Here is a 144179-nt window from a genome sequence, read left to right as displayed (position 1 = left end):
TATAGAATAACAAATTTTTTAGATTTTAGCATCTCTAGAGGCTATTTAAAAAAACTACTAAAGTTACGACAAAACATTTGGAAAAAAGAAAGTGTAAATTTTGTTGGATCCTTTGACTGAACCTCTACCGATTATATAGGAGAACATGTAATTCACGCTTGTCATGTCGATAGTCTAAATTTAAAGCAGGTAAAACTGCTAAGCTCAAGTACTTATATGATAATAATATAATATCTGCTTATTGCCGTCCACTGCTGCCATGCAAGCCTCCCCCATAGAACGCCAACGATCCCGATCTTGGGCAGCCCGCATCTATCTCGTACCTGCCACCTTTTTCAAAACGTTGGTCCACCTAGCCGCAGAATGTCCTACACGTTTGCCTAAGGGTGGTCTCCACTTTAACACGTATCGGCTTCATCGGCCATCAATGCGTCTAAGAACATGACCAGCCCACTTCAGCGTGCTAATTCTACGCATGATGTCGGTGACTTTAGTTCTCTGGCGAATGTTCTCATTTCGGATTCTTTCTGCCAGAGAAACTCCAAGCATCGCACGTTCCATAACTCGCTGAGCGACCTTGAACCTGTGGACCAGTCCTACGGTGAGTGTCCACGTTTCGGCACCGTAAGTCATAACAGACAGGACGCAATGATTATATACCCTGGTCTTAAGTGATTCTGGGATCGACGATTCAAAAATATGACGCAACCTCCCGAATGCTGCCCAGCCCAAACGTATTCTTCTTTTGGCCTCCTCCTCAAAGTTGTGCCGGTCAAGTTGTATAGTTTGACCCAAGTAGTTATATAATTATAGGACTAAAACCATTTCTGGAACGCGCTTCATCTTCTGATATAAGTTTCATGTACATTGTTTTAGTATTCTTTTCAGCCAGTCATTACAAAATAACGACCATTTATTATAGGAAGAAGGAAAGAAATCTTCATTTCTTTGGAGGTACTAGGATTCTACTTTCCTGAATAAACTTGCCATAGTTATATTTATCTAAACGAAATATATATAATCTAGCTATTTTCTAAAAGATGCTTAAAACTTGAAATGAAGATCTTAGAAAGTTTTAAGACGAAGCGTTGATGACCTATGTCACAGATATCTAAAAGTTGTAAAAAGTATCTTCAACTTTTTTTGTGTTATAAAATAAAATTCGTTTTGTAGAAACTATGCGAGTGAATGGAAGAAAAAATAACTGCATTTTTCATTTTGAGATGCCTAAAAGAGTTACTTCTCGCAGTCTTTTCATTAAGTTTTATTTTGTTATCCGACGCTATTCAGTGATATTTTTCAATTACTTAGTCTTCGAAATAGCTAATAATATTTAATATATTTTGAAGAATATTTGAGTACGGGTGATAATAACAAGTCTTCTTATCTCGGAAGCAATATTTAAAAAAAAAAAAAAAAACAAGAATAAAAAACGTTTCATACAAAATGGAATTGCGCTTATTAGGTTTATCCATTTTTAATAATTTCTAAAAAATAAAAGATATGGCTTAAACCAACGGGAACGTAATGGATGTTCCCGTTGGTTTTAATCGAAGATCGATTCAATTTCGGACAAGCACGTGCTCGTCGTTGAACGAGAATATCGCGAGAAAATTTGCATATGTTGAATAAACTTCTGATATATATGTGTATCTACCAACTCGCATTAAAACAGCGTGGTGGAGAAGATCCAAACAATCTTCGTCTTAAGAAGGAAGGAAGGCCTCAGTCCACTGATGTGGCCAGTTATACTTACTGCTAGTAAACCTTGCAGCTTAAATTGTGAAGTACGAAAAGTTACATTATTACAATTACACTACGTCATAAATTAATTAGAGCATTATTAGGGGCTGGGCAAAGTGCATTCGTTGAAGCAGTTTCGGACTTCGCTTAAAAGCTGAATTATCCAATTTAATACGTCAGGTGTGGATGAAATCGGATAATCTGTTGTACTATTTTCTGTACAAAATTATATGAGCATATTATGAAAACGACGACGTTGTCAGAAAGATTTTACTTAACAATATTTACAAGAATCTTAATGGAGAATATAAGAATAAAAGATAATAATAAATACAGTTTACTTCTTTAGAAGCAAATAACGGTTAAGATTTTCATACTATTGGAAAATAGCTTTATTATGAAAGTATGGTGAGGAATAGGAATTGTAACAGGAGCTACATCATCGCTAATTGTAATAGTCATATCTGAGGGTAGCTGCACACGATGTTCGATTCTATGGATTAGTCACACACCACAACTCAAGGCTCTGCCAATGGTGCACGACGATCTCGTCGGTATCGCTGCAGGTGTGGCGCATGTGATGATAATTAGTAACAATAATTGACATGACATGCTCATCTATGTTTATACGTACGATTTTAGACCGTAGCGTACGAGCTCTATCGCAACTTTGAAGTTACCGTCTCGCAGTAAATCTGACACACCGCTACGGTCTTACCTACGTTTTCTGAGACGTTTTCTCGCAGTGCATCGATGCGGGTTGATTTAACTCAAAATAATTCTCTCTGATCTCGATAGCATCAGAGCTAATAGAAGTATATTTATAATTACATCTCCTAAACAAATAAATGGTATAATGGTAAAACAGCTTAGGTCCAATGTAAGTCCTTCCACTAATTACTAAAATTACGATTAAGTAAATGCTATTTTATTTATTTTCTTAAAAAATCTACTTTCGAATAATTTAAGGAAAATGGTAATTTTTCTAATAGCTAGTAGATATCAAAAGTTTATTTTTAAGTACACGTAATACATTTTAATATTACACTAAAAAAAATATGAAGTAAATCGAGTAATTATACTAGCGAACGAGGGTCAGGGTTAGTACTCATATACTATGTATTATATGTCAATGATCAATTATATGTCTTAATCCCTTGATCGATTCTACTTGTTCAAACAGTTATCGCCTATCGCCTATAAATCATAGTGCCCTTGAGAAACTATGAGCTTCTATTATTTGTAAGTGTAATACTAAACAAACTATGTTTTTCGAACTTAAGAATTATAAACAAATGTCATCTACTTTCAGTATAAATTATTATTAATACGATAAATTTTACTAATAATTAATTCTAAACAAGAAATGTTTGTGATATATAAAACATGTACCTATATAACTCGCCGATATAGAGCCGATATGGCATAGTGGTAAGAAAGCGTGAATCTTAACCGATGATCGTGGGTTTAAACCCGGGCAAGCACCACTGAATTTTTATGTGCTTAATTTGTGTTTATAATTCATCTCGTGCTTGACGGTGAAACAAAATATCGTGAGGAAATCTGCATGTGTCTAATTGCATTGAAATTATGCCACATGTGTAGAATACCAACGCGCATTGGAGCAGCGTAGTGGAATAAGCTCCAAACCTTCTCCTCAAAAGGGAGAGATGGCCTTAGCCCAGCAGTGGGACATTAACAGGGCGTTTCTGTTATATAACTCGCATCGCTATTAAATTTAATTAATACCTATTTTGTTTTTGATTAACTACGCGCTAAAAAAAATCAAATAGTATAAGATAGATTGCATTAAAGCGCGACAAACGCTAGCTATCTGTAATGAAAGCTGTGCAGCTTAATAAACTTTAGGGTAATAAGGTGCAAATTAGGCGTAAGACTAAGGTCACTGCTTAAGAGCAGTGTATGCTTAATGTGCTACACCTATTATGAAAAGATTTTAAGAAAAATACTTAAATTGATATAGTATTGAATTTTTATATTAGTAGAAAGTGCATAATTGTTAATTAAATTAACAAGGTGATAATCATATAAATGTATAATATGAACTTCGTAATAAAAGAACTATCCAAAAGTAATAAAACGATTGTCTTAAGGGTTTCTCATCTTCAATTCTTTTAGCCAGGTCGTCTCGTTATTTGGTAGATTTATAAAATAACGACTATGAAACAAAACCGTGTAACAAGAGTATATAAAGTATGTTAACACATTACTACATATAATTATAAAGTAATTAGGTAGATTATTCATATAATCATCCTCAGATTTCGAGGGTCCTCGGTTCATACCCCGGGTTGGGTCATTAAAGAGTAACTAATTTTTTCTATTGAGAAATTATCCGTAGCGCCCTGGAAATTGGTAGTTTAGATTCCCGTGCCTCGAAAAGTACTTAAAGCCGTTGGTCGTTCGCGTGAACTCTTTCTAGTCGTATTGGATTTCCATAACATCAGATTTTAGGAGCGAGAGAATAGATAGTGTATTTGTGTTTTCGCTCATATATTAAACATATGCATTTGATTGCCTCGTTGGGATAGTGGTTTGATGTAAGGCCGCAGGCCAATAAAAAGTTATTGAGTTTTTCTGTCAGAAAATTTTCAGTAGCGGAGTTTGGAAGTTCAAAGTGTGTACACTCACGTGCCTCGGAAAACATGTAAAGCCGTTGGTACTGCGCCTGAATTCTTTCCGGTCGTGCCGGATTGCCGAATATAAACGAATATTACAATTACGAATAACCAAAAAAATGTACATAAATAAAGAATATAATAGCCTGTTGATGTGCCACGACTCAGGGAGAGGAGGCCTCAGCTCAGCAGTGGGACATTTACAGGCTGTTACTGTTACTGTGCCACGCCTGGGCCTTATCCTACTCACCTTTTGAGGAGAAAGCTTAGACCTCATTCTACCTCGCTGCACCAATGCGGGTTGGTGCGCCACACATGTGGCAAATTTCCATCCAACACGACAACAATCCATAAAAATTCAATGTTACTTGCCCAGGTTTGAACCTGGGACTTCCGGTTAAGATTCACGTCGCCGAACTTTTGAGCCTTAGGCCCTGATAGTACGATAGTTAATACATAGTTAATTATTTCAGCCTTTATATGTAACGTCAACGTCAAAAAAAAACAACTGATACTTTTCACAGATATTTATTTTAAAGGTATTTATTTTAAAGGTATATAAAAATATCGTCCTACAACCGCTTTCAATATTAAATTAAAAAAGTTAAAGTTTTTCCACATATACACCTCGCCTTATTTCACGGAATTACATCGTGATAAAAGCTTAGCAAATACAGAATACTCAGTATAAGCAAGAAACATAATACATAGAAGTATATACGTATTTGAACGTATAATCACGTTAAACGTGATGATTATGAGTTTATTTTCTATTAATTCTTACATATCTAAATCCATGAGCTAAAACTAATAAGGACAAGAAAAGACAAATGAGTTTTCAAAAACATTGGCAATCAAACAGCTGACGACATCCTCGATCGATCACAAGCTGTAATTACTGTAAATGCCAAATCCGCTTGTGTAAACGTTCCTATAATGTTATATGTAACCATTTACAATTAAAAATATTTTTGTTAATACAAAGTACCAAATATAATGGTAATAAAATATAATTTTAACATTCCATTAATTGATTTTTATATTGTATTGAATAGAACTCAAACGAGTACATTTTTGTATCATAGAAGCGTTTTTAGTATATCCCTCGCTTATATAAAAATCTTACGGCGATACTGACTAAAACTAATTTGTCTTTTTCTATTATAAACGATTTGGCATTTAAAAGAAGAAGACGCGTTGTTATTCAAATAATTATATTATATAAACAACATTTATAGGTTAGAGCGTAGCAGTGGCAATTGACAAGTGTCAATTAAATATCAATTTCACACAGCGTGTATAGAACTATCAATCTTTATTAATACCGCGTCACATATTAATATATATTTGAATTATTATCGTAATTGTAAAATATAAGTAAAATAGCATTTTATAAATGTCTCACAGCGGGGCTAAAACCTTTCTGATTCAAGAAAAGTCTAGGTCCATTTCTAGTTTGTAAACCCGTGGCAGATGTTCATCTACCACGTGTACGTTTCCTCCTTCTTTCTTTAGGAGATGAATTATAAACACAAATTAAACATATAAAACTACAGACGTGCTTGCCTTTTTGAACTTGGAACTTCGGTTAAGACTCAACGTTCTAACCAATGAGAAATGAAACCACGTAAAGTTAATTTAGATTAAAGATGTGACGTAGATAGAAAGAGAAAAAAAGCTACAAATATTTAAAAGATAGAAGTGAAACTCCTTAAAACATATAGCTCTCTTACTCTTTTTATCAACATTACATGTTTACTGTTATCATTCTCTCTCATGTGTGCTCACACTTAAAATTTTACTTCCCATTGTCGTCCACCTATCGATGATCAAATGGCCGCCTGAGAAGTTTTACATAAAAATAATAATAATTGAACATTTAATTACTTAATATATACATACATACGATTTTCTCGCATTAATATTAGGCAAGAATGTTTTTATTTTCATTTATTTTTACTGTAAATATTAATACCTATAATATGTCTTTACTTTTATTTATTTTTGGCCTTACTTTAGTAATGAGTAATGTCTATACAACCATTTCTGTAACGCTGTTGATTACAAGTAAAAATAAAATAAATAAATGCATATGAGTTATAGTAGTTTCTGTGTAAGTTATATATATTTTACCTTGCATATCCAGCGCATGAATTATAGGAGGTACGCGTTCCACGTAATTTTATTTCCGTCAAGCAATTTCCTTTTTCGATCAGCCTAGTTTCAAATAAAAAGAGTTTTAAAATTTTAGAATATTGTAACCTATTTTAGCCATATAATATGTAAAGTAATAATATATGTTTCTCACATAAGTAAAACTATTATTTTTGTCAAAATATCTAAATATTATTTTTTTCTACTTTTTACAATGGAAATATTTCAACCGCTTGTACTATATTTATATTTAATTTTGTTATAATTTTAAAATTTAAGAAAATACTTATATAAAATTTAAATATGAAAATATAATATAAATAACTATTGTTTATTATATAAGAATTTAATATAATAATCTAAAAATGAATTAAAATATAATAAGTAATTATGACATAAGATTTAAAAACAATATCGAACGTATACTAATTTAAAAATATACCAAATGTTACGTTGGTCTAGTGACTAGCTTAAGAGGCTACAAAACTCTAGGACCGAGGTTGAAATACCGAGTTGTGCCAATATATACCGAGTGAGTATCAATGTTGAGTTGTTCAGTTGGAAAATTCGCAATAGCATCCCAAAGTTTGGATGTTGACAGTGCTTACGCTCCCTTGTCTCACCAGAGCACGTAAAGCAGTTAATCCTGCGGTCGTGTCAGATTTGCCGATAGAGAGTGCACTTGTGTTTGCGCATACACTTGTGCACTGTAATATGTATTTGGAAGTTAGTTGATCTCTCTTGATAGTGGCGTGCCCTAAATCGGTCAACCCGATATATATTTTCTCAATCATTAAAAATAAATAAACAGCAATATCGACGCGATCGAAGCGATCTTTACGCCCGCTGAGATATGTTACTGTACGAATCATCTGACTTTTTTTTCTTTTTATGTGTTATATAAATGTTGTTTAATAACTCTAAACCTACTCTTTCAAAATTAATTACTAAATGTAAAATACAATTCTTATTATTAATATATATTAATGATAAATCAATTTAATTTATAAGACATCGCTTGCAAAACAAAAACCAAAAAAGTTTTTGTTTTAACCATAGTTATGATATCGCTGATTACTATCTTTATTTTTATTTTATTTTTATTATATTTGGGAAACACACAGTATACACTACATACATCACATAATAAATTAACTCGTTCACACACCAATCAAGTTTCCACTTAAAACTAATTCATGTATGACAGTAAACAAGCAATTTTGTAAGTTATAAATAATAATGAAGATTTAAACAGTTAACAACAGCAAAACAATAATAAATATATATATAATAAAAATTAAATAAATATATCATATGCGTACCACCACCACCGCCAGTATTTGAATTTTGACACCAACGGCGTTGACATAATAGGCTTATCGCAATATATACATATAAATATGATATCACGAAAGTATGGCCTATCATAACATAAAAGTTCAATATTAATTGGATTTCTAGCATGAGTGTGAATCCGGAAAAAATAAAATAAAAAATAAACTACGACGTCATAGTAATCATAATATATTTTATGAAAAAGGAGCCCATTTGTAGCGCTTTTACTGATTCATACGGTCTATAATTACTTTGCATTGCTACGTTTAGCTAACCACAAACTGAATTTTCATATGCTTGTGTTTATAATTAATTCCGTGCTCGGCACTGAGGGAAAAGATCACGAGGGAAACATTATGTGTATTCACCAAAACGCATTAAAAAAGCGTAGTGTAATATACTCAAAGCCTTTTTATAGTTTTGTTACTTTACTACTTTTGATTTACAGCCATCGACCAAATACTCAATTCCGTACTATGTGTGTACTGTAAAAGATAAATAAATTATCATAAAATTTATTTTTAAAGTACCAATAAACATGAATGTTAAATTACAAAAAAAAGGAGAAAAATATTGCTTTTATTATTAAATTTCTATAGAAAATAGCTTATAATTAGACGTTTTCTAAATTTTCAATGACTCATGTCATTGTGGCCAAGAGTATCTTAGAAATCATGCGGGCGAATACGCGGGCGAAAACTAAATAGTCTATAAAATTTAATAACTTATCTCACAAATTCTGTGGTAGAGATAGATATTTATATACTTTTTTACAAAATTGAATAGAATATGTTTTTTTGTACACCAAAAGAGTTACAAAAACATATAAGAAACATTAAAATATATATAATAAAAACTATAAATGTACACAAGGCGGTCTTATGTAAATCTACGCAGATCCAATGTTAAGTAATTCGCAAGAATCTTTAACGCCGGCGCCGTACACGACATCCCAGGACCGATAGATACACAACATTTACCGAGGAATTCTCGTATAATTTCTCATTTGCAGTCTTGGCTTACCTTTCAATACCTTACAACTCAATTAGTTTACTATAACGGTGTTACTTCAATTTTAATAAAACCTTAAATATTTATTATATAAATAAAAATTATAAATAGCTACTGCACAAATCGTGAACGCGTGGAATGGTGGCAAGAATGCTAGCAGCATTTCCCCTTTGAATCGCAATTCCGATCCTCTGAGTGAAAAATGACAAATAAGACGAGTTGTTATATTTTTATTGAAACATTTTGCACTATTACTCCAATTAATTTTATTTCATTAATATGAATAATCAAGAATAAATTACAAAAAAGTCTAAATTGAAATTAATATTCATTGTATCCTCTCGCATAAAACTGTCCGTGGTTAGTACTCACTGTTTGCTTTACAAGAGCGCGTGATGGATTTCAAACACTACTTTTCTCTTTTTCATGGATTCTCATTTATGTTTTACTGAAATAAATTCATAGAGGCATTTCTATGTATATTCATAATCTGTGCCATAGGTTACTGCGTGCCATCGAAAAACATTTGCATAGTTCCTTTTTTGTCCTTTGAACATGTTTTATACCTAATCATCGTAATTTTAATTGCAAATGAACTTAAGTTACTTTAATTGAGTACTGAAATAGTTTGATACGTTCTAAATTCAAATGAAATTCGTTTTACGATCTCATTTCTGTATTTTTAACTTTCAATTAAAAATAACAATAAGTTATGTAGTTTCGCGCATCGACTTTGTTGCCATTTATCGCGAACCAATTTTTAACATATTATTATGAGTTTCTTAATATTGTTTTCGCCCATATCTATCAATCACACATACTTTGTTCTTGTAATGCAAAGATTTATCATTAAATGCAAATGAGTAAAAATATGGATAAAATTACTTATCAAAAATACTAGTAGTTCGAGCTTTAATGAAAAAAATAAGTATCTCGTTGATTAAAATATTTCAAAGCTTATATCACGTTCACTTAGGCATGGCAGGCTAGCTTTTCTCCCGACACATGCAGGCTGCTTCACAGACGAGTACGATGTAAAATAAAAACACAAATATTCCTTGAAAACAACATGGTGCTGGTCTGGAGTAGAACCACGACCTTCATTCAAGTCACGTTTTTCTTTTCTATTAATATTTAAGCCACTATTCATGATTCTAAGAAATATTTACAACCATTCATACGTACATAGACACAAGGACACGAACTAAAAATACAAATTATATGGAAAAAGCAACACGTTCCAAAGCAAACAAAAACTTGGTATGAAATTATACTTTTTCGAAAAAAAAATCTGCTATAAATTATTTAAAAGCTTTGAGCAGACCATTCGAATTGAGTACTGTATAATCTTTTTGGCTCTACGACATACCTTTTCTGTCGCTTGAAAAACGCGTTACGCGTTTTCCCCAGAGGAACAGTGGGTGTATGTGGGACTCCCCGGTGAGGCGCCGAATGCGCCCCACACTCTTAATACCCATTAAAAAACCAGCGGTACCGTCTTAACAGGGGCGCCACGGGATCGCTTGTGCATGCTACCGTCGCCACATTCCGAACCGGTGGTAGCGCTTGACGATTCATAATTATGTACTTTTAAAATAAGAAAAATTCTATTTGGGATATTTTTATTCGATTTGAATAAATATTTGCGACGGTACGTCGTATGATATGAATAATTGGCGGTTGGCGTGGGTGGTAGATTCCCACCCAGGACAGACATTTGTGTGCATGAATATGTCTGTTTGTCCTGACCCTGGGTGTAATTATCTATATAAGTATGTATTTACAAAAGAAAAGTAGTATATGTAGTATATCAGTTGTCTGGTTTCCATAGAACAAACTCTGCTTAATTTGGGATCAGATCGCCATATGTGAATAATGTCACAGATTTTATTTTATTTTAATGTCATTAATTATGTACCAATTAATTAAATTGTTGTAACATTAATTCAAAATGGCAATTCAATTATAATATCACTGGATGGGTGGCTTCACTGACCTTTGTAACAGCATTTTATAAGGGCATAAATTTTATTTGTTTTTTTTTTATCCCGCTTTTAAGGCAAAAAGCAATCATATTATATGTTTATGGATAGCAATAGCTAGTTGATTAAATGTAACTATTTATTAACATTAAATACGTTAACTATTTAATTATAAATTACGTAAGTAAAAAATTTAAATAAGGCTGTAAATGTCCTACTATAAGCAAAGGTCTACTCCCCTCTCGAAGAAAAGATTTTCTCAAGATATTTTCATTGACTACTGGCGTGAGATGATTTTTTTTTTTGTAATATAGTACAGGTAGACGGAAGACCAAATGGGTCACCTTACAATAAGTGGTCGCAAACACCTATGAACATCAGTATTGTAATAAATGTTAACCATCACTTACATCATCTATGCTCCACCAACCTTGGAAACTAAGATGTTATGTCCCTTGTGCCTGTAATTAGACTGGCTCCAGTGTATTAGCAAACTAGTTCCAGCCCGCAGTTTCCCCCGAGTGCGCGGGGTTTGTTCGTTAAACTATGTCCTTTTATGTACCCCTAACGACGTGTATGCAATATTAATGATGATCGGTTGTGTAGATAATAAACAACGTAAACATATAAACTTCCCTTCGCATTTATAATATCCGTTACAATATTAAGTACATTGCACAAACTCATTGGTGCTAGACCGGGTTTGACCCCCAATCTTCAGTTATGATCCTCGTGTTCTAGCCACTGGGCCGGGATAACTATCCGTTTATCATTTCTATATGGCTAACTGGCCTAACTTCGACTAAGTAAATTTATTTGATGATTATTTATTTCTGTTCCGCAGCCATAAATTCTAATAAGTACGTCAGTCGATCAGTCTTATTTCTCATCGATTACAAATGATCCTTCGTTTACTATTTAAAGGGACAAATATTTTAAGACGCGAGGAAATTATTTTTGTTTAACATTTGTTTATATAATAACCTGTTTTTTGTTTTTATAAATTTATTGAACTTATGGATAGCACACCTTGCGAATGAAACAATCACCTCCTGGCTATTTCTTTGTTCTACTGAAAATTTGTACATAACTACAAGATATGACAATAAAACAAACCACTGAGTTTCTTTTCGGTTCTTCTTAGGTCAGAGTATATTATTTTATGAATCGGTGGTGGTTTTTAATATGACAATCAATAATTATGGGTAATATTTTATATTGATTAAAGGTTTTTAATTGGATTTGTACAGGAACTCATACATTTTAAATTTTTGTTTTTATTTCCATCGAATTAAAAATTTATCCATTATAAGCCAAATGACTCGCGTGACGATGTCGTTTTTGCTTTGTTATCTTTACTAATCTACGTTTTATACTTTTATGAAGTTTGATGATATTGCAGAAAATCGCTATTTAAAAAATCTAAAGCGATGAAGAGTACATTCATTACTTTGATAAAAAAATTGAGAATTGAAATTTAGTCAACAAAAATCTTTTTTTTTTTTTTTTTTTTTTATATCGCCGGGAGGGCAAATGACTCTACTCCACCTGATGGTAAGTGGTAGTAGAGTCCAAACGCGACGACGGCCAGTACAGACGGGAAAAACGTTCTGCACTAGCCGCCTTCGCCTTGCCGGCCCGCAAGATGCCTCTTCACGCCTCGTTTGAAGGAACCCGGGTTGTAAGAGGAGGGGAATACGTGAGCTGGTAAGGAATTCCATTTTTTGGAAGTGCGACAAAGAAAGGAGTTGCCAAATTTCTTTGTTCGCGATGGAATTGATGTCACAGTTAGGCGGTGACATCGAGAACCAGCCCGCGTGGACTTAAGAAGGAAGGGGGAAGCAGGAATTAGAGAGAATAATTCCTCAGAGCACTCGCCGTGATACAGTCGATAGAAAGCGCTCAGTGCTGCTATCTCACGACGCAATTGTAAAGGTTCAAGGGTGTTTGTGACCTTTACGTCGCCAATAATGCGTACGGCACGTCGCTGCAACCGGTCCAAGGCCTCAAGTAGGTACTTAGCGGAGCCATCCCAAAGGTGCGAGCAATATTCCACGCAAGACCGTACCTGTGTTTTGTACAGCAGGCACAGTTGTTGTGGCGTGAAAAAGCGCCGCACCTTGTTCAGAACTCCGAGTTTCCGTGAAGCTGTTTTTATAACAGCCTCGATGTAATCCCTTGGACTAAGGTCGCAGCGAACGTCAATCCCCAGCATGGCGATTTTGCTTTGCATCACCAGCGGAGTACCACAGAGGGAGGGAAGAGGGGAAAATGTTGACTTTTTCGCCGTGAGAGCGCATACCTGTGTTTTCTTGGCATTAAACTCAACAAGATTATCAGAGCCCCATTTGGCGATGAGATCTAACGTCCTATCGAGTTCAATGACAAGATTCTCCCGCCTCTCCTCAGTTTCCGCCCGCCCAGCCACTGCGCGTCCGTGGTATCCACCATGCACTGTACTATCATCTGCATAGCAATGTATGTTCCCAAGGGAGAGCATATCATTGATATGCAAAAGAAAGAGCGTGGGAGATAGCACAGATCCCTGGGGGACCCCAGCATTCACTACATAGAATTGTGAAGCGCAACCATCTACTAAAACACGAAGGCTACGCTTGTGTAGGAAGCTGGCAATCCAGGTGCATAGCTGAGCAGGCAGACCATATGCCGGTAGCTTGGAGAGAAGACTTCTGTGCCAGACCCTGTCGAAAGCCTTGGAGATATCGAGGCTGACAGCCAACGATTCTCCATGCTTGTCGATAGCTTCACCCCAGAGGTGTGTTACGTACGCTAGAAGATCACCTGTGGACCGTTTTGGTCGAAAACCGTACTGACGATCATTAATTAGACAGTGATCTTCTAGGTAATGGATCAGTTGGTTGTTTAAAATCCGTTCCATCACCTTACAAAGTACTGAGGTGATAGCTATTGGCCGATAATTTGCCGGGTCAGACCGATCCCCTTTTTTGGGAACCGCTTGCACATTAGCTCTTCTCCAAGCCTCCGGCACACTTCCCGAAGAGAGAGAAAGTTGGAACAGGCGCGTTAACACAGGAGACAGCTCCGCTGCGCACTTCTTCAGCACTATGGCTGGTATTCCATCGGGACCGCTAGCTTTCCGTACATCAAGTGATTGCAGCTCCGCACGCACATCACGTTGCCTGATTTTAATGTCAGGCATCGTATGGCCACATGCAGGTATTGTAGGTGGCAGTGCACTACAATCATCGATGACGGAATTGTCGGCAAAGAGTTTAGCCAGGAGATCAGCTTGCTCTTGCGGACTGTGAGCTAGCGATCCGTCCGGATTTCTGAGCGGTGGCAGCGAAGGTTGGCAGAAATTGTTTTGCACAGACTTGGTCAGACGCCAGAAGCTACGGGAGCCCCTAGGATGCGAAACAAGGTCATGACCAATCTGTACAATGCGCTGTGCATCCGCTCTCGTGTATGCCTTTCTACAGGACTTGGAATTTTTATTATAGTTTGCTTTCAGTGAGTCAATGTTAGATGCCCCGCTAATACAGCCGTTGATCCACTTGCGATATGCCGCCTGCTTAGATGATACAGCATCGGCACATTCACGAGTGAACCAACGGTTACGCGTACTCCTACTGACGAGATCTGAGCTAGGAATGTAGTATTCCATTCCCAGCATGATCTCGCCAGCAACAGCAGCGGCACTAGCTGTCGGGTCATTCCCACTGAAGCAACGTTCCATCCAAGGGACCGACGCATAGTAATCGCGCATACCGTCCCAATCCGCCGACTTATAGTGCCAAACGCGACGTTTGCATACCGCTAGTGGCGGCAGCTTGGCCTGTGGCACTCTGGTAGAAATAAGGCTGTGATCCGAAGAGCCAAGAGGAGCCTGAACCACAACCTGATATTCCACCGGGTGAGAAGTCAGCAGAAGGTCCAGTAGAGAAGGTGCTTGCCCATCAATGTCTGGGATCCTGGTGGGCTGATCAACCAGTTGGGTCAAGTCATGTGTGAGAGCAAAAGCATGAGCAGTCCTTCCAGCATGGTCAGTTTTGAGGGATTTCAACCAGGATTCGTGGTGAGCATTAAAATCCCCCAAAAACACCAATTCCGCGTTAGGAAATTGCTCTTGCGCAGCATCTGCCACCCGACTAAGATGGTCAAATAATCGGCTTGTCTCCAAGTCACCATTGTGGGATCTGTAGAGGCACACGTAGACTCGGCTCTGACGAACCAGGTCCACACGTACCACCAACATGGAGAAGGAGGGGTCCTCCAAGCAGCGCAGTCGGTGACAGCAAACATCCGTCCTGACGAACAAGCATACTCCGGCTTTCGCTTTGAAGGATTCTTCAAGCGTGTAGCCGGGATAATTAAGGTAGCTGGTATCGGCAGGACGGAGTATTTGTGTCTCCGTGAGAAACAACATTGCTGGCCGTGCTGTCTCGAGATGGTGGTGGACAGCGTTGAGGTTAGTGTGGAGTCCTCGGATGTTAGAGAACTCGACCTCAAACAGCGAGGGTATGGTGGGGGTGAGCACCGCTGTACGACCGTTATTTCTTTTTTGTTGCGCCATTTGGGAGAAATTAAATGGAAAAGAGACGTGAAGCGAGCGATGTATTGCCACGATAGGGATGGGCAAAGTGTGGAGGCGTGTTTCCCCAAGTGGTTGCCAAAAGGAAAAATACACTGACCCGCCGGACGGAAGGGCCCCCGAACCCCCCCGGAAGTGGCCGCCGGGACCCCACCTACCGGTCACCAACCGGCACGACGGTCCACCCCGAGATTATGCGTGGCCTGGTGGGGCAGCCTCACGAGCTGGTTAGGCACGCTCGGGCCCCTGTACTATGCCACGGGCGGCCAGCGGAACAGCCGTTTCTTCGGGTCTCCCTGACCGGCAGGTCAATACAGTTTCCCCCGGCATTGGTTCAACAGCCGTCTCCAACCGGACCAACACCCATCGCGGCAATACTCGCTCGGGCTCTGGCTGTACGCTGGCTGACCTCGAAACGCGGCTGCAAGCCACTTCACGAGTTTTTCACCATGCGTACGGTGGTAACAAGCCAGGCGGATGTTAGCATCCTACCACCAGGTGAGCAGATGGTCGCTCAGATATCCCTTAGTCGCCTCTTACGACACCCATGGGAAAGAGAGGGGCAGTGAAATGTATTCTTTCTCCGTCACTGCACGGATAAATCTATATGAACAATTAAAAAAAAGAAAATTATTTTAAAGTCGGATTATTTAAAACAATATAAAATTCCATGTTTTGTGTAGACAAAGGCAAAAAGCAATTTGTGCTGTGGCTAAGGAAGCTGTTTTACTTGAAGTATATTACATATTGTTTAAGTTTCTTTATTGTGTATTCTGCTCTTAGTAATGTGAAAACGTTAAAAGACAATTCAATTTAATATTTAGAATCAAGTATACCATGTCATATAGAAAATAATCGTAAGGAAATAGCACAAGCCCCGCTTTAGTGGGGGGTGTAATGAGTATAAATACACGTGATATACGTGTATTTATTTTTCGTAGAAAGCACGATTTCTAAACAGAAAATTAATCAGATTATACCTTTATTTAAAGACAATATTTTGAAAATTTCAATATACTTTGTACTAAAAAAATACACGTGATTTTGGGTACGGGAGGGGTTCGTCTAAAACCTCACCAAATATAAACGGGGGGTAAGGGGTTAAAAAGTTGCTAAAAAACTGATTGATGGACGACCCCTAACCGGAAGTTTTAATCTCAATTGTAATTGCAGAAATCCTATGAAATTATAATAGGGATTAATTATAAATGACAAATAGTTTTAATTAAAGTATGGAAAAGTGGGCGTTTGCAAGTGTTAGCAAGTAAGTGTTAGCTGCAAACGTTAATCTATTAACTGAACATTGGTATGTTCTATAGCATTGCATTATATTAAAAAGCAACTGATACGATTTTGATAAAGAAAAAAACGTGATTATTTCGAAATTGCTATTAAATAATGGAAATCAGTTGTAACGTTGCGTAGACAGAATCATGTTAAGATACGTTGATGAACAATTTATTAAACATGGTTTTATGTGATTTTTAGTAATAGAATAAAGCTAAAAATCATACAGATTCTTCCAAATGTTTTCGAGCAATCGGTGAATAAAAAGAGACAGATTGAATGGTCTACTTTTTTTAAAGTCAGTTAGAAACATGTTGCTCTTACATTTAATTGAATAGTGTCCTTTATACAGGACAACTTGTGGAGTTGCTGAAAAGCACGTCGCGAACAATGAAAGCAAAAACCAAGATCACATTTCCTATATTGGAAGCGGCAGCAGTCTATTACAAAGGCTTTGACTTCAGAACTCAAGCTGACCATAGTTTCAAAGGCGAACGGAACAAAATGTTAAACTCGGCGGAAACTGTCATTTTTACTAAGTTTTTTTAACTTGTGAGTTAGTTGCTTTACCGTTAAAATTGCTTTTAAAACTATATTATTATATTTTATAGACAAAATTTATTTTGTATTCTGGTTTTTATTATATGGCTTATTATTTCAAATGACGAATAGCTTAATGTATAAAAGAAAATAAGTATTTTTGCATTTATTTCGTGAAAGGTAACATGTTAGAAATCTAAACCCTTATAAGTTAACTACATATAAATAATCTATAGCATTAGATTAAGATAAAATATATATGAGAAATTCGAAAAGCGTGCTTACATGGTTATACGAAGGTTAGATAATAATAGAGACACACATTATCTTGACGTGTATTGTTGTCGCTAATAACCCTATAATTTTAATGGTCTTAACAAAAATATCTATTAAGTATGTCGTATAGCTTTGTTGAAACTCATCTGAGTATTTCTAGCCACACTTAAAAATATTTTTAGAACTAAACAGTTAATACCTTGTTGAGCTATGTTCGTTGGACGGAGAGTTACTTTAATTGCAAGTATAAAAGACATTTAGGGGCGCATTACGATATAAATAATCTATACAAATAAATAAAAGTACCTGTCTGTGATTTCAAAATAACTGCTTTGCCAAAACCAACACAATCATTTTTTTATTTTTGTATGTCTCTCTGTTTGTTTGTCTGGGCTAATCATTAAAACGACTAAAAATTACCAAATGAAATAATTAAATTATTATTAGAAGTATTTCAAGGTTCCGTTTAGACTTATTTCATCAAAATCTTTAATACTTTAATGTTAACTATTCCTTAGTTTAAGGGATTAAAAAATATATTGTATAGTTTTATCCTTATTTATAGTTTCATTATTTAAGAACGGTTGTAATTTTTTGTATTACTTACTGCTGCTTTATCCATTGGCAACTATATATTCACTAGTAAGTCATGCCAATAATTTTGTTGTCCTAACAAATGGAAATACTACACCTAATATAGTATATAAGGCGCCATTACAATAATTCAAGAATAATAATAATACTAAAATCATAAATACGAAAGGTTGTGAATATTAGTTATTTCTTTACGATTTATCACGGCATAAAATTTGTATAAAATAATTAAAACGTTTTGGTCTTTTTATCTCGTTTCACTGTATTTATTTACGCGGGCATAAAGTTTTTAGCAAAGTGTTTAATATTTTTGTTGTTTTCAATGTCAATATGGCTTATGACTATTCTTATTTGGAACCCATATTTGTCCTATTGCGTCCGTCTTATAAATAACAGTATTTACGAATAAAAAACATTCTCGGTATCTATCACTTGAAACGAAACTATACATTTATTGCTTAAAACAATATGTGTGAAACTATGAGACATTTAGTTTTAGTTGGAGTGCAATAAAGATTTTATCTATCTATCCATATGTCTATATGCCTGCTAAATTTAACCAAATAAACATGTAATATTATCGAAAAATAATATTAATTGTTGCAAGAAATAGAATAGACAGAGAAAGAAATAGCTAGAGAAAAGTTTTTCGGTACCTACTTTCATATCCGTAATTCAATAATGAGTCAAAAAGTAAATTTCATTACAAATAACACAGATTGTATTGTGTCAATGTTGGACGTGATTGGGAAGCTGGATTTATTATAGGCTGGAAAATTAATGAGATTAAAGCCTTTATTTGAAATCCGCGTTGGCAACGATGAAGGCAGAGCCAAATGAAAATAGCGAAAATTATGTTTATAAACTAAATTATAAATTCAGTGTTTTTATAAACTCTTTCACCACAAGGAGAAAATACAACATTTTTTGATCTGTAGTTAACTCAACCAATAGTTCAAAATAGTAACGAATGGTCAAAATTTGGCAAAATGTGTTTTTGGTCAAAAGTATTTCCAATGGTACACCTGGGTTAGTGTAGATTTATGCCAAGGAAACGGTTAAATGGTTAGTCGATCAAATGAACATATCTAAAAACTCCCACCACAAGGTAGGTATTGTACCTATATAAAGTTTCAATGATTAAATCTTTAATTAGCAAACTCTAGTTCACAACCTATCACACTATCTAACCTCAAATTATTTCTTGCCTTTTAGGAATCAAGCTCGCTTGGTTGCAAAGATGCTTTAGAATCTCTAGATCTAATCTCTTTAGATTTCTACGGCAGTTTGACCTTATTCTGTTAAAAAAGACGTTTCGTTTACTCGTATTATGGCTAGTGTTGACTTCCTGGTTATGGTTTCAAATCCCAAGTCGGGCAAATAAAATGGAATTAGAAGTGTATATACTCCTGTCCCTCGGAAAGCATGTACAGTCGTTAGTCCTGCGCCTGAACTCTTTCCGGTCGTGTTGATTTGCCGTTCCATCGGATTATGAGAGTTAGGGAATAGAGGGTGGACCTGTGTTTGTGCACCTATGTTGCGCACACACTTGTGCATAGTATATCCTGAGTAGTTACATTTGTCTCTTGAGATTGGCCACCGTGGCCGAAATTAGTCCGGAGCATATAACGATTATTTTATGGCTAGTGTTGTCACATAGAAAAATATTCCCCCTCAAAAAACATAGCTATTTTTAGAAAATGATTTCTCATTCCACTGGCAATATAATAGAAAATGGTTAAATTTGACTAGTTAAAATATATATTGGAAAACGTAATAGCCCTTTAACCATTAGTTGACAAGTTGACTATGGTTAATTTAATAAATTGTTATACGTGTTTGACTACGGATCAAAAAATCGGCCCTGAGTGTAGTTTTATATGACGATAATATTTTATGGTTTAAACAATGCAGAAAATACCTTATAAATGCATTGAAAAATATATTGAAGATACTAGCAAAGATATAATCAAATATCATCGATATGCACTGCTGGTGCTTTTACTGGTGCATTGTATTAAATAAAGATTTGTTTATATTTAAAAAATCATATTTCAATTATGTACGAGTATTTTTATGGGATTCGAGAAGTATAATGGTAATCAACCTGTCTAATAAAGTACATTATAATAATTAAAAAAAAACGTTAGTGTAGCGATGGTAAACTGTTGGTAAGGCAAGAGGCCTTGCCGGCTTTATAAAAATAATTATAGGAGATACTTACTTAATCTACCACGGTACTCTACTATGGGTTTGTGGATATTAAATGTTGCATATTTAGGTTTCCTCACGATGTTTTCAAGAAGAATTATCTTATTGGAGTAATACCTGGATTTATTTCTTGTATCTCAGAAATGGCTCAAACGATTTGGATACAATTTTTAAGTTTATCTATATAATCGTTTTTCCTGAAAAAAAAACGCTATTTTCCCAAAAATACACAAAAAGTAAATACTTTAAATTAATTAAATTATCCAATCCATAATTTTGTCATACATATACATAAATGTAATTAATATATATAATTATACTCATGCTACTAAATAAAATTACTATGCATTATTACATATGTTCGTACATACATTCATTATACTAGTGACAGTTTAATTAATTATTCATTAAGTTTAGCCGTTTATTTACTCAGCTGTCCGTCTTGAGCTTTGAGCTTGAACAAATAAGGTTTTAATCTTGTACGTTTTGGTATAAAAATGTTGATAAGTTTATTGGAAAGATTTTGTTTATTATGTCATCGGTCCGCCGTATGTTTACACTTCCTCGTTCAAAATATAAGTTAGCATAAGGTGAAAGTTCTACATAAATAGGATAAGGATTCTTTGTTACAACTATTAAAAAAAAAAAACAAAAAATTGACCTTCTAATTACAGAGTACTTCTAGAGTTAACAATAATAATATCCTCCAGATCGATTTTGGCCTCGGCGGCCAATCTCAAGTGATATTAGCCAACTACGCAGGAGATATTATGTGCACAAGTGTTTGCGCAAACACAGGGGCACTTTCTATTCCATAACTCTCATAATCCGACATGACAGGAAAGAGTTCAGGCGCAAGACCAATGGCTTTACGTGCTTTCCGAGGCACGGGAGTCTACACACTTCCAACTTCCAGACTCCGGGCTGCTACTGAGAAATTTCTGACAGAAAAACCCAATAACTTTTTATTGGCCTGACTTGGGAATTGATCCCAGGACCTCCGGGTCTGCGGCCTTACATCAAGCCACTAGAACAACGAGGCAGTCGAAGTCGAAATTCTAGAGGTAGTAAAGTTAAATAAACAGTATGATAAGGATATACATTGGTTTTAGAATGACCTATTGGTTATTTATATCAAATGATTTCACATTCAACTTAGCGTCACAACTTATTAACATAGAATTAGTTAAAATTATTCAGCTTGCATCATTATTGTTATCAGGTAAGGTAATTGAATAACTATTGTTTCATAATTATCTGCGTATCAAAATGTTATATCAGATATTACATCTGATATTCATATGATCTTATATTGTATACAAAATGAAATTAATTTAACTGTTCATGTATAAATTAATATGGAGACCCGAAATAGCATAATGAATATAACACGTGGATATTAACAAAAGCATACAGGTTCAAATCCGGGTTAGAACCTCTGAGTTGTCATGAACTTTATTTATATTTATAATTTACATCGTGCTTGATAGTGAAGACAATTTTTATGGGTATAATGAGTACTGTTAACAGGCAATACATTATTTCAGAGATCATCAATAGTTTTCGCAGTGCAGGCCAAATAATGACTTTTATATGAAAAAAAGATAGAACTTGGGTTACATTATTGCAATTTTCGAAGGTATTTCTATTTTTTTTAAATAAAATATAGTCATGCTACGCACTGATTTCTATATGTGAAAGAATTTTTAAAGTAGCCTTAGTAGCAGACAAAAATACAAAAATTAAATTTTACCTCTTTATAAAATTATTATAGATAAATAATTATATTTTGCTATAGGAAAAGTTACCCAACAATAGGGACGTCCTGTTCTTATTTGTAATTTCTGTTTTACTTTGTGTGTCCTTCTACATTTTTTTTACTTCTATTTTCGATAAAAATGGAGCATATATTTTAAGTTAAACCTTTAGCAATACATCGGTGAAAACCGAATTAAATTCTGTGCAGTAATTTTTGCGTGATGCGGGTACAAAGATCTTTAATGTACAGACATCGGCCTGTTAGAATTTTATTATAATTATAGATAAGGGCAAGTGTGATTAAAAACACGTGCACCCTCGTTCTTATAGTCCGATAGAACAACAAACAGATATGTTTTTTTACGGTACAGCACGGTAATTCCAATTTTCGAAGACCAGTCTGTTACTGAAAATTACTGTCAAACTTATATTAAAAGTCGAGACGATAAAAGCCCAAGGGCTCACAATAACACCTACGTATATCAGATTGCTAGGCAGCCGGTATTTCTTTATGCTATTAGAGCTTTTATATAAGTGACATTGAGACTTAATGTGAAAAAAATATAGGATTGTTAAAATGTTTTCTCTGTAATATTTGCTCTTCACGTGAGCTCGTATTTTCGCTTTAACTAGTATCACAAATGATTGATATAGCACAACAACATTTCTAAATTGATAGAATATGTAATCTGGAGACAAATATCAAAACTAAGAGCAATATATTGAAATTAGAATTTTAATATTATACATATACTAACTTATATAACTAACTTCAAGTGATTATAAGTTATTTTTTAATGACATTTGCAATAATTTGCAAAGTTAATTATTTCATAAAATAAATCAAAATCAAATCGTAAAATTATTCTGATAGCTATATTGAAAGATCTATGTATTGTTAATATTTAATTACAAAAGTTCAAATATTAAATGTGTATATTGATATAAGTATGTATATTATTCATAATAATATATGATAATTCATATACGATATCGTTCAGTGATATCGTCTATTGCGGCCATTCTCAAGGTGCAACCTCTATTCCCTCGTTCTCGTAATCCGATAGAACGACATAACCGGGAATAGCTCAGGAGCAGTAGCTACAGCATTGCGTGCTTTCCATGGAATGCGAGTTTACATTTCAAATCGATACTGATATATTTATAATTATGACAAAAACTCGAATACTCTGATAGATGATTGATTTAAATACAAATACTGAAATTATGACCACGTGGTATAGTGCGACCATTTTAGTCAAACCTTGAATCACGATGTGAAAAATGAACGATCAATCCTGTCGTCAGTAATTAGTGATTCATTTTATTTTAGACCAAGATCACAATAGTGCATAATATTTATGCATTCCAAATCAATTTACTATCGTATCTTATGTTATGGCCGTTTAAACCTAATGGTTTAGGAAAAAAATAAAATACATCTAAATGAAAAGTCAACCTTTTGTAAAATGTTAGTCAATTTAAATTGGGTGAAGTTCTCTTCATCACGACACTCGACGAGCTCGACAGCGTCGCACAAAATAAAAGACAATATTCGGTTTTAGTAACGGAACTCCCTAAAAATCCGTTTTTAACAGAATAACATGAATATGCTTTTATACTGTATTTTTATGAAACGGTTCGTTACACGTACAGTATGGTTAGTTATTGACAAAGCTAGAAAATAAATGAGGCGAATTAATAATTAAGCTAGCAGAATTATCTATTCATTGCTTTTTGGTTCTCCTCAATTTGTGAACCTAAAAAAATTTTCTTCACTATTTATTTAAAGCAGTTAGACAATAAAGTTAAACGAAGTTGTTAGGAACAATATAGTAAAAATCTAAATGCGGATTCAGTTGTAGCAAAGATCGATCCCAAAATGACAAACCCTCAATTTTAAAAGTTAATTCCCTAATTATTATCATACCGCTTCAAACGCACAACCTATGTCGTAAGCATATCATTTCTCCTTCTTAAATCCCACATAATTGGAGTATTAATAATTTAAAATGTAGTGAAATAATATTAAAGCTGAAGTGAAATAATATTGTTCGTTATGAGTAAAGTTATATTATCTAACAATTGGACAAAAGTCTCCGTATTTTAATGAACTTCAAATACTCTCCATATTTGGAACTCATTCCTTAACCTTGATATTTGTGGGTTATTAAAAGTATATATGGCGTATTTCTTTCGATAGTGCATAATATTGATAAGCGCATAGGAACTGTTGCCCTACTTATCAACTGAAGTTTCATATTATTCATCTGAAATGGGTCCACCCGCCCGCCACCTATGTCATGTAACTATATTTAACAATCTCTTGTTTTATTTATACATACTTTAGACGCTCTGATTTATACTTGAAATCATAATATATATTATCTTATTGCTTTTTTTTTATAGTATAGGAAGGCGGACGAGCATATGGGCCACCTGATGGTAAGTGGTCACCAAACGCCCTTAGACATTGGCAATGTAAGAAATGTTAACCATCGCTTACATCACCAATGCGCCACCAACCTTGGGAACTAAGATGTTATGTCCCTTGTGCCTGTAATTACACTGGCTCACTCACCCTTCAAACCGGAACACAACAATACCAAGTACTGCTGTTTTGCGGTAGAATATCTGATGAGTGGTTGGTACCTACCCAGACGAGCTTGCACAAAGCTCTACCACCAGTAATATAAAAACGTTTTATTACTAATATAAAAACGTTTCAATGTTGTATCAGTTTTTGTTAGTTTTATTATAATATAATAAAACTAACAAAATAATAATATTTATAATAGATTGCATCATTCGATCTTGTTTAACATGGCAAGCCACAAAAGACTTAGGTCAGACAATCTTACTCTAATAAATAGAAATAGGTAACAATATGACGTGCTATAATTGTACTCTTCTAATGTATATGTAATGTATTCAGGGCGTTACTATAAAGTAATAAACAAATTTGCTATGAGATCATATCAAAAACCCGGAAAGATAAAGCAAATCTCGGATTACACCTGCAAAAACCGAGGCAAAAGCCACTAGTAACGCAAACCGAGCTATCATCTTTAAGCCATGTAGTCTCAAAGCCCACACCTACACGTTAAAGTATATTCAATAAAGTTTACGAAATAATATGAATATAGCTAAGTAAAGTAACTCATCGCGATATATATAGTATAAATGTATATATTTTAATGTATAATTCGCAATAACGAACATTAAATAAATAGATATACAATATAAGAGTTTAATTTTTTGTTTACAGAATTACTAGCTCAAACTTTATTGATGTTATTATTTTTTTTTAATTAATGTCTAATTAACCCTCTAGTACTGTATGACTACTTACGCTATATATATAAATAATAATAATACGCATTGTTAAATTTTATAGATTACCTTTATTTTTGTATAATAATTTACTGCTTTGACTGACCGCAGTTATGTGTGTTAAATAAATAAATAAGATATCTCGGTAAATTCGATACAAGATTGTGTATTTTACTAATATTGTAACTTGTAACTTGTTTTCGGACAATGTTCACAATGCCTATACTATAATAATATACTTCAATGTTAAAGATTAATAGCCATCACTTGAAACTGTTTTAGGTTAAGTTTTAGCATGAAAGAATTCGTTTGTGGGTCGACACAGTTACATAATATTACAAACATGAAGGGTTCACGATAATCTGAAATTTGTATAAAATTGTACTTAACAAAGTAGCAACAGCTTGTTAATTTTCCACAGCTGGGCTATGGTCTCATCTTATTAAGAAGTTTTAGAAATTAATCAGTCATGTGGTAGGTTTTTATATGACATATGCATGTTTCATCACCATGCTTTCACTATTTTACTTTACTATAACTTAATGTATTTTTATAAAATACATCACTATCAAATTCAATATTTCACATCTGCCGGGCGTCCCGTATCTGCCGCATATTTTTTTGGATGGTATCTGGAGCTCATTTTTGGTTTATAATGCATAGCTTATATTTTTACGTAACTGACTTTAACGTTAAATCGTTATCGTTTAGCTAATGAGTGTATATGTTCAAAGCATTAAATTTTCATTATCATGCTGCTATCGTAAATTAAATGCTTAACTAGTCTGTAAAAACTGACACATAAGAAAATACGGATGTGTGCATTAGCTGATACATGAACACGCCTTGAAAATTCTATGAGCTTTAACCACTCAATAAATAATTAACAAAAAATCAATCGCTTCATCTCCTGTCGCATTTTGTTAAGCTATACTCACGATTTTCAATAAACATCTCTTATATTATATTATTTTAATTTTGAAGATTCCTGCTCAGAGAACATTCTTACCGTAGATTACGCTATTATAGTTTCACTAAGATTTGAAACAATGGTAAACAATGTCTAAGAAAATAATGTTTTTATTATTAATAAGCAAACTCCACATTCAATTTTCTATTCTTTAATAAAATAGTAAGAAATATATAATTTATTATTTAAACGTATGACATTTTCATTTTAACGAGCTTGTAAAATAATACTTTTTATCCGTACAAGCAGTGCATCTTCAAGACATTCCCTTGGTAGATTTATTTATTCTCTTATATTATTAACATCCATTTTTATATACAAGTAACTACAGCTGGGTATGCTTTGTAATATATTTTTTTGTTAAACCATTGTCTATATGACTTTTGCGCTACCTTTTTAAGTTGATACTTTCTCGTTACTTTTCGCGTAGATCTCGCACCCAGAGTGCGGAGAAAAGTGTCACGGTGCCCTGCCCTTATCTATTAAAACGTAAAAAAATCTTTAAAAAATATCATGAAATAAATTTTGCAAATATAACCTAGTTCTTTGTTGTATGCAATATGTTGACGTCAAGAAGAAGGGAATATTTACAAAACTTTTCTTATTTATTACTTCAATTATTTTTAATTATTAAGCGAATTTTAATGATTTATATAATGTAAATTAATATATTTTAATTTTATTGTTTTCGTATCAAACACATTTTTTTAAAGCAAGTCAAATGAAACAACTTGACAACTCAGTTATCCGAGTAAATACAATACATTAGAACAGTGCATCATCTCACAATATAATTTCAATAAGAGTTCGAAATCTTTTCCTCGTTTCCTCGTAAGTAAATCACTTCCTTCTTTAGACTCAAAAATATGACTCCTTGAATTAACAGCTCATTTATTTGGTATTAATTTCAACAATGAACTTAGTATTTATTAAAAAATAAAACAAAAACTTCATAAATCCCGAATAGAATTCAAAAAATATTTCTTTAAAATTAAAATTAGAAACTACACGTTTGGCAATATTATTATTTTGAAAAGTTACTTTCTATAGTGTTATTCTCTAAGAACTGACACAATTACTCACCTGTGAATTGCCAAAATTGCCATTGAGAATCGAACATGTGTTGTGCCGCATATCAATTTCTGTCATTTCATGACCGTTTTCTGTGGTGAGTTTCGAGTTCGTGCTTTTACAATAACCCTACTGATATTTGAACCACAGTATATATATTTTTTTTAATATCCAATCCAAAGAATATTGTTAAGAAAATTTAGAATTTGATTAGATTAAATTTTGATTATTGAATATTATTGATCATAAAATATTGCTTGCGTCTGCGTTGCATCGAAATGTGAATGAAAACTTCTGTCTCTGGTAAATAAAAGACAATAGACAAATTAAACAATTGTCGAAAACAAAGGAAATTCTCTATCAAAACACAATAACAGAAGGATTGCTGTCGAAATTGCAACATAATTAAATTAATAATAATAAGAATTATTAATTAAAAATATAATATTTTTAATTAGTCTTAAAACTGAACCGAAAAAGTGAGTATGTGAAAATTTATTTATTTGTATAATTGTAATAAATTAACTCATATTCTCATATCATATAGCTATCTAGCAGGCTTTAATTAGAATATGATATAATACCTTTTTAATCCAAAACACGTATGACTTTAATAGCAATTCTATTTCTTAATGGACAAACACACGCAATATTTACACTTTATAATAAAATAATAGTATAATTAATAGCTTAATAAAGATTACTATTATTTTGCAAAATTGGGAGAAAATACTAAAACAAAACTATCCTGCCGATTCGAATTTCGTTCCCACGGGAACATGCTACTAGTGTTATTGCAAACATTTCATTCGATTATAATTTTTACAGAAAATATTTTGAATTTTGATTTCTATATAATATACTTATCTAAGTCAAATGTCAACGATGCGTATGTAAATAAATTAAAAAAAACATACTAAGCTATAAAATGAAATAAAAAGTCTAATAAATACCATTTAAAAAAATGACATAGGTCGAAATCAAAATTAAATCTTGTAAACGTCGTAATTAAATATATACTACAGACACACGAGGGAATATAGCATCAGTATTAAATGAATATAAGGTACACGCTATCCAGCCATCGCACGCACGTTATTACACTCAAATTTTAGCTTTACAATAAGTTTAAAAACAGCTTCATATGACTTAACTATATAGTATAACGCGACTTAAGCTTGAACAAACTAAGCTCCTGTGAAACAAAATTTAAATGTAATTTAAATATATATTAAAAAGTTAACTTCCTCCTAAATAAGGGAGATAGATTATGAGGCTGTAAAATCTGGAATGGAGATCTCGAGGTCGAACAATTTTACACTAACATGCTTCGAAAAACGCATGAAGCCATTGGTCCAGCGTCTGATCTCTTTACGGTTTTGTCAGATTGCTATTCGATCCGATTGTGTTAACAAATAACGAGTGCAGCTAAGTTTGCGGACTTTTTTTATTTCAATATTTAATTTTCAAAATACTTTTCATCTTAGTCCTACGAAAACTTTTAGCTCTAGACTTTTAGCTCTAAGTTTAGTATTAAAAATATGTTACGAATTATAATAAGTTTTTTTATCCTGTATTTAATTTAAATGAGTCTAATTAAATAGATTTATACTCTACTATACTCGTATATTGATTTCATTTTAAAGGCTTCAATGTCTTCCTATTATCTCTTTTGACTTTATTACACTTGAAACAAAAGCTGCATTTTGGACCCGACAAGAGCGTCGCCTCTTTGTGTCTGAAAACTGCCAACTGTCATTATGTTCACCCGAATAATAATCGATGCAGGGGACATCAAAGGAATTAAGCATGTATCTTTGTACGTATGAAGCTAAGATAATAAATATGCTGAAGTCGAGTCTTTGGGAGTTTCGTAGGATTAATGCTTAATTGACTTACCTATAGAATGATAGTTCATTGATATCTGTGCTTTTTAATAGAAAAGATAAATTGACGAGCATATGGGCCACCTGATGGTAAGCCACTAACGCTCATAGACATTGGTATTGTGAGAAATGTTAACCATCGTTTATATCGCCAATACGCCACCAACCTTGGGAACTAAGATTTTATGTACCTTATACCTGTAATTACACTGACTTACTCATCCTTCCAACCGGAACAATACCATGTACTGCTGTTTTTCGATAGACTATCTGATGAGTGAGTGGTACGTAGGTACCACTCACTCATCAGATAGTCTAGCTCGTCTGGGTAGCCAGACGAGCTTGCAAAAAGCCCTACGGTGGTAGGCCTTTTTGCAAGATAAGATGATAGCTTGTGTTATAAGGCCGATAGTGAACTTACAGAATCCATTCGTATGAATGCATTTAAATTCGTACTTTACTATCATACCATGGTCATTCTGTCGTGTTTGCTATTCATACCGCTGTCGCCTATTTGAAATGTAGATTCTACAGAAAAACCAGAACGAGCTCTGTTAAGGTTTACAAACATTCCTATTGTCGAGCTCAAACGAAAAATGTAACTTTTTAGACATGTAAACTAATTTTATAATATAATAGATCTTATAATTCTCTCCGGCAATGGAGTTTCTTCAAAGGAATATCTTACCATGACATGCCATTGCAAAAGTTACTAAATTACGTCAATTCGAGAATAGTTGAAGTTTGTGAGATGTAATTGACACTTCACTGTTGAGAATATGGTGACGAATAAGTATTTTAAAAAACGTAATCTAAATAAACAAATCAAAAAATTAATAATAAAATTTCACTTATTTCAACAACATTAAATCATCTAGAAATCAAAATAATCTATACTAATATTATAAAGAGGTAAATTTTGTGAGGTTGTAGGGGGTAATCTCTGGATCGACTGAACCGATTTTGAAAATTCTTTTACCAATAGATAGCCACATTATTTGTAAGTGTCCATATGCTATATATTGATTAACTCGAAATTACTTTACTTTAAAAAAGTCAGCGACAGGATATGTCTAACTTTTATATTTGTCACAAAAAGTAGTTTTTTATATTAAAAAAATAATTTAAATCGTTAGGTCTTGTTTATTAGTTATATTATCAATAATTATGAATTCTTATCAAAATAAGTACATTTATCGTCTCAAGTGTTTAAAATAAGAGACTTTTCCCTTTTACTGCATATAATTTGGACAAATGGTTAAAGAGATAATACGATATAAGTATGACAGCGACCGCGTCGTAATCTATTGAGTGATATTTCTAATAGATGTTTTTTTTTTTCATATACAACACGTAAATCTATTTAGAAATAAATTGCTTTATCACCAAGGATTTTTTTTTATCTAAATAACTTTTTTTACGAAAATGCTAGGCAGAAGTTTAAGAGATAATTTAAAATATCAAATATCTTTTGGCAGTCAGGTAACCGAACCACACTCATAATTTCATCACAAAGAAAAATGTCTACCGCCCAACGAAGTGGGCACGGGTCAGCAAGTATTATATAAGCATAAAACTTTGAAATAGTGCAATATAGCTTGCAGTCAAAATATTGCTGTTAAGTCAAAACTTTCTACGCTATATATAATCAGCCAGGTTCTTAATCAACTTTCCGTCGAATCTTTCAGAAAGCGGCCCTAAGTCGGCTTTAAGCCCCGATCATATAAGGGCACAATATATCAGTTTCTTAATTTTTAGTTTATATAGTAAAATAAGCAAATGTGCAAGTAAAAAAAAAGAAATAATTGTTAGTTAAAAATATAAATAATAAACAATACGGAATATAATTTATTGAAAGTACGAAATCCTTTAAGCAGAAATATAACGTACAATGAGTCTTGTTCTTGGTATTCAAATTAAATAGGAGACTTGCTTAAAGGGTTAACTGGAGCTAAAACGTTTTGTTCATTTGAATTTGGACTTTTGGTTTTGACGTTGCAAGTAAACGAAGGAGATTAAAGTTAGAATAATTGAATTCCTGCAATGTAATTCGACAAATGGGTTCAACTATCAGTTCTCAATAAGCATTTCGCTTCGATTCTGAAACATCCCCATTAATAATGCTTGGATGAAATATTGCCAACATTTGCATCCAACGCGTAATCGATGATCTATACGCTAATACGTGGTGACGATAGACAACTTTTTGCCTTTTTAATTATTTACGATGGGTGGAAGTGTGTTATGGTTATTTGCATATTGAATAATATATAAACGTCCATACATTCAAAAATGTTAATTTATTCTAAGCTACGGGAGAGTCTTTTAGTTTATGTTAAACTAGCTGACCCGTGCCTACTTCGTTGAGCGGTAAACAGTTTTACTTGTGATGACATTATGATTGTGGTTGGGTTAGTACTGAGTTCTCTGATTGATTTCCTGACTGTCAAAAGTCGCGCTTACCACGAAATCCGACTACCACGAAAAAGTCTTTTTAATTTTCGGGTAATATATAGCCTATGGCACTCACAAATAATCCAGAGATTACCCCCTACAACGTCACAAACTTTACCTTTTTATGATATTTAGTATAAATAATAATAAAGAGATAATTACATATTTGTACAATATTATTATGTATTTTTTTTTTTTTTACAAAAACTTAAAAATGAAATTCGAATAAAGACCGGCTGATATGGTGACAGAAATGTTTATAGAATTTTCATTGTTGGATTCCAATTTCAATTCTCTAGGCAAAAATGTTACAAAAAACAGGTATCATTCATTATTTAGAATTACGTTGCAATAATTGCACTAACAACAATATAATATATAAACATTGCCAAATTTCGCCGTTTACATCACCAATGCGAGACTTAAGACTCAATGCTCAATCACATGTGACGTACTATAAAAGGATCTCTCCCTGAGAACGCATTTGATCGTTTCATTGGATGAATTGTAGCTGCAGAGACATGACCAACATATAAATGTATTCCATACACAAAACTATACCTATATCACAGCGATTTCCAGCTGTAAATATAGATAAAAATAGAAAATATTATCTTATCATTATTATAATTGTCTTGCCTTGCGTTTCATTTTTATGTACTAACTCTCATGGTGATCGGTGAAACTTTAAAGAAGTTAATGCACTATCATCTATCGGTGATTTACGACAAACTAGATACTATAAAAAACTTCTCAGTGAAAAAATACATACACTTTCAGCCTAAATGATCAAACGTTAACCAGCATCCCTTTTCATATATAATATAAAATAAATAATATAAAAAAAAATATAATTTTTTGAATGTTCCCTAAACTTGTGATATCGGCTCACGTTCATTAATCTCCTACAGATTGTCTTCCGACAAAGAAAATATTATACAATATATTGTATACCTCTGAATAAATATTTCTATTTCGTTTTACTTATCATAGATCATAGAATGCTATGAAAATCCTATCAAAAGATTTCCTGGACCGCATTATCTCGTCTTATTCTATATTATTATTCCCTTTACGGCAAATAGAAAGTTTACTTTGTCATATTCATTTTTCAGAATTAAATGTATAATATTTATTTAAAAGGAAGTTGGACCGAGCGTGTAAATTTAAAGGAAAATTTTAAATGGAATAAATACGATATACTAGTTTGTTGTTGATATAAGGACGTAACTGCATTATGTAAATTATATTTTAAAAAATTAAGTCATTATTCAATGTTAATCTTTGTTTCTAAAATGTTAGTGTTCGAAAAAGATAATGACAGCTTTACCTATCTTATACCTATCCACTAGACCGACGAGGCAGTCACCTATCATTACTGCAGACGTGATATCGATAACAAGATATATCGGCTTATACAGTTCATATAAAAATCGTCTATTAATTTACGATCCCTGTGTTTAATAGCCGATAGCCTCACTGGTATAGTGGCCAAGCTTCAAAAAAAACGTCGTGCCAAATCATTTTTATTGAGTTTTCCTTTAGAACAATTTTCTGAAAACTGGTGTTATTTACACCTGTGATTTTAGAGCCTTTAATAGGGAATATAAAGCAAAATTGCTAATATTTAACTTAATTTTGTATCAGCAAATCTAGTTCAAAATTAAAAATAAAATATTTTATGTAAACTACATTATATTTTCAAGAGTTGTGTCTGATAAAAAACATAAAATTTTCTCAATATGGAAAATCACAAAATGTCCTGTAATTATTTCATATTTCTAATTTATACTCGTAATGCATCTATCCAGTTTTTGTCTCATTAACTTTAGGCCATTGAGATATGAGACTGCACATAAAACATATATCTAATAAAACAATTATTGTATTTGATATAAACATACTTAATAACTCAATAAGCTGTATTTTTATTATTAGACGCAAACGATCAATATCGGCTCAGGCCTTTATTTTAAATATAAAATGCATGATCAAGCTTAACTAATTGATTCCAAACGGACGGCCTGGGCTGTTCTTAGAAATTTAAATCTTACCTCTTAGCTACAAAGTATACCGTTAATGCAATGTGTTCAAAGGAACCCCAAAGGAGTTTTTAAGCAGCTTTTAAGCTTAGAAATTGTGCAGGTCGTGAATTACAGGCGTAGTTTTAGAATGATGTAATATATGTGTTTATAAATCTTGCTTTGAATAAAGAGGTTAAATAATTAAGTTTGTATACTGTTATCGACATACATGGGGTCGTAGACTTATACAAGCGATATTATATCAATTAAAATGTGGATTCGTATTATTTTATTTTCACTTAGAAGTTAAGATTTAGTAGTAAACAATTATATATCAACTTGAAATGTAAATGTACATACATACATAGCCATACATATGCCACTGCTCGTCTAAGTTATCCTTTCCTCTCAAGATTTGTAGCTTATCCCATCACACCGCACCAATGCGAGTAATGAATACACATATGGCAGAATTTCATCGACCGCATGCAGGTTTCTTTACGATCTTTCACCGCTGAAGATGTAATGAATTATCTGTGGTGCTTACCGCAATCTTCGATTGAGTATCCCATTCCAATTAGACCACTTTCAAGCATGTTCAAAAATACTTATAGACTGCCAACTGTATTTTGATTTTTAAACAATTTTAATATTGATGCAATTTGATTCATGTTGAGTTAACTCAGTAACCTACATTCCATGTCATGGTTGGATCGCAGTGAACATTTTATTGGAATTAAACACATTGTCAGTCCTGTTCACATTTTAAACTTTTTAATTAAAAACTGTTAATAAACTTAATAATATTTTAATAAGTGCAGTAAGTATTCAACTAAACACACAAATGTTAAAAATGTCGTTAATTGAGTTTATTCCGTTTAACCAAAAACTTATTATTTCGATTGATAATGAACTTGCATATAAGATATATTGATATAATACATGTATTATTTTTAAGAATTTTTTATTACATTTTTATTTATTGAAATAGGTATAAGCCGACTGTCAGATGGGCCTGGCTCACTTACACTTCCATCGGAACCCGATAATAATGACCACCAACCACGTAGTAATTTTTACAAATTTTTACGTATATACATAAAAATTCTTATTTAATCTAATTTAAGTCACTGTTCGCGTAATAAGACACATTAGAAGGTAGCCTGCCCAGCTAAACCTAAACTAGCGGTTTAACGTCCCAACGGCAACCTATGTTAACAGGTAGAATACATTTTTAAACCGCCTCAGCGTCTACATTTCCTTCCGTGCGCGCATTGGGGATACGTTATAAACATAGAACATAATACCATCACGTTACAGCTCATGTCTACTTACCGTCTCTATTTGGCGACAACTTATAATTTCTAAAAACAAAGAGTAATCAGTAAAATATTAAATTACTATCGTTTCTATGGAATAATTCCTTAGTGAGAATTAATTCGATGCCAAATTATGGACGATAATTGATCGTAGATAATAATTTTATCAAAAAATAAAAAATAGAAGTTATGACGTCGATACTTTATCCTTTATTGTATAGCACAAAGAGAAAAAAAATACAAAACATAGAAATAGCCCAAATAAAAAAAACATACAATTTTGGCGACCTTATCGCTACATAGCGATTTCTTCCAGAAAACCAACGGTGAAAGTAGTAACTCATTGGATATGAGGTAGGTGGTGCTGTAATAATAAATAAAATAAAATTAATCTATAATATAATATCATTCACACGCTCAAAAATGCCAGTCAAGTACGACTATCGTTTAAACGACGTTGTTCTAGGGCGGCAATCTACTATCAAAGACTTAGGAGTCTTGATGAGTGATAACCTGAGCTTTACCGACCACGTTTACAATATTACTAAAACGGCATACAAATCCCTAGGTTTTGTTTTGACGCAGTCAAAAAACCTTGAAAGTGTTGCTGCGGTCAAAATTTTGTACAACTGTTTCGTCAGAAGCACGTTAGAAAGTATCTCAGTTATTTGGAGCCCACATGAGGTAAAAAACAAACTCATGGTGGAGAAACTCTAAAAGAAATTCTTGAAGTGGCTTTACCACAAGCAATACGGATTCTTCTTAGGGTATCCTTATTTTTTATCCTAGTTTATTTGTACAAGGAATGACAGGATACGACTCCCTCGAAGTGCGACGACATATGGCCTTGCTAAGCTATTTCTTCCAGTTACTCAGGGGTACCATTTTCAATCACTCAGTGTTAGAGCTAATATCGTTGAGCGTTCCTGACAAATACACTCGCGCTCTTCGACACAAGCTATTTGCGGTGCCCGGCTGTCGATTGGTACTGGTGAGCGAGTCACCTTTGATACGCGCGTTGACTTTGCTCAATGATGTCCTGGCCTGGAATCCAAGCCTCGACTTGTTTAACTCATCACCAGCTGTATTTCGCAAAACGGCAGCGGAATACATACAAACAGTAATAATTAAGTGAATAAGTGTATTAATTAAATAAAAGCTTTAGGTTCAACCAGTAAAAAAAAAACAAATGTCTGAATAAATAATTAAAACAAACTAATAAATAAATGTATATATAAAATACACATATTATATATCAATAAATAAATTATATTATCAAAACATATAAGATTACAAGTATATAATATAAATACATACTATATACAATAATAACGAATAAAAAAGATAAGTCCTCAAACATAACAAGAAAGACAAAGAATAAAATGAAAAATACAAAAACACTAAAATAAAATAAATTATTGGTGATGAGGCATTTGAGACAAAAAGTGATCTTTTACAAGTTTTTTAAAAATATCTATGGATGGTGGCCTCCCGAATATTTAATGGAAGGTCGTTCCATAGCTTAATGGCATGAATTTTAAAATAATAATTATTAAAAGATTACTTATGTTCGGGCACCAATTTTAAAATCCATCTCTTAACAGAACTATATATAAGATTTTTTTTTCTTTTTCAATTGTAATTATTTGATATGACTGATATTTTTGATTTTCAAATCAAATCAAATCAACAGCCAATCATTGTCCTCTGCTGAACATAGGCCTCTCCCAAGGTGCGCCAAAGCTCCCTGTCCTCCGCCTTCCGCATCCAGTTGGTGCCCGCCACCTTTTTAAGGTCATCGGTCCACCTGGCTGGAGGCCGCACTACGCTGCGCCTACCGATTCGCGGTCTCCACTCTAGGACTCGTCTGCTCCAACGGCCATCAGTCCTACGACATACGAGACCAGCCCACTGCCACTTCAGCCTGCTGATTTTGCAAGCTATGTCGGTGACTCCGGTTCTTTTCCGCATAATCTCATTTCTGATCTTATCCTTCAAAGATACTCTTAGCATAGCTCGCTCCATAGCACGCTGAGCGACTTTGAATTTGTGGAATCAAAATCACACCAGTCATAAATCATGCCATATATATATATGTTGTAATATATCGAATAGATTTACTTTTTTAAATGCAGAATCCCACAACTTTCGATGAATTATAATAATAATATCCTGGGACACACGCAGCCATCTGATCCCAAATTAAGCTTGTACAGAGCTTGCACTATGGAAACCAGACAACTGATATACTACATATACTATTTTTTTTTTGTAAATACATACTTATATAGATAATTACACCCGGACTCAGGACACAGAGACATGTTCATGCAGACAAATATCTGTCCTGGGTGGGAATCGAACCTACAACCTTTGGCGTGAAAGGCAAGGATTTACCAACCACGCCAACCGGCTCAACTAAACACAAATTTAGGATTTATTTTAACTTAAAGCGGATTTGAATTCTTGACCTCTATTTAAAATTTAAGATAACGTTGGAAGAATTTATATTATTAAAAGCGTTCTTCACTAGATAAGATTTCTTCGTGAATTTTTTAATATGCACAAGCATCTAAGTGGCATTTTAACTATAAAGAAATCCAGATAAATATTTTTTTAAACATAAATAAATCTGAAGCAGCCATCAAACCAAAAAAAAATTAGAACCCTTGTTTTTTACGAAAACATATAATGTGTATACTGTACTATTTGTAATGTATATATTTTGAAAATACACACCAGACATGATATGTGCTACGAGTCTACTGTGAGCACTGATTGTAAGCAATACACAAAGCAAGATGATGTATAAAATTAAACAGCAACCAAAATGTAGAATTAATTTTACAAAAAATATTTTACTTCGTATGCGAGTTCTAGTATATAGGAAGGTCATAACGAAGTCAGTTTCCAATTAACCACTTTCGTCGATTTCCCAGCATGTGTGCTGGAGCGCTGTCTTGTCAGAACAATTTTGCACATCACTTTTATTGAAATCAAACGTATTGTTAACTTGTCATTATTTCGAGTTCCTATACAGTCACTCAACTCCCAAAACAGTTATTTCTTGATAAAACTCTTTTCAATGTCATTTTATGTTTTTAATTAAGGCTTGTATTTAAGATACTTATTGTTTTGTTTGTCTTTCAATGTGGTTTTTTTGGGTCACTCATTATCTTTGATTCAATAAATTATAATAAATTGTTTTTAAAATGAAATGATCCGAATAAAATAAAGTACAACGACCACAGTCAAAACATTCAGATATAAAGCAAGCAATAATGATCGTCATTACAAAAACCTTTCTGCTGCTTTGGAATTGTTCGAAAATATGTGAAAGGAATAAATAATTCTTTTACAACAATGATTTCGTATTTTGAATGATGTAAATACGACTTCACGTCCAATTTTAACGTAAAATGCATTGATGCGTCATTTATAATAGTACAATTATCGAATTTTAAATACAATTTTATCATATGTATGTTGAACAAAAGATAATTATGTTTTAATGTTAACATTTCACAGGAAAAGTTTCACAGACGATTCAGTGAATGCAAACAAATAAAATATCAGTTTATTTTTCGGTTTTTTCAAACCATACTAGAATTATTTTAAAACAAAGAGTATTTCATAATAATAGCGCAGAAATGCATATCACTTATGCCCAAATTGTATGCGTTCCCTCGTTCTCCTTGCGAGAGCGTGCTATGTGTTCTGTTGTTACTAATCTCTCTGTGTATTGTGTATCTATTAAAGATTCCTGCTCACGTTCACATTCATGTTAGTTATCTCGCTACTATTTCGTTCCGAGGTTTACGCTTGCATGCTGCCTAGATGCCATGATGCCTATTTCACTTTCCGGTCCATTAACTATCTCTAGTCTGTGTTCGGAGTGAGTCTCTTAGACGGGATATTAATCAGCATTTTAAGACTACTTTAACTATTGCTCAATGTGTACCTTTTATGGCATTTCCAACAAATGTTTACGTTTAAGAAAATAAAAGTGTATTATGTAACTAAAAGAGCAACATAGTCACAAATGGTGACCAAGCTCTAAAATAAAATTTAAAAAAAAAAAACTATCTCTAATCAAAAAAATATTAAAGAAGGATAAAATAAACAAACACACTTTCTCAATTATAATATTCGTAAAGGTACCATTTATTTAAATTACAATTATAAAAAAAGATTATGACATTATTTTCTTACTAATTATTCATCCTTGTATCATTATTATATTTATATTAGAAAGATCCTGTAATTTATTAACGAATGAATTTTATTGATTATATTTAAAATTCTGTTAATATAACAAATGGTATCATATATTTATATTCCGCATTTGTTTTTTCTATTCTATAACTGATTTTAAAACTTATAATTTTGTTGAAATACTTTACAAAAAATAAGGATATTGACTTTATTATTGAAAAAGCATTCCCAATTCGTTGTCTTAAAATCACTAACTGCAAACGAAAATTTAATTGTTGAGGCTTGAAAAAACATACTTAGCTCATTTTCCCTTAGGGCGTCCCCTATTCAAACGGAAACCTAAATAAGCGAATCAATTATTTAGTAATCGTATTAACTTTTATCATTCTGTAGAACAGTATTCATTCTATATTTGATGTTTGAAATAATAAGTATGATATAATTAATAATAATATGATTACATTAAAATATGAAGTGCTTGTGAAACTATTTACGTTATAAAATTCTAGTGTCTGTATAATGATGGAAAATACGGCTGGTAATTGGCGTAGTACTGACATTTTGTCTAAGAACTTTTACTTTCAGCTATAATCCTTTGACAAAATCTTATCTTAAAAATATTTTGACTATTTATAATAAATATGATTTTCTTGTAATTCTTATGATTATTTCTAATTTTAATTAAGAAGTTTGATCTTCTTTTTTAAGAGTCCCTATATGGAGAAGATATGCCGATGATGATGCTGGGAAGTGGAAAGTTGAAATCATAAAAAATATTAACAAAAACTATTAGTCTGAATGCTTATAAAAATAAAAAAAATGTAACAACTTTCATATCCTATATGAAAATTCAATTCTCATATAGGATATGAAAATTGTTACATTTCATTCATACATATAAGAGCTGAGGTAGCCCAAACAAACCCAGACAAGCACCAATGTATTTTCACATGTTTAATTTGTGCTTATTATTCAGCTCGTGCACCGCAGTGAAGTAAACCTACACGTGTCGGATTACAATCTGCCACATGTTTATCCATATTGGAGCAGCTTAGTTAAATAAGCTCCAAACCTACTCCTCAAAGGGAGAAGAGGCGTTAGCCCATCTTTGGGATATACGGTCTACAGCTTCTATAACTTTTATATAACTAATTTGACTAAGTTGTAAAACGCTTAACATCTCTGCAACAATTATTCAATCATAGCAAACTGCTAGGGACATGCATTCGCTCAGTTTAGCGATGACGCCTCCAATTTCAGGGATCTATCTTTATTTACATCCTATATGTAGATTTATTGAGTTACTAGTTTTGAACTCACTTACTCTTACTTACTCTATATATCATACTATATAGATACTGACAAGTGACAGTCTCTTGTCAGTTCGCCTCGGTAGAATCTGCATTCCGAACTAGTGGTCACTCAATATAATAATGTAAGATGACGCTTCAAATTGTGGGCCTCTATTCCTAGGGTGTTCCCAGGGTACATATAACCTCTTAGCTGTCGAGCATGGTGTTAATTACGCTGAGCAACGAGAGATCTCCGCCGACTTTAGCCACTAGGGAATATCTTTGAGACCCACACGGCACACTCGTGGCAGCAGAGTGACACCTAGCTATCTGGTGATTACCGAAACGAAATGGAAGTATATTTTGATTTTTATTGATTGGTTCTTAAGTATAGCTTTTTGCAAGCCGAGATAACCAATGGATCTCAAACAAAGCACACTGGTTTAAATCTAGATAAGCATCACCAAGTTTTGATATTTGTGTTTACAACTAATTTCGTGCTCGACGGTGAACGAGAACGTTGTTAGGAAATCTTCAAGTGTGGGATGAAATTTTGCCATATATGCCACCAAGGCGTACTGGAAGAACGTGATGGAAAAACATCAAACCTTGTCTATAACAGAGGGAGGATTTTGCCCAGCAGTACTTTATTTTTATATATTATGATAGTGTATTGTCTGTCAAACACTATGTAGTATGTTTACACACTTAGTCGAAGAGAAAATTGTGGCTACGAGCGCTTTCTAAGCTTACTCGGAATAAGAGACATTCAAATGTCGACAAAAATATATTCGAATAAAATAAGTGGGTCATGCAGTAAAGTTTACCACTAATCAGCGGTTTTGCTTAAACCTAGAAAGAACAAACAAAATTAACTTTTTATTGTATTATTGTCATACTGATACTTGAAAGGTGATCGGGTGAATTGTAAAATAGTAAAAATAATATGTAATAATATTATTTATCAAACTAATTTATCTATTTTCATTTTAATAAAAATTTTAGTAGTATATGTGAATACTGCGCTTAATAAATAAGGAAAATATTTCTTAAAATAGAAGCACCCATAGGTAAAGGTCCGTTGTCTTTTACCAACAATAACTAGAGCTAGGTATGAAAACCACAATAGGTCTTGACCTATAACAGCCTTGGCTGTTTATCGAAGCTTTAATCTTTTTTTCAACTATCAAAGAGTTTAGAACATTGTTTTATTGTAAATGAAACGTAAATTACTTGTCACACAAATTACACTGTGTCTACAACAGTTCATAAATAATTAAACCTGCCTTTTTAGCATCATAATGCACACTTACGTTATTAATAAACTGATAAGAAAAATAAAAAAGATATAAAAATAATTAGGTAGACGAACAGTTTCTCTCGTGCTACGACTTTGTGGGTTGAACCACAATCACCCAATCACTGGTTATTCTAGCGCCAGCATCAATTCTATATATTGCTGAGTTCTAATTTGAAGCGTCAGTGAGCCAGTGTAATTACAGGCACAAGGGATATAACATCGTATACCCTGATTGACTGCACATTGATGGTGTTAATAGGTTTACGTCTATGGTGAAGGTAACTCTAACATCCGGTGACTTACTTGATGCGTAAGCTGCCATCACTTAATTTGAAAAATAAAACTCTTGTCACTGGTGGTATGTCCCTCGTTCCTGTAATTACACGGTAGCTTTAATTCATATTCGCTATGGTAGTGTCATAAATAAATTACTTGCAATTTATGGAATCCGTTATGATTGAATAAATTTTCCTTTGATGATTGGCATGATTTGTCAGTTAACTGGTCAAAGGAATGTCTGATATCTAATAAACTTTGATCCCAACTATGGTAATTAATGTATCACTATGTTCAGAGCACAGCAATCTGGAATATCAAGCAATTGAAAAGTTAGCGAGATATCGATGGAGTAAAGTTTCTGCCATAATGTTTTATTTACATGCATTGTTATGTCGTGGTTACATTTTAAAATTTGCTTTTGACCAAGCATTAATCTTTATATATTTATTTAGGTTGTAACCTCGATCAAACCTTTTTTTGTGTTTTGACAGTTTTGAATTTTCAATTGGCGATCATTAAACGATAAGAAGGCTTCGTGAAATTTTTAGTAGCAGTTGTGAGCTCAACTATTCTGCCTTCCTATGCCAAAAGAACAAAAGGGCGACAGAAATACATGTATCTTTACTGTATTGTCAAATTACCGGTAAGTGAACTTACCAGAATTGTAGCGAGTATAATACAGTATCAATACCAACGGTACGGTACTATTGCAACGTACCAGAGCAAGAAGTACTTATTCGCTATCTGTTGCACTCAGGCTCAAATGAATTCCTTTTGGAGTTCAGAGAGAAACGTTGTTCTGTTCTTCTTGACTTTTATATGTAATTGTTCAGGGAGTAATGTCACTCACTCACAGAAATAGCACATCACACCGCGTTTCTCTCGGGTCGGATGAAGTAGAAATAGCCTGTTAGATAAACGTCTCTATTGATACTGCCGAGCAATAATAAGCAATTATAATCGTAATAATATATCGCTTTTCAATTTTAACCGAAGGCTTGAGAATCAATCTTGTTCAATAATATAAATAATACTTTCTAAATAATGATATAATAATTTCTGAAATAAAGTAGTAAAAGTACTTTTAATTAATAAATTACCGAAAATTTTATTATTTTCTAAATTTGTTAATATGTACGTACATATACATACAATGTCTTACATGGCAGGTTATAATTATACAAAAAAAAATTAGAAAAAATATTCTCGATAAGCATCTTTTGCGACATATACTAATAATATAAATGCAAAAGTGAGTTTATTAGTTTGTTACTCTTTCACGCCTTAACTACTCAACAGATCCTCATTTTTTCATCCAAATTTTGTATGCACGTTGTCAGGGGTACTGAAAAGGAAAATGGCTAACACCTCCCACTGCCCCCCTCACGCGGGCGAATTCACGGATGGAAACTTGTCTGTTTTGAAAAGATCAGAAAGTAAAGTTTTGCACTCTTAACTAACCAATATAATATTTACCGCTTATAAGTCATTTCTTAATTTAACTAATTTATATAATTTAACTAATTTATTTATTAGTCAAATTAATAATTTATAAAACATTTTCTAAAGAAATGAAATGAAAAGTATAATTTTTTGCCAAAAGTAGTTTTTTGAAAGAATATCATTTGTTTTTTATCAAATTACGATATTTAGATAAATATAAAACAGCATACAATTTCGTTCGACGTAAAATACATAATATTAAAAATTATTATACAAGAAGCGAATGATGTAATAGAAAGAAACAGTTGGTTATTTGTGTTGGCTCAACAGGTCGCTACAGGCGCCTACTTGAAAATGAGAGCACGTGTGCTTTTTACAGTACATCATGCACTGCGGTTAACATTTAGTGGTGGAGTGAGTACCGTCACGTTACAGCTGCTTAAAGTTAATCTGTATAATGCAACATTTCTAGTAAAACAGTAATTAATAATATAAAAATAAGGAATAAATCCGCATAACAAACCTCATTCGTTTTATCGTGGTGCTCTAAATATTCTTTTTTATTTTTCTTATAAACATTTTTGTTTGAATTCTGTCACGTAAAAAAAAAATTTCAAACACTCATTGTAAATCGTCCAACATCCATACTTTATTCAAAAGCCAAAGCATAAGTAATAATTTATTTAAAGAAACAGGGAATAGATTTAAATTCTCGTTTAGGATTTACTGCTACGAGGAAATACTGCTAGCATTCTTGCCACCATTGCATGAAGTCATGACTTCATGCAATGGTGGTAAAGAATGCTAGCTAAAGAATGAAGTCATGACTTCGTGCAACTATTGCAAAAACGAAATTAATTTGCTAATCATGATTCTACTAATCACAAAAATAAAGAATAAAGTATGGATGTTGGACGATTTACAATGAGTGTTTGAATTTTTTTTTTACGTTCTTTTCCAACGTTATTTCTCTTACTTATTTTTAATATTTTTATTACTATTTTTTTAACTATTATAATTTTCAGTTAAAATATGAAATCTATATTACGACTTAAAGTTATATTGAATATGAAAAAAGCAATCAATCAAGAGGCTTTAGAACAATAGACTTATTAATTGGGAGCTAAATACAAATTAACACAAATAATCAAATAAAACAAAACAAGATCTAGCAACCTAAAAGGTTTTCTAAATTAGAAATAAAAATGTTTCATTCGTCATATATACATATAATGTAAATTTCATTTAAAATAAATGTAGCATATCTTTATTCAAATATAAAAAATAATTATTACCATTTATTCAGCTCAAAAAAAAAAAGACGGTTTCGTAGAATTCTATATAAACATCATACAACACCCTAACCGTTAACTTCTGTGTTCATTTGCCGTCGGAACTCCAAATAAACTGGGTCGAATTCAACACGTCATTGAGCAAGTTGCTACGGCTGTCAAGTAAAGTTACATTACAGAAGCAATATTTTAATAACGCTATGAAAACAAAGAAAATAACTTTTTTATTGCCACATACTAAACAAATAATGAAAATTAAAGTTCACGTATCATGTTGTGTGGTAAAAGAAACAAAGCACTAGGTGCTTTTCATCGGAAATCACGTAAAATCAACAAAGTATTGATTATATTTTACAATAACAGAGAAAATAAAAGAAACACAAATTATCTAATTATTAATCATCTATTAATTAATTAAACGAAATCTTAGTCGAACCGGTAAATATACACTATACATATTACATATTTATAGTTTTATTTTTTGGAAACAAATGTCTCTCAAACATGTTTTTTATTAAAACATTTTATTATAATTAGTTACAACGGAAGTTTTACATCACTTCTTCGTCAAGAATGCTTAGCTCTCTTTAGCGGGGCGTTATAATCGTACATGGCTGAGTTCCTGTAAATTCCTTTTAATCCAGCCATTGTGAGTACCTTCTTATGAAAAGTTTCAACGCAAACAAACATATTTCTTTTTTTCGTATAAAATACAAAGAAGTATTAAAATATGTGTCAAGCAAAGCATTTAAAAACGAGGAATAGAGGTAAAATGCAGTTAAAACTGAGTAGAAACTAACGTTTATACTATTAATTAAAAACTATTATTTTAATAATATTTACTTGGCTGAGTATAATTATACAAGACCAACTCGTCAACTTCGTTCGTTTCGTTGTCGGTTCATTGTACTTTTGATTAAATTTACCATACCACCATAGCTACGCAACAGACGGACAATATAGTAAGTTACTGCCTGACATCTGATGGACATAAAATCTATCATTTTTATGTTGTTCTCTTTATAGTTCACTAGCAAATCGTTCCAATGTCGCACGTGTTGTATTAGTAGTAAGTATAGTATTTTTCTTTAAACAATATATGTCCGGAACTTTTTCATAATAATTATTTATACTTTTCATTTTTTTAAGTGGATAAATAAACCCATTGGAAGATAAGGATTAAATAAATATTAAAATACATAGTATCGAAGCAAGCAATTACACGTCCAACGTGTTGCGCAACCTTTAATTTAACCTCACCCGTTAGTTTGTTCAGCTCAAACGTAGCGACTGTATTCTAAAGAATTATAAACAAGTTTCATTCACCCAAGCAATTTATTTAAAATTACAACAGATACAGCAGGAAATATAGTATAAATTGAATTTCTTTCGTGGATTAAATAAAAGCTTGTTTATAAAAAAATAACATAGTTAATTTCTGATATATTTTTCGAATATTTTGTAAAATTAAAAAAGTTACTACTAATAAGCATAAGCCGAGATGGCCTAGTGGTTAGAACGCGTGAATCTTAAACGACGATCGTGGGTTCAAAACTCGGGCAAGCACCACTGAATTATCTATTATGTGCTTAATTTGTGATTATAATTCATCTCGTGCTTGACGGTGAAGGAAAACATCGTGAGGAAACCTGCATGTGTCTAATTTCATTGAAATTAGACATGTGTATTCCACCAACCCGCATTGTAGTAGCGTGGTGGAATAAGCTCCAAACCCTCTCCTCAAAAGGGAGAGGAGGCCTTAGCTCAGCAGTGGGACATTTACAGGCTGTTACTGTTACTGTAATAAGCAGTATTTTAAATGGTAAAAGTAAATTGTAGTTGCGTGTAAGCATTTGTATAAATGCAAGAGTTTAAAATTATTCGTATTAGTATCTTTTAATAAAATCAATGTATACACATACCACAAGAGCATTTCACCTTCACTTAGTTCCAATTCGTCACATTATCACTATGAGGGCATATGGTCTATACAACAAGTTTAATGGAATACGCTTTTCATTATTCTAATCAACTAATAATATTTTTTTTTATCTTTTATTTTCCCTGGGAGCTGTCATCGAATTGACTTTGTCAATTTACAAGCAAAACACACAGTAATTATACTAAATCGAAACAACTTAACATATAATGTTTGTAAAACTACTGTTCCTTATTGCAAAATTAAAACGGTCGTGTTAATAAAAAGTAAACACTTTTCATTTATTATTCAAAATATACTAATAAAATAATTGAATAATATTAAAATTTTTAAATAATAGTCCAGTCAAACGATTAAAATTAATAAACAATAAGGTATTAAATATATAAAAAAGAAAAAAATAGATTTAAATTTATCATGCATAGTGTTATGGGAATTGAAGGCTTTATTATTATAATTATAAGTGATTAATTAGTAATAGAAAACTTAATACACCATGAGTACAAACATTTAAACCGAACAAAGCTAAAAGGAATGTTTTTCTGACATAACCTAGTTTCAGGCACACTAAAAGTGTTCGTCACGAAAAATTTTCAACCCGTGAGCAGAGTAGAATACTGCAAAGAAGGACTTGACGAAAAAGTTCAAAGAAAAGTAGAGCGTAAAATATTACATAAAAATGGCTACTCAACTTTCATGAGTTCAAAACGAATAGATGTTATTAAGAATGAATGGATTCGCCATTTATTATTTATTTTATCATATTCTTTAAAAGAAACTATATTAGCTCCATTACAGATTTATCATAACTTTAAATACAAACTCGAAACACAAAGTTTGATTACTAAAAGATGTATATTTTTTTAAGCCCCACATCGTAGCAAATATTTGTGTAAATGAAAACGGCTATAATAAAATATATAAAAAACAAGTTTTACAAAACAGTAAGTAAATAAACATGTGACTGAAAAAAGTAAAAATATGTAAACAAAATTTACATACTCTATACCTTTCTAAACTGATACTTTATTCATTTAAAACTATTTTTTATCTGAATGACGATAAATACTTGTATTCTTTTTTGATTCAGCTATCAAGGACAGGTGTTCAAACTTAAATAAAAAATATCTAAAGATTGGTTATTTTAATCAATTAAATACCTCGTCAATAAAAGTTGCTACAGAATTTGAATTTAACCGAAAGGTCTATTGAGATCACGTAGTAGTGAAAGTTTTATCTTACTAAAGAGGTATTGTAATCTGAAAGTTAATTAATATTAAATTAGATTTTTCAACTTTGCTGGTAAATTAAACGTAAACATATAATTTTGAAAGACAATTTAGCTAAAACTAACTCTATATAATTATTGAAACAATGTCAAATGAATAAATGATGTGTCCGAAACCACTCTAAGTGTAAGCAAAATTACTTTATTTAATACATTTTTTTCCTTAGACTCAATTGTTCTTTATTGCTAATTTTACAACTTATTTATACATACCTTCACACATTATTTCACATACATTCACAAATTATTTATTAATACAAAACAATAGCATCAATAATAAATTAAATAAAAAAAATTAAAACAAAGCCATGTTATGTTGCCATGGTTACTCCTGCTGAATCCTTATAAAATATAAAGTTCACTGTCTTTGTCTCATCAAAAGTCCAAATATAAAGCGAGTGAAACTTTGAAGCGCAACAACTTATATAATAATATTATATACCAAAACTTTCTCTAAAACGCACTTCATCTTCTGGTATAATTTTACAGTAAGGCTTTACAAAAAATCTTTCATGTTTTATTATAGATGGTTTATGTCTATTTATATAAATTATTTATTACTCAATGAATCCTCATAACAGCACTAAAGAGATATCTGATAATAATTTAAGTTATCAACTGCTTAAAAAAAAGTCAATAACGTTTTAAAGAATGAAGTCGGACTGGTTCTCCGCTTCTGGTGGTTTTTTTTCTATTATTTGAAGTAACGACGTCTGTTTTTGTCGTACCTTCATGCTTTTATTTCTTGGCAGAGTCACGTTTTAAATCTTAGGACTATTTAAGTTTACAAAATTTAATGGACTCAACGAAGACGACTAATTTGTTGATCCGGAGTGTTGTGTGCCAGTTGTGTTCCTAAATGAGGACATTGGTCTCATTATGACTAGAATTGGTCATTTTGATTTTCATTTTTATATTAAAATAAAATATGAAAAAAGTGGTGAGTAGGTTGTCTCGATCATTTCTGCTCTAAATTTTAACCGTGCACTGCCACCGTCAGAAACTCAGTTGTAAGCTTTCTCGTGCCTCTAATTACACTAGTCCACTCACCTTTCTAAGTGAGGCACAGGAACACCTAGCTTCTTTCTTACCTCAATAAAAGAATATCTCACGACTAGATATTAAATATCTACATATCATATCATATCATATCGTCCACCTAAATACAGACATAGTCATAAAATTGCGTCTTAGGTCTAGTGGCTAGGTCATAAGACCGTAGATACCGCAGACCTTAACCCTGGGTTTGACTTATATATATTAATCATCAGAAATGAGATTATCCGGAAAAGAACTGGAGTCACCGACATAGCTTGCAAAATTAGCAGGCTGAAGTAGCAGTGGGCTGGTCACGTATGTCGTAGGACCGATGGCCGTTGGAGCAGACGAGTCCTAGAGTGGAGACCGCGAATCGGCAAGCGCAGCGTAGGGCGCCCTCCAGCCAGGTGGACCGACGACCTTAAGAAGGTGGCGGCCATCAACTGGATGCGGAAGGCGGAGGACAGGGAGCTTTGGCGCACCTTGGGAGAGGCCTATGTTCAGCAGTGGACAACGATTGGCTGTTGATTGATATATTAAGTTTTTTTGTCGAGAAGTTCCCACTAGTAGCCCTGATTTTGGCAGATGGCAGTGATTACACCTCTGTGCCTTCAAAAACACATAAAGCCGTTGACCCTGCGCGATGTGCGTGATGTGCTGTGTCGTCCCATCGGATAATGAGAGCGGGGCAATTAAAATTGAATCTGTGATTGCATACTTATGCACCACCAACACAGTTATCAATCGACCCACTTACATTTTTTGTAAAAAAGCTATCGTATGGTTTTAAACTACCACATATTTATATTTTTAAGATTGATAATGAAAAAATGCAATTGTAGGGTTGTACAAAAACAGAAATAGTGTGCAAAAAATAGGTTTTTAGGTAAATATGTGACAAAACACGAAAACACAAAATTTTACGCAATTTTATTTTTTTGTGTAAAAAACGATTATGCCGTTTGTTTTTAAATTTGGGTGTCTAAATCTTACTTTAATAGGGAGTGTTTCCTCCTCTTGACCTAATCACTGCCTGCATACGCCTAAGTTACCTGATTAGCTTTTTAATGTCTTCCTGTGGGGTCCGTTACCATTCTTCAGTTAGGGCAGCTTCCAGTTGATTCAGGGTTTCTGGAATTGGATTTCGTGCTCGAATCGTACGTTTTAGCTGGTCCCAGAGGTGTTCTATCGGGTTTAAGTCCGGACTATTGGCTGGCCACTGCATAACTGGAATTTCGACTTCCCTGAGATAGTCTTTAACAATTCTAGCGACGTGAGGTCGTGCGTTGTCGTGCATAAGTTGGAAATTATCCCCAATATATCCAGCGTAAGGCATCACATGAGGCTCCAGAATGTCCGTTATGTAAGTTTCAGCATTAACAGCACGATTACGGAAAAAAACCAGCTCTGTGCGTCCCATCAAAGAAATACCTCCCCAAAACATTGTAGAGCCTCCACCAAATTGGACTGTTTCTCGAATGCAACATTGAGAGTAGCATTCTCCTGGCCTTCGCATGACGTTACGTCGTCCATCAGAGCCTACTAGAGACATTCGGCTTTCATCACTGAACAATACTGTCTCCCAATGGTCCAGTGTCCAATCGACGTGCTGCCTAGCAAATTGTAGTCTTGCTTGTCGATGGGATGCTGTGAGTTTTGGTCCTGTTGCTGGCTTGTGAGGGGTTAAGTTTTGCTCTCGAAGTCTTCTTCTTACAGTATTTTCACTCACAGACACTCCACGACTTTCTCGGAGTCTACCTTGAACGTCAACAGCCGAAAGATGTCGGTTTCTTAAAGACGTCAAACCAATAAAACAGTCATCGGTCGGGTTCGTGACACGCCCCCAGCCAGATCTTGGTCTCCGGCGATACTCCCCAGTCTCCAAGTAGCGTTTGTACACTCTTCGCACCGCTGAACGACTTAATTTTAGTGTTCTAGCCACATTTCGCTGACTTAACCCCTCATGAATAAGAGCTACGACTTGAGCAGCTTCTGCTTCAGTAGTATCCATTTTTTATGTTTAAACTTATTAAAATTATTGTTTCAACAAAGTTTCATACACTTAATCAATAATAAACATCGAACCGAGATGACTCCGCGTTAATAACTGGAAATAAACTAACCATGCACTTTGTGCACAAAGTAACGTTTTCTTATCAATACTTTAAAAATATTCCAAATATCATCAATAACACTTACAACTCCTCCAAATCAATATCAAGTGGGTAATAAAATGTTAAATGTATGTCCCATAAGTAAAATAATCCACCTAGGTCGTCGCATAGTTAAGATAACAACTTTGTAAGTAAAAAAATACGGGTGTGTCGATTTTTTTGGCGGCCAGTGTATTAATAATGGCTGCCGTGGGCGAAATATTTAACTTTGACTTTAACGTTTAAGATATATTAAATTATATATAAAAGTAAAGTAAAAATAAAATCTGAAATAGGCAATCGACCTACATAAATTTTTATCTATTTTCAGCTCTTCCATGTCTGAAACGATTTTCGAAGTTGCACTGATTCGACCATTTTTATGGAATATAAATTTATTGAAAGCATATTTAGAATCCAGAAATATTTATACGTCGTTAACCTATTAAAAAAGGTTATTAACATCAACTGATAACTAAGGATATAAGGCTGAAGACGTAAAACATTTTAAATACAATTACATAATGTATAGTTTGTATAGTTACCAAAATATTCCGTTGTCAATAATAATAAAATGCTTTACTGTATGGAAATATTCTACTATTGCCTGTATCTCATGACTGATCGAGATTCTGATGTAGTTTTTGTTAGTTTTTTCTAATGTGTGCAAACCAACTCTTTATAACAGTTAATTTCGTAATCGTTTATACTTCATATAAAAACTTATAATAAAACATAAAAACTATTTTTATTCTCTCGCGCAGGACGTAAAGTTTTCTAGCATACTACTAATTCTAGTGCAGTAATTAATATCACAAGTAATATTACAATATAAATTTCCCCGATTTTTTGCGAGTCTTGTTGAGTTGGATGCTACTCTTATAAATAATATATAAATTTGAAATTAATTAAAAAATCTGAAGCATAAAATATTAACTAATATTATAAATGTGAAAGTGAGTTTCTTTGTTTGTAACAAACATGTAACGACTCAGCCCATTATCGTGAAATTTTTCATCGACGTCACAAAAAAGGACGTAGGGTTTCTAATACCTGACGTGGGCTTCAACCCGCCCCCGGTTAAAGAATTTATATATAGGGGATTCTAACTTTTTTCGATAGTAACTAGATATAGACTACTTCGGAATTCATAAAGTTTCTAATACGACATTAATATCTCTGATGAAGCTCAATCTATAAGTTTTATTATAGATTGAGCTTTCTGATTGAGCACTTTGGAGGCTCTCAACGTCGTATTTTAGAACACACCAAACCACAGTTATCATAATCATTAACTCAGGTAAGAAAAACCTCTTAACCAATATATTGATTGGAGATGCCAAATAGAAAACGGCCTTTAGAAAAATCTCAATATTAGCTTTGAAAACTCGAAAGATCTGTGTGTTTTCATAGGGAGAAATTATTATAAATGTTCAATCGTTAATTTTGCGATGACGCATTATTCTAAATTAATTTGAACAGTGTATTTCCGTAAGCGACTGACGAAGAGAATTAACATTATACATATTTATATGGTATACTTATTTCTTAGAGTTCAAGAATCTTTAATTACTGGCCAATTTTAACTTAGTTTGGATGACATGCACTGACGTCGCTTTTGAATGAAATGAAAATGCCATTAAATTATTTCATTGAATTAAATTCTCCATCGTCGACTTGATTACGAAACAATCTTCGTATTTCGAAACCAAAATGAACGTAAACGAAACTTAATTCAATTTTTATGGAGCACAGTCGTGATCTTCACAATAACTCGTTGGTAATTTACACGTGATAGTCGAATTGTACGGGCAATATGTTATGTTAGGAGGTAAATTAGTTTAATCCTCAGGAGGGCTGGTTGCCTATAAACTTTCAACACATTACCAGATAATATATATGTATATACTGTCATTGGAAACAAAATTTGGTCGGCTGCAAATACGATTACTCTCAAATAAAGTTTCGATAGTACGAAACTGATGGCCCTTCGATATTTTCGAATAAAATTTTCCGTTTAACTAGATTTTCGAGTAAGGAGCGGGAGAAGCCGTGGGTCATAATTATACATTCAGCATAATAAATGTTTTTTTAAATTCAAATTTTAAATTTCTAATCGTAAGGTTGGAAAAACGTCTAACTATCGATAGGACTTCATTATTTCGAAAACGTGCGTATTTCAAAAAGTAAGGTTGTATATCTTTATTTTAGTATATGAGAATAACAGAGTATCTATCTGTTTATCTATGTAATCGTGATTGTTTATATCATTATAATAACCGGTAATGTATATTCGATATCCTGTATCCTGATGTACGTACGGTATGTTATGCACTCGTAATTGACATTAGTCGTGACCCTATAGTACGTCAACGTGGAGTGTAAGTATTAGAAAAGATTCTTAATAGTCTATTAATTTTACAATGAATTTTAAATGAAACAAAATGATTAAATACATATAATTATATTTGTTTATCGACAAAGAAGAAGCATGCGCTGCAATCAATAATAAGGTTAACAAATTCCTACCGAAATTTAAGATTATAATAAGAGTAGTATAAGATTGTGTAAATGACTTCTTGAAGGAATTTTAGGTGCATAATCTGTGTTTACAATTCATCTCCCAGACTTTCCAAGTTTGCGCCAAAGAACGTGAAAAGTCGCATGCTTTGCACGAGACTCTGAATAAATCAATCCCGCATTGACGCTCTGCGGCGAATTCAGCTTGAAAGTAAATATTTTCATTTTATAAAAACAAAGTTCACTTACTGTAAGGAAATTTTTATTTTATATGTACCTTAACTACTTGTACTTTAACTACTTGTTAATACAAATTTGAACGAGAATAGAGAGTTTACGCCCCATGCAAAAAATTAAGGTCATTACGTTTCTACATATATATTTTTAGAGTTACACCATTTTTATGTTCAATTCATGTATTATTGAATGAAGGTTTTTTATGAGACTGAATTGAACCCAGGACCTTCGAGTCTGCGGCATACATCATGCCACTAGACCAACGAGGCAGTCAAATAATTTATAGTAACAATAAAAAGTTACCAAGAATTAGCTCCTGTGGTGCTCCAGCTGCGATATTATAAGGCGATTAAATTGATGAAATTTGATTTCTTGCTTCAAAAGAAATATAATAAGTTGTATGTTGTATTAAATAGTATATTGTACCGTTCATATCCACTGCTGAATCTTCAGAAACTTAAACGCTGTTCGTATCCGCTACGTGGCATATCTATTGATTAGATCTTAGTGCTCAGAGAATACATAGGCTTCAGAAATTTGTTAAATGTATGCAGATGCATTGTTTGTTTACAATATTTTTCCATGTGCATATCGTAACAATTGTTGCTGAAGCAAATTATGCGAGATTTGAACTCACGATCCTCGCTTAAGACCCACGTGTTCCATTCATTGAATAATGCATATCCTTAAAAATCGTATTCAGTATTTATATATTGAGTAGTCGATCAGTATCTCAATGTCAGACTATATGAATTCAGTGAATCTCTATGTAATACACGATATTGTATTTTGCATATGTAATGTATACTTGTCAAATTTAAATCGAATAAACTTCTGTTTAAAAACTACAATAGTTACCTACCTTAAGTATATTTAATATTCTTATAATAATGGATATATTCATTCGCTATATTTAATTATTGATTAAGCATATCGACGATGTGTAATATAGTTTTAATTAATTGTAATTTTAATTAAAATCCTGTCCCAGGATAATATTGTAATTTTATAATATGTGCAACCAATATAATCATAAATACGTAGCTAAACAACGTCGACGTTAACTGATGCGGTTGCTTTATCGACAAATGCAAAGCAACAAGCGTAGTAGCGCTTGTTGCTTTGCATGAAACCTCGTTGAGCGCTACATATTTGCCGCATTTCATGTGCACCTAAAGGCTGCAAGCAAAGCGTTGCAGTCTAGGATTACGAACATGTTCTCAGTGAGACCAGAAATTCACAGTATTAAATTGCTATTATACGAAGATACTAGTATAACATAATAGGTATTATTTTGATATTCAACCACCAAATCGAATAAACCAAATCAAATCGTTATAGAATGTTGATTATATTTCTAGTGAAATTTATTTTCTAGTGAATATGTAATAAATAGAAAGTAAAGGATTACACGGAACATAGATTCATCTAGCAAATCATTCAATTTAAAAGGTGGTTATAAAGCAAAATTGCTAATCGAAATCTGAAATTTTGCCGGTGTTAGGCACGCTCTTTACAAAAGGTGTTTGAGCGCTTTTGTATCTTTTAAAATACCATCTTTTACCTTTACCTACTTATCTTTACGTTTTAAAATAATATATTTTGATAGATAATAAAATAGGAATATGATTTTTACCATATTTTTTGTTTGTGCATTTTATGCATAAATATAAAGATCAGACTTAGCGATGTGAAGACAGAGTATGCGACGTGTGATTTCCAATTAGAGAAGGATTCATTTTCTAAATTCAAAACGCACATTAGATGGAAATGTGATTTTCCTCTTCCTGGCTTTGTTGGTAAAGTCCCATTACTGACTTCGAGAATATTTCAGTTTTTGTATCTGTTTAAAGCTGAACTCTCTTAAACTCATAAAGAATTTGCTGAATATACTCCATGTTGTCTAACTACTCCTTCCCCTCACGTCTTTCTTGTAAAATTCCAAGTGTAAGTCGCAATTTATTTTATGAATCCGTAAATCACCCGTTTGACATAGTCTGTGAATTCATTGTTTCATCCTGTATTTTTTGTTTCATGAAATACACTCACTGTCTGTTTACAAGATGCTCAGCGAGATTTAGTTCCCTCACGTGGATTTGAAATAATAATATGCCACACAGCCACGGCCGGATTGATATTGGGAGTTTTGATTTAAATTAATTTTTATTAAAACTCTTATAATTGCAATATCTATCTTTGTTGAAGTATTTTCAAATGTTTTTTATGACTTTCACAGTATTGACATAGTCAACGCTGATATGTACTTTAGAGAATTCTATGAAAGTGGTGAATTAATAAAAGCCCAACGTTTATTTAATTCTGAGTAATGTAATTTCTTTTCACTTTCCTAGTTATTGTCTTTCCATTGAAATGTAACGTCTTGCTGCCACGTACACGCTGGACTAATATATAATAAATGTATATATATATACTGGTGGTAGGGCTTTGTGCAAGCTCGTCTGGGTAGGTACCACCCACTCATCAGATTAGATATTCTACCGCAAAACAGCAATACTTGATATTGTTGTGTTCCGGTTTGAAGGGTGAGTGAGCCAGTGTAATTACAGGCACAAGGGACATAAAATCTTAGTTTCCAAGGTTGGTGGCGCATTGGCTATAAGCGATGGTTGACATTTCTTAGAATGCCAATGTCTAAGGGCGTTTGGTGACCACTTACCATCAGGTGGCCCATATGCTCGTCCGCCTTCCTATTCTATAAAAAAAAAAAATAACAAATCAACATACTATAACGATTGGAAAGAAAACTTAAAAAAAATTAAGAATCTATATTTCAACGACCATGAAATATTATAATACGATTGTAAACTTATTCTTCTTGTGAAGTATGACATATGGTAACAAAATCCAAATTGTCAATAACCTAAGTAACTCAGCTTCTAATAAAATTATATCATTATAAAAATAAAATCTTCACGAATAATCACATATTTTTATTATAATCTATTTCTTTAAAAGATGTCCACTGACTTTAAATACGCTTTAATAAATCAATTAGCGCAACGGTTTTGTCCATTTTCGTCAAGTTCCTTTTTATTTTTCTTGTTTCGCATTATTGTGTCCATTGAAAATATCGAGGTAAAGATTTTTCTCCTAAATATCAAATTAATTTTTATTATATATTATATTTCTTACTTTATTTTGTATTATAACCTTCTCCTCAAAAGGGAGAGGAGGCCTTAGCCCAGCAGTGGGAGTTTAACAGGCTGTTACTGATGTATTATACTTTCCAAACATTTGTAGCTCATTAAATTAAATGTTCTTGAAAAGTTAAGACAGTAAGAACAACGAGAAGGTATTATCTATGTAAAGAGCGATCAATGAAAATAAAAGCACCTCTTCAATATTTAATTAGAGATAGAAAATATTTTGTTGGAAATATGAGTAGACATTTTTTGCTTTAAACATGAAGATGGACTTATACATATATAAGTCCATCTTCATGTGGCCCATAGGCCACCTGATGGTATAAATGGGCACCATCGCCCAAAGACGTGCTTGCACAAAGCCACCATTCCATAAGACTAGTAAGTAATGCTAAATAGTAAATAATGAATAATTTTTTTTTCCGGATCCACACATTAACTGCTAAAAGTGGCGAACATTTTGGTGAATGATTCGGTCATGTTTCATACCAACAACTATTCGAGTTCGGATCCAAGCGATTCAAATTAATCCAGTTTTTTTTTTCATATATTTTCATTTATTAAGAACCGGGGTTGTAAGAGAACATACACGTGAGCTAGTAAAGAATTCCATTTTTTGGAAGTGTGACAAAGAAAGGAGTTACCAAATTTGTTTGTGCGCAATGGAATTGATGTCACAGTTAGTTAATTAAAGTCCTATGTCGCTTTATTTTTAAGTTACAACTTCAAAATTTTAAAAGTAAAAAGGATACTAAAATATTTGCTCATGTGTGCTTCTAATGCTGAAGTTCAAATTCCTTTTTAAATCGACATCCAGGGCTCTAATCTAAATGCCATATGAATGATTTTATCCATCCGTTTAGTAAAAAAAATCTACTTAGTAGTTTCTTATTATATATATTTAAGTTGCCGCTTTAAGTTGAACTAGTCTGCTGTTCTTCAAAATGAAAGCTACGATGAAAAATATTTCATTAAAGATACGCTAACTTGCTGAAAGGTATATATAATAATGAATAAGAGCCTCCGCCATTTTTTAAACTTGTAACAATTGAATTTTAAATAAGTGTGTTTCAATTTCACGCTGCTGCGAGTCGCCAATACACTTTTGCCCCTAAGAATCAGCATTGGCATTATAATCTTTTGTTTTTAATTATTATTAAAACGAAAATACAATGGCTGTTTATAATATTGTTATAATTTTCTACTTTAAATAAAGTATTATAAAATTATTTTTTTTAAATTTAAATAAACATAAATATGATAAACACGCTGTCTCTTAAGGGAAGGTTTGAGGCGTATTCTATCAAGATGCTTTAATGAGAGTCGGTGAATACTCATGTCGGAAAACTTTACCAAACACATGCAGGTTTCCTTTGTGTTAGGTTCAGGTTTCAGGTGTGCTAAAACTTCAATGCTAAAACACGATGAGTTATAAATATAAATTAAGCACATGAACGCTCAGTGGTGCTTGTCCGTTTTGAACAGATTATTTATTCTTTGCCATCTTGGACTCGCAAATATTATATGTACTCATAGGAAATTTTTATTTGCCTATATTTCGGTTTCTCGTAATAACTAAAACATTTGAGATTATTTCACATTAAGATATATTCGATATCCACATATGCTTTTTCATATTACTAGATATATTTAAATTAACGTTGACCTGGTCAAACCTTGCCAAAATCTATGAATAAATTAAGATATATTATTTTCACAAATTAATCATTATTCAAATAAACCGTATAGTGCTTTCATATACATAAAGTAACCGCTTTAAGTTGGATTACTTTTGAGTTACTTTAAGAGCTTAAAAAAAATCGAAGTTATGGCATATCTATAAGAAAACGCCAGAAAAACGGAGTTGGGTAAGAATTATTATCACTTCCTTAATTTTTTTTTCACGCAGTGGAATCCTTCAGAAAAGTACCCAGCTCACATGGGAGGTAAATGCGTTATTTAGGATTCTTACCCACTAAAACCACTGCGATGGCCGTCCTCAGCACAGATCGGAGAGGCTGCGGGATCGTGTTGATATAACGCATCCGCGGCCTCTCCCGTGCTTTGCTCCACTCGTGGCTCGGCGGAGCTCTCCTCAGGGGGCAAAGGTAATCCCGCCTTCCCCCGCACTCCTCGCTACGTGCGTACGGCAGCGCGAGGCCATCCCGGCACCGTCCTCCTCAGGGCCATCGGAAATAAGACACGCGAGGCCCCCATCTCACGCATCCACGGCCCCAGGTTTACGCCCTATCTTTTAAGCTCCGGGCGTCGGGGCTGTGGGAGAGCCGAGACGACGCTGACGTCGTCTCCGCCGAGCAGGATCGGCCCTTTCCCGTTCCCACTCCACCGTCTCCTTCTGGACCATGACGGTCTCACAGAAGAAGACATGATTGCTCGCAGAGACAGGTCTTGACCGACCAGAATCTTCCTCTCCGCATTCCACGCGGGGCACGCCTCCAGCGTATGCTGAGCGGTGTCCCGTTCCGCACCGAAGTGGTGGCACATCGTATTGTTACTTCCTAGGCTAACTTCACACAGACGGGACTTGTTACGCTGATTATATTAGTTATACATCAGTGTAAAAATACGTCAGAGGGTTAAACCACTAATTTTACCAGTACAAAATAATGAAATTAAAATTAAATTACCACGGTTTTATGTCAAACTTATAATTGGACTTTCAAACAAACCAGAATCTCGGTATCTATTTATCCTGCTAAGGGCACAAGTGTAATAGATACCGAGGTCGATGAACTAGCTTCTAGATAAACGAGGCAGTCAGCTAAATATATAATTTGTTAATATATTATATGCTTACAGATACCAATGTCGAATTTGGTAAGCCGCGAAATCTACAGAGCTTATCCAATTAATTGTGTAATTACTTTAAATGTAATTTATAGTATAGTTGTTGTTGGTTTATCTATTCTAATAATTATATGCCAAAAGAAAAGTATTAAATAAACAAGTAAATTAAGTATACAAAGACTTAGAAGTTCATTAGCTCGAATAAGAAGTTCATTGTTTTAGAACTGTGAAAGATTATCATTTACGAAAAAGGCCAGAAGAAAACACAAAGTATTATTAAGTATTGCTTGCAGGAAGAATAAATGTTAAGCATTGGGGATACCCAAACACAAGGGCCTTCACGTAACATTAACAAAAAGTAAAATAAAAACAGATATTTCAAAGAGGTATGTTTGCTTAATTTATTTCTTTGTAATAAAAATTATGAAACATATGTATCATTTTTATGCTTTTGTGTACAAAGGTTATCTACATAGACAAATAAAACGTTAATCAATAACACGAATCCTAAGCCAGCTTGAGATTTACAAAATAAATTTACTTTAAATTTACTCTTTTGTTATATTTTAAATATATTAAATTTTGGAATAGTTCTCCGTAATGGTATGGTTATGATAACTAAATTCCAAAAATACAACTATCTTAGTTTTATCATATTTTCCAATTTGAAATAGGTTAAGCCGATTACAAAATAAAAAAGAAGTCCAACTCGTGGCCGGAGGGCTTGCACCGTCACGCGTACAATACATCAAACGGTTACAAATACACAGGCGGACAACAAAGTTATGCTGTATGGGTTTCATTTATTTTATTTTGAGGCCCTCGGCCTCCGCTTTGACAAACATATGGGCAACATAACAAACGTAAATAAATCGTGTAAATCTTGGACATTTGACTGGAAAAAGGGGTGACTGACCTATGCCTCAAACGTAACAAGCTTTCGTTATTATTTGTTTTATTTGACAATCAATAAGTAAGTGTGATACTGCTATGATTGAATAGAGGATTTTAAGTTTGAGCTTAAGTTTATAATCCGTTAAAAACAGTCTAAGTAAGACGACTTAACGTTAGTAATTAAATTTGTCTAATGTAAAATAATAATGTAATATATATAATAATGTATGTAACGACTGCCTCGTTGTTCTAATGGCTAGATTTAAGGCCGCAGACCCGGTGGTCCTGGGTTCAAATCCCGGGTCGGGACAGTAAAAGAAGTTATAGAGATATTCTGTCAAAAATTCTCAGTAGCAGCCCGGAGTCTAGGAGTTGGAAGTGTGTACATCATCATCATCATCACCAGCCGAAAGACGTCCACTGCTGGACAAAGGCCTCCCCCAAGGATTTCCACGTTGGCCGATCTTGCGCTGCCCGCATCCAACGGCTTCCCGCGACTCGTTCTAAGTCGTCGGTCCACCTTGTAGGGGGCCTGCCCACGCTGCGTCTTCCGGTTCGTGGTCGCCACTCGAGAACCTTTCTGCCCCAGCGGCCGTCGGTTCTGCGAGCAATGTGCCCCGCCCACTGCCACTTCAATTTAGCAATTCTTCGGGCTATGTCGGTTACTTTGGTTCGCCTGCGGATTTCATCATTTCTGATTCGATCTCGCAGAGAAACTCCGAGCATAGCCCTCACCATTGCCCTTTGAGTGACCTTGAGCCTTCTTATGAGGCCGAAGACTTTCGACTTGAGACATTGCGGTATTTGGGATGAGAAGATATCGTGTAGCTTCCCGAACGCTGCCCAGCCGAGTTGAATTCGACGATTGACCTCTTTCCCGAAGTTGGACCTACCTAGTTGGATGGTCTGACCTAGGTAGACATAGTTGTCTACTACTTCGAGTGCAGAATTTCCAACCTTGACTTGAGCGGGTGCAACATAGATGTTCGACATGATTTTCGTCTTGTCCATGTTCATTTTTAGACCCACTTGTTGCGAAACCCTGCTGAGGTCATCGAGCATAGTGCCGAGGTCTTCCAAGGTCTCAGCCATAATTACAATGTCATCGGCAAATCGAAGATGAGTGATGTACTCGCCGTTGATATTGATGCCAAGTCCGTTCCAGTCCAGAAGCTTGAAAACATCTTCCAATGCAGCGGTAAACAGTTTCGGAGATATCACGTCTCCCTGTCTTACACCTCTCTGCAGTTGGATAGGTTTTGAGTTCTGATCCTGGAGTCGGATCGACATGGTGGCGTTCTCGTACAAGCACTTTAACACCCTGATATACCGATAATCAATTTGGCACCTTTGAAGAGAATTCAGCACGGCCCAGGTTTCGATCGAATCAAAGGCTTTCTCATAGTCCACAAACGCTAAGCAAAGTGGCTGGTTATACTCCTCAGTCTTCTGTATAACTTGCCGCAGTGGTCTATGGTGCTAAAGCCTTTCCGGAATACGGCTTGTTCGGGTGGCTGGAAGTCGTCAAGCCTTTGCTCGAGACGATTCGTAATGACTCTCGAAAACAACTTGTAAACATGACTCAGTAGTGAGATGGGCCTGTAATTCTTCAGAAGGGTTTTATCACCCTTCTTAAAGAAAAGTACCACCACACCTCTGTGCCATGCTTTTGGCGTTTGACCTTTGGCAATGACGGAGTTAAAAAGCCTCTGAAGAGCCCTGAGGATCGGTGTACCACCCGCCTTCAGAAGCTCGGCTGTAATACCATCATCACAAGGTGCCTTGTTGTTTTTGAGTTGTCCGAGAGCCATTCTAATCTCGAAAAGACTGACGTCCTGAAAATCTTCAGTGTAGTGTCGGGTTAGTCTTGCTCTGGGATCTGCAGCATGACTACTGACAGGTGATTGAGCTGTCGTGTACAGCTGACCGTAGAACTTCTCTATTATGCCATCCTCAGTTTTCAGCCTTGTCAGTTGACTCTGACCAACAGACAGATCTCTGGCGAACATTTTAGAGCCTTTGTTCCGCTCGATGGCCTCTTTAATGCGCATTGTATTAAATTGGCGAGTGTCGCGAGTTAGAGACTTTGAAATCTGTCTGTTGATCAGCCGATAGCCGGCAGCATCAGCTGGGGACGTCAGAATCATTTTCCGTCTTTCCTCCATAAGCCGTAGGGTAGAGGCAGAGATCTTTTTGGTTCCTTTTGTACGGCTGGTCTTGAATTTCGTCCACACGCTTTAATATCCTATACTATAAATGTGAAATTTTGTATATTTACATGTTTGTTATTCATTTGTGAAAAATGGCTGGGCGGATTTAAATAAAATTTGGAATAGAGAGCTTCTACTTAACGTCCCTTACCTACACGGGCGTTGCGATTCAAAGCTAGTTTAACATATTATTTTCTATACATTTGCAAAAATGTCATATAATTTCAATATCTTTCTATATCCTATTACACAATACATCTCCAATATATTTCTTACAATTAATTTAATTTAAATCAATACATCAATACAACATTTGAAATATGTTCACGTCGTAATATCTACTGCAATGAAATGAAGGACAATATGTCTGGAAATATTCAAGCCACATCATAGAAATAGAATTCATACATATATATTATGAATTCATATTCGTATTAATGTTTGCGTTTCATATATATTTATTTTAACATTTTTCCACTGATATTATTATCAATTTCTATGTTTGCAACTTTTGCAGTTCTTTTTAACAAATTCATTACAATATCAGATATTCTACCGCAAAACGACGAGTGAGCCAGTGTAATTACAGGCACAAGGGACATAAAATCTTAGTTCCCAAGGTTGGTGGCGCATTGGCTATAAGCGATGGTTGACATTTCTTACAATGCCAATGTCTAAGGGCGTTTGGTGACCACTTACCATCAGGTGGCCCATATACTCGTCCACCTTCTTATTCTATAAAAAAAAAATATTAAGAGTATCTCAAATTAAGTTATAATTATGTAATTAATGGAATTTTGTCATAAGATTGTATGCATGATTAGGAAACTAACGTAGATAATTTGATTTTAATAATAATTTCTATGTGATTTGCTCACATGACACTATTAACATTTATAATTAGTTATCAAGGATTATATTTGTCATTATATTCAACTATAATGTGATTTTGATCACTCTGATTTTCAGAAACCGTCTAAAATTAAAAAAAATGAAAACGCAAACATTTGCAGCAAGGCAAAAGCAGGCATTGAAGTATGCAATAATACATTTTCGTATTTCTTTTATAATTTAATAAATTGCATTTGGAGTACACGAAGCCAGACACGGCAGACCACATTGAACAATTCAGTTCAATTAAAGACATTGTGTAAAATCACATGAATAGTTTGCCTTCTGCATCAAACAACATGCTGTACCAACTGCTTATATCTGCTTCTTGAAATGATGTTCATTTTTCTTATAAAAAACGAAGATACTCGTATTCTGATAACGAACTATTTGAATACTTTTAAAAAGTCAAGGCTCGTGGAAGAAATGTAACGGTAAAACCTCACTCATACATAGCTGAATCAAATTAAAACATCTAGTATCGATCTGAAATTTAATCTACCTTTATAAAAAAATTAGCATATATTCGTAATTAGCTGAAATGCTCATCAGCAGCCTGCTGTGAACAATAAGCCTATCAAAAAACAATATGTAGATCAATGCGTATTCTATAAAGTGATCGTATAAAAAATATAGATAATAATCAAGAATTTCATCATTTTTGCAGGGGGTTGGGCTTTCTTACGGTAGTATGCGAAAGCAATCCCGTGGCGCTCCTCGTCAAGACGGAAATGGTACCGCTGGTTTTTTAGTGGGTATTCCTATGTTTGGGGCGTACTCGGCGCCTTGGACACCGAGCGAGCCCCACATACCCCCCCACTGTTCCCACGGGGGAAACGCATAACGCATTTTTCCAGCGTTAAAAAAAGGGGACTGGGCTTTGTGCAAGCTCGTCTGGGTAAGTATCACCCATCAGATATTCTACCGCAAAACAGCAGTACTTGGTATTGTGGTGTTCCGGTTTGAAGAGTCAGTGAGCCAACGTAATTGCAGACACAAGGGCGTTGATGACCGCTTAACATTACTATACAAATCATAATCGCGTGGAATGGTGGCAAGAATGCTAGGAGACCAACTGCATTAGATTAGAGGGATATTTTATATTTTCCTATTATATAGTGTGTTTTTTTTTTAGTTTAAGCGCACTAAACTCTTCTTCCTCTAGTCCGATTTGAGTTGTTAATTTAATTATATAAAGAGGTAAGCGTGATAGGTTACAAATACGTACCATATATTTAACTTTAACAGTCTTATCCAATATTTAAATTCAACAAGAGAATTTTAAATTGTTAGACGACGTTCTGGCTTTATTAGATTATTAGTTTTCTTTTGCGACTTTGTCCGCATTTTAGGCGAGGAAGCAGGTCTTAGGTATAAAAAAGTATGTATTTAGTCTATTTCCTGACTTAAGTCCAAGCTTGTGTTATACCAAACTTCATCAAAATCGTTTCAGAAGTTTTGCTTTTATAATGTTATTCAGAGGCATAGTCGTGGAAACTTAACAGAATCAGAATAATATAAATGGGAAAGTTTGCTTAAATTACTTTCCCATTTATAATATTAGTCTAGATGATGATTTACAAGATTTTATAATATAAATAAAATACATGAAATCATCATATCATGAAGTTTCAATAAATATACAGAAAATTGTATTTTTCCCCGAATATAAATAATGGTTTGGTTACAAATACGTGTCGTATGTACATAATGTGGTTTTAGTTTGTGTCGCTCATACAAACTCGCTGCTCCCTCGAGCCCACACCATTGGCACACACAAAGTTAAATCGACAATTCTAGCATATGTACGTGCGTACGAACATATATCAAGAATAAAAGTGGAATTCGAGGATCATGACTAACATCGCAGTTTGGCTTATACGCATTTTGCTGAATGTCATTCAGCACATGCAGGTATCGTTACATTAGCTTCCTTTGCGTCTGATCACGAGAAAAATTTTAAACACTAATTATGCAACGAAAACGAAAACTTGATGGAAATTGCCCGGTTCCGAAACTGCGCTCGTCCTTTAAGATCAACATGTTCGATCACAGATCACAGCGCCATTGGATCTCATTACGATCACTCTTAAAGTTTCATCTTATTAAACAGGACGCAATACTCAATACTATCGAACGGATCTTAATGTGGTTTTCACCAATGGACGAAGTGATTCACGAGGAATGTTTTAGTATATAGTTCATTGTTTTTTGTAAATTGGTTGAATTATGACGATGGTTGTTGAAGTATTCACAAAAAATCAGGCTGACTGGGAGAGCTTTACTGACTTAAGACACTTGTGTGAAGTCGGAACGGATAGTTAGTGAATTTAATAAATTACAACGAAATCGAACTAATTATTATCGTTTTAATAAACCTTATGAAATTTCAGGATTATTATAAGGCGATTAAATAAAATAATTGACAATACAAAGGATAACGAACAAACGCATTGTGAATTGAAAATTTATCCGATTCTATTAATTAAAAGCGAGGAGTATTCAATGCAAAGATTAATTAATTGCTTTTGCTATCTTTGTGAGACCTGGTGTTAAATTAGATTTCTCGCCTCAAACCTTAAACCCAAAGGTTAAATCCGTATGCGTTGGAAACTGATTAACGTTTGTAAGATACGAATATCAAACTTATCATATGTACGTCTTTTAAGTTATTAAAACATAATCAATACTATGTATCGATTATTATAGAACTTAAAAAAAGCGTAAAAATATGGACAGGACTGTAACAGGACAATCCTAATACATATTACAAATGCTTTTATAAGCTTCCGTACATAGAAAGAACCAGTCTCTTCATACAACATATCTTAGCCCAAACTTCTTCCCTCTCCCAAGAACTGTTGTGCACATATAAATGGTTAAAGGATGCCGTTAGTCAAGTCATTTATAGAGGCATATACTCATCTATCGAAGTAATAAAGTCCTTACATCAATGTCTTTACAGCGACGTTGCAATCTCTAAGAAACAGTCTAAGATCCTATACTTAACACTTACACAGGCAGAGAAAGAATTTCTGCAAAAGCAAGTGTATGAATATCGTGAAGTGGAAAATATATTTAGAATACATGAGGCACATGGATTAAATTACGAGACGATCTTCCTTATAAAATAAGCGACATATAGAAAAAAAATTCAATTGCACGACAGCAAGCAGTGGTTGCAATAACGCGTCACACGAAAAACTTCGTATATTACACCGACGACAATGACGACAACAAACGAGGAGATTCTGGACTATAACCTTAGAATAATCCAAATAGAGATGACCCGATCATGGACAGAACACCATCCAGACCATCCTAGAAATCTAGGATCTAGTAGAAAAGACTATTTATATAATTTTATAAAGAGCTAGCGGTTAAGCTATTTTAATCAATAGAAATAAATGTCAACGCTTATTATAGAACGTGTTTTAAATGTATTTATAGCAAAATATATATATGCTATTATAACTTTCCTCAGAGACACTATTATCTAGTCTTGACGTTATCGTCTTAACAATAGTTGAGTTAGTCGATACATGTAACCTTCTATAGGATTAGGTTAATACAATATTGATCAGTAAAAAGACTAGAATTTAGATTTAAAAATCTTCACGATATAAAAAGTTATTTTCTGGTATTATCCTAAATTATGCTATGTATGATATATGTACAATATATTATAGAGCTATATAAATTAGCCTAGATGGCCTACTGGTTAGAACGCGTGAATCTTAACCTATGATCGTGGGTTCAAGCCCGGGCAAGCACCACTGAATTTTCTCGTGATTAATTTGTGTTTATAATTCATCTCGTGCTTGACGGTGAAGGAAAACATCGTGAGGAAACCTACATGTCTCTAATTTCATTGAAATTATGCCACATGTGTATTCTACCAAGTCGCATTGGAGCAGCGTGGTGGAATAAGCTCCAAACCTTCTCCTCATAAGGAAGATAAGGCCTTAGCCCAGCTGTGGGATATTAATAGTTTGTTACTGATATAAATTAGTATATACATTAATTTAGATTTTTGAATATTCTACGTGTCTACCTCTTATTTAACTCTCTTTTAATTCTTTTTCTTTATTAAGTGTGTTAGAAAATCTTCAAGGAGTAAGCGTCCCTTACACGATAAGTTCTTTTTTGACATTATTGTAGGTATTTTGTATCTGGTATGTATAGCAAGGTATTAAGCAAGTTTAACTATATTCTCGACTTCATAGGCCATTTGAAGTTAATTCGATCGTAAATCGTTGCTGTTTGTCAACTGAACTGAACTTACTCTTAGCTTCTATCTATACTATAATTATATATTGCAATGTGCTGTCCGCATATATTATATATTTCGAATCAAATTTTCAATTTTTGAATTTCATTGAAATGTCATCATCGAAATTATTATTTATTCAAATATTTGTAGTTAATGAATTTATTCCTGTGACATAACAATTCAAAAATGTCGATATCGACTTTTTCTTTAAATTTAACTTAATATTTCCTACACGTTATTGCGATATATATTGTTGTGTTACACCTATTTATACGTGTGGGTTAATCCCTGAACTAAATTTCAAAACAGTTTCATTCAAATATTTGTGAAAGCTTGTTTATCTAAAGTTTCTATTTTTATAAAAAAACATTTGAGTCATTTGTTATTTTGTCCAATTTCTTTTTTAAATTGGTGTAATTATATATAATTACACTAATATATTTAGTACGTATAATTTAGTAAGTTAAAAAAATATATTTTTTTTATATTGATGGTTTTTACAATATGCATAAAATGAGGACAATTATTTTTTGCATTTATTTCCTACTTGCATATTCCTAACTTAAATATTGCGAAATAAAAATGATTGGATAAGTAATTTCAAAACCAAAAGGAGTATAGAGAAATAGAACAACTGGGTTTAATTTTATTATTTTATTTAAAAAAGTTATGTTAAATGACAGTAACGGTAAGAATTCTGTTCAAAATCTTACCCTCCTCTAAAGGGGCTTCCCCCTTAACTAAACCGAACTAAGGGGGAGCTGATCCCACCACTCTTTGTTATGTGTTATCAATATTTCATTTGATTCAAGCTTGTTTTTCTGCGGTGATATTCTTCACCACCGATCTAGAATTGAATTATACATACCAATAGATAAGGCCAATTAGCAAAAATTTACCGGATTTTTAATTATGATCTGCAGTTAAAATTCATGAGGTTCATCGACTGTACTATATCGGCTATCAAATGATTCTAAACTTATGATCTTCTTTTATTGATAAGTATATGATAAAATTTAAACTTTTGCTTACTACGAAATCTATATATATAAAAGTGGAAATCGTTTGTAGGTTTTCACGTTTGAGGTGTATTGGAAAATGCTTTTACTCTTAGGCGTGTATGTAAACTTCGTCCGAGGCTTTTTATTTAATTTTCGAAGCTGACAATTTATGAGTGCGGCTAAATACGCTTAAATAAATAAATAAATACTACTATAAATCTTTGCTTTTCAATGCTTGTTAGTTTTTATACAAGCAATAAAGTTTCAAAGTATTAAGATTTTCAAAGTTTAAAACGTTTGAAAAGCGGTGCAAACATCCACTTAAATTAGTTTTATTCACAACGTACTCGTATATAAAACGAGTAAATGACCTCACGTTTTTGGTATTATAAAATTAAAATATAGAATTTCTCCATTTCTAACATAGTGTACTAAATTAATAAATTCTACTTAGTGGTAGGGCTTTGTTCAAGCTGGTCTGTGCAGGCACCACGTTCTCATTACATATTCTACCACCAAACAGCAATAAGTATTTTTGTGTTCTGGTTTGAAGTGTGAGTGAGCCAGTGTAATAACAGGCAAAATGACATTACATCTTAGTTGCCAAGGTTGGTGGCGCAATGACGATATAAGAAATGGAAAATATTTCTTACATTGCCAATGTCTATGGGCGATGGTGACAAATTACCATCAAATGGAGCATATCATATGCTCCATTTGATGGTTATTTGACGTCAGCCTACCTATACTATAAAAAAACCCATTCGCCATATGTAGCATGATCACATGCAAGTCATGCCAAATATATTGTTCAGTTCAAGTCAATTCGTGTCTGAGTGTGTCTTCTGTGATATCCTCCTGAGTTTCGGCCACGACGGCCTTTCTCGAAGACCGTCTAGTTCTTATACAACTGTTTGCGAAAACACAACTACACAATCTATACTCTTATTCTCATACTCTGAAGGAATGGCAAATCTGACAAGTCAACGGTTAGAGCGCGGAGTACACTGAACAAAGACTAACAACTTCAAGACTCCAGGTTGTTAATGAGAATTTATTGACAGAAAAACTCAATGAATAATTATTAGCTTAACCAGGGGTTTGAATCCAGGACCTCGAGACCTGTGATCTTAGAAGCTTGACAGACATGGCAGACAATTTGTCTGCCGTGTCATACTACAAGCATTATTAAATCAAGAAACCTATTAAAATTATTAATTATCTAATCACAGAATTCATTTGATTTAATTATTTTTATATCATGGATTGCACCCGTTATGTCGTTTTAGTAATAATATTAATAATGATTTATTCAACGTAATGCTACTGGTTAGCGCAGTGGTTACTGCAAACTAGTTTGTACGTTAAAGATCGCGGGTGCAATGCCAGCTCATGATAAATATTTATTTACATCATATAAGTCTTCTGGTTACCTTGTTTTTTTTTTATAAAATAGGAAGGCGGACGAGCATATGGCCACCTGTAGGTAAGTGGTCACCAACGCCCATTAGACATTTGCATTGTAAGAAATGTCAACCATCACTTACATATCCAATGCGCCACCAACCTTGAGAACTAAGATTTTATTTCCTTTGTGCCTGTAATTACATTGGCCCACTCACCCTTCAAACCGGAACACAAAAATATCAAGTACTGCTGTTTTGCGGTAGAATATCTGATGAGTGGGTGGTACCTACCCAGACGAGCTTGCACAACGCCGTACCACCAATAATTATTATGTGATCTATTAGAAGGTGTCACTTTTATCTATAATTATTATTATACCAGTTAACTGTAGGCAATGTAATATATAAATGCTATATTTTGCGATGTAATTATGGGTGCACGATACTTATCTACCCAGACATATGTAAAAACAATCTTCCCACCAATTAAATGTATGTGATTGTATGATCTTTTTTACTTTCTTATTTTCTTTTTTATTTTCAGATATGCAAAGGCTTCGAGATGTGGACTGGGCGGCTCTCCGCCGCGATGGCCACAACATCTTCACCAAACTCATTCGGACGCGAGATCCACGTTCGGGGGATGGCGAAGAAGTCACCGTGCCAACCAGACAGCGTCTTTCTGTAAGTGTTTTAAAAAAATTAAACATCACATTATACATGACAAGTATAGTTTTAAAGCAAAGTTAATATTGCAAATCGTTATAAATAAATTAGATAGTAGTCGTTAGACTCTTAACGAGAGATTTGATAACAGACACTTTCATCACTAAATAATTTCTTAAGACTTTCTTAAAACATATATATGTAATATTATATAAAAAAAGAATATATCATAGTATACCATGGTATGTATTTTAGGAATATTCTTATAAGATTTTGATAATTAAACCACGTTGGATAAACAATTTAAAACAAATTCAACTTACTTCGCGTAAAACTGTTTGATTTAAGTAATAATTATGATATAAAAAAAAATGACTGGTATCATTTTTTAACATATAGCTATGCAATTTAACTACGCAAGTCTTTCACACAATTAATTAAAATGTAAAAACATTTTTAAAAACGAGCTCTATTCAAATGCTCTAAAAAAGAGACCATAAATTTTAAAGTAAAGCAGCCCATCGTTTTGTTACATATATTATAAGAATAATAATGTCCTCCAGACCGATTTCGGCCACGGCGGTTAGTCTCAAGTGAGATTATCCAACTACGCAGGAGATATTATAGTGCACAAGTGTGTGCGCAAACACAAGTGCACTCTATCCCTAACTCTCATAATCCGATGGAACGGCAATCCGACACGACCGGAAAGAGTTCAGGCGCAGGACTAACGGCTTTACGTGTTTTTTGAGTGTACATACTTCCAACTACCAGACTCCACCGGGCTACTACTGAGAATTTTCTGACAGAAAAACCCAATAACTTTTTACCGGCCCGAATTGAACCCAGGACCTCCTGGTCTGCGGCCTTACATCAAGCCACTAGACATTTTACATATTGAATAATATTTAGGACATATTATTGTATTTTTCTAAAATTCAATAAGACTGGAAAATCTCGCATGCGAGATTTGACCTAAGCAAACTAACAAACATTGCAAGTTAAATTAAAGTTTACAATTAACATTTATAAACAAAGTTATATCGAAACAACTTAAAGCTTACACAAAATAATTATTGAAAAATATTTTGCTTACCTCGCTAGAATTATGCCATGAAGACTAATGAAATTTTGACCGCGTTTAATATGCCTGTTCCAAAGGCGTAATAATTTGATAACGAATATGGTTACAACGTTGAAAATTGTTATAAGCTTGCAACGACAATATTTCTATTTTTAAAAATATACCCTCTCATGTTATTTAGCTGGGCTATAAATTTAAGTGAATATATTTGTCGACCATGATAAGCATGTTTACTGGTAGAATCACAATTGTGGCAGCCACTTTGCATTCGCATTAGACTTTCTATTAACATTTTAAATAAGTTCTGAATAAATTGAAAAGATAAGTAATGTATTTTATATTATAATAGAAATATGTTTCTTGTTAATTTGATGCTTTTATAACAGAAATAAAAATAAAAATATTTTTATTCGAATAGAATTTTACAAGCACTTCTTTTTAAATGCTCATGTCATTTCTTATATTGCCAATGCTCTGGCATCTGTCAATATAACATTTCTTCCTAACATTATAGCACCGGCAAATAGTCTTGTATACAGAGTAGTTGAATGAAAAATATAAAATTTTGAAAAAAAAAAATTCCACGAATATTAATTGCCTTTATTTATTAATACATATACATAGTCATATTTATAAAAGAGAAATCAAACAATAATTAAAATACTATAACTACGATCTATATAAAAAACTTTATTAATTTATTATATAAAATGATCAAACTAATCGACCAAGAAAACGTCTAAGTGTACGATAATATTTTATTCATGAATATACTATAATGCGCGAAAAAATAACACGAACGCACGAAATATTTCCATTACATAAATATACAATGCAATATTCAATACAAACGCAAAACGTATGTATCAAATACATGAACTAGACTATTTTCGAGCCAAAGATGAACGTTTATGCGATATATCCGATGAAACAATCTATATTTAATTTGGTCCATTATTTATGGAAATAAATGCAGGAATTAAAGGCTAGAAGCTCATTTGACAGTACAAGTACAATAAAAGAATGAAATTATTATAAATAAAATGACAATATTTTTTTATAGAATAAGTAACCTGGTGGTAAGTGTTCACCAACGCCCATAGACATTGAAATTATGTCCCTTGTGCCTGTAATTACACTGGCTCACTAACCCTTCAAACCGGAACACAACAATATCAAGTACTGCTGTTTTGTAAAATATCTGATGATGATGATGAGCCCTACCACCAGTAAAAATAGCAATAACACTTATAAAAGAATTTATGTTACGAAGTTGTTGAAATTGAGTTGTTGTTTCAATGGTTTTCATTGAACATTTATTATATTTAGGTGCAAGTAAGAACCAATTAATATAATAAAAACATACAACACAAACATCGTTAAGAGATATTTTTAGGATTTTAACCACCTTCGAAAAAAGGTCGTTCTTAGAAAATCTTATCTACATATACTCGTAACTGCCAATATGGTGTTATGTATGTCGTGTATATGTGTATTATAAGATATAAATATCACATCCATTAACCCTATATACTCAAAATGCGAATTAAATAATGAAATAATTTACGAAATCCATAATAACTATATATATTTTTATTTTATTCAAACCTTATTTCCACAGGCGTGTTGTCCTTTCTTTTTGATTGTCTTTCTATTGTTTGATCAAGTTTGATGTTTATTTTGATTAAAATATCAGGATTAATCAATATTTATTATATCCTTATGATATTATTCTTGATGACGCTCTTCGTTGAACAATTTCTACACGTTCAGTATGTCCATAAATAATCTCCAGGAGAAGATTTCGGGAAATACTTGCGTTTGAGAAGTTTTACACATACGGCTCTGAATTCACTTTGATGTTCTACATTCTTTCACTATGAGTGTGCGCTTGTAAATACTTACAGCGAATTAGTTTAAGTACGTTTATTATTATTTACTTATATTAAGTAAGGAATATCTTAATTTAATATACATGTTGATCTAGATAGATCAATTCATCAGCTTCATACCTTTAACATAGATAGATGTTAAAGGTATGAAGCTTATTTCATTTCACTGGTTGCTCCAATGCGCGTTGGTTTTGTCAGTGCATTATGCACACGTGCTAGTATTTTTTTTACCGACATATGCGAGTTTCCTTACAATGTTTTCCTTAAGCGCCAACAAAACCTCAACGCCACAACGCCGTCTAAATATGTCCATATGTAATGATTGTAAGTAAAATAATGTTAATTAATTCTTAACATTGATTTTGTCTGTTATTAAAATTATAATTTAATGTAATTAACTTACCATCTTTATGTGAATTTTATTACTAGAACTTTTTTTAAATATCGAAATTTGTGTCTTGTAAATTCATAAAATTATTTAATTTAAATTTAAAGATCGTTTGTAAAAATTACCTATCACTAATAAGACCCGACGATTTATTGTGCGAGAATACCATATAACTGTGTTGGGCATTGCAATTACATAAAACCCCTGCAATTACGCACAACATGAATTACGTTGTCTTTTTACTAACAATAGATTATCATCAACATATACACACGTCCTCCTGGCCTCCTGGCCTTTGCTATATAGAAAAGTTCATGACCTGAATGGATGATGGCGGGGCCCGAATGAATGCGGAAGATAGGGAACCAAGAGCTATAGTGCACCTTTTTCTCAAAAGCTATCTAACTATAAATTACAATTAGCTCATCAATTATCGTCAATCAGCCATCAATCATCAATGGTGATTGATGCTTGATATAAAAGCTAAAACTTGTTTAATTTATGACTTATAGGCGTTCATCATAAATTCAATTATATCATCATTATACAATAGACTGGCCGTGGCAATTCTGGCCGTGGAGTACCGGCTTAGAATAGTACTCCCCCAATCTCATCCCGTGCGTGTCGTAAGAGGCGACTGAGGGACGGGGAAAAGGGGGGATGGGCAGCAGCGTCCCCCCTCCCATAAACATCTTACCCCCTACTGCGCTCGCCAACACGCCTGCCCAGCGCGGCGAGTATGGGCAAACCCCTCCCTAAATGGCAGATGCGCCTAAAAAAAGGCCCCCAGTTACCGGCAAGCCCGCTAGGCCCGACCAAGGTAGCGGTCGCGGTATCGGCAGGGCAGGGGGTGCTAAGAATCACCGGTTCACGGCAGGCTACCGTATAAAGCGACTGAAAATGGCAACGTATAATGGACGCTCGATGAGGTTGGACCATCACCTCGCCGAATTAGAAGTAGAGTTAAGTCATATAAACTGGCATATACTGGGGTTATCTGAAGTCCGAAGACAGGGGGAGGATACGATAACTCTAGAGTCCGGTAACTTACTCTACTTCCGCGAAGGTGATAACCTCTCCCAGGGTGGTGTCGGTTTTCTAGTCAAAAAGGATCTCATTAGCAGCATTGTGGAAATCAGTAGTGTGTCGAACCGGGTAGCGTACCTTGTCCTAAAACTTTCCGACAGGTACTCCCTGAAGGTCGTACAGGTATATGCGCCAACTTCGACATACCCTGATGATGTGGTCGAAGCGATGTACGAGGACATCGCAAAGGCCCTCAACGACACCTCGAGGGCCCACTACAATGTTGTTATGGGAGACTTTAATGCTAAAGTGGGAGTACAAGATAGCGGTGAATCGAAAGTCGGACCTTACGGCTTGGGCTGCAGAAATCACAGGGGGCAAATGCTGGTAAACTTTCTCGAAGCGCAGGGGCTTTTTTTGATGAATTCTTTCTTTCAAAAGAAGCCTCAGAGGAGGTGGACCTGGCGAAGCCCCGATAACGTGACAAGGAACGAGATAGACTTTATCATTTCGAATAAAAGGCACATATTTAGAGATGTTTCAGTGATCAACAGGTTTAATACCGGAAGTGATCACCGCTTGGTTCGAGGCACTCTAAATATCAACTTAAAAGCCGAAAGATCAAGAATGATAGGGTCTACTCTCCGACCTACCATGCTCCAAGCTGCTCAAGGCTCCGAAAAGTTCCAAATGGAACTTCAAAATCAATTCACCGCGTTGGAAACCATAAGCAGCATTGATGAGAGAACCGACACGCTGGTCAAAATACTGCAAAACACATCCCGCAAGTGTTTTCCGCCACAGAGAAGAGACAACGCACCAAAACTCTCTGCTGAGACACTCGAGCTCATGAGAAAACGACGAGAACTACCATCGTTTTTGTCAGATAAGGCCTTAAACCGAACAATAAAAACGCTGACGCGACGCGATCTCCGACGCTCCAATACCCGTGTATGGGCAAATCCCTCCCTAAATGGCAGATGCGCCCAAAAAAAGGCCCCCAGTTACCGGCAAGCCCGCTAGGCCCGACCAAGGTAGCGGTCGCGGTATCGGCAGGGCAGGGGGTGCTAAGAATCACCGGTTCACGGCAGGCTACCGTATAAAGCGACTGAAAATGGCAACGTATAATGGACGCTCGATGAGGTTGGACCATCACCTCGCCGAATTAGAAGTAGAGTTAAGTCATATAAACTGGCATATACTGGGGTTATCTGAAGTCCGAAGACAGGGGGAGGATACGATAACTCTAGAGTCCGGTAACTTACTCTACTTCCGCGAAGGTGATAACCTCTCCCAGGGTGGTGTCGGTTTTCTAGTCAAAAAGGATCTCATTAGCAGCATTGTGGAAATCAGTAGTGTGTCGAACCGGGTAGCGTACCTTGTCCTAAAACTTTCCGACAGGTACTCCCTGAAGGTCGTACAGGTATATGCGCCAACTTCGACATACCCTGATGATGTGGTCGAAGCGATGTACGAGGACATCGCAAAGGCCCTCAACGACACCTCGAGGGCCCACTACAATGTTGTTATGGGAGACTTTAATGCTAAAGTGGGAGTACAAGATAGCGGTGAATCGAAAGTCGGACCTTACGGCTTGGGCTGCAGAAATCACAGGGGGCAAATGCTGGTAAACTTTCTCGAAGCGCAGGGGCTTTTTTTGATGAATTCTTTCTTTCAAAAGAAGCCTCAGAGGAGGTGGACCTGGCGAAGCCCCGATAACGTGACAAGGAACGAGATAGACTTTATCATTTCGAATAAAAGGCACATATTTAGAGATGTTTCAGTGATCAACAGGTTTAATACCGGAAGTGATCACCGCTTGGTTCGAGGCACTCTAAATATCAACTTAAAAGCCGAAAGATCAAGAATGATAGGGTCTACTCTCCGACCTACCATGCTCCAAGCTGCTCAAGGCTCCGAAAAGTTCCAAATGGAACTTCAAAATCAATTCACCGCGTTGGAAACCATAAGCAGCATTGATGAGAGAACCGACACGCTGGTCAAAATACTGCAAAACACATCCCGCAAGTGTTTTCCGCCACAGAGAAGAGACAACGCACCAAAACTCTCTGCTGAGACACTCGAGCTCATGAGAAAACGACGAGAACTACCATCGTTTTTGTCAGATAAGGCCTTAAACCGAACAATAAAAACGCTGACGCGACGCGATCTCCGACGCTCCAATACCCGTGCCATCAAGGCTGCGATTGAGCAAAATCGGGGATCGAAAGTGTTCGCTCGCAAGTTTGGGAGGCCGCGTCTGACAAAACTTAAAACTGAAAATGGTGGGGTCGTTACCTCTAGGCCTGAGATTATCGGAGAAGTAGAGAGGTTTTATGGGCAGTTGTTCTCTTCAAGATCGGATAAACCCGTGGGAATCAGTATTGATGACCAGCGCGCCCCTCTTATGCGCCATTACTCCGAGGAGCTCCCGGTCGTTGACCAAGGAGAGATTAGGGCGGCTCTAGAACAGCTTAAAAACAACAAAGCTCCGGGAGATGACGGAATCACAACAGAGTTGCTTAAGGCAGGCGGGACTCCGGTCCTGAAAGAGCTAGCAAGCCTCTTTAATTCCGTCATCCAACATGGCAAGACCCCGGAAACGTGGAGCGGGAGTGAAGTGGTACTGTTTTTCAAGAAAGGTGATAAAACCCTCTTGAAAAACTACAGACCAATCTCCCTCCTGAGTCACGTGTATAAGCTGTTCTCAAGAGTCGTCACGAACCGTCTCGCCAGACGACTTGACGAGTTCCAGCCCCCAGAGCAAGCCGGCTTTCGATCAGGCTACAGCACCGTGGACCACATCCATACTGTTCGGCAGATTGTGCAGAAGACCGAAGAGTATGTGGCGAGTGCACAATGCGTCTAAACGCAGCACAAACATCACCTGATCAACCACGTCATGGATCAGGTGATGTTGCAGTGGTCTGATGTATGTCGTCACACGTATGGATACGCCCCTTCGGCAATATGGTCGCATGCGCATCTATTGTCCTCGCAGCGACGTCACACGCTTGACCACACCCCCAGCAAGATGGCCGCATGCATCGCTTTTGTTTTCGCCTAGGAGGAGGTCCCAAAAGTGGCAAGCACGCGTGGTGGTCATCGTGAGAGGGGAATGCCTATATAAGCGCTGTTGTTGTTGTTTATTTTTAATAATAAATTAATTATTTCAACTATTTTTACTGTGCGCTCTAATGTAAACATTGTTGACTTGTCACAATAAATAATTCTTAAAGTCTGCCGGAGTTTTTAATTGGTGGTTAAGTTGCGATCCTCTTCACTGGTGACCCCGACGTTTGAAGAACGAAGAAGAAGAAGACCTTTCAAGATGTCAATGCCGGACGCTCCATTATCACGTGACGCCACAGCTGTTACCGCCCTTCCGGCCACTGGAGAAACGATGCGAGTTGGAGTGAGAGTACCTGTATTCAACCCAGATGATCCAGAATTATGGTTCGCACAGCTCGAAGGTCAATTCACCCTGTCCGGCATCCGAGAAGACTCCACGAAGTTCTATTACGTACTAGCGCAACTGGAACCACAGCACACGGCGGAAATAAGGGACCTGGTCGTAGCTCCACCTTCCACCGGCAGGTACGACAAATTAAAAGCCGAATTAATACGGAGGCTGTCAGCTTCACAAGAGCGTAAAATAAAACAACTGCTAATGCACGAGGAACTCGGTGATAGAAAGCCCACACAATTTTTACGGCATCTACAACACCTAGCTGGGCCAACTGTTCCAACCGATTTTATCCGTACCATCTGGTCAAGTCGACTCCCAACGCATTTGCAGACGTGTATAGCAGCGCAGCATACGAAGATGAGCCTTGAAGACATGGCAGAGCTTGCCGACCGTATCAACGAAATCGTTCCAGCAACATTGCAAGTGTCCGAGCAAGTAGCCGTGCCAGTAGCCGGTCGAGTAGCCGGGCAAGTAGCCAGTGCATCTAGTTCCACTCTAGGAGTACCAAGTACTAGTTTCGAAAGCCTGAATCAGACCGTAGCTGAGCTGAGCAAGCAGATGGAGATACTTAGCATGCAACTTAACCGAAGACAGCCACGATCCCGCTCACGATTCGCCATAGACAGATCGCGACGACATTCCCGCGCACGTTCCCGCTCACAAACAAATAACTACCCGTACTGTTGGTACCATTATAGATTCGGCGAGCGCGCACGCAAATGTATTCAACCGTGTAGCTACAAGAAGATGGGAAACTCTCAAGGCAGCCAGTAGTGGCGGTAGACGACTGCCTTACAATTTCGGGCCGCCTGTTCATCACGGATCGCAAGACCAAAGTGCAATATTTAGTTGACACCGGTTCAGACCTCTGTGTCTTTCCAAGATCCGCTGTTCGGGAACCTAGAAACAAAATGGGATACGAATTGTTCGCTGCAAATGGGACTATCATTTACACATATGGCTTCCTCCCCTTAACGCTGGATCTAGGACTTAGGCGCGCTTTCACGTGGCGTTTCGTCGTAGCAGACGTCTCAAAGCCCATCATCGGCGTCGACTTTTTAAGTTACTACAACCTGCTAGTCGACTGTCGCAACCAGCGCCTCGTTGACGGTGTTACCACACTTGCTGTTGCACTCCCGAAACAACGTTCTACGGAAACAATTTCCTCAGTCCGTACGACTTTAGAGGATACATCTTATCATCGCCTGCTTAGAGAATTCCCAGAAATCACTCGTCCTGCTGGAAAGCCGCACATCATCAAACACTCTACGGTGCACCATATCCGTACCACCGATGGACCACCGGTATCTAGCCGCCCGCGACGGTTAGACCCGGAAAGACTAAAAATTGCTAAGCAAGAGTTCGATGAGATGTTACAGAGTGGCACAGCAAGAAGATCTGACAGCCCATGGTCATCACCGCTACATTTAACTAAGAAGAAAAACGACGGGTGGCGACCGTGCGGCGATTACAGAGCCCTAAACGCCCGTACAATTCCCGATAAGTACCCTATCAGGCACTTGCATGATTTTACGTGCCAGTTGACAGGCAGTACGGTCTTTTCAACCATAGACCTGGTTAAAGCTTATCATCAGATACCAGTATACGAAGACGACATTCCGAAAACCGCTATCGCCACTCCTTTCGGGCTTTACGAATTCCCGTTCATGACGTTCGGTCTTCGTAACGCCGCACAGACCTTTCAAAGATTCATGGACGAGGTACTGCGGGGCTTAGATTTTTGTTATGGGTACCTGGATGACATTCTAGTCTTCAGCAGCAGCAGTACCCTTCATCAAGAGCATCTCAAGTTGTTGTTCCAAAGACTAGCAGAATATGGAGTTCTAATAAATACCAACAAATGTACTTTCGGCAAAACGCAAGTCCAGTTTCTGGGCCACAACGTGTCAGCAGCAGGAATACAGCCGTTAGAATCGAAGGTTGAAGCCATTCAGAACTTCCCGGTACCCAAGACGCTAAAAGAATTACGAAGATTTTTAGGTATGATCAATTTTTATCGCCGTTTTATACCTAATGCTGCAAAAGTTCAGGCACCGCTCAACCAACTCCTCGTTGGGCCTAAAACAAAGGGATCGCAGCCTATTAACATGACGCCTGCCCTATTAGAGTCTTTCGAACTGTCTAAAAAGCAACTTTCAGAAGCTACGCTTTTGGTCCACCCAGATCCTCAAGCAGAACTGTCCATACAGACGGACGCTTCAGATACAGCAATAGGTGCTGTGCTGCAACAGTTCAAGAACAATGAATGGCAACCCTTAGCATTCTTTTCGAGGAAGCTAAGTCCATCACAGAAAAAGTACAGCCCATATGACCGAGAGTTATTGGCAGTGTATGACGCAATTAGACATTTCAGATTTATGGTGGAAGCTCGGACATTTTGTATCATCACGGACCATAAACCACTTACGTTTGTCTTTGCTAATCACCGAGAGAACAGTTCGCCACGCCAGTTTCGCTACTTGGACTTTATAAGCCAATTCACCACAGACTTCAGATATGTAGCTGGTAAAGAAAATATTGTTGCAGATGCCCTTTCGCGTATCGAGGCAGTTTCTATACCCTTAGATTACCACTCCCTGGTCAAAGCACAAGAGGCGGACAGCGAGCTACAGGACCTGCTGAAAAATGGGTCTGCGCTTAGGTTGAAGAAAATACGATTAGAGTCAGAGCCAGCTCTTCTAGTATACTGCGATGTCTCTCAAAGTAATCCTCGACCATTCATCACACCTTCATATCGCAAGCAGGTATTCGATTCGCTCCACAATTTAAGCCATCCAGGAGCCAAGCCTACGGTCAAGTTAGTTACAGAGCGCTACATTTGGCCTGGTATCCGCAAAGACTGTCGACAATGGGTAAAGGAGTGTCAACAATGTCAGCAAAGCAAAGTGACCAGACACACTCAAGCTCCGCTACAAGCCTTCGAAAGCCCTTCCGCACGTTTTCGACACATCCACTTGGATTTGATAGGTCCTTTACCTTTATGTTTAGGTTACAGGTACTGCCTAACCATCGTGGACCGCTACACAAGGTGGCCAGAAGTCTACCCACTACAAGACATCACCGCCGAAAGCTGCATTGCTGCCCTTTCCAGTGGTTGGATATCACGGTTCGGGTGCCCCGAACACATCACCACTGACCGTGGCCGGCAGTTTGAGTCGGGCGCTTTCAAAGAACTGGTCAAGCTCATCGGTGCCAACCATCATACCACAACGGCATATCATCCGACAGCTAATGGTATGGTAGAAAGACTACACCGTCAATTAAAAGCCGCAATTGCCTGTCATTCTACTCCGAACTGGGTAGAAGTGTTACCTTGGGTATTACTAGGTATACGCAGCGCATTCAAGGATGACATTAAAGCTTCAACGGCCGAACTTGTCTACGGGGAACCACTGCGGTTACCTGGACAGTTCTTCTCATCAGCACCCCCAACCATCGAGGACATCACCGAATTCATTGGTAGAATCCGAACACATGTCAATAAATTAAGGCCACAACCATCATCTTGGCACACAAGTTCTAATCAAACTTTTTACATACCAAAAGACCTTAGGCTTACCTCGCACGTATTTATCCGGCAGGGTCCCCATCGGAAACCCCTTCAAGCACCTTATTCAGGTCCATACAGGGTGCTGCGACGCGAGGAGAAAACCTTTGACATCGACGTACAAGGCAAAACGCAGCGAATCAGCATAGACAGACTGAAACCAGCTTACATACTCGCTGAGGACCAGACAGACCAGAATATCAAAGTTCAGGAGAAGTCTGATGCCATCCCTGCCAGTAAAACCAGGAGTGGTAGAGTGGTCAGATTCCCAAACTACTATCGCCCGTAGTCACGGTCTCGGCGGGGGAGTAGTGTGGCGAGTGCACAATGCGTCTAAACGCAGCACAAACATCACCTGATCAACCACGTCATGGATCAGGTGATGTTGCAGTGGTCTGATGTATGTCGTCACACGTATGGATACGCCCCTTCGGCAATATGGTCGCATGCGCATCTATTGTCCTCGCAGCGACGTCACACGCTTGACCACACCCCCAGCAAGATGGCCGCATGCATCGCTTTTGTTTTCGCCTAGGAGGAGGTCCCAAAAGTGGCAAGCACGCGTGGTGGTCATCGTGAGAGGGGAATGCCTATATAAGCGCTGTTGTTGTTGTTTATTTTTAATAATAAATTAATTATTTCAACTATTTTTACTGTGCGCTCTAATGTAAACATTGTTGACTTGTCACAATAAATAATTCTTAAAGTCTGCCGGAGTTTTTAATTGGTGGTTAAGTTGCGATCCTCTTCAAGTACAATCAGCCGCTGTGTATGGCATTTGTGGACTACGAGAAAGCCTTCGACTCCATCGAAACCTGGGCAGTGCTCGACTCATTGCAGAGATGTCATATCGATTGGAGATATATCGAGGTACTGAGATGTCTGTACAACGCCGCTACAATGACTGTCCACATCCAGGACTGTAAGACGAAGGCGATCCAACTGCGCAGAGGGGTGAGACAGGGGGATGTAATATCCCCGAAACTGTTCACCAACGCGTTGGAAGACGTTTTCAAAACGCTGGATTGGACTAGGTATGGAGTCAATGTAAACGGCGAGTACATCTCACACCTTCGATTTGCCGACGATATCGTCATCATAGCAGAGTCGCTGGAACAACTCACCGAAATGTTGCGTAGCCTAGGCGAGTCTTCCCGGTGTGTCGGTCTCGGTATGAACTTGGACAAGACCAAGGTCATGTTCAATAGGCATGTCGTGCCGGGACCGATATACGTCGAGGGGAAACCTCTCGAAGTTGTTAGTGAATATACCTACCTAGGACAGATAATACAAGTCGGTAGGAACAACTTCGAGAAGGAAGCCGATCGAAGAATTCGCTTGGGATGGGCAGCATTTGGCAACCTTCGTCAAGTCCTCAAGTCGTCTATACCGCAATGTTTGAAGACGAAAGTCTTCAACCAATGCGTCTTACCTGCCATGACATACGGTGCCGAAACGTGGACACTAACTGCGGGACTAGTCCACAAATTCAAAGTCGCTCAGCGTGCTATGGAGCGAGCTATGCTCGGAGTATCTTTGAAGGATAAGATCAGAAATGAGATTATCCGGAAAAGAACCGGCGTCACCGACATAGCTTGCAAAATTAGCAGGCTGAAGTGGCAGTGGGCTGGTCACGTATGTCGTAGGACCGATGGCCGTTGGAGCAGACGAGTCCTAGAGTGGAGACCGCGAATCGGCAAGCGCAGCGTAGGGCGCCCTCCAGCCAGGTGGACCGACGACCTTAAGAAGGTGGCGGGCACCAACTGGATGCGGAAGGCGGAGGACAGGGAGCTTTGGCGCACCTTGGGAGAGGCCTATGTTCAGCAGTGGACAACGATTGGCTGTTGATTGATACAATAGACGGCGGATCAGCGATGTGGATAATTAAAGTATTATTCCTTTTTGAATTCGCGTATCATTTAATATAGAAGAGTGATATCAACGCATCAAATTTTTTCCTCGTTTCGAATACGCTAAACTCTGGAATACCCTCCCGACTTCCGTTTTTCCCACCACCTACAATATGGGTACCTTCAAGTCTAGAGTAAATAGGCATCTTCTAGGCAAGCGCGCTCTATCTTAGACTGTATTATCACTATCCATCAGGTGTGATAACAGTCAAGCGCTAGCTTATATATTAAAAAAAAAAACAAGTGATGGTATTTACCTCCTCAATCTACAACTGCGCCTGATCATCCTATTTGATACTTCGTTCTACATTATTGAGTAATTTCCGATTGCTCTGACGCTTGAAATTCGGCAAGAAATGCTAACCTCGCTGTCGTCACAGGCTAACGTGTGTCTAGAGGAGAAAACATATTCAGCTTATCTTAAAAAGTTATAACAGTTTTAACAAGAGTAACAAATTTAATTAAGAAACGTATTTTTGTTAAATGAAAAATAAGTAGCTAGACTGCCGAATGGATCGTCTGGTTTGTGGTCATCATCACTCATTGGTTTTGGTAAAGTGCGAAATATTAATCATTAATTACACTGCCAATGTGCGACCAACCTAGTGAACTAAGATGTTATTACGCTTGAGCCTATAGTTACTGGCTCACTCATCCTTCTATTCCGGGACACAACGATACTAAGTAATGCAGCTTAACGGTAGAATATGTGATGAGAGGATGATACCTATCCAAACTTGCAGCCTTTCAGAAAAAGGCCGACACATCTCAAGCCGTGGAGTACGAAGTTAAAGTGAGTTTAAGTTTTATTAAGCGCACTCATCAATGTACCATGTGAGACCCAATTACTCTTTATTATGATAAGCACTTTAGAAGTTATGTGGAAACGGATGAACATATATTTATATCCGTTGTCGGGTTAAATTACATTTAAAACCAAGATTATAATTACGAATATTTACCAAGTATACCGTAAGTATCGTCACCGTGACAGAAAATGCAAAATTGGGAGTAATTGGTTTCAAATTAGTTGTTAAATCATTTTAAAAATTTAATGTATTTTTGTATGTCAATAATATATATTGAAACGACCAGTGATTACAAATATATAAACTAGCGCATCGTACGCGTTACAATAAACAATCCAGTTAAACGGGATGAAAAGGGCAAAATATGTAATAATTATGTCATATTTTAGCTGTGACAAGGCCTGAAGAAGTATTCATAACACACACACAACCTTTCGTATTTATGATATAAGTGCGATTAATATTATTCTTGTAATTAAGGGAAAATAAATATACTAAATTATTGTAATACGTCCTTATATACTATATGAGTTGTTGTTTTTCCATTAACTAGGACAACAATATATTTGGCATAACTTACATGTGAATATGCTACATATGGCGAATGGGTTTTTTTATAATATGAATAGGCTGACAAGAATATGGGCCACTTGATGGTAAGTGGTCACCAACGCCCATAGACATTCGCATTGTAAGAAATATGTAACCATCGCTTACATCGCCAATGTGCTACCAACCTTAGGAACTAAGCTGTTATGTCCTTTGTGCCTATAATTACACTGGCTCACTCACACTTCAACCGGTTTTGCGGTAGAATATCTGATGAGTGGGTGGTATCTACCTGGACGAACTTGTAGAAAGCCCTACCACCAGCAAAGTATCACCGGTAAACCATGGACCATGGGTAAGTCCGTAATGGCCCGTGCTTTATATATAATTTAATTAGATCTTTTATATAATAATTTAATTAGATCAGCTGTAACAAAAGTTGAATCCTTATAATTCGTCATATTTACTTATTAACGCGCCGTATGTCACATTTTTAGTACTTATATTTTGTACGTTTAAAATATTTACAAATTCAACTGTCTATCCTCTACTTGATTAAATAAAAAAATCTTGCGGATTAATCGCATTCATACGGTATTATATTGTAGTGTACAAAACTATTTTAAATTAATAATTCAGTCAAAGCATTTTACTGTTGTGTTTTACATTGTTTCATTATAAGCCGAGATGGCTAGAATACGTCAATCAAACGCACTGCGAGCTTAAACCTGGGCAAGCACGTCAAAACGTTCATGTGCTTAATTTGTATTTATAATTTCATTTAGGGCTCAGCGTTGAAGAAAAACATCGTGAAACGTGCATCTGTCGGATGAAAATCTGCCAATGTGTATTAGCCATCCCATTGGAGTGGAGTAAGATCCAAAGCTACTTCTTGAAATATGTGATAATAATGTCCTCCAGACTAAGCTTGATTACGGTAGCCAATCTCAAGAGAGATTAGCCAACTGCGCAGGACATATTATAGTGCACAAGTGTGGGCACAAACACAGGTGCACTCTCTCTCATAATCCAATGGGACGGCAATCTGACACGACCGGAAAGTGTTCAGGCGCAGGACAGGCTTTACGTGCTTCCAAAGGCTTTAAGTGCTTGAAATAAGAAGAGGCCTTAGCCAACAGTGGGACACTTACAGACTGATATAGATAATATTTTTTTTACATTTTGGTTTTTTTAAAACACATTGTTCTTATACATAACAATATAAAATAGTCATGAAATAAAAATTTGTTAATAAAACTTAGTCACCGTAAATAAAGTTAATGATATTCCACAAACGCCGATATATATTTTACTTTAAGTAAAGTACTTTCAATAAAGAACCTTCTATATTTTATTATTCATAGATCCGATAGCGATTGTTATATAATATGAAAAAAGCCATTATTAAAATTAAAGAATATTATAAATCCCAAAGTCCTTCATCTCAAGCTTATCGATAATGATATTTAATTTTATCGCAGCTACACAAGTAATCATTAAACTACTAGAGTCGAAATAAAAATTACTTTAACGTCCAGTACAATGCTATCGAGTGTCAATTGCCAATTGATTTTATTTTCAATAGTAGTTAATGTCTTTTAAACGTAGCTGTCATGTTTGTTTTAATGAAAAAACTAAATGGAAAAGCACCTCGATCGGGTTGTTTTGGAAACGTTTATCTATAAAAAGAAAATAAAAAATGTAATAGTTTCACAGTTCTCTTCCGTAATCCGTAACAGCCTGTGAATGTCCCACTGCTGGGCTAAAGGCCTCCTCTCCTCTTTTTGAGGAGAAGGTTTGGAGCTTATTCCATCACGCTGCTCCAATGCGGGTTGGTAGAATTCACATGTGGCAGAATTTCAGTGAAATTAGACACATGCAGGTTTCCTCACGATGTTTTCCTTCACCGTAAAGCACGAGATGAATTATAATCACAAATTAAGCACATGAAAATTCAGCGGTGCTTGCCCGGGTTATATAAATATATAAATAAGTTATACAGTTCTCTTATAAATACGGAACTTTGCTAGATTTATTGTGTTCGTTAAGTATCGTTTTGTTTAACACAACTATTATAACATATATACTGAACCTGCAATTAACCTTAATATTCCAGAATATCTTTATCAATATATAAGCGAAATATCACTCATCACAGGATCTCCTAAAGTATCCACCCGATTGAATTGAAATTCATCAATTCTCCTTCCCCGACGTAGACGGTCACTAAGAACGGGTTTTACACAAATCCTATCCACATTTTTCTTACATTTACCCGTGCGAAGCTGGGACGATTAGTTTGTTTACTTATGTATGCAAATTTTCGTGTTGTTGACCGTTAAGGAGTTCCTTTGTCTGAAGTTACTCCTGGGCGTAGAATTCAATCAGATTTAGCATAAAATAGTTTGTCATCGGAATTTAACCAACTAAGTGCTAAGTAAAGGTAAATGCTTCTAAGCTTCTAAGCAAAATTTGTCCTGAACAAAATTACAAACATCGTGAGTTAATAAAAGCTTAAAATAAAACAATAAACATAAGAGCAGTGCAACGCTGCTGAGCGAAAAAATTAAAGACAATGCAAATATTTGCCATATTTGAATCCTCTTAATGTGTAGCTAAAAATCGACAAGCTTAGTGGACGAATTTTGCACTATTTTCTAAAATTGAGCAGAAGATTTGTATGCCTGAAAATAACGAATACACACTACACGAAGAAAAATGTCGCCGCTACATCGCTTCGTTATATATAACTTATTCAAATGATACCATCTTGCTTATTCTCGGTCACCGTAAAGTAATATCAGAAAAACTTCTTACTAAATTCTTATTACGGTATATCCGTACGACCAGGTACATTGCGATTGAAGTTAAATATCAAGGTTGTGATAGTTCAACCCGAGGAATTCCGAGCACAAGTCCGTAACTAATTGCACGATAGTCGTAAACCAGATTCCTTTGCAGAATATAGCAATCAAAACAATTCTTGGAAATACTTCTTCTGATATATATATATATATATATATATATATATATATATATATATATCAAGATATATAACAATTTTCTCAAAAAGACCAAACTCGCATATTAATAAAAAAAAGAAATCTTAGAATTACCAGAGCGATATAATATTTGTCAAACTATTATTTTCTGGTCCCTTTAATATCCCCCTCTGTATTTTTGCAATAAAAAAAAAACGCGTTGTAATTTTGGATTTTAAAATAATAAGCTAGATTTTTGTTTATTGAAAATATTTAATCTAGACTCAAATTATTTTAGTATAATCAGAATGAGCGTCAAATTTACATTCAGCATATGAATTCTCAATAAAAGCCCGGATATTACTTTCTATAGTTGCGCGTATGCAATCCCTATCTCGCTCCGACTTTATTGTGACCTAATTTAATTTACAAACATAGAAAGTTCGACGAAGAGGTATTGCTGATCAACCAAGCGCTCTTTACTTTCAATATGTCATTCGCACGCGCAATTCTCATTCCAGGTTCCGAACATTTTCTTACGTAAGTTTTTTTAATATATAGCTCAAATACTTGCATTGAGCAGTGTTCGAAAAATTATGACATATTTTTTCATCCAAGTTACCTGAAGGGAAAAGAGTTATCAATATTGGCATACGAATCCGAGACGAGATCTCTTCAAAAGAGATGAGGATCCTGGAAATATAGCATGAGAGACCCCAGATCAGGTGAATCGACGATCTGAAAGAACACACCTTATAACTTTGAGGCACACCTTATAACGCAACCCTGTTTCACAAATTGAAAAATTCTGTTCTACTGCGTTATTACGAGTAATTATCCTTAAAGTAAGTAAATTATGTCCGTTTTAAAAAAAAATACACACACCTAAAACAGGATGGAAGTTTCACGTAGATAAATTGAAACCTTATAGCGTTATTTATAAACGTTGCTTCGCGGCTGATTAGTTAAACAATACCGTGTACATAGATATGGATTAAAATTAAAAGCTAACGAATAAATAATAAATGCATGTACTAGTAGCAAGAATGCCCGTTGCATATCCCCGTTTAATCGCAGTTCCGATTTTCTGGGATGAAACTGAGCTCAGTCATTGTGTCAAGTAGAGGCAATAAGACAGAGAGTTAAATCTTTTAATGTTTTTTTACTGCAGTGTTGCTTACTCCGTAATCCTGTGTCAAATGGTTTAAATATTTATCCGTCTATAATAATGATATAGAAGTGCTTAAAACCTGAAGTGTAAAAAACAAAATGAATATTTATTTAAGTTAAATGCTAAAGAATTATATAAAAATAAATTTTGTTTTATTATTTCACGCTTATTACAAAGTTATGTTTCTATACCAATTTATCAAAATACCGTTTGTATGGTCGTATATTTACGCCAACTTCATGTATTTTATTAATTTATCCAAGAAAGTTTTACTTACAAAACTTATACAAAAACATTACGAGTATAAAAGGGCGCAAGCAAAAGTGCAGCTAACAAAAGTTATTTTATTACTTCTCTACATCAATTTAATGTAATCAGCTAAATACAAAAAATATATATCGGAGAAGCTAATAAGCGTAAGAGCTCTCTACTTAAATATGAAAAGTAAAATTTAAAGAAAAGTATGTGATTAAAAGAGGGGAAAATCAAAACACATTTTTTAATATAAGTTGACAAATAAAGAAAACTTATGAAAAGTACCTGAATTGAACATAGATTTACTCTAGTGATTTTGAATTTATTAGCCTTATTATTGTAACTAAGAAATATAATAGTTACTACACTACACAAAAAAGAAAATAGTATTTTTTTCTTTTATTGTGTTTAAAAAATACGACTTTCTTTAAGATATGCACAGAATTCAAATAAGAGCAATTGTTTATTCAAAAAGATTAAAGTACTTCAACTTTGTTATGTACATACCGTAGCTGAGCATCGTCGAGGTATGGATATTAATGTTGTTTATCTTAACAAGTCTTTTAATGTTTTGTAAATATATTTATTTCTGAAGAATTCGTTCAATTTTGCTTGTAAATAGTTCTATTGCTTGCGGTTATTTCGTAATATTAAAGATTTTTTAAGTCATTTTATTTAGTACATGCAAAATAACATTAAAAATTGGAGATACATTTGCTTTTTTATTAAAAAACCTTATAAACAAACATTTAATTCATGCCTCTCCTCCTCCTTCATTTAATACGATAAATAAACTCGAACAAATTATTTTTCTTTTAATACATCTTAATTTATTATAATAAAAGCAAATACTATACCTAAAAAGTTGCAAATAATTTTTTTTTTATGTTTTTTCTCTTTATAGTATTAGTATTCATTTATCAGATGATTTAATTCTTAACAATACTACATCATGGTCTAATAGACAATACACTTCCTCTTTCATTGTATCGCTATCCACGATCTCGTACATTGTGATGATAAAGACAAAGCAGCCGGTCACATTTAGCTTACAACTGTAACAGCCCTTTAGTGCTACAGAAGTCTCGCATATTCATTGATATCTCGAGGTCAAACAGCATCGCATCACCGAATCCATGAAAGTACATTTTTCTTGTGCAAGCGATTAATTAATATTAACAATCTATTTATTATCTACGATAACGATAAAAATAGTAGACAGTTTTGAAATTACGTTAGCTTAGTCGGTTTGGCCATTTTTAAACAACGCTTACATTTGAGTCTATTAAGGCAAAATATATATACAGTGGGATTATTTCAGTTGCATTAAAACCTTTTTTCTCGGTAATTGTTATTCAAAAAAACTCAAAAAATATATATATTATATTTACTTCATTTATAGGATGACTTCACTTCGCGTCGAAAAATATTAATGTTTTTAAATACATAATAGTTTCCTCAGTTTTCGTAATTACCTTTACAATTAAAATTACCTTTTTGGTCCTTAGCTATTCGTCACATGATTTAATTAATTTTTAATAAGATAAGCTATCTTTAATACAATATTTTTTACGTAATCGATGCGTGCAAATCGCTATGCAACCCACTGTCGCGTAAGTGCGGAACGATACGTAGCGCTAAATAGACCCATGACACTTTTCTTCACAAGCACAGGGCACAGGAGGTGCGAGTAAAATCCAATGTAACAAGGTATTTTAACCTTTCAGTACATTTATTTACGTTAATTGATTGGAGACGTACGCATAGGGAATTAACTCCACGCGGTTTTGCTCGCGTTAAACTACATTGCTACGTCCGCGTAGAGTCGTAGACCATATTCCAATAAACCCTTTCTCAATAAATTGCCTTAGTACAAACGCAATAATTTTCTGTTTAAATCGAACTGATAGATACAGTGATTAAGGAAGCTCTATATAATTATAGATTTATTTATTATTAACGCTGATTTTATAAATTAAAACGTAGTAATTTTCTATGATAATTATATTAAAATAAAATATAACCTTCGTTTGTACTCCTTGACATGATCGATCAATACGCTTCTTACGATTTTAAATACAATCGATAAAAATATTTTATGTCATATCGTAATTTAATTGATTGATAATAACTGTAAATAAAGAATAATCACAACTACTAAACAATTGATACAAAACATTAATAATACCAATGAAACCTCCGGGTGTAACTCATTCATTACTCGTAGTAATATAAATTTAACTTTATTTTAAATATATGGTAAAAGCAATGTGTAACGGTCCATGAATCACCGATGCCGACAATAGCCTCTAGGATACGAAGCGTGGTATAACAGGCTGGTGACTTTGTAATTCTTATGAAACAAGTTTCCTGATTATCTAGCATGGAATTTTCACAATCGAGCATATCAAATATAAACGCAAAATAAACGTGTGATAAACACGTAAAAGTCAATTGAAGAAATTTGAACCTACGGCTTTCAATTGGGCCTTCTCTGCTCTCACTAATTATGTATTAAATTGAATTAATTTCCACAATCTATTCATTTTTCAAATTATTTCTAATTTTGAGTATACCTTATTTGAATAAACATGTGACAATCTTGGAATTTTTAATCTCGTTGCATTAAATTAAAAAAGGAAAATATATTTTTAAACATAAATACACAGAAATTTCGAATTTTATAAATTCTTGACTAATTTAAATATTACATAATAGATAGATAAATAGATACATAAACAGAAACATTGTATTCTTTAAAAAAAAAACGTGTATTCGGAACTTATCATTTTTATATAAAAGTGTAATTTATAAACGCTTAAAACTTGAATCTAATTAAAAACTGAATATATAATCTTCTAAAAATTGAATGTATATTCTAATTCATTACTTCAAATAGCAAATGTTTCTTTGTGAATTTAACAGGAGTAGCGTGAGATCGCTTTGTTTGTGCACTAGCTGTGCCCGCGGTTTCACCCGCGTATAGCTTAACTAAAAGCGGACTTATAATATTTCAGTATATACAACATTTTTAGTTTTATTTGCATCGTGTTTTAGTATTTATTTGTTTTCGCCGCCGCACCCGGATCTTGATAGGGTAACATACAATTGGCCGTGAGAAAAACAGCATTCCCTTAAATCTATTCCGACATACTTGAATATCTGTTCCTGTGCTTTATTTATCGCGATACCTTCCCAGGAAATTTTATCCTTTTAAAATTGAAAGGTATATCTGTTTTTATAAAATAAGTAATTAGTAATAACTAACCTTTACAAAAAACTAAATTTAAATTAATCAAAACAATAAGAAGAAAATATAAGCGGTGACGAAACAAAATACCATTTTTTTTTATTTTTTTTTATAGAATAGGAAGGCGGACGAGCATATGGGCCACCTGATGGTAAGTGGTCACCATCCTTTACCATATCCCGCGTTGCTGACGTGACCAGAAGAAGACGACATCAGATGTTGAAAACTGAGGTTTTCAACGGCCCGGAGTTTATGTTAACGCCAAACGCCAAAATCACGCAAGGCATAGAAAGTGTGTATTTGCTTGACGTTTGCCATCAGGCGTAACACTTTTTATATCACATTCACTATGTATAACTCACTTGTCATTTGCAACTCGTAAGATCAACATCGAATTAAACTTACTAAAGACTATTTGAAGACTTTCATTGAAATTTCATATGTTCACGGAGATACATAAATTGGCGAGATAAATAACTTCGCGAGATTGAAGCCGCGGGCAACAGCTAGTTAAATATAGAATATTGAAAAACAAACGACACGCTTAATACATATATTGTTTTTTTAATCCTTAATATGTACAGTTTTTTTTTTAAAATAAGTTACTACCCTAACCTAACAATATATATTTCCAGTATCGATATGATCTGATATTTAGATGATAGATATACGGCTGATAGAAACGCTATTTATCAGCCGTATTTTCGTGCAACTTTAACTTTTCACACAGCGCACGCCGTGGAAGCTTTCAAAATGCATTACTTTTATTTGATTTAGTAGGCGATATGACCATGAATTTAGCTAATTTTTATATATAAAATAAGTTATAAGATTTATAGATGGACATCTGGGATAATGTGCTTTTCGAATGGTGAAAAAAATATTCAAATAGGTTTGATACCTTGGTTTTGCAGTTTACTTTACGCGTTATATAAACAAACTTACAGCATTCGAGCTTTCTCTATTTAATATTAGTATACATATAGATAATATTTAATGTAGTAAAATTAAATAAATAAGAGAAGAAACTTAAACTAAACTTAAATACCTTACTAAAACAAAACAATATAATACAAACTAATATTATTGAAATATAATAAAATAACAATTAAAACTGTTATTTATGTTAAAAAAAAATATTTATGAAAAATAACATAAATTTATTAGGCACTAAAATGAAATAATTGAAAGAAGAATCGCTACGACCGTGTTATTTAGTTGCACGTAATCTAAAAAAATTGTATCTCCTAAATTATTCACTCGGATGGTATAGTGTAAAAGACTATATACCATGAGAATAAATGTTAATCTACATATATTAAATCCCCAAGGGAACTACCATAACTATCTGTATAAGGATTAATAATAAATTTGGAAAATGATTTTGAAATCTTTAATTTTACTAATTTGTAATAAATAAAAATATTTATTGTAAATGTACCTTATAATAAACATATGTTTGCAAACTTTTCTGTAGGCTTTTTAAGACCTATAATATTTTAATACATTATTTTTATGCATCTCCTAACGCTTAATGCTGATATGATATATTTTACCCATTTACGTTTAATGCTCTTTATTAGCGAAAACTGTATCAAAATCCGTTGCATGGTTTAGAAGGAGTTAGGAAAAACATTGCGACGTTTTTTTATACTATTTGCGCAAGATATCGATAATCAAAAAATTTAGTATGTGTAACATGTATTTATAATACAAATGTATGTATGAGGGATGTAATATCCCCGAAACTGTTCACCAACGCGTTGGAAGACGTTTTCAAAACGCTGGATTGGACTAGGTATGGAGTCAATGTAAACGGCGAGTACATCTCACACCTTCGATTTGCCGACGATATCGTCATCATAGCAGAGTCGCTGGAACAACTCACCGAAATGCTGCGTAGCCTAGGCGAGTCTTCCCGGTGTGTCGGTCTCGGTATGAACTTGGACAAGACCAAGGTCATGTTCAATAGGCATGTCGTGCCGGGACCGATATACGTCGAGGGGAAACCTCTCGAAGTTGTTAGTGAATATACCTACCTAGGACAGATAATACAAGTCGGTAGGAACAACTTCGAGAAGGAAGCCGATCGAAGAATTCGCTTGGGATGGGCAGCATTTGGCAACCTTCGTCAAGTCCTCAAGTCGTCTATACCGCAATGTTTGAAGACGAAAGTCTTCAACCAATGCGTCTTACCTGCCATGACATACGGTGCCGAAACGTGGACACTAACTGCGGGACTAGTCCACAAATTCAAAGTCGCTCAGCGTGCTATGGAGCGAGCTATGCTCGGAGTATCTTTGAAGGATAAGATCAGAAATGAGATTATCCGGAAAAGAACCGGAGTCACCGACATAGCTTGCAAAATTAGCAGGCTGAAGTGGCAGTGGGCTGGTCACGTATGTCGTAGGACCGATGGCCGTTGGAGCAGACGAGTCCTAGAGTGGAGACCGCGAATCGGCAAGCGCAGCGTAGGGCGCCCTCCAGCCAGGTGGACCGACGACCTTAAGAAGGTGGCGGGCACCAACTGGATGCGGAAGGCGGAGGACAGGGAGCTTTGGCGCACCTTGGGAGAGGCCTATGTTCAGCAGTGGACAACGATTGGCTGTTGATTGATATTTGATTGAACATGTATTTAGATTTCTTAGTACCCGTAGGGTATTACTCTATACTTATATAATAGCAATTACATTTTAAATATGAATTCTGAACACACATTTGAACACAGAATTATCTCTTTCTGTCATCATTGACTTGACATTCGAAAGAAGGAGATATTGTTTATTAATCACTCCAGAAATCACATTTAAAGCCGTAGCTCAGTTGGAAGTTAGCTTAAAATCTATTGCAAAGTTTGTACCGAGCAGACAAACAGATAGACATACAAGAAAGCGAGTTAGTGTTGCATCGGCATTCAGTTAAGAAGTTAGTTTATCGTTTGCAAAGTTTGCAAAGCAATCAGACATATCCACAGTTATTTAAAGCAAAATAGGATATAAATTACAATTTACTTTATTAATGTGGCAGAAATACGAGTAGGCGAATACATTCCCCTCTCTATTTCTCAAGATATAGGAAAATAAAACTAATCTCTTGAAAAATACATTGCCGATAAAGACATGATCGAAATGAACTTGGCCCAAGTTGTTGTTTCTTCATATCTGTAAATCTATATTATTCAATAAAAACACAATTACATTAGTTTAATTATTTTCGATAAAATTTTCTTTATAAGTAAATAAAATTATAACTTAATTTTTAAGAAAGCTTTAAATTGAGCAAATATCGTGTGGTTAGATTATCTCAAATCTAATATACCCTTTGTGCTTTGTTTCCTATAATTTATACATTATACATATTATATACATAACACTGAACTACTCCTATACTACTTGCTTGGCTTGGTCGATTTTAATGATATTTTTTATGATTTTAAATAAATAGTAGTTTGAAAAAAAAATATGTTTCAATCATAACGATGAAACGTAGCGCACAAATATTAATACACGAAGTACCTCTACAATACCGAGCTTAAATTTTTACAATAGATGGAACTGGTTCTTGAAGCAACAAAATAGACTATTTTGCAGAGTGTTAATTAATATTGAAGTCAAAGCAAAGCCTATATGCTCACTTCTCTTGAATTACTTCCTCGCCGCTTGCTCATGTTCACAAAATGAAGCTGATCTTTTGTTTAACAGAGGTGCCTTACAACGCTAGACCTCACGTCTCTGGGTGTTGGATCATGCGTCGGCACGGGGATGTACTTAGTCGCTGGCATGGTAGCCCGCAAGTTTGCCGGACCTGGCGTAGCGTTGAGCTTCATTATTGCTGCCTTAGCCAGCATCTTTTCTGGTAAGTAAAGTTTATATATTTAACGAACTAACCGTTTCACTTTCGCACACGTCTACATAAAACATTTATATCTTCATAAATATAACTCTGTTGGTATTACACGGCGCACACCAGTAAAGTCGCATGTCCCAGTCGGTAAAAACAACACACAAAACCTTGATAAATTATACAATAGAACCTTCATCATTAATCATTCCGTCAATTGGTGAAAACCATATGAAAATCTTTGCGGTAGTTTTTGAGTTTATCGCGTTCAGAAAAACAGACGCGGCGAAGGGACTTTGTTTTATAAATGTAGAGTTTATTTAAAATATATAAATAATTTAAGTTTCTATTTTATAGTATATATTTATAGTAAAGCTTTTTTAATCTTGAATTTAAGATTGGATAATATGGAATAAGCTAAAAGCTTACTTGTTCAATAAAATTTAACGTTAAGTTTTACAATAACATATAAATTGTCTTCAGATCCGTAAGATAAGTGCTCTGATTCAATTTGCAAGATCTGACCTAAACAAACTGACAAAATTCCAAGTTAAATAACATCTTTTAAAAAAGACTCAGTATCTTGACCTGGCCTACGTAATCCTCTTATAGCCAAATTTCATTAGAACCCATCCAATCGTTCAAGCGCAATTAAGGTCTAACACTATTAGCACTATTAGCATTTACAATATTAATGTGGTAATCTACCGTAAGAAATGCATGAATGACAATCAAATCGAATTATTCTTCAATCAAGTAATCAACTAAAGCAACCAAAATTTTACAGTATTAAATTAAAAATAAAGTTATTACCGGTTCAGCATGTAGATTCTACCGAGAAGAACCGGCAAGAAACTCAGTAGTTTATAACAGTTGTTACCGCGACTCTACCCGTGTCAAATTTAGTTTTCGCGTTTATCGCGTAAACAGTTATTTATATACATATGTTATTTTATGTACCCTCTTCCAGACTACGTCATCATCTATGTCCAGTTCCATTACGTTCGGTTCAGTAGTTAAGTTCGGATAACGTAACTGACAGTAAATTAAGCATTTATAATATAAAATATATTAATAAATAAATTTAATTTTTTGTATTTTTTTTTCTGTATATCATTATGGCACAGTAACCTTATGGGTTGACGAGATGTTGACGTTGTTTTTGTGTGTTTGAGTGAACCCTGGACGGCTAAGATCAATCTTCGGATCTCTGAATTCAATTCAATTGAGTTTCAATATTTTCTTTTTAAAAAACAAATAAAATTAAAATAAATCTTGTTTCACCTTTGTCGAGAGCTTGTTGTATATAAATATTTCTAACAGAGGGAGTTCATTATATAGAGTCGGATACGTTGTCGATTATACAGTGAGAAATGTTATATTATATATTAAATGGTTTGTAATTGTACTGTCACATACAACGTAATGAAACAATATAATTACAAGAAATCCAATGCCCGTATTCACGCATACAACAATTCAAATGCATTCATTTTGTGTGTTGAATGTATCGGTAAAATATTTGTTGATAAATTGCATCCCACGAGCTTAAAGTCAAGTTATTTATTGCAAAAGTATATACGTATTTTTATATATGACCTTTTAAACATTAATGACCATTATTGATACCTGTCTTCATAGATAAGGCAATTGATTTGTGGCAATATAATAATAGTGTATGGTTCATTGTTAATTAATATGCGATTACAACATCAATAGACCGTAAGTCTAGATTGCTTGAACTGGATTAGAACCTACTGAACGGTGAAATCGAGTAAATAGGAGGTGAATTTCTCAAGTGAGCGTGAAAGACCGGATCCGAAATCCTGTATAATTTACATACCTAACATTGTTTATTTCTTTAGGTACATAAAACAGAATTTAATTAGGACATACATAAAAATTAGGAACTGTAAAATTTTAATCAAAAGTACACTCCAAAGCATGTGTACACGGCATGCTCATAAAAATAATATAGATAAAAGCAGTTGCTTACCACCAAATAACAATAAGTATTGTTGCGTTTCCCTTTAAAGGGTGAGTGGCTCACTCAGTGTGACTGCAGACACAAAGGATCACATCTTAGTTCCCGAGATTCCTAGCGCATTGGCGATGTAAGGTTAATAACATATTTTACATCGCCATCTCTATGGGATGTGGTCACCACTGACCACCAAGTGATCCAATGACCCGTCCGCTTTCCTCTATTATAAATATTAATCTCTATATTTACAAATGTATGAGTTAGATGAGAGAAAATAATAACAAATATTTATTAATATAAACAGCCATTTCATTAAAAAATTAATATCTGCACAACATTTTCGTCCTTACTACTCAGTTTTATTACAATATAATATTTTATTTGCTAGACAACATAATTAAAGAGTTTTAATCACCACAGTATTTTAATTTATTACCTCTTCTGTAATCGTTTTTTAACAAAATAATTTCGAAGTTTAATAATTCGCAGTATTTTCAGGAGAAAAATATGGATAAAATTGCAATGTTCTCTTTCTCAGGCTATTTTGTATTTACCCTTGTTTATTGAAAAACTAATTACTGATCGGTAGCTCCTCTGTGAGAATAGAATTGACTTGTATAAACGAGCTCATTAATAAACATTGTGTAGCGGGAACAAATCTAAATTATAGACAGGTTATACAAAGAAGCAATCATTGTGTAATCGACTCTTTCTGTCATTAGTAATTTAACATTCGAAAGAAGAAGATAACGTATTGTATACAGTTCTTATAAAACTGTTAATATTATATATTATATAAGATAATACTATATATATGATACTGGATAAACTTACATACTTGTTACTGGTTCTTTATCCGAAACCAATCTGGGTAGGTGGCACCTAACAGCTTATTCTACTGGCAAATATCAATTTTTATGGCTTAGTACAAGTTAATAGTGGTTAATAGTAGGATTTTGAAAGATGAGTAAGCCAGTATAATTTCTAGAAACAGGGAACATAGGATTTTAATTTACATTGTCGGCGTCGTAATAACAAAGAAGTGGGTAATATTTCTTACGGCGCCAATATCTATAAACGGTCGTGACTACTTACCATAAGATTACACATTTGCCCGTCTCCCTTTTTTCAATAAAAAAAAGTACATTTTTGCTCGTACTATTATAGATCAACTGTTTTAAATATTATTGACCGCCACAACCTCACATTGACATTTTATAGAACGTTAGCACTGGGCTATCATCAGATCGTGTGCCCTAGTTTGTATATCGAACAGTAAAGGATTATGTAAGACCTACTTCGTTGTACTCACTCCAGAATTATATTATCGTATTTATACAATTGTAGATAAAATATATATAAAATTTCTTTCAAATTCCTGATAAAAGTACTAGTAGTCATAGGTTGCTAACGACTAAGGTTTTAATATAATATAAATTGTTGGTCTTCAATGTGGTGAATATGACTAGATAACAAAGAAAAATATCGGTTTGATTTTAATGCAATTCACAACTGTGATCTTTTTACTTTAAAAGCATCAAGTTCATGATAAGAATGAAGGCAACAATAGACTTGCTCTTGGGTCAAACGTAATCTCCCTGACTTCCGTTTGTCCGGAAGCTATCTGTATATTTATGTATATTTTATCGCATTGAATGTCGCATTTCTCCTATATATAAAAATAGACTTTTAATTTTTTTCTAGTTATTTCAATAAGCTGACTTTATTTGTTGACATACATATACATATGGCCAAATGCACAAACACAAATAAATATGTTGATTAAAACTTGCGGATTCAAATCCGGCTATCACCACAAAACTTTTATGTTTCTGATTTGCGTTTATAATTCATCTCATGCCCCGCGATGAAAGAAAACATCGTAAGGAAATCTGTATGTGTTGAATGAAAATCTCCCACATTAGTTTTCATCAACCAGGATTAAAGGACCACGGTGGAATAAGCGTCGAACCTTACTCTTGCATTTAATGGTTGCTATTTCATTTTTTTACATACGCGCAACATTGTATTGATATCAATTATTATATAATTATTAGACTATTTATACTGAAATCACTGTATCGAAAGGTGAGATACTCCTAAGAAACAATTCTACCTAGCTTATATAACCAAATTGTCTTTGTATATGTTTTTTATTTACCTAATTTCTTTCTCCATAGACTTTTACTTCCTCGTCATTTTGAGTTCCCTTTTTATTATTGTAAGTTTTGATCTTTTATGGCTCCGTTACAATCTTATATAAAACCAGTTGTGTATAATTTACGAAGGTTAGTTAAGCTTCCGTTATACTTCACTGTAATATTGTATATTCTATATTGTATTATATCTATACTAATTAAGGAGTTTTTTTTTTATAACAAAATGTACATAAAAGTTATATTCAGATTATTTGCGTATAAGAAAATTCAATGCGTTTTGGAGTACACTACAGTACACTAATAGCACACTAACAGCCTGTTAATGTCTCACTGCTGGGCTAAGGCCTCCCCTCCATTTTGATGAAAAGGCTTGGAGCTTATTCCACCACGCTGCTCCAATGCGGGTTGGTAGAATAAACATGTGACAGAATTTCAATGAAATTAGACACATGCCGGTTTCCTCACGATGTTTTCCTTCACCGTCAAGCACGAGATGCGTTTCGGAGGTTTTAAGGTCATTAAACTTATTCGAACAATACATGGCTTGGTCACTTAATAATGTTATTTTTTTTAGGTTCGTGCTACGCTGAGTTCGGAGTTAGGGTGCCGAATACGACCGGATCAGCTTATACATATTCCTACGTAACGGTTGGAGAATTTATCGCTTTTATCATCGGCTGGAATATGGTTCTCGAGTATTTGGTAAGTTCATTTAAATTATCGTTTAAAATTTTAAATAAATCTTAATTAAAAACGTCCATGAATTGTTGTGATTTACGAAAGTACCGTTATTAATATTATATTACAAATCGAGCTGCGCATCTAATTTATGCGTTCGAATTTGTTGCAAATTATATATCTCGTGGTCTGTGGTGAATACTTCATGGGAATAGAAACATTACGGGTTAATTTCCGATTTACATTTTATACATTGAAGGAAATTAATATTGCCGTTGTTTTTTTAGTGCAAAATTGGCAAAATAAAAAATGTGGTTGATGTAAAATACAAAATATATATTGTTGAAAAAGTATCGAATATATAAATTATTTCTTAACTAACCTTTAGGTTATTAATATTTCTTGAATGAACCAAAAACAATATAACTTTTCCCAAAGTAGAGGTATTTAAAAAAGGTGTTCATTTAAGCTATTTTTACTAGATGGCCTACTGGTTAGAACGTGTGAATCTTAACCTATGATCGTGGGCCCGGGCAAGCAATTTTCATGTGTTTAATTTGCGTTTATAATTCATCTCGTGCTTGACGGTGAAGGAAAACAACGTGAGGAAACCTGCATGTGTCTAACTTTATTGAAATTATGCCACATGTGTATTCTACCAACCTGCATTGGAGTAACCTGGTGGAATAAACTCCAAACCTTCTCCTCAAAAGGGAAAGGAGGCCTTAGCCCAGCAGTGTGCCATTAACAGGCTGTTACTGTACTGTATTAGTAAATTATGCTGCCAATTTAAATAATATCATATAATATTATTTATCCTCTCAGACTTTTTTTTTAAATTATAAAAGTCGTACATATGTGAATGTTAAATCAGTATTCGATTACGTGGTAAAATACATAACAAAAACATTCCACTGTTTCACAATCCGTGGTCGATTAAAATAAGCCTTCATAGTTCCGACTCAGGTTCATCATAATTTTAATTAAAATTCATGAATCAATTTACACTTAATTCTAATCTGCAAATAACCCTTAAATGAAAAGGTAATTGGCGTTAGATAGTATTGATTGTATTTTATTAATTAACCTAATAATTTTGCTATGTTTACATATAAAAACTATGGATACTTTATATATATATATATATATATATATATATATAAAGTATATATATATATATATATATATATATATATGCCATACCTCTGTAATAATTAATACGTATAGAATATTGAATTGATAGATAAATAAGACCAAAGACATGTACAGACAATACTTACATTTATGACGACAAATATTGAATAACGACGCTAACGAATAATATTTTTATTGAATTTTTATAAGAACTTTTGTTCTTTATGTAACTTTGGTGTTTTGTGCAGATCGGAACGAGCGCATGCGCCCGCGCGCTCAGTGCTTGTTTCGACTCACTATTCGACGGAGCCATCAGCAAGTATTTCTCTGAAAAATTTGGGACTATTTATGGTAAGTATTATTAACGTTTATTTAAAACTCATTCTATCATATTTCTAATATAAAATGTAAATACAATTCGGATATTTCATTAAAATCTTACAAATGAAATTCAAATTGGTAACAATAAAAATAAAACATTAAATTATCAAAATAATGATTGAAATCATCATCTTAAACCCTCTGAGGTTAACGAATAACGAAGAATATAAATATACATGTGAACCTACATCGGAGTACATATATATATATATATATATATATATATATATATATATATATATATATAACCTTAACCTATATAACCTTAACCTATATAACCTATATATAACCTATATAAGGTTAAGGTTTGTCCTCAAAAGGGAAGGCCTTAGCCCAAAAGTGGGACACTTTACATTTCAAATTTTGAAGGTCAAGTTAAGCTTATTTGCCTGTTTTGAGTAAAACACTGATTTATAAGCCCGTTTCCTTAACAACAGATGTATATTTTTGAAGTGTTGTACAATTCTTATTATGAAAAAGAAACAACTCCGATGCCATAAATAATTTCTACATACAATTTTTCTACGTCGTTACGAGCAAGTCGGTACTATAGATTTACGAGTATTACTCGCCAGGTGCAATTTCCAGTACAAAAGATATTTATTTATTGTGTTAGTGGTTACATATATATTAGAAAGCGATGAAGAACATATTTCATTCTATACCGTATGACATATGGACGGACTCTTTACTTTGTGCCAGCACATCTAGGCACTATGCTCACTTACTATTATATCACCCTTGCAGCAATAATTTGTATTGTCCATATCTATTATATCATAATGAAAACGTTCTTCTTGTTCTTTTGAAAACATATTGTTTTAAAATTGATCTAAACGAGCATGTAGCAAATAATTTAATCTATTTTTTTATATCTTTTTAAATGTTACCAACTAGCTCTCGGCTATTAACTACTTTTGTTTTGGACCGCAGTTTTTAGTTTTTACATCAACAAAATTCCAGCTTTACTACGTTTACGTTACACTACGAGCCCTTTAAATTTAACAAGGGTTGTTAAGAGGTAGATATACATATACAAACGTCGTTGAGGAAAATCGTTATAAAATATATTCTATAAAAATAAACTGAAGGTTCCCTTATTATTGTGTTACTTAATATTCTGACGTAGATAAAAAATCTTGTGATAGCTTAGAGATAAAGTTAAAAATAAAAATTCAGAGGGTAGTTTGCATATTTAATTCTATTACATCCAATTTTTTTTAAACGAATAGGTAATGCATTAATCAGTCTAGGTTAAAATACAGATATATATATTCCGATATTGAAAACTAAGAAAAAAAGAATCAAAGTAGTCAGCCACGGCTCCAAAAAATTTATAACAAATTAATTCGAAAAGTCCTGTAAAAAAATTCAGTGGCATAAATTATACAGGGTTTTATAATGTTTAACCCACTTCAAAAGGGTCTCCCTATTTTATTTCAATTTTATGAATCTAAAATTCGATATATATCTTCGACTACTGTAATTATTTAAAACTAGGGATTACGGCAATTGTTTTTTTTTAAAAGCCCAGTCACATTTGAACAGTGCGTTTGAAGTTGGCTTACTAATTTAGTTAATAAACTATGACAGTAATATACTAGAAATAATAAAGCATAAACAATGTAAAAAAATATTGATTTGAGAAAATGATTTACGGGCAATATGTAAATATATTTTTTTCAATATTTGCAACACATATGCATATTATATATGTTCCATAAAATTCTATAGTTCCATTTTATAAGACTGATCAAAGCTAAATAGACTAATTTTAATCTGAATTTATATTAGACAACGGCAATAGACCGCCGACGACGCAATAGACAACCAATGAGCGCTTAGTTAATAACGCATTCATTTTTATTTCTTCTCAATTCTTTTTGAGTGCCACTATCTTACAGTTAAAAGACAAATTACAAATTCCTGTGTAACAATCATGATAGAAGTCTACGTTCAAATAATAAGCTCTTATTGTTAATCCCTAATCCATACATCTGATTTTCTGTCTAATTACTTCACTTTTCGCGAGTTTTACTAGACTAAACAAAACTAAACAAACTAGACTGAGCAAACTCCCTGTACACATTAAAAAGTTTCAAACATCGTCATCGTTCCTTACCTTTAATATTTTCATTTCTTAGTATTTTTCTCTTACTATGAAATATTATCTTTTTATCAAACAATTAAAATTTTTATTTTAATATTTATATTACGTTTGTGTGTTTTTTGAGTATTACTTTAGAGGTTATAGTTCTGCCTCTCTTTTAATAAGCTTAAGGTTTATTGGTAGATAATGCCTACATTAAGTCCGTCTTCTGTACCAAGTACAGTAATTTTGTAGATATATATTTTTTAAATATATTAGTTTCTCATCAGAATTACAGAAACTAGAAGTTTATCATTTATTTTTAAACTGATTTAAAAATAATTAATTTACCTCTAGTTTCTCTTATCGACATAATGTACAAATCAATTTATAAATAGAAGGAATCGTTTAAAAAAAATCTTATACCTAAAAAAATCAAACTAGCTAGATTATTACTAATTTGTTAGAAGTTAATCAATTTATGAACCCAAGTACATAGTTTATCTAACGAGCGTTGTCATCGCCGTTACTTTATTTTGAACTTTTAGTAAAACTATTAGTGCTAACGCTTTACAAAGCTTACTCTGAAAATTTTTTTTAGAGAGCAAAAGAGTTTTAGCCGTAGTGCATAAATATTGTTCATTCGCAGTGAGTTCAGCTCGCTCAGTGGTGTCGACCACTCGAACTTTATAACTACTCCATTTATTTATCTTTAAAAAAAGTAATGGTAATTAAGTGAAACTCGTTGCATAACGTAAAAAAGATAAGGTACCTTATTTACTTAATATTTATCATACAAAACTTTACTTTATTATTGCAACAATATACAATTATTATTTAATTTTAAATATCATGAGTCAACAAAAGAATTTCAACTTTCACAAGCAATGTATTGATTACTTATCTCAAAAGTAATTCCTGATATAAAATATAATTCAGACAAAAAAAGAAAATTAAAAAGTCTAGAACATATAGTTAACAACATAAATATAAAACTAACCAAAACATTTAAGCCGTAATATGACCATTGGCCGGAGTGGGAAAGCACCGCGTTTATTTCGTTCAACTATCGATAAAACTTCAGACTTATATTGAATGAGACATACACATAGGCACTTGCAAAATTCAATACCCAGGGCATCCTAGGATATAAATACGATTGTAGAAAGCCAGGTTAAAAACTTACTTAGTGTACTTTGAAATGATTTCGGAACTCGCAGCATTTGCTCTAGTTCGTAGCCAAAGTTAAAAAAAAACTTGCATAAGAAATCGATCCGCCTATGCCTATAAATAAAAAGCACAATCGTATTAGGGAAAGAAATATTGGAAGTTAAAAGTGTTTCTATTTCGGAAGTGTGATTGTGTCCTTAATTGTATGAGTATAGAGTTCGAATTCTTCTATAAGTATTTTCAAACCTGGCCTCTTCTAGCTGTACCCGCATCCGACTAGCAAATACTTTTACACTTGCAAGTTTCCGTACCAGGACTCTCTTCTTCGATGCAAAATCCTGGTTCTAAAACCTGGTAAAGTATAAACTTATACCTACGGGTATATACAAATTGGAAATACAAATGTACTACCGTACATTTGTATCGGTTTTGAGCAAGACATTGCGATTAAATATACATGTGATAAAAAATCTCGGAGCATACTTGAAATAAGTACATTTTGATTTGATAGATTTTTTAACAAACATCATACAGCGTACCATTTTGATAAGGTAAATCCATTTGAATAATTTTGTTAATCAATTATTTCTTAGTGGCTGCTCTAATATATTATACTATTATCTAAAATCACATCAATGAACATGCCAAATAAGACGTGTGAAACAAGACAAGGAGAATATATTGAACAGACAATGAATTTATCGCTATAACACACTACAGCTTCCAGCTTCTACAGCTATTCATAATCAAGTGTTCTAGACATGACCTTTCTGCCTTACCCCGATAATTTGCATTATGATATCGCTATCAATACTTACTATACTGACATAGTTATGTAACATATTTATAATAAACTTGTAACTATTCGTTGTATTTGTAAAAAAAACGTTACTTTAATATCCACAATCATAGACTAATAGATATAACCGAGAGGGTCAATGAGATCTTAATCAAAAAACATTGCTGATTAATTGCATAAATTGCTCCAACTCGTTTTTGGAATTGAAGGAAAATATCGTGAGGCAACCTTTTTTTTTAACGCTGGAAAATCGCATTACGCGTTTCCCCCGCAGGAACAGTGGGGGGGTATGTGGGACTCGCCGGTGTCCAAGGCGCCGAGTGCGCCCCGAACATCGGGATACCGACTAAAACCCCCCTCTTACGAGCATCGCGTCGATGATGCTTGGCAAGGAGAGATCTCCTTCAACAACCGCCGCCAGGAAATGCCTTTGGGGCCCCCACGCGGCACACTCCGTCAGGGTGTGATGCGTCGTGTCGAATGGCGCACCACACTCGTGGCAGGAGGGTGACACTTCCCGCCGCGCAATCTCGTGCAGATACTTACCGAAACAGCCATGTCCGGTAAGCACCTGCGTCAGCCTGAACGAGAGCGTGCCTCGTTTCCTTTTGACCCAGCGACTCAAGTGGGGACGCACCGCCTCCACTGTCGCCAGGCCCGCCGTGGGGGACCCCAGGTCCTGCTCCCATCGGGTAATCAGGGCATGCTGGGCTAGAGACTGGCCCTACTGGGCTAGGGCTGGGCTGAGGCAACCTGCATAATATGTCGAATTTCAACACGTGCTTACTCACCCACATGGAGTAGCGTCTTTAAATAATCTACAATCGTTCTATTTTACGGGTTTTTTCTCTTCATGTTTTCAAGATCTGATTAGTCTACCTGACTGTCTATAACATTATTCTACTTACTTTTCGCTACTTAATTTATTTACTTTCGTTAAGACAACTGAAAGATGCATAAAACATTTTACTTTTAAAATAATTACTTTATACACTAATATAAAGCTAAAAAGTTTGTTTGTTTGAAATTATCGAAGGACCAATTTAGAAAAAAACTATTCGCGTTTGATAGTCTGTTTACTGATAAAGATTATATACTGTCTATATGACCTATAAAATTGGAGCAGAATAATAGATCACGGAATTTGATTTGTATATTTAACGTATTTCTACTTGAAATTCTGAAACCTGATTAGTTGATCAAACTAAGGGATTACAAAAGACCTGAGATCTCAGTCTGGCCTTGATGTCACATTAAGCGTGTTAACAGATAATAGTCTACGAGATTAACTTAGTGACAATCCCACTGCTCGAACATTTCGAACGGAACATTAGAAACAACGAGTTTGTCGTGTCGTGTTTAATGTCAATATTTAAGTAAGTTAAAAAATACTGTCATAAAACCTTTTTGTTGATCGATTACGAGTCGCTTTAAAAAAATGAACAATTACGTCTTAGGTATTTTTTTTTTCACATCGGTGGTAGATTTTACAAAGTGAATAAGAAACGTCAATATACATCTAGATTGAGTAAGGATTTTTGTTGTTTGATCTTTTATCCCAATCTAATAACTCAACTGTTTTTATAATACAACACAGGCGAATTTTAAGGAAAAAATTGAAATCTCTATGGATGTAAAACTTTCCAAAGTTTTAATGAAAAAAAATGAAACTTCGCTAAAACACGTTGAAACTGAAACAATACAAAATCTCGACGGCAATGACTGCGGCCGAAAACTTAATGTTGATTTAACTTTTCTTAATAATTTCCTTTATATTAATGACTCTCAAATGTGTTCGCAAACACAAGTGCTCTCTCTATTGCCTCTCATATTGTTATTATCGATACGTTAAGAAAGAGATTGTAACCCAGGCCTTCAAGATCTGAATATATGCTACTATACTACCCTCGGTAATAGTAGCTAAGGTTTTTCACAATAAAATTTGGATGAATGATATTAAAAATATGATTTTTTCACGCCGTTATTTGTAGTATATAATATTTATTTGACCTAATGATAAAACCTAAGAATCTTATTTCAAATACAATAAAGAATTCCCTATGAGTACATTTATATATTTGCAAGTAAAATGTTCTGCATGTATGAACCGTAAGCTTTACAAATCCTTCGTGACAAATAGAAACGTATGTTGAAGGGAAATCTATACATGCTGTAAAGCTTCGGCGGAATCCTTCTATGTTTGAAATGGTTTTTTAAGAAAGATTTGGAATTGTAATCAGCTTCAAGGCTACTTACTGTATATATCGTTGCAAATAAAAAAACTTAAATTGAATTTATCAATTATTTAAAACCGGTATAAAGCAAAAATAATGATTAGCAATCATTTATTTTATTCTGCATGGATAAGCCCAGTTCAAAGTTAAAAAGAATAATATAAATGTATATTGTATATATACATTATATTTTCAAGGGTTGTTTTTGATCAAAATTTAAAAGAACAAAATATTCTCTTTAGAAAGAAATCACGAAATGGACAATTTATAAATTTTTAGTTATACTCGTATGGCCTTTGAGACAAAAACTAAAATATATTTACAATTTTTTTTTATTACGAATAAATGTTTTTGGTACATACTACATTGTATTGTTTTATATTTTAGGTTTTTTTTTAATCCAATCTAAAATAAATAATAAAATTTAGGGGTGTGTTCTATTTTTGAGAACCAATCTTTTTAGTAAATTTTGCTTCTAGATAATGGTCTTGAGATAATTCTATGTCAATACATAATGTGATAATTTGCTTTGCTTGAAAAATAATCCTTAAATGTACTTTATTGCATCAAAAACATTTTACATTCATACATGATACTGTAAATGACATTATTTAAATAATAAATCTAAAAGCTTTCAGAAATAACCGGAATATAAAATCGGATACAATTCCGATGTCTCCTCGTAAAATAGGACCTGTTATTGACACAAATGTTAATCAATTGTTCATTATTTTATGCATACCAAGCGCAATATTTCGTAGATTTTCGCTTGCAAATTGCTCAATATCATGCAAATCATTTAACCGAAATGTACATCACGCTCTCTGCTCGCCAAGCTCGCTCAATAGTTAATACTATTAAATTGGAACATCGGATATAATTACAAATAGCATTTTTATCTAAAAGATCAAATGACCATAATAGTCACGTTAAACTTGACATCAAGCGTACGTTAGGTATCCGTGTTATTTTTTGTTAGTGACCTTTCACATTTCAAACTGCTTATTATTGTAAATCGAATTTAATAGACGGTAGCTATATCAATTTATTGTTAAATTATTATTTTTAAATTGTTATTAGTAAAATTTGTTAAATAGAAATGAAGCATTTATTCTCAGTCAGCTCGTGTACATGACAGGTGCAACGCTGCCGAAAAAAAAAAAATTATGCGGTTACAGTCCGAAAAAATGGATATACATCTAAAAATTCACACGAAAAAGAAGTTAAAAAAACATACCTTTGTACATGAAATAGATCACCCAAAACTTACTCTATATTGTAAACAAGTTATTACTTTATTATATACCGTTATGCAATAATAATCAGCTATCAGCGAAGGTATTATAATTACACTTTAATAAACATGCAAAGCGATTGGTTCTAGGCAAAGTCGATCTCCGGCCGAGTCCATCGTGTCATTAGCGTCCCAACGGAATATGAGAGTAATGGTTTGGGTACGCACTTTTTTATAGTATAGTTAGGCGGACGAGCATATGGGCCACCTGATAGTAAATGGTCACCAACGCCCATAGACATTGGCATTGTAAGAAATGTTATCGCTTACATCACCAATGCGCCACCAACCTTGGGAATTAAGATGTTATGTCATTTGTGCCTGTAATGACACTGGCTCCGGAACACAACAATACCAAGTACTGCTGTTTTGCGGTAGAATATCTGATAAGTAGGTGGTACCTACCCGGACGAGCTTGCACAAAGCCCTACTACCAGTATGACTTGTGTACTATTAATACTACTGTGCCAGTTTACTTTTAAAATTTTCCTCCGTGCCGTTAAGGACAAAAAATAATTTTATACTTATGTGGAATTTGGGTTTGAAACCATTGCGGAGTTATAAAGCTGCTTTTATCTGATTTGTTATCACTGTTTATAATGTTATGTATACAAAATATTTTTTCAATTTTTGTAACTGTTCCCTTAACCGCACGTTACGCACGCCCACATTTTTTTTTTTTTTATAGAATAGGAAGGTGGACGAGCATATGGGCCACCTGATGGTAAGTGGTCACCAAACGCCCTTAGACATTGGCATTGTAAGAAATGTCAACCATCGCTTATAGCCAATGCGCCACCAACCTTGGGAACTAAGATTTTATGTCCCTTGTGCCTGTAATTACACTGGCTCACTCACCCTTCAAACCGGAACACAACAATATCAAGTATTGCTGTTTTGCGGTAGAATATCTGATGAGTGGGTGGTACCTACCCAGACGAGCTAGCACAAAGCCCTACCACCAGTATGACTTGTGTACTATTAATACTACTGTGCCAGTTTACTTTTAAAATTTTCCTCCGTGCCGTTAAGGACAAAAAATAATTTTATACTTATGTGGAATTTGGGTTTGAAACTTACATATAACATATATGGGCTAATCCAGGTTATTATATATATATATATATTTTAATTTTATAAAGTAACTTTCCTAATAGTATAAAGTAAACATTATTATTATAATATATATATATACTACAGTTAATATCAAAGTATTGTTAGAGGGTTTAGTGTTATGTACTCTATACACTACAAATCGTTGAAAAACTACAAAGCCTTGCTAATATGTCCATATTATTCAAGTGACAAAAAACACTTAAACTTAAAATCGATCTTCCAAAAAGAAACAAGAGAAAAAAATCGAGCTTTAAAAATGTCAATATTCAAAACGAAATTCTAAAGACTCTAAATTAGCTAAGGATGTTTCCTTCGCTACAAAGACATCTGTTGCGGACGAGTTTTACAAATATCAATCCCCAAGAGGCGGTGCGGCCATGTCAAAGATAAAATAAAATTAACTATAAATTCTGACACATTTAATTTAAAATTTTGCTGTGTCGATAATACAAATAAGTATTATATTTAACTTAAAAAATTACAAGACCGTTAATTTATTTTTATGACATTAAAATAAAAGATCTATTTCAAGCAAACGACATTGTTTGGAGTAATGTCTCCAAATTGTATACTATTTTAATATATAAATCAGAAAAAAAATATGTTTAAATTTTTTTTTAACATTACCGAATTTCACAAAGTATTATTATTATCAATCCCTACTACAAACTTGACAGATTTATCTTCAGTATTTCCATATGATATTAAGTGTGGTTACTTTAAGATCACCTTAAAACAAAAACACAACACACAAAATAAAATCCGTAACTAAAGTTATATAGATAGCTTCTGTTAAAATCTATGCCAATCGCTGAGGATGTCAAGTAAAAAACGAAATAGTCTAATTTAGAACCTATTTTAAATATAAAACGAGATAGCCCACTTTTGAAATGATCAGCTTAAATTATAAATTTTTCATTTGGATACTATTTCAGAGCACCCGTGAATAACTTTAATTTAACTAATAAATCCGTAAAAGCCTCGACTAGTTTATCGCAGTACACAAATATAGAATCATGAATTTTCCGTTTGTTACTGGAGTTGAAAGTAATTTTGGTTTGAAATGACCGGAAAGGAAAAATGCGCTTCAAACGATATCGGCGACATCTATTAATATACTAACTTTATTGCTATACATAATATATGGAATATTATTTATAGAAATCAAATCGATATATTTAATTTCATTTGAACGAACCATGTATAAAATTAGTAACCAATTACTTTTTTGCATTTTCTCAAAAAACTATACTGCATAAATAAAATAATGCTAATAAGTAACGCTAATGAATAATCGTTGATTTATAACTTTTGTTCGGCTTCTAATAACATTAATACACCTTTTCCCAATTATTGACGCTAATAGTTCTCTATATGTCTAATTTATTTATGTATTTTACGTTGAATAGAATGAAATTTCTTTTAAATATTCAATGAAACTTCAAGTACTTCAAATTAAATTGCTTCGTGATTGAATGTTTACAATAAAAATGAATAATTCAATTCTACACAATGATAAATTGAAATTATGAGAAAGCAAATAGCATAGCGTCTGTTAGTAAATGGTAAGAATTTAACATCAAAAGCAAACCAGCATTTTCACTTCAAGACGTTATAGTTTTTTTTTAAAAAAGCTCTCATAAATTTCTTTGTTGTATTCAGTACTTATTATTTTTGTAATTTTTTTTCCACAATACTAACAATGCTTATTACTTTCAGGCAAGCCACCCGATTTCATCGCTTTCGGTATCAGCATCATGATGACAATGGTCCTCGTGGCTGGCGTCAAGAAGTCTCTCTTCTTCAACAATTTGTTGAATGCGATCAATCTAAGTGTATGGGTATTCATCATGGCGGCTGGTGCCTTTTACGCGGACACTAGTAACTGGACTCAACACAAGGGTTTTCTGCCATTTGGATGGTCGGGGGTAAGAATATTTAATAATTCATTTTCAACCAGAAAAACAAACCGAGGTGGTCCAGAGAAAATGAGTTTTAATTCAATTTTGGCCAAGCAGCCCTGAGTTTCGTGAGCTTATTTTGTGTTAATAATTATTATTCATATCGTGCTCGGCGGTGAGAAAATATATCGTGAGAAAACCTGCCTGTGTGGAATTAAATTCTTTGAATGAATGTCGTTGGTGGATCTTAACCCGCATCAGAGCGACGTCTGGTGAAAACACTCGAAACGTCTTCAAAAGATCCGACATTAGTATATTTACTGATTGTTTTTAATTTATATTATCTTTTAATGCATAACATTGGCAATGTATGTATTCATATTAATGTACACTTGTCTCAAAGTAATGAACTCCCTTTGATCTAATTTCAATTATAATAAATTATAATCGTTAGTCAAATTGCTTACATTTAATTAAGAATTATGTGATAACTTATAGCAACATTTCCATACATACGTACGTACGACAGGTAATTGCTGTTAAAAGCTTCGTCCTTCTTAAATGAGTTCTCAGATAAATTTAAAAACTAAATAAGGGAAGTTACAGACTGTGTAAAAGTTAAACCCATTTTGTCGAAAACAATTCACAAAATATTCATGTCTTAAACCTTAACCTGTCAAAATCACTCTGTTTGCTCCGCGTCGTTGCGTAATATTCATGTTACCAGACAACTGAAAATGTTCAATTTATCCTATATCTCGTTCTATGAGTTCTTGTTCTTTCAGAGAAAAGTATCTTGTCATTATTTGATTAATCAGACTTCGCGATCGAGGCCAGAGATATCGAATCAGCGGCTGTATAATCAATCAGATTACACCCATCTGACGTCAAAACCAATTCAATAAATATAAAACTGTAGATTCTTAAGTTGTTTCTTTAAAAACAATATTTAATATTTATTTCAATTAGTGTAACTTCGACATAAAGAAAAACGTACATATTTTGAAATACACCATTCTAAAAAATTCTAATCAGTGACGTAATAAAAATATCCCGAGGAATCTCTAATGATAACCTGCCACATGTGTATGTATGTGTAAGAATTCTCTTCAAGAGTAGAGGAGCCAAGCAGTGGGATACTTTATATATAATATAGTACATATTTAATATAATTTTTGACTTGTTGAATTCAGCCATTTATTGACATTTTTGTCTCAGGTTTTTAGCGGCGCGGCAACTTGCTTCTATGCCTTCATTGGATTCGATATAATTGCTACAACCGGCTTAGAGGCGAATAACCCAAAACGCTCCATCCCCTTTGCTATTGTCTTGAGTCTGGGCATCATTCTACTCGCGTACGTCAGCAGCTCCATTATGCTTACATTGATTGGTAAGATGTTTTATATTTCTTAAGATCTTTTTAAAAAATATTACAAGTATTACAAATTATATATATTGTCGAACCTCGACATTTGTCGAACTATCAAATAAAAGTTATTCGTTTTTCACAAAACAGCGTTTTAATTGAAACGTTGCGGCTGACCAGTATATAAATTGGATTGGTCTGTTCGATTTTGTTTTGAAAAATTTACAATAGAGACAATACCATAAGAGAAGAAACATTTAAACTTTATAAAACTATTGTTTGCTGGCTATGATATGCTTTTCGTCCGAATTGTATTCCGTGATGAATTATTCATCACGAATAAATATTTTCAAATTTTACATTGTAAAAAAGCACAAAAACCTTTATTTTTAAATGAAGTGATAAAACACTTATCTTATAATGATAACATATAGGAATATTATAGAAAATATTAGCTTTTATGGCCGATTAGATTCTTTAAACCAATCTTTAATACGCAAGCCCCAGTCGCAATAATGCCTAAGTATATATATTGGTCCTATTTTTATAGCGTCTGACCACATTTATGACAAGTAAAATTTAATCTACAATAACAAAACATTTTTTTTTATTTAGTCCACAAAACTGACTACAATTATACAATCAACAATGACATACAATAATACATTTAACTGAAAATCTTTACAATTGAATTTTCTTGATGTGGACATTACATGCTTATATGAGGGCTTAAAAGCAAAAAAAAATTACATTAGCTAGTAACTACAGCGTAATATTAGAACAAACATAAGAAAACTTATAAAAACTATCACCTATAAAATAAATATAAATAACTAAAAAGCAAAACAGAATTAAACTAAACTAAAAAGTAACTAAATAATATAAAAATAGAACTAAAAATTAACCCATTTGTGTAGACATTTTCTTTTTGATGGCCCTGATATTATCGTTAAAGATATCTATAGTATCTGTAAAACAGTTAGCAAAAGATAGCATTCTAAAAAGCGGACCATGCTGACCAAGATTGCTTCTTGTATGAGGCAAACAAAACGTCTTGCGATTCTGTAAGCGGCTACCTTCACGAGGCACTGCGAAACATAAACGCTCGAGCAGTTCAGGTGCATCAATTAGGCCATTTTTTAATTTAGACAAAAAAATCACATCTGAAACCCTTTGACGCTCCTTGAGTAACCTCATATTATAATGAGTAAGACGAGATTCGTATGAAAACAGTTGACTACATCTAAAGTCCGTGTATGATAGGTGGTACAGAAATCGTTTCTGGATTCGCTCTATTTTGTCGGAATTAACTTGGTATCCTGGACTCAAAACAGTGCTACAATATACTATACTCAAGGATACTACGTACAATACTATTAAACACAAGAATTGACAAGTTATGGTCCTTAAATATTTTCATTTGCCTAAAAACTAGACCGAATATCTTAGATGCCTTAGATGTAATATGCTCAATATGTTGTCGAAAGCTTAAAGCAGAATCTATTATAACACCCAGATCTCTAATACTAGAAACTTCTTTTAAGGTCATATTATTAATTTTATAGCTACAATAAATCGGCGACTTCTTCCTAGTAAATTTTATGTAAAAACATTTTTCAATGTTCAAAAACATAGCATTTTTTGTGCACCACGAATAAGCAGTATCAATGTCATGTTGTAAAGCTTCGACATCGGCTTGGCTTTCAAAGGTTCTGTAAATTTTCAAGTCATCTGCAAACATCTTGAATTTAGATTTTATATCAAATGCCAAATCATTTATAAAAATTAAGAAGAATGTTGGACCTAGGTGTGATCCTTGAGGTACTCCTGAGGGTACGTTGCTCTCGATGGATTTAAAACCATTAAAAGCGACAAGTTACGAACGGTTTTCCAAATATGATTCACACCAACGTAACAGTGAACCGTGAATTCTTTCATTTTTTATATAATATATAAATATATGCAGTAACATTTCCTATTTATTATAATATACGTACGCACTTTGATACATTTAGGTTAGAACTAATATGAGTACTTTTGTTATCATTAAAAATATTTCATCATCAATCATTATAACTAAATAATGATTCAAATTATTTTTCAACTATAAATTGACTTTGAAATATATTGATATCTAATTTAAAATTAAGATAATACTTTAACCATTTTATAATCGCTTTAACAATGGCACTTCAATCATTTTTCTACATAAACTTTTTTTTTATTTATATAAGAATTATTTACATTAAGGACAAGGACATTCACATGCCTTCTTTCTGTACGCACACGCTGTCGCCAAAACTTGTATATTAATCTTCATTTTCTTATTTAAAGAAATAATATATTCAGGAATCTTAATCATCTAGGCTAGCTGGTAGCCTTTTGGTTCAAATTCTTGTGCATAAAAGAATTTTTTTATAAGCAGTGCTTGGGCAATAAAACTATGGGATGCTTTACATATTTCGGCTTACAAAATCTCTGTTAACAAATAATCACTAATACAAAACCGGAGACGACTATGAGTAGTATTTTTTAATTATATAAAACTGTTTATACAATGCCTTTGAAATATTTATTAGTCATTATTTTTATGTGACGTATAATATGAAAATATTTGGTATGTCTTTCGCTGCACTTTTTATTTTAAAGTCTTTTTTTGATTGGGTTGTCTGGAAGAAATGGCTAATTAACAAGGAAAAAATTTTACAATGAAGAGTAATTATAACTATTATTGCACGGAAAATACATTTAATAATTTCTTAAAATAAATTTTTTGTTGCCGAAAAAAGGGAGTTTTAATATTCATGTAAAATTCATTTTCAAAATAGAGTTAAAATAATCTTAATAATTTAAAATTTTAATCGAGTGACTAATGTCAAAAGAGACAGTTCCATTCCGTAAATCACATTACACGGAACATTCTAACCACTCGGAGTATCAATAATGACATTTGTCATAAACAATTAAGTAATTTTATATATATGTATACCAGTAGCTGCCTGGTCTTTTTATATAAGGCCCTGGATTCAAATACCGGGTCAAACCAATTAAAGGTTATGTTATATACCAAGTCTTCAGTAGCAGGTCTGTGTTTGAAAGCGGTTGGTCCTCGACCTGAAGTCTGTTTCGACACGTTAGAAATCAGTAACGTGAATAAAATTTAATTACAATTCATATAAACAATCAAAGCACTAATTAAATTTTAATAAGCAATAATTTTATTAGGGGTTAATAAATAATTACCACGATTCATCGCACTGTCTGTAATATGTTACTTAAACTAATTACAATAAGACTGATTGCATTACATAATCATTATAGGCAGCTATATTTTTACGGCAGTAATTTTGAACGCAAGTCTATAAATAGAGAATTGGTCAATAACTTTTGTGTTTGTCTTTGACTCTTGTAAAATTTTGCGACCATTACAGCTATGAAGGTTTGAAATCTTAAGTTTCCAACGAAAGTTTTGCGACGTTGAAAAATAAAAGACAGAAAATATAAATTTTATTTTATAGTATAGTAAGACAGATTAATAAAAGTTTTCAATATATTTATGTCTTTATAAACATCTAGAGTGAACAAAATGTAATCCTCTCAAATAATCTTATATAAAACGTTATTTCCTTAAACCAACATGAATCGGTGTTGTTATAAATAAATAATATGAACGTGAAATATTATATTACCTAATAAAATTAGCGAGAACCTTTGAGCTTAAAATCCGAGTTTGTGTCCAAATACATTTTCTTAAATGTGTTCCCTTGTCTTTAGTCAAATAGTAAAATAAATCCGATTTCAGCCATTTTAAAAGAAGCTGCACTCAAATCTGCACTTTAGAAATGGAGACAGAAACAAAAAGAATACCCGGTATTCCATGAAATAAACGGAAATTACTGTACTCTTTACCTCGCGTCGTAAAATATTAAACTGAGTTCCCACCGTGGGTGAAAATCTTTTAGAATTTACTCGCTAGAAATTCAACCTTACAATGATAATCCTACTGACTCCTCCTGAAACTTTATTTATAAAAATTTACATACTACGAAGCCGTCTACAGATAATAAGCAAAATATACTCGTAAATATTTTAAGAAAAAAAATTTAAGACAGGTTAATACGAAAACATCGAACATTAATACAACGTATTTAAAATAACGTGGATAAAAATTTAATCATTATGATATAAATCTTTTAACCATTATTAATATCTTTTAACCATTATCTTTGACTACCTGGTTGGTCTAATGGCTACATTTAGGGCCGCAGACCCGGAGGTCCTGAGTTCAAATTTCAGGGCGAGCTAATAAAAAAATTATTGTTTTTTCTGCTGAAAATTCTCAGTCAGTTCAGCCCGGAAGTTGGAAGTGTGTACATTCCCTTGCCTCGAATAGCACGTAAAGCCGTTGGTCCTGCGCCTGAGTTAGGGAATAAATAGTGCACCTGAGTTTGCGCACTCACTTGTACACATAATATAATATTTCCTGCGCAGTTGGCTAATCCCTCTTAAGATTGGCCACCGTGGCCGAAATCGGCCTGGAAGACTATTATTATATTATTATCTATTAATCTAAAACTCAAACTTCATTTCATAACATATCTCACATCGTTGCTTGAAATTGACAGCAATTTACTGCAATGCACATTAACACAGCGGCGTCTAGGTGTTTTGCTTTCTAATTGTTTATCAGCAAATAAAAGCTGTTAATATAATTTCAATGTATTTATCTTCTGTTAGATACGTTATTATTAATATAATTAATTAATTAAGCCAGCTTGACGAATTCCAGTTATCCCTATTTATATATTGTGAACATTTTTCTTCTTAGTGCCCTACAACGAGGTGAACACCGACTCTGCACTAGTACAGATGTTCGCTTATGTGAACGCGCCCATTTGCAAATACATCGTCGCCCTTGGCGCCCTATCTGGCTTGACTGTCTCGATGTTCGGATCTATGTTCCCAATGCCTCGAGTCGTTTATGCTATGGCTCAAGATGGACTGATCTTTAGGTAAGTGAAAATAATAATAAAAACATGTACATACAATAAAAAATAAAACATCACATTATGTATATATAATACATGTAAATTTACGTTTATCAAAATTAAAATATTCATTATTTTATTTTATTTAGTATAAAATAAATTATTACTTAAGACTACCTTATGCCTGCACACGTTCATGCAGGTACTTTATTTAAGAAGGCTTTTACAAAGTCACTTAAATCGATATTTTACAGGTTTATATTAAACGTTACGTATCTAATCTAACGATAAGAAAGAAATACAGAGTTCCAAAGCATGTATATTACCATTTATTTCAGTTTACATACCTTAATACTCATGAATAATCCCTTATTGTTTGCTTTCTCGAAAACGTAGTGCTTTGACTTATTAATATTGCATTAAAATCCAGCTATCTCGTAAGCGGTTTTTAAAATACTAACGGTATTTACATTATGCTTTTGTACAAAAGCGCTGCATGAACTTCAAGCCGATTAATTAATGCGAAATGAATGTGTGTTTTTTAATCGGATCATTAATAATAAGCATTTATATCAAACTGAATTTATACTCATTTTAAAACGCAAGTTCATTTATTAAAACAAGCTTAAAATACTATTCTCGTTTGTTTACCGATGGCATTTTTATATTAAATAAAAGTTGAACTATCAAATAGGCTTTTAAAATCAATTAGCTTTTTTCGGTTGTTTTTAACTGACACAGTATCAAAATTACAGTCAATTAATTCATATTACATGCATAAAAACACACAACAGGACCTCTAATAGTAACTTACTATGATTCTTACAATAAATTAATTTAAAAAAAAAACGTAGCATACTTCGCGTTTAGAAATGTTCGATCAGAAACATAAAAGAATAAAATCTCGATAAAATAATGCGGGTGGTCACAATAATTTTAAGACATCAGTGAGTTTAAAAGAAACTTACATAATTACACAATATGTACACAGACAACTGGCTGCTGTATCTGAAACCTCTGGTACTCCTGCGCTGGCTACGATGAGCGGCGGCACTGCTGCATCTATTGTCTCCCTCCTTATCCAGCTCGAGGTGCTGGTTGAAATGATGAGCATTGGTAAGTCATTTAACTTAAAAAAAATCAGTATCGTGCTTTTTATAGAAAAGTTTAATAACCTGCGTTCAAATTATGAAGAGAAAAAAGATTTTATACGGAAAATATAATGAATTTCAATTTTAAATTCTTGTTATCTTGCAGCAAATAATCGTTTTCTAATTATTAATCGTGATAGAAATAAACGACATAATAATTCGTTTTATAAATTTCAAAGGCCAATAATAATATTAATTTAAGCTTCGTTCATATAAGAGATTACGATAAAGTACAGAGTTATTTAAACATATTTCACATTCACAAATATAAAACCAAATGGGTTTCATTTAAATGTTTCAATTCAGTATTTAATTCGCGTGTATTTTCGATGTATAAATTGCAATTAATTTCCTAATTGGATGACATTATTCGTTAAAATTATTTTTATAGTCAGCAACATTTTCGTTCTAGAAAAAGGTCAAATATTATTTTAACTATACAAACGATCAGAATACTGATAATATAAAGAAAAGAAACCAATAAAGGAACAAAATAATAATAATTAGAATAATATAAGAAAATATTTTGCCTTGATCGAGTAGCAGTAACTTGAAAAGATAATTAATTGGTTTTTATGATTTGTTTTATAAACATTTACAAAAAACTTAGCTTTCAACCTCATTCATGTAAAATGAAATATCGTTTTTTTAAATTATTTATACATATTAATTATTAACGAATAACATTCAAATTAAATATTCATTATCAATATAAAACTCAATATGTATTAATTTCATTTGCAAAAGTGTCCTTTTATATATTTTTATATTTGCATATATATAATTCTTCTATATGTGGGTTTGACACTGAACTTTTTATTGACGGTCTGGCTGGCAGGCTGGCCCAATTTTGATGAAATTTTGTGTGTCTGTTTCATGCAACAATGAGCTCTTTCTTTGTTTATTCCTTGTCACAAATTTTACTTAACATCCTTTACAATTACCGTAAATCGCAGCTGTAAACGACAACTTACATACAAATGTTTGTTTTGTAGTTTAAATAAAAACAATAATTAAAAACTTATTATATCTGGTATAAAAAGTATTTAAGACATACATATATAGGGCTGGTTACCGTGTTTGGTAGATACTTGCCTTTCACGCCAAAGGTTGTGGGTTGGATTCCCACCCAGGACAAACATTTGTGTATGAACATATCTGTTTGTCCTGAGTCTGGTTATAATTATCTATATAAGTATGTATTTACAAAAGAAAAGAAGTATATGTAGTATATCAGTTGTCTGGTTTTCATAGTACAAGCTCTGCTTAGTTTGGGATCAGATGAAGGTGTGTGAATAATGTCCCAGGATATTATTATTATTATATATTCACGATATTTAGCTAACATATTGCTGACAGTCAAATATCAATGTCAGCCTATGTCTGTCGGTATTTCCCCAAAGCAGAATGCCTTATGTCATATATTCAACTGTACTTTATAATGCCATGAGTTAACAAAATATATCTTTATATAAATAATGAATAGTAATTTATTTCTATAAACAAAAGGAAAATAGAAAATGATCTGCGTGCTCCAATAGTAATAATATTATGAATACGAATTTTCATGGCGATAGATTGTACACGGGTGTATAAGAAAATGCCGTGTAGCGCCATCTAGTGGCGAGTTATAATAAAATGTATAATATAAAAACTTTTTCCATGAAAACATGCATACTCCGATGTTGAAGTCAATATCAATCAGATGTACCAATATTATAAATGCGAAAGTAACTCTGTATGTCTGTTACGCTTACCTCTGAACCGACTTTGATGAAATGTGGTATAAAGCAAGCTTAAACCCCAAGATATATACATGGTTTTTTTTTTTACCTAACACCCATCAAACACGCGGGCAACTAGTTTATTATGTAAATGTTGATAAGGAGATGACATTAAATTTGTTGTAAAATTAAATCTTATTATAATTAGTATTAAATTCTACTTGCATTTAATTTCGTAAGTCGTCACGTAAAAGTAGTTTTTCCAAATTTTATGTTTTCAATAATGTATTTATTTTGTCCATATTATTCATTATTAAATAAGTATATGATAGCACTAAGAATAATTTACTCGAATAATTAACAAAACTCTCATGTGACATTTTTGTCGTAATTGAACAAATAATAAAATTTTGAAATATAAAACGGCGAAATATATTTGTCCAGTTACTTATTTGTACTTTATATTATACTATTTATAAGGAAATCGATATGATTTTGTACAAATAAACAATTATAAATATAACATAAGCATATTATTATAATTTAAGCTTGTTAATGTTTGTTTTTTTTATTAACATGCAAATAAGAATAAGATAGCTACTTTTATTGATGCAATAAGACTTTCGGAATGAATCTATTTGAGATTAATTATTGATTCCAAGAAAAACCACCCCAATGCTTCCTACACGACCTATATCTATGTGATTTGCATATGGCCACTTGTGACGTCATAGGATCTCTAGCCTTTGCCCAAGTTACTTAAAGTCTGAACAGTTATTTAATGAAGAAATATTAGACCCATTAATTGATAGTCAAAGAGAAAAATATGTTTGAACAACCGGTGAGAGATTTTTGTCCATTATGTCATATATTTATATTTGACCGGGTCCGCCGCCACACCACACCCAATTTATTCACATCGTCTTTCACACAATACTCTATATTTTTTGTCTTTTTTTCTCTTTCAATTCGCCAATAATAATATTCACTTTTTCACATATTCATACATTCTCGTTATACGTCCAAACCACGATGAATTTTTTATCTTATGACATTTATGTCACTAACGTCACTCTCAAACTCCGTCTTATATCATCTTGTCCATTCTTGTCTTCAAGTATTCGCATATCCATCTCAACGTTGTCATATCAGCCGAATACAATCGTGGTGAGTTGGAACAGAACTTATTAAAGTAAATTTAGAATTGGCTCCTATACAATCTTGATCTTACAGAATACTTAAAAGTAAAGATCATCAATATATTAAAATACTTTATAAAGATCATTGTTAGAAACGTTATATATAGAAAATACTTACTCTTTTTCAATTACTTGGGAATTAGTAAAAATCATTTTATTTTAAGTAGGGCGTAAACGTCTCGAATTTTAATTAATCGCCTGCTGTACTTGTGTACACTGCATTGGATAACGCTTAGAATTTAGCGCCAATCTGTTCGAGATCGCATCAAAAGATAATCGCTCTGGCTCTCCACTCGATGGAGCTAAATATCAGGAAATTCATATTCAAGCGCTTAAAATCAAAATTAAATATGCATTCACTTTTTTTATTTTATTTTCAATAACAACAATTTCGATTTTATTTTCATTAACAACATTCAGTGTAACAAAGTTAAAGTAAAATAGATATAATTGGTCTCGATACGTAACAGAAATTATTATTTAAAACGAAAAGCCCTTGAAAATAATATATCGCGACAAATAAGTTGACTTAAATTGATTTGATAGAAATAGATGTAGAGAACAGACATTATGGATATTTACTCGAGTTTTCTTCGAACTTAAGGAAAAATTATGAAACTGTCATCAGCCTTATTGTCATATTCTATTGATGTTTGTGTTGAGTATACGGATGTATGTGAACTTACACACATCGGACGAGGTTGGATGAAATATGAAATGAGTTGGAAAATGAAGGAGCTCTCCTGTCCGAGAGCTTACGAAGAGGCAGATTATCACGGTATGAACATGTAATTCTGAAGGATGAATGTTATATTACAAGAAAAATGTTCGTTGTGAATGTAAGTTATAGGACAAGAAGACCGGAAAAAATATTGGAAAAACTGTAACGGATGTCACGTGCACGTGGGAGTAACTGAAATAAATATAGAGATAGAGGCGGATTAAAAAAAATCATAGATTAATGATTTGACTTTCTTTTTTTAGCGTATAAAACCTTGTTTATTTTTATCATAACACGATGTCCAGCACGAATAGCACGTACATGTAAATTCTATAAAAATATCTCACTGATATCAATTTATCTATCTAGATGGCTATCGAAATAACCTATCATATCATGCGATTCAATTTGTAATAAAAACTTTAAATCAACAATATTTAATATCTATTCAAATTAATATTTAATTTACCGTAATATATAAATAACCGTCTTAACTCTTTTATCTGTTTTTTTTTAAGAATCTTTTGTTTGTCCACGGAATTTATCATATGATCTTGAGAATTTATTTTTCTTTTTATAAAATTTAACATGTACATAATTAAATAATGAAATTACTGTTAAGTTGTTAACTCAAATCACGTCTTCGTCTTTGTGATACGGACGTAGTTTCGGCACCAACTATTTTGAGAAGCATCAATTTAAAGTCATATTAAGTCTTTGTGTTTTTTACTGTATATCCCCCAGAGTTGTTAATAAGCTACTAAAGTAGTATATAATATTATAATCTTGTTAATATGTTTCTCGAACTCAACTATAATAGCACTATTATAATGTAAAAGTTTAAGTAATCTTTAGGTGGCTAATAAGTAATGAGGCCGAAATTCGCACATTTTATTGAAATAATTAAAAAAAGCAATCAAATATGTGTTTTAAAGCTAAAAATCTATCTCTATATTTGGTTAGACACACTTTCGTATAATATGATAGAAAGTATTCTTACCGTACTATCGTGATTAAAAAATAAATAAATAAAAATATGTATGTATATAGCACCCACATTATATTGTATTTATATAAACATAAATTTAATATTATTGAAATTTTATATAGTTTTTTAATATTACTTATATATTTATTATTATTATTATTCTTGCATAGTTTACTTAAAATTAATTCTGTAAAGTTTACAAAAATGTTTCAAGAACACGCTATTAACCGTAGGTGGAACGCTGTCTATAAACGTATCCACGACACAAGGTTGCTTAGTGTGGATGCCACCGGAAATACAATTATGATATCGTTTCAGCAAACAACCCAGCAATTATATCAAGTGTGTAATATTTTTGCTGTAAATAAACTATTTTGAATTTTGAATAATTTTAATTAATGATTATCATTCTCATTTCTATATATCTTTACACGTAATTAATATGACGATTCTATTTTCATAAAGTAAAATAAAAAAAAATACAAATATTATAAAATATGTGCAAAAACTTTCATCAAAATGATTGCCCCGTCTTATTGCCTCTAATGGTGACATAAGGGCTGGTTTTTCGCCCAGAGGATCGGAATTGCGGTTCAAAGGGGCCACCATTCCTCGCGGTCACGATTTGTACAGTAACTATTTTTAACTTTATTTATATTGATAAGAACGCGTGAATCTTAAGCGATGATCGTGGGTGATTATAATTCATCTCGTGCTCTACGCTGAAGGAAAACATCGTGAGGAAACCTGCATGTCTAATTTCACTTAAATCTGCCACATGTGTATTCCACCAACCCGCACTGGAGCAGCGTGTTGGAATAAGCTCCAAACCTTCTCCTCAAAAAAGGCAGGGAAGTCATTTAGCCCAGCTGTGGGACATTCACAGGCTGTTACGGATTACTGATATATATATATTTAGCTGTAAATATAAAATTAAAAATGTGCTTTTCTATAATATATTTTGCACAAAAATTAATGGCTATTTCAATAGTTTTTATTATCCCTTGTATTGCAATTTCGTATGTCCAGTTTTGAAACACAGAAATGTTTAATCTTACCTTCTTAAAATACTTGTTAATTTTTTCGAATGTAAATCATGTAAAGACAAGTTCTCACATCAGTAGAACTCCCCGTTCAATTGTTCCTTGATGCAGGTTAGCGAGTTAAGTTCAGATGAAATGGAATTGGGAAATAATTACGTTATTTATATTATCAAAACGTACAAAATGTAATGTATTATAATCATAAAACGTTTCGAAGTAATTGCTTTCCTAAGTTCAAACAATTAATTTTGTATATAAAAAAGGAATAAAAATGTTTAAATATAAAAGATTTGCTCAGCTGCGCCAAATGACATTGCGCTAACACGACACAAAAGGGAACAATCAATCTTTCTAACATGTCACTTTGACAATATTGTAAACTAATCAAAAAATATTCAAAACTATATTTTTTAACATTATAGTCAAAATGATATTTACTCCAACCATTTCAAAATTATTAGAAAATAATAATAATAATTTAGAATAATAATATTATTACACTGGCTCACTCACCCTTCAAACCGGAACACAACAATACCAAGTACTGCCGGTTTGCGATAGAATATCTGATGAGTGGGTGGTACCTACCCAGATGAGCTTGCCCTACCACCAGTGGATGAATAATAAGAAGAGAAAAGAAAGATGCCAAAAATACAATTTATGCCCATTTACACTCTCGTGCAGCCTTCTGTATCCATCCTCCTTCTACTGAACTGGCATATCGAGACCAAATCGCACCAAAAATAAAGAGCTTACTTGGGGTTGTCAAATGAATGTATTTCAAAGTACATACGAAATTGTATATTCGAAATAATATTGAAAACAAAAACTGAATATTGCGCTTTTTATACATGTATATTATACGTGCACAACAATAACGGAATCATTTTTCATTGTGATTTTATTCCATAACAAAGAATCGGATATGGTTAAAGCGACTGTCAAAAATATCGTTTGTCAAAAATAACTATTTTTTTATAATCATGTGAATAAACCTTGTAGAATTGAAAAAAGTTTATACTTACTTATATTTACTTGCTTTATTACAGTTATAGTCACAAACAAATCGTTTATTGGCAAATCAGATTTGTAATGTATTTGTTTTTTTTTATGTAAACTGTATTGCATGAAATCTGTTGTCATTCAATATTACCGTGAAAACTAAAAGAAATCAAATATGTAATTTTTTAATTCCTTACGTATTTTTTCCTGTAGTTGAAAATTTGATTAACAAAAAAATACTTAGCATACGTAGATTGATAGATAGAGGGCTTAAATATGAACATTCTACAAATCTTATCCATGAAATGTCTTTTCTTTTATAAAATAGATAGGTGGTCTGGGAAATAGGCCAACTGATGGTAAGTGATCACCACGGCCCATAGCCATTGGCACTGTAAGAAATCGTTCCATATCGTCGCCAATACGCCATCAACCTCGGGAACTAAGATGTTATTTCCCTTGTACCTGTTACATTAGCTCACAATAATATCTGATAAGTGGTTGGTACTTACGCAGGTACTACCACTAGTAAAATGGCCAGAATGCTAGCAACGTTTGCTTTGAATCGCCATTCCAGTTCCCTGGCCGAAAACACATTTAAAGTAATAATATTTAAGAAATAAAAAACGTTAGTTTTTTTTTTTCATTTACATAATTATTTTTTCAATAAATAAATATTAATAATAAATTATTAGGTAAGGTAATACTATACATTTTTCTGTATAAATCCAATGCATTGCTAATGCTTGCTTTTTCTTTGAATTACTTGTTTATTTAAAATTGTTTTACTCGAATTACAGAAAGCTGAGATCCTTCTATTTTCTTAAGAAACCACTTAAATTGTTTTAAATAGTTCACTTTGCTGCCGAGGTAATATTCCGTGGGAAAAATAAAATAAATTCATTTTCTCAAAACAATCACATAATTCCTACCTATAAATAATAATCATACATTTAAATGTTAGGTCTTAAGAATGTATGTTTAGAAAGTATGTTATATATATTAAGCTGTTGATGTAACAAATTCTATATACTTATACCTAATATTATTTATTTAACCATATAACCTATTCGCGAGCTGCAACTCATGACGTAGTTGCAATAAGAGTAACCAAGAACACATCTATAAATACCGTTTATAATAATAATAATAATTATAATATCCTGAGACATTTTTCACACACGGCCATCTGATCCCAAATTAAGCTTGTACAAAGCTTGTGCTATGGAAACCAGACAACTGATATACTACACATACTTATTTTCTTTTTATAAATACATACTTATATAGATAATTACACCCAGACTCAGGACAAACAGACATGTACATGGACACAAATGTCTGTCCTGGGTGGGAATCGAACCCACAACCTTCGGCGTGAAAAGGCAATTATCTACCAACCACGCCAACCGGCTCGTCAAAAGTCGTTTATCTAAGCAAACTCAGCAGTTCCACTACATAAGAGGTCACTTCGCATCAAACTTGTGCAATGTGTACGTTAATTTTTTTCGTTTTATCTATTATTATTATAGTCAATGACGCATTTAACTTCCTGGCATTACACAAATATTTGCAATAAGGCTATTATTTCTAAATTTAACGTAGAAAACTGTCTTGAAAATATCAGAAATTGAAATGCAACATTGGCCATAATGATTATAACATTTCAAGAAGAATACGCGCATCAAAAGATATCACCATGAGTAGGTGGTCAAAATTTCACGTGTTAGTAATGAAGTCAGATCTTACAGAAAACACTCCTGGGCTGTTTAAAGTTTGTTCTTTAGAATGTATCTAAATTCCAATGATAAAGTCACACACAAATGTGTATATAAACTTAATAATATATATATATATTAAGTTGCAACATATATTGTTGTATCATATATATATATATATATATATATATATATATATATATATATATATGTGTATTTAAATCATACCCTGTAACATAATTTAGCGTTAATAACATTTTAATACAATATCACACCCTCCCAAACTCGACTGAGTAAGTTTATATTTGCCTTTTGTGTTTCCACAATATTTGTCACTGTCTCTATACAAATTAAACTGTTAAGTAGTCTCGCTTATTTACAGTTATATTAAGTAACAAATCGTTGTATATACATTTACAATCTCGATCGGATTTGTAATGTATTTAATTATTTATTGTTCTTGTATGCATTACATGTTATCTGTTGTTATAACATATTAAATATTATATATTTATATAAATAAATGTGTAATGTCTAGGGGTTCATATTAATGGAAATGAATTTTCTTATTCATATTCTCTACCGTTATCTATTATTTTTTAAAAGATTCAACGATAGTACAGCTAAATTTAATATTTTAATAACATTATGTTAATGATAAAGTAAATGATAAAATTAAAATAAAGCGTGTTCTTCCGATACTAAAATGTATTTATGTCTTAGGTACTCTCCTTGCCTACACGTTGGTGTCTACCTGTGTACTGGTTCTTCGCTACCAGCCGCATACCGATAACCTTATCGAACTCTTGCCGCAAAGCCTCCGTACACCAAATGACCCGGAAGGCGCAGCTTCTGCTCAACGCGAATCTTCATTCGTAAGTATAAACATTTATACATAAAAAATTAAATCTATTATTATATTGGAATTTATGATAAGAAATTTACTTATTAAGTTTTTTACTTCAAATCGAGCTGATGGTGTTTTATCGCTCCCTATTTATAAAAATTGAAACCATGATTTCACTAAGTGTTCTAAAACAAACATTTTCGACAAAAAATATTGTTTAAAAAATTTAAAAGTTGAAGCATAACTTGATGAGCGAAACTTGATTCTTTTCCATGTACGATCGGCTTAAATTTTTTAACTCAGACTTAAATCAAATAGCTGAATTGAAAATACTAATAGTACTGTAAATAAATAAAGATTTTGTTTATTATCAATAAAACATTGAAATTGGAATTAACTTAATTTCAAAAAAAATATTTCCAGAAAATTGTTCTGTTCTTCCTATAATGCTTAAGTTAGTTTAAGTCTTGTTTATCTATCAATTCAATATGACAAATATATCCGGCATAGACCTTACTCACACGTAGCCTTCTGGCGTACTGTCGAATATTATAGATACTATATTAATATTATAGAAATATTCAAAGACATTGAGGTGAAACCTTTGATCATTTAGTGCTTTTTAATTGTTCGACATTTTCGTAACAAAAGTATTTTAGAATTTCAGTCTCAAATCTAAAAGGAATTTGGATCTTGTAAGCTGACACGACAATACATACAAAACAATAAACCTTTGATTTTTTTTTCATTTATTCGCTTATCTGATATATTTTCAAGGCATTAAAATGAATTAAAAGCCTTCACTTTATTTAAATTTCGGAAACCGATAACATTTATTTTATATTTCTCTTGTTAATGAATATACGTTGAAATGCCTTTTTACATTTCTTTGTATACCATCGCCCGACTTATCTCGCGCGTCTACTGTACTACGAGTATGTCAGAAGTATAATGCCGTAGAATCTGACATACATTCAAGCGTTCAATATGCTATGATGGCATGTATATGTTCGTATGCGTATGAGACTGACAAAGGAAAATTAATTTCAATATTTGGACTATATTATAAAGTTAAATCAACAATTATTTTATATAAATACACATAATTTGTGTATCTCAAAAACGGCTCGAAGGACTTGGCTCATTTTTTTTAAATTTAAATAAAATTTAGCTTTTTAACCAACGCAATATTTTATAAAACAAAAACTATAACCAATTTTTATTAGAACCGCACATGTCCTTATATCATAAACAAAGACATAAATCTCATTTAAATCATTTAACATTTCATTAAAATTTACAGCGAATATTTGTATATTAGATATAGATATTTTTTGTAAAGTAAAAATATGTATCAGTTAAGTTAGAAGAAAATATTTACCTTTGCGTGTTTATGACACATACAAATAATAATCATATACTTATACTAAGCAAATGTTCGTGACCTTTATCATAAAATGAATACTTTATACATTTCTTTATAAATTAGGCACCACATAGTCTCACCGTCTGTGAGTCCCACATCCCCCCTCCCACTTCGTTGTCGTCAATGTCGTTAAAACACATAAAACACCAAGATTGAACATAAACCTACCTTACCTTGTTATGAATAACTGCCTCAAAGAATTAATTTGCACAAAGAATTGTAACGTCTACTTACTCTCTGTAACAAACAACTGTTATATGTATTACATTCCTCTTAACTGGCAGCCATAATACTTTTATGTTATAAGTTGAGCATGTGATCGTTAAACACAGGAATCACTAACCATTGTTATATATATAATAACAATTATAATTACATCTAATATACTCAAGTATATTATATTGTCAACAATATCGTCGAGAAATAGAACGCCCCTTGATAAGACATGTTCCAAAATAGGACCATTTAACTGTCATCGACACGATTAATTGAGAAATATAACAATATTATTATAAAATTCATAATTTTACCAATAAAGGTTAATTGACTGTAAATATTGTACAAATCTAATGTCTCGTTACATTACTTAAGCCTTCTAACATTCGTGCGTTATTTCTATTAACAATTATCTACGTCGAACTACCAGCAATATGTTAGTATTACGTGAAAATGTTATATACATTCATATTAGAAAGTAAAGAGAAATTTAAGGTCCAAAGCCTTCTGACCGTACCTTTTACGATACGTGCTTAGAATATTTTTGACGTACTAGCTCGAATTTTGAATGACTGCAATAGACAGCGTTATTTTAATAAACGTAAGGGTATTCAATAGATATTTTAATTATTATTAAAACGCAAACGATCACGACATTGCTGTTATATTATGGACGGAAAAACTAATCAACAGCCAGTATTACAGCCGACGTTTTATACGTACAAAATATATCTTGGTAAAAGCTGCGTTAATGTTAATAGCATAATAATAATAATCTTCTGATTACTTTTCCGACTCTTAAATTAGTACGATTTCAAAAAATAGTAATTTTACATACGTGTAAATAGAAAACAGTAAAGGATTAAGAAAAAAATTAAGAATTTTCTTTAAAAAACAAAAGTATCTTCCCTTCGGTTTCATCCTAATTTCTTGCAGTCTTCAATTTGTATTGTTTGACGTTTTATATTTACCGATATACCTACTATGTAGAGTCGTAGTCATGATGTGGTAGTGGTGGTGGTAGATGATGTTATCCTTGCTCAATAACGATTTACTTGCACTTAAAGAATGATTATAATAATATTGTTGTTTTTTTGAGATTTGCGCGTTCAACCAAAAAACTCTCCAGCTTTAAAATGAATTCTAGCAGCTCTGCGTTAAACGTTACTGGAGACTACGTTCCCTATTCTATTCCGATCTAACTTCAACCGAACCACAGCTGAATCATTGTGTTAGTACAATAGGAAAACGGGTAACGGGTAAACGATTATGTTTCGATTCGATAGCCATAAATTGACAATATTTTTATAGTAGAATTGAGATATAATTGTAACCTTCCTATTATAACCTTCCTTAATAAAAGAATTGTGAATTCTTAATAAAATGCAATATTTTTTTTTCACATCAGACCAACAAACTTTCCAGATAATATATGTAAAGTAGATTGATGTTCATCATCATACCCTCAGACCGTAGCTACCGTTGTAAGTGCGACGAGTATCAAAATCGAATCTGCGCCTGTTTTGACGCTAGCGGCTAGACCATTCGTTTACCTTTACACTGTGGAAGCTTGTAAATATTATATTATTACCTAATCATATCTCATTTAATCGTAATAAAATTATGTATATTTATTTACATATATATGTCTACCCAAAAATGCCGTTATTTAATTTTTAACTTTTTTATGTGACCAAAGAAAATTTAAAGTATAATATTATATATAAAGATTTTTATCTTCATGTATTTTTATATTAGACGCAATATTTAATACATTTTTTTTTTATATTCTCCGGGAGAGCAAATGACTCTACTCCGCCTGATGGTAGTAGAGTCCAAATGCGACGACGGCCAGTACAGACGTGAAAAACGCTCTGCACTAGCCGCCTTCGCCCTACCGACCCGCAAGATGCCTCTTCACGCCTCGTTTGCAGGAACCCGGGTTGTAAGAGGAGGGGAACACGTGAGCTGGTAAGGAATTCCATTTTTTGGAAGTGCGACAAAGAAAGGAGTTGACAAATTTCTTTGGTCGCGATGGAATTGATGTCACAGTTAGGCGTTGACATCGAGAACCAGCTCGCGTGGACTTAAGAAGGAAGGGGGAAGCAGGAATTAGAGAGAATAATTCCTCAGAGCACTCGCCGTGATACAGTCGATAGAAAGCGCTTATAAAGTATAATATATAAAGTATAATATTATATATAAAGATTTTTATCTTCATGTATTTTTATATTAGACGCAATATTTAATACATTTTTTTTTTATATTCTCCGGGAGAGCAAATGACTCTACTCCGCCTGATGGTAGTAGAGTCCAAATGCGACGACGGCCAGTACAGACGGGAAAAACGCTCTGCACTAGCCGCCTTCGCCCTGCCGGCCCGCAAGATGCCTCTTCACGCCTCGTTTGCAGGAACCCGGGTTGTAAGAGGAGGGGAACACGTGAGCTGGTAAGGAATTCCATTTTTTGGAAGTGCGACAAAGAAAGGAGTTGACAAATTTCTTTGGTCGCGATGGAATTGATGTCACAGTTAGGCGTTGACATCGAGAACCAGCTCGCGTGGACTTAAGAAGGAAGGGGGAAGCAGGAATTAGAGAGAATAATTCCTCAGAGCACTCGCCGTGATACAGTCGATAGAAAGCGCTTATAAAGTATAATATATAAAGTATAATATTATATATAAAGATTTTTATCTTCATGTATTTTTATATTAGACGCAATATTTAATACATTTTTTTTTTATATTCTCCGGGAGAGCAAATGACTCTACTCCGCCTGATGGTAGTAGAGTCCAAATGCGACGACGGCCAGTACAGACGGGAAAAACGCTCTGCACTAGCCGCCTTCGCCCTGCCGGCCCGCAAGATGCCTCTTCACGCCTCGTTTGCAGGAACCCGGGTTGTAAGAGGAGGGGAACACGTGAGCTGGTAAGGAATTCCATTTTTTGGAAGTGCGACAAAGAAAGGAGGTGACAAATTTCTTTGGTCGCGATGGAATTGATGTCACAGTTAGGCGTTGACATCGAGAACCAGCTCGCGTGGACTTAAGAAGGAAGGGGGAAGCAGGAATTAGAGAGAATAATTCCTCAGAGCACTCGCCGTGATACAGTCGATAGAAAGCGCTCAGTGCTGCTATCTCACGAGGCAATTGTAAAGGTTCAAGGGTGTTTGTGACCTTTACGTCGCCAATAATGCGCACTGCACGTTGCTGCAACCGGTCCAAGGCCTCCAGTATGTACTTAGCGGAGCCATCCCAAAGGCAAGCAATATTCCACGCAAGAGCGTACCTGTGTTTTGTACAGCAGGCACAGTTGTTATGGCGTGAAAAAACGCCGCACCTTGTTCAGAACTCCGAGTTTCCGTGAAGCTGTTTTTATAACAGCCTCGATGTAATCCCTTGGAATAAGGTCGCAGCGAACGTCAATACCCAGTATGGCGATTTTGCTTTGTATCACCAGCGGAGTACCACAGAGGGAGGGAAGAGGGGAAAATGCTGACTTTTTCGCTGTGAGAGCGCACACTTGTGTTTTCTTGGCATTAAACTCAACAAGGTTATCAGAGCCCCATTTGTGGATGAGCTCTAATGTCCAATCAAGTTCAATGGCAAGATCCTTCCGCCTCTCCTCAATTTCCGCTCGCCCAGCCACTGCGCGTCCGTGGTATCCACCATGCACTGTACTATCGTCTGCATAGCAATGTATGTTCCCAAGAGAGAGCATATCATTGATATGCAAAAGTGTAGGAGATAGCACAGATCCCTGGGGGACCCCAGCATTCACTACATAGAATTGTGAAGAGCAACCATCAACTAAAACACGAAGGCTACGCTTGTGTAGGAAGCTGGCAATCCAGGTGCATAGCTGAGCAGGCAGACCATATGCCGGCAGCTTGGAGAGAAGACTTCTGTGCCAGACCCTGTCGAAAGCCTTGGAGATATCGAGGCTGACAGCCAACGATTCTCCATGCTTGTCGATAGCTTCACCCCAGAGGTGTGTTACGTACGCTAGAAGATCACCTGTGGACCGTTTTGGTCGAAACCCGTACTGACGATCATTAATTAGACAGTGATCTTCTAGGTAATGGATCAGTTGGTTGTTTAAAATCCTTTCCATCACCTTACAAAGTACTGAGGTGATAGCTATTGGCCGATAATTTGCCGGGTCAGACCGATCCCCTTTTTTGGGAACCGCTTGCACATTAGCTCTTCTCCAAGCCTCCGGCACACTTCCCGAAGAGAGAGAAAGTTGGAACAGGCGCGTTAACACAGGAGACAGCTCCGCTGCGCACTTCTTCAGCACTATGGCTGGTATTCCATCGGGACCGCTAGCTTTCCGTACATCAAGTGATTGCAGCTCCGCACGCACATCACGTTGCCTGATTTTAATGTCAGGCATCGTATGGCCACATGCAGGTATTGTAGATCGATGACGGAATTGTCGGCAAAGAGTTTAGCCAGGAGATCAGCTTGCTCTTGCGGACTGTGAGCTAGCGATCCGTCCGGATTTCTGAGCGGTGGCAGCAAAGGTTGGCAGAAATTGTTTTGCATAGTCTTGGTCAGACGCCAAAAGCTACGGGAGCCCCTAGGATGCGAAACAAGGTCATGACCAATCTGTACAATGCGCTGTGCATCCGCTCTCGTGTATGTCTTTCTACAGGACTTGGAATTTTTATTGTAGTTTGCTTTCAGTGAGTCAATGTTAGATGCCCCGCTAATGCAGCCGTTGATCCACTTGCGATATGCCGCCTGCTTAGATGATACAGCATCGGTACATTCACGAGTGAACCAACGGTTACGCGTACCCCTACTGACGAGATCTGAGCTAGGAATGTAGTATTCCATTCCCAACATGATCTCGTCAGCAACAGCAGCGGCACTAGCTGTCGGGTCATTCCCACTGAAGCAACGTTCCTTCCAAGGGACCGACGCATAGTAATCGCGCATACCGTCCCAATCTGCCGACTTATAGTGCCAAACGCGACGTTTGCAAACCGCTAGTGGCGGCAGCTTGGCCTGTGGCACTCTGGTAGATATAAGGCTGTGATCCGAAGAGCCAAGAGGAGCCTGAACCACAACCCGATATTCCACCGGGTGAGAAGTCAGCAGAAGGTCCAGTAGAGAAGGTGCTTGCCCATCAATGTCTGGGATCCTGGTGGGCTGATCAACCAGTTGGGTCAAGTCAATTGAAAATAGTTTCTTTTTCACATAACATTTTTATAACTCATTACTTTTTACGTTAGCTTAGTTTAAGGGTTTTTGGTTAGTTTCATACAATTAAATGTTTTTTTTCATAAATGTTTTTTGACGTATTTATTTGTTTTTAATTACATTATTCGTATTAAAACTGTTTGTGTAACAAAAATTTCATATTGTTCAAATCATTTCGATTATATTAACCGGTACCAAGTAAATAATACTTATACTTTAAATTAGTATGAAATTTTGATATTATAAAGTTTGAGATCAGTTCTCTTCATAAACAGATTCTCACTTTCTTAAATCTATCTAATAAATAATTCACTGTAAAGCAAAACAATAAGGTCCTCTTTCTTTTAGTAGTAATGTGTTATTTATTTATTACTATAATAAACATTTACTAAAATTAGTTTAGTAGATTTTGTTCGTTACGCCAGTTTTAACTGAGTAATAAGTCTTTTATGAACTTACGCTAATATTTCGAAGCGCTACAGTGAACCAAAGTTACTCCTAACTACCGCAACGCACTTTAGACTTGAACGATTGTTACAAAAGATAAGCGACAGAAAAGAACTTTATAACAATTGTTATTGCTCTTTTGATATAAAAACAATAAACTCTTGGCGTATTTACATTATAAAAGTTTTAAAAATATTGTATTATTAGAATAGGTACTTCGTGACATTATCTTTTCATACATTTTAATTGTGCAATTTATAATACAAGTTTCGTTTTCCAATTTTGTGCAATTAAATATACCTACATAAATATCATCTATTGGTCTAAAATGCTTATTCTTTTGTCAAAGAATACAGAAACCAATAAGCAAAGTTGTATTTTTTATACATAAGTTAATTCTGGAGTTAAGAAATAATAGTTATATTGTATAACAAATACCTACTAATATTGGTATCGTGATTTACATAAAATAAATAAAATATCAAGTTCTGAAAATATTGCCAATAGATGCGTTTAAAAAAAGAGATTCTATTTCATTTCCATTGTTTCAGGCTCGCGGCCCGACTCATATAATGCCTGCCAGCCAAAGAGTCATGGTGCGTCGTGTCACCCGCAGGTAATGACAACATTGGGACGCGTTGCCAAATGCGAACGTTTGCTATAGCGAAAGGCCGGCCGTCACCATCTGCTTATTGTAAATTTCATTGAAAGCTTTGCCTGCGCTCCGCTAAGCGAACCAGTATGTTCACAGCTCACCCGACTCCGATGATACTCTTCCCGGGGATGACAGTGAGGAATACGGACGCGATGACGCGTTCCTAGTCAACTCAAACACCGAAAACAAGTTCTATGGTAAGTCAAGAAACGATTTGGTACTTCAAAATAATTTAAAATTGCTGTATATTTTTTATTGACACTTAACATAAATAGTTACAGAAAGGATTAGACATCTATCGATCAAGATTCCCTGAATGATGAATCCATCAATTTCTATCAACAATAGTGTGTAGCGTGTGTATCTTAATTAATACTAAGTCCTTATATATGAAATTGGCGTTTTGTACTGGAGGAATATAAAGTCAATTTTTTTTTTGAAAAATATATTTAATTAATCAAAGTATGCACCGTTGTTATCTATGCACTTATGTCATCTCATAGGTAGATGAATCCCTTTAATAAAAAAATCATGGGGGCGAGAATCAATAATCTCTGTGAAGGCGGTTTGGACTGCCGCATTGGAGCTGATTTTGTAAGAAGTTGTCCAAATTCCGGAAAAAATGGTAATCTGTTGGAGCAAGGTCCGGGGAGTACGGTGGACGTCGCAGACATTCCAATTGCAGCTCATCTAACTTAGTGGTTGTTTGTTGTGCAGTATGTGGTCTTGCGTTGTCGTGAAGCAGCAGTGGCCTAGAGCGATTGACCAATCTCGGTTGTTAGCAGCTAGTTCTTCCTTGATGGTTTGCTGTTGCTGACAATAGATATCTGCCGTAATCGTTTGGCCAGATTTTAGAAAACTGTAGTGAACGACACCGACGCTAGTCCACCAAACACTCACAAGTAACTTTTCTGAGCAATTTTTCGTTTAGGGCAGGATTTGGCTGGGTCTCCAGGGTTCAGCCATTGCAAAGAGCACTTACAATTATCGTACAGTATCCACTTGTTATCACAAGTAGTTATTCGATTTAAAATCCCTTCATTATTGTGTCGGTTGAGCAAAATAACACAGCAGTCGACGCGTGTTTGCAAGTTCGATTCACTCAATTCAAGAGGTACCCACCGTTCAAGTTTTTTTACTTTCCCGATTTACTTCAAGTGGATTAATACAGTTTACAATACAGTTTTCAATAGATTATACAGGTATCTCTGAAGTGCTTTGTGATGGATCCGCTTCCACAATAGCCTTTAATTCTTCATTTTCCACTTTGGTCTCCGGTCGTCCACGGGATTGGTTCTAAAGGTCGAAATTTCCAGAACGAAAACGTTGAAACCAAAAACGAACCGTGTTTTCTTTTGCGACACAGCGCCGTACACAACATTAATCCTTCGAGCTGTTACTGCAGCACTGGTGCCACGGTAGAACTCGTACTCGTAAATATACCGATATTTCATGTTTTCCATTGTGCGGCAATAAGCGACGCCAAAGTTCAAATGCACCAGCTAAATGAATTTATAAATTTGAACTTGGAATTCTTAACCAAATGGACAGTACGACAAAACGCTAATTTTATATGTAAGGACCTAATATATTATGTAATATTTCGTTTTACTCGAATAAGACAAGTATAATATTAAAAAAAAATTAATTGACGACTTTAAAAAGGCGCTGTTCCTGGAGGTTGTTCTACGGGTACTTCGCGTTGTGCTCGCTTCTTTGACTCCATATACCGCAAATTGCACGAGATGTCCTACCTCTGCCCTGGCCTTCTTCCGTGGGTTGACTGCGGTCCTGCTACCGAAAATTCCGGTAAATTTAACTATTTAAATTATTAAATTATTATACATATTATACTACAAGATAACTAAAAACTTAAGGTACGATATACGATTTACTTGATTTTCATTAATATTTTGTCTACTGTGATAATATTGATATTACATAAATACTCTATTTTAAAGAAAAAAAACAGTATTTTCTTTAATAAAACAAGTCAAGCAGCTCATAAAAATAAAAAATCTTAAATATATATCATTGACTATGCCTACCTATTTATATCATCAGTGGAAATTTAATAAGAACGAAGAAATATTTAGCAAAACAATAACATTTTTTTACGAGAATACTTAAAAAATGTTGTTAATTGAATAAAGACTTACCTAAATGGTTAAATTGCATACTATATGATTATATAATATTATATATCTCAGGTCTGTACGTCATCAAGGCGGTCGGCATCCTGTACGTGCTCATCATCGTCTTCGATATCTTTGCGGCTTACGGAAGTCCCGGCGAATCGACCTTTACAACTGTCGTGATGGTTATACTGCTTATCGCCATCTTTGGAATACTGCTAGCTATTTCTCGGAAACCACAAAATCGGTATGAACACTCAAAATTAACATAGATCTTTTAAAATAATTATAAATATATATATTTTTTATCATAATAAAATGAAATCTGTAAAGATAATAATGAAATATTTATGATTAGTTAAAAAACTGCCAAGGGATTAATCGAAAAGAAAGAATAGTGGACAAGCCCGAATTTCGAGCTTACGTCAATTTTATTTACATTTTTTTTTCTATTCATACAAATGTCTCGATATATTTTTTAACTTTTTTTTCTCTTGTATGCCTCGTTAGCTTGCAGATCCAGAGGTACTGGGTTTAAAGCCTTATCGTTCTAATAAAAAAACATTAAATTTTCTTCTTGATAAATTTTCTGAAATCTGGAAAATGACGGTTTTAGTGCCGGTTCAGTGCCTTGGAAAGTACATAAAGCCGTTCTCGTTCCGTGCCGTTTCCGTCACAACCTGACACAAATCTGACACAATCGGAAAGAGTTTATACTCTTTCCGGTTGTGTCAGATTTGACGTCACATTGGATTATAAGATTGAGGGAATAAAGTACATTTGTGTTTGAGTATAATATAATTGTGCACTTTAATATGTCCTGGTCATTTTGCTATTGACTGAAATAGCTGAACAGGACACCATCATACTCTTCTCTTAATGTTCTTTTTATGTATAAATATTACTTTTACAATATGTATAATTTATAACGTGTAAACATGACTTAAGACTAAAGTTATTCAATTTCCTGAAAGTCAATGAGAGTGAATTAGTTCACGTATACGGGTACGTGACATGGGTGTGTTACTTGCCTTAAGTTTACGATAGATATTCATCAAGAGCACTTTATGCGGATAAAAATAAACACAGTATCGAGTTCTTAACTATATAGAATTTATGATGCAATTGAGATAAATAATCAGTATAATTTTAATTCCGTTTAAATAGATAGAATTACTTCGCGACCAATTAACACGAGTGTTACAATGTTTCTTAGAGTTTATTTTAGTCGTACAACAAGATAATAAATAATAAAATGGATGAATGATTTTTAAACACAAAAATAGTCATAATATTTTACTTTTAACTATAGTAATAACATGTGTTAGACTTTAAACGCCGTTTTCGGTTTTTGATAACTCTCACATTTTCGTCTCTAATTAAAGAGCTACACTGGTCTACGCAACGCCCTGCCTGCCCTTCGTGCCCACGATCGCCATTATGGTCAACATTTACCTGATTCTCAACCTTTCGATTCTGACTCTCATTCGATTCACCGTATGGATGATAATTGGTAACTATTTCAATATTAAGCGCTACTGTCGCTGCATTTTTATTTCATGTATTAAATTATAATTAATGAAACATTCACGTCACAAGCGCTGCAGCGAAATGAATTAATTACATTATAGTTATATATTTGCTATTTCATAAAACTCAATAGGTCTTAATATTAGTTTATAGTATTTTCGATGGCTTCTATAATGATAGAAAATAAATGTGTAATTTAGCAAAAGAAGTAATTTTTAATTTATATTATACTTGTCTATCGTTACAGGGCTGGTAGTGTACTTTAAGTATGGTATCAAGAATTCCACTCTTGAAACTAACCCCCCCGTACCCCGCGCGCCTACTCCTCCACCACCGAACCCATTGGACCGCACCACTCTGCCGCCCGCAACGCAACCACCACCTACTGGCGACCGCAACATCTTCGAAGGCGATGGCCTCTATGGCAGCCATGATCAGTGAGTATATAGTAGATGTTTTTTGAAATCGTTTATATTTGAGTTGTGTTATGTGTATGACCACGTTATTTAACTATATTAGGTTCTCGGACCCTCTTTTGGCTTGGCACGTTGCCGACTTGGAACCGGTACAATCCACAAGCCGCGGCTACTCTGGATCTTCGTACATACAGGTTGAGACTCGGTAAGAAAAAAACCTTCTTTTTTAACTTAACAAGTATTCCTGATTGGACGCAATACGAAGAAGAACTAAAGATAAACAAACATAACAACTTCTTCGACATTCAAGACGTAACTATTTTGTTCTCATTCTCATCTCATGAAATGATACATAAGAGCTTATTTAAATAAATAACATTCTACGCTATATCTATTCTACCTATATAGGTAAATCATAAATATAATATACTACGTACCTACGCACTATATATAATAAAACAACAGTTTTTTTCTATATCGTGTCAATGAAAATTAATTGCGTTTCAGGTACAACGAACGCACGAATAGGACTACGTCGCATACCTCCAGCCGACCACCATGGGCTTATCCAGACGTCACATACGATTCTTGGGACAATTAAATAACCTGAACGAATTAAATTATTTATGCATATTATATTTAGTTATTTTTAAACTAATTAATATATAATTTGTATTAATGTCAGAAAAAGTATTAATTAAGCGCAAACTTTTAAAAAGTTCGTTATCGAGTTTATTTATCTTAAATAGTTTTTTTTTATTATTTAAGGTTTTTTTTTGATTGAACGGCGAGCCATTTGGAT

At 33.9% G+C, this 144179-nt stretch overlaps 1 protein-coding gene across 1 annotated transcript; it reads left to right on the top strand.

Annotated features, from left to right (window-relative positions):
• The first annotated feature begins 71349 nt into the window (after positions 1-71349).
• Positions 71350-143978, top strand: LOC126780610 (probable cationic amino acid transporter). The gene is made up of 17 exons (XM_050505222.1): positions 71350-71487; positions 97523-97676; positions 102379-102506; positions 103865-103967; positions 114419-114627; positions 115819-115990; positions 120795-120978; positions 121946-122070; positions 131224-131375; positions 139193-139257; positions 139393-139493; positions 140962-141105; positions 141507-141678; positions 142817-142944; positions 143209-143398; positions 143481-143582; positions 143885-143978. Exons 1-17 carry the CDS (start codon positions 71350-71352, stop codon positions 143976-143978), a joined length of 2361 nt encoding a protein of 786 aa, XP_050361179.1.
• Positions 143979-144179: the final 201 nt, after the last annotated feature.

The sequence above is a fragment of the Nymphalis io genome, chromosome Z, assembly GCF_905147045.1.
Source record: "Nymphalis io chromosome Z, ilAglIoxx1.1, whole genome shotgun sequence".
Taxonomy (NCBI): Eukaryota; Metazoa; Arthropoda; class Insecta; order Lepidoptera; family Nymphalidae; genus Nymphalis; species Nymphalis io.
The sequence above is the reverse complement of the archived record's forward strand: the minus strand, read 5'-3'. Positions and strand labels throughout refer to the sequence as shown.

What these genes read in the sequence shown, in the direction of transcription:
- LOC126780610 (XM_050505222.1), top strand. Translation starts at nt 71,350, where the DNA reads ATGCAAAGGCTTCGAGATGTGGACTGGGCGGCTCTCCGCCGCGATGGC. An exon ending in TGCCATTTGGATGGTCGGGG is followed by an intron (nt 114,628 to 115,818) that starts GTAAGAATATTT and finishes TTTTTGTCTCAG; the next exon opens with GTTTTTAGCGGCGCGGCAAC. An exon ending in GGTTGAAATGATGAGCATTG is followed by an intron (nt 122,071 to 131,223) that starts GTAAGTCATTTA and finishes TTTATGTCTTAG; the next exon opens with GTACTCTCCTTGCCTACACG.